Genomic DNA, 137,052 nt, shown 5'->3' on the forward strand with positions numbered 1-137,052 from the left:
AAGAGAATCAGGCAGTGAGCGTGAATGAAAGCAGATGAAGCGGAGAGTGTGAAAGCAAACCTAATTCTTTGGCATTTCATTCAAATCTAGCAGTCTTAAAAACTCAGGAACTTCTAACTGTGACAGTGTCCCTTTAAATCATTCATACTGAAATCTGTTTCAACTGCAATGTACTGGAGCACTAACAGCATAGTTGTATGTTCAGCAACGTCTCTACTGCTACAAGATTCATGGCATTTCTTTACTGTGGCAAGTATAACTGATTACAATATGATTTTAAAAGGCAATAAAACAAATAAAACAATGTTAATGGCTAAGCTTAACAATTTTGTCTTCACCTGATACCGAATAAAATTATGCCAACCACAAAGCGTAATTGCTATCAGTTTTGTCTATTTATTGTCTTTAATTGTGCAGAGTAAGAGGGCAGAAAAACTTACTGGGCAAGCCTATGGCATTTGACATGTTCACATTCACCTGTGCCTCCATTCATGCCTGCTGCAGTTATTTTGGCTGTCAGAGCAAAAACCAGCATTACTGACGCAGTAAGTTTTAACATCCCAGTGATAACAGGTTGGATGAAAATAGTGTAAGAATGCAGCAGCAGGCTGTTACTGAGAACTCTACGCAACAGCTCGCTGGCCTGCCATTGCCAATAAAGCTATTAAAAAAAATTTAAAAGGAATATTGGTACTTAATAGGTATTTCCCCATTTAACTTGTCGTCATGACACCACCCAGGATACAGAAGACAGGCAAAGAGAGAAACAAAAGTTAAAAATAGATCGTCTTACTTGGTCGCTGAAGTGCCTTAATTTTAGACTGCCTTGTTGCGTGGATCAGTGGTCGGATCTTTAAAGAAGGATAACGCCGCCCCAGGGCTTGAGATGCTTAAAAGAACAAAGATTAAAAGAACAAAGATTGCTCAACTTAGCAGGCTGAATTGCGGTGGCTTTAATCATAAAATAAAAATCAATACATGTTGTAACAGAACTGAGTATGATGAGCTTCACCAGCTAGTAAGTTATCTCAAGACTTGCACTAAAACAACTGAATTCAGTCTGATCACCTCAGGCTTACACCACACGTTCCTTGCACAGGAAGAGTCCCAAGAAAATAGAAACAAATTTTAAAGACACCTCTGATGATTAGACTACAGCCCACGAGCACGAGTGTTCAGACTGCGTATGCTGCTGGATGGAAACTTCTCTTGGGATAGGCATGATCTGAGCTTGGAGCTTTTGCACCCCAAAAAAGTCACTTTGCTAGGAGGCTTGGTGGCTGACCCCATGCCATTGTACTCACAGGGTCCCCAAAAGGACACAAGCACCCTTTGCTGCACACGTGCAGGAATTTTGCCTAGCTTTGGCAGAAAACCTGACGTGGCAGAACAGAGTAAGCTCTAGCAAGGCACCATACAAAAGGTGTCCTGCCTATTACCCAAGCCAATTAAAAACCTGCTGATCTTGCCAAGCAGAGTTTCCACACAGCACACAGTGATGCCAAGGATTAAAAGCGTTTCAAGTTTGAGGTGTGCAGGAAGAAAGAGACGATGAACCATCACTAATTCTGGCCCGAGCATGTGAAGCACCGCTGCAAACTGCTGTGTCAGGACAGGCCCTGGTGCAAGAGCAGTGAAAGCCCAGGGGCTCTGCAGGATCCTCAGCTGCAGCCAGGAGTGAGGGCACCCTTACCTGCAGACAGGCTGGAGAAGATTCCCAGGGCGTGCGTATCATCGACCCACTGAATTTTGAAGCCACTCTCGCTAAAATGAAAAGACAATAGAAGAATGTTCACTAATAGGGAAAAAAAAGCCACAGTAAAACTCATCAGTCTCCTCAAGTTATGAAGAGTACTTAGTATTGTCACCCATAGCCAGCTGGTGCTTGTCAAAGCATTATATTCATCTTACAAGAAGGGAAAGGAAGGAACAGATGAAAATTAAATGTGTCCCTGTCAAGACCACGGTCAGCTGCCCCCCAAAATGCTCTTCTTCCACCTAAAGGAGGTTGATTTTTGGCCAAGAGCTTCATTTCAGGGAGCGTCTTGCAACACATAAATATTGTCATTTGCACAATGCTTTACAAACACTACCTGGTTGCTCAGTCACTTACAAGGAACAGCAAGTGATTTATAAACGTGATTTACAAAGCTTAGGAGCAAGAGACCAAAGCAAAAAAATCTAATAACGTGTCAGCGGAAAATGTGAGCTGGGGAGCCGGGACTTCAAAGATGTTTCCCACAGCACAGGAAATACAAATACAATTGACTGTTCAAATTAGATCTGTCAATTTTCAGCTCAGTTTCACTGTCAGAGCAAGTGGAAAAAAAATATACGAGAGAAAACACACGCAATAGACAGCAGCTTATTAAGAATGTAAATAACGCTGTTCGATTTAGAGGGACGCGTGGAGGTGAAGCGCTCACAGCTAATCCATCAGGTGTATCAGGAGGGAAGGTGGCAGACAGGGAGATGTGCCTGCACACACCACGCCTCAGCTCCCCAGCAGAAGCAACACTAATTCAGAGCTGCACCGAGCACCATTTACCACTAAGACAGGGCTGAACTTTGCCCCGATCCTGCTGCTAATTCAATGTCACCCTCTCAGGCACAGTGCTGTTTGTTCCCTGTATTGACATAATAAATCTTATCTCCACCAGCAGGATTGGGACCTTTTTTTTTTTCCAAACACTTATGTAAGCATGTAATTTCAACTCAGGCACTGGGATGCGATAGCAAAGAGGCTCCTACGAAGCACATGAAGGCTCCTCGCTGAAGCTGGAGCAGAAGGAATAAGTCTGCACGTAGGCAACAACGTGCCTGACAGAGCCCCGAAGAACCAGGCGTGTTTTAAATCATGCATAAACTGCAGGAAAACGTCCTTTAAAGGACAGAGAGCGTAAGACGTGGCAGCATGAAGGCAAAACTACAATTCAGTGTAGCATTAGCAGACTCTGCTGTGCATTCAAGTCTGGATACTGCTCACCTTACACCCCTCAGATGGGTACTTACTGGAAATCTGAGAAGACTTCTAAGAGGTGCTCCGTTTTCAGTGATGGGGAGAAGTCGTAGATTTCAGTTACGTGTCCAAAATCCCCCTCGTTGAGCTGTGCATCTCCATAGGTGGAATAATCAAACCTGATCTTCTCGATGCTTATGTCCTTCACGGTTAAATGGCCCACAATCTGGGAATAAAAAGACATGAATAAATAAAAACGAAGTGGTTTATAAAAGCTGCATTTCTAAAAAAGCTCCCTAAGTGTAGGAACAGGCACAGGTAGCTGATCCTTTGAAGGCACATTATGGAAAACAAACATCAGACCAGCACGGGACAAAGCTGCTTCTGCTACTACCACTCCTGCACTGCCTCAAGAAAGCAATTTGGTTCCCAATTTGGGCTAACCACTTCCCTGTGTTATGGGGAGAAGGTGGGAAATTATCACAACAAAGACATGAAAGACCAAGAGGCGTGTGGTGAAAGCAGGGAGGACTGCACAACCACCAGGGCAGCTGCGGCCACTCCGCCACCTTTTGCACATCGCCTTCGGTGCTTCTCAGCTCTGCCCTGGCTTAGTCCTGGTCCAGAAACACCCAAATGGTTCAAAATCTGGGTGAAACGCTGCAAAAAAATGGACCAAGAGCTCATTTCCAAGAGTAGTCGGGTGTCCACCAGACAAGATTTAATTTCAAAGCGCAACCCTGCTGGGTCTTGTCGCCTCCAAAGCATCTCACAGACTGATTGGGGTTGGAAGGGACCCTAAAGATCATCTAAATCCACCCCAAAGGCCACGCTCCTGCCGACAGCTTCAGCAAACACCTGCGAAGCCCCGGCACGAGCTCTGGCCTCCTGTTGTTGAGGGACAACTCCTGAGCCGCCCTTCTTTCCTCAAAACAATTCCCCGGGGCAAACGCTACCTCTTTCAGGAGCTCTGCAGAACAGTCGTCCTCGAGGCTGCTCTCCCGCCCCGGGGTGGCCGCGCTCTCCTCTTTATCACCTGCAGGCAGCCGCAGCTCACGCCACAACGCGTCGGCCAAGCCCGAAGGCTCCTTGTCGTGCTCTGGCACCTCCACCCAGCGCTTCTGGTCGTCGTGGCCCGATGGCTTGGCACCACCCGTGGGCTCAGGTGCAGCCAAGGGCTCATCTTGGGCTCCGGGGGGGCTCTGGTGCTGGCTCTGCTCCCCCTGAGCACCACCGGGGCACTCCTGAGGCTCAGAGGAACTTTTGCTCAGCTCCGACGCGCCGGCACTCGCTAAGTCCCTGCCCTGTTCTTCCAGTGGTGGCACGTTTCCGCCGCTCTCCAGGCTCTTGGCATCAGCACAGCTCTTATCTCGGTCGTTCAGCACCAGCGACGTTGCAGCAGGCAGGTCTGTGCAGGAGTCAGTGCCACGGCTTCCCGACAGGGAGGAGTTTGTGCTGCTCTCCACCACTCCGGCACCCTGGCCCTTTTGGTCTGGAGCATGGCACAGGGTCTTGCTACCTTCTGCTACGACACAGCTCTGCTCTTGCTCTTCTGCTTCAGCTCGGTTTTCGTTGTGTATGGAAGGAAGGGAATCGGAACAGTCTTTATCCTGACTTTCCTGCCCAGAGAAATTATTATTTTCTAACAAGGGGACATCTGCACGGCACGGAGGATGGTCATCGCTTGCATCGTCGTTACTTTTTCCTGAAACACTCTCTTCTCCAGGGACTTGTTGCTTGTCAAGAGCCAAGGAGACACCACTGGCTGCTGCACTGGATTCAGGGCCACCTTCAGGCTTACCCAGCCCATCCTGGGCGTCCCCAGCTGCAGCCTCAGGGCAGATCTCCCCTTCTCGTGCCGCATCCACACCTGACTCGGTGCCAGCCGCCACCGGGCTCTCGTGCTCCCCCCATTCTGCCTTCTTGCGCATCGCTTTGGGGACGTACAGGGCTTTATCCGGCTTCTTTCGGGGCGGCCTTTTAATCCTGCCAGACCCCACGCAGGCTCGAGACGCGTCACCGTGCCCGTCCCCACCGTGCCGAAGCCTGGCGCCCCCCCGGCCGCCACCACGACCCCAGGGCTGGGGAGGTCGGTGAGGTCTCGGTGCGTTGGCGCTGGGGTTTTGGTCGCCGCTTTCACCGGGCAGCCTAGGAGCAAGAGAAGAGGCATGAGGAGCCTGAGTAAAAAGAGAGAAAGCAGGGAAATGATCGGATCTGCACATAAAAGTCTGCAGATGGGGGGAAAAAAAGAGCTTCCACTTCCCTAGTGACCAGAAGATGCTATTAATAGGACACCCTCCTCTTTGCTGAGAAGCACCGCGCAAGTTTCAGGCGTCAAAGCTGGAATAAAAACCTCACGGCCAGAGAAATTGCTGTCACATCCACCGCCCAGTACCTTATGGCTGAGTGGCAGATGACCGTCCTCCTCCTCCAGCCTTCTCCAACCGAAAAGCTGCTCAGCAAATCCACGTTCTCCACGGTCCTGTGGATCAGGTACCGGAGGCGACTGGACAGAGGGGGGAACAGGAGCACCCTGGAAAAGACAGAGGGGTCGGGGGCATCAGCAGCTTGCAGGAAGAAAAAGGACAGGGATGCAGCAATAAATTTACTTAACTGTGATTTGTTTTATAATTGCACTCTCTGACAAATATTTAAAAGTTATAAAATAAATATTTAAGGTCATTACAAGCCGGTGGAATAGCTGAACTAAGAATTCCCTCCCCTGCTCCTGCCTGAACCCCTTTTTTTTTTGCCATCTCAAGGGTTTCACAGGTCACTGGATCAGGAAGGAGACCCAGTTTAAAGCCAGCCTGGACGAAGAAAAATGACGCAGCAAGCGCAAGGCGACGAGGTTGCTGCCGGGGGGAGGATCTGCTGCACAGGAAGCCCTCAGCAGAGCGGGGAACTGAACTATTTGATTACAAAACTATTAATTATAACTCTGCCAGGCTGACTACAGCGAGCCCAGCCAGACTGGAGCTGGTGTAAAAGCCACCAGCGTCCAAAATAATTCTGCTCGAAGGCACCTTACGGGCAAAGCAGGCATGGCAGAAACTCCAAGCTGGCTCTTGTCCCGTGGGGAAGCCCCGAGCTCCGCGTCCAGGCAGATCTTGCAGCTCCCAAAGGCTGCCACGCAAACCCAGCTGCTGCTTTCACAGCCCGGAGGACTGATTCAAAGCAGAAAGGTCTCGCAGCAAGCGAGACCCCAAGACGCCAAGCGCCCCTACCTGTGGTGCTGCCCCTGGAGCATGAAGTGCTCCAGCTCCTCCGCGATCCTGCCCACGAAGTCATCCTCGTTGGGCGAGAGGAAAACGCCATCCATGCAGCGCAGCGCCAGGGTGGCAGCGGATGGGAGGCCTGGGGAGGGACGGGGACGCATGGGGACCCCCTGCACCCACTGCCATTTCTGCGCACCCCCATACCATGTGCACCCCACCGCACCCCAAACCTTCCCTCTGTACCCCCAGTACCCCAAACCCTCCCTCTGCACCCCCAGCACCCCACTGCACCCCATCCCTTCCCTGCACACCCCCAGCACCCAGCTGCACCTCGTCCCTTCCCTGTAAACCCCCAACACCCCAAACCTTCCCTCTAGAGCCCCAGCACCCTGCTATACCCCAAACCTTCCCTCCACACCCCCTGCACCCCAAACTTTCCCTTTGCGCTCCCAGCACCCCAAAGCTTCCCCATGCACCCCCAGCACCCCACTACACCCAACCCCTTCCCTCCACTCCCCCAGTGCCCCAAACCTTCCCTCCACAGCCCCAGTGCCCCACTGCACCCCAAACCTTCCCTCTGGACCCCCAGCACCCCAAACCTTCCCTGCACACCCCCAGCACCCAGTTACACCCCAAACCTTCCCCCTGCACCCCCAGCTCCCCACTACTTCCCAAACCTTCCCTCTAGACCCCTAGCACCCAATTATACCCTAAACCTTTCCTCCACACCCCCAGTGCCCCAAACCTTCCCCACACACCCCCAGCACCCCAAACCTTCCCCCTGCCCCCCCAGCACCCCAAACCTTCCCTTTAGCGCCCCAGCACCCAGTTACACCCCAAACCTTCCCTCTTCACCCCCAGCACCCCAAACCCTCCCTCCACACCCCCAGCACCCAGTTACACCCCAAACCTTCCCTGCACACCCCCAGCACCCAGTTACACCCCAAACCTTCCCCCTGCACCTCCAGCACCCCAAACCTTCCCTGCACACCCCCAGCACCCCGCTACTCCCCAACCCTCCCTCCGCACCCCCAGCGCCCCAAACCTTCCCCGCACGCCCCCGGCCACCCCTCTACCCCTTTCCCTTCACCCCCAGGCACCCCCATTCCCTCCCCACACCCTTTTATCCCCTCACACAGCCCAAAGGGGGGCTCCCCGGACCCCCGGCCGGGCCTCCCCGCGCCTCCCCTACCGCCAGGCCCGGCCGAGCGCCGCTTCCCGGTGCGGCGCCTGCGCCCGGCCCCGGCCCCGGCTCCTCCCGCCGGGCAGCGCCGCCCCCGGGCCCGGGGGGAGCGGGGCGGGGGTTCCGTGAGGGGAAAGGGGGGTCAAGAAACCCCTTTAAGGCCCTAAATGGGTTTAGGGGTCCAGTGTCCCGCTCTTGGGTGGGGAAACGGTGGAAATATGAGGGAATTGTGGAATATCCTGAGGTGGGAGGGACTCGCAAAGGTCGCCAAGTCCTGGTTCCACGCGGTTTTACCCCAAAGTTCAGACTGTATGGCTAAAGGCACAGCCCAAATGCTTGTTAAAGTCCTACAGGCTTGGTGCTGTGACTACATCCCCAGGGAGCCTGTCCCAGTGTGTGACCACCCTCTCAGTGAAGGACCTCTTCCTGATGATGTCCAGCCTGAACTTCTCCGTCCCAGCCCCATGATGTTCCCTCAGGTCCTGTCACTGTCCCCTTGGTCCTGTCACTGTCCCCAAAGGGAAAAGTTCAGCACCTGCCCCTCATGAGGAGGCTGTAGACCACCATGAGGCCTCCCCTCAGCCTCCTCTTTTCCAGGCTGAACAAAGTCACCTCAGCTGCTCCTCGTATGTCCTCCCCTCTAGGTCCTTCACCATCCTTGCAGCCCTAAACCCAAACCCTGGCTCTACGTACGGACTAGGGGATGAAAGGCTGGAGAGCAGCCCCGCAGAGAGGGACCTGAGGGTTGTGGTTGACAGCAAACTGAAGATGAGCCAGAAAAGATGTGAAATTATTGGCCAGAGAAGGGCTATGAAGATGGTGAAGATGCGTAAATGCTAGGGAAAACATTTTCCACAGGCAGCAGGAGTGAGGGTCTCAAGAATTGCTGCACAGAAGAGCAGCAAGACTCTCCTTGGCCAGCTCAGGGCAGTACTTGGTGTCTCCCTGGGGTGTCATCAGTCCCCCAGGTCACTGAAAGCATCCCTGCTGCTCCGGGCAGGAGCAGAGAGGGGCACTGCCTGCTCCCTGCTGGGAAATCGCTGCTGGTCAGCATGGGAGAGAGGTTGATAAAAATGAAACACATAATTCATTAGTGATATGCTTAAAGTAACTGATAACCCTCATTTCTTTTGGGGGAGCAGTAAAGAGCCACACCATTGCTCCTGTAGATGCTCCACACCCCGTAACATGCTTGCCTTGGCATCACAAAATCCTCCTCTCAGGGTTAATGTCTCCTGCTCTCCCCCTCAGCTGATTGCCCAGAATTACCATATAGATTGGCAAAGCCAGGCCTGTGATTGCACAAGAGCTTCTGCCAGGCTCCTTCAAACACCCTGAGCCCCTCGTCCTGCCTCTCACCTGCAGCCTGCTCTGGCCTCTGCCTGATGAGGAGCAGCTGATGTTTGGAAGCAAAGCCAAGCAAGGTAGCAACATAAACCAGCATCCTCCCGTTCCCCATCCCTGCACTATCATCCCCTTCTCTGCTAAATCCATTCCTCCTAAACCTGGAAAAAAAATCACTTTGAGGGCAGCAGCCCCCCTGCCCCACGTTATCCACCCAGACAGGCTCCTGCAGCAACCACAGCCACCACCTGCACGCTTAATTCCTGCCTGCCCCAGGCCTTCGTAATAAAATGTGCTTGATTTTGTGACTGCACAGAGCAGGACGGTGCCCTTTTCCCAGCCTTAGAGCATCCTTTCTAGCCCAGATGGATACAAGCAGGGCAGCACGATTCCTAGCCTGGGATGCCGAGCCGTGGATGCAGGGTGAGGTTTCCCCTTGCACCCCTCTGGTATTTACCCCTGAGCAGAGATGGACAACAGACCTTTCCTCCCCAAAACATGCTGGTCCATCTGCCCTGCACTTGCCTGAGCTCTCAGAGAAGGCTGCCAGCTGCTGTGCCTTCTCTCTGGGGTGCAGCCCCCAATTTCCATTTAAATTGAGATTTTTACATTCCTTCTCCCTTAGTCCCAATGTGCCCAGGTTTACTGAGTGCCTTTAGACACTTGAATTGCGCCTGATGGGACCTGGACACCTCTCCCTGGTTAATGATGTCTCTGCACATAATCAGGCACCAAATGAGATAATGTTGGGGCCCTGGTACCTCCACAGCAGCTGCTGCAGCAGCAAATTGGAGCACTCAGAGTACTGAAGTCACCAGTTTGTTATCTTATTCCACAATCCAGCTTGCATTAGACTAGAGCACCTATTTATTCATTTTACTCCTACCTAGACTGCTCAGCAGTGACAGCCACGCTCATCCTGACAGCCCCACAAGCACCCATTTCCCAACCTGTCTGCAGGGCGAGCCAGCTCTGCTGCTCTCATCCCACCCACGGCAAAACCAGAGCTCCAAAAACCCAAATGACTTACCTGGGATTACAGGGCAGGACGGGAGCAGTGCTTACAACAGCACGCAGAAGTCCTGACCCCCAGTTTCTGCTCCAGGACCAGCCCCGGGTAGGAATTCATTTCACTCACCTCTGAAATACAGCCAGGGACGTAGCAGCACACTGCACAACCTCAGGGTGGAAGGAGGAGGATGCTTCCCAGCAGGACTGCGGGGCAAAATTCAGAGAAGCAGAAAGCAATCAGTGGAAAACCAAACAGGTCTGGGCTTCCAAGGACTGTCGGAGGCACTAAATAAGAAGAGCTTCCCACCTCACCTCAAAGGGCTGTGTTCCAGGCCAGCAGATGACGTGAGAACAAGCAAGGTGATGACACATGGGAATAATTCAGGCTAGTGGTCTGGCTTTTTTCTCTGAGAAATGAGCCTTAGCTCACGTTCTGCCTCGGTGCCTCCTGTCCCTGTGTCACTGGACCCTGGTGCTTTTTCTCTTTTTCCCCTCGACCTGCAGCATCTCGTTTTTCCTCACTCCTGTCCCCCACAGCACTGTGCTTCGTTCCTGGTGCTAGCAAACCTCAGGAGCTGGAAAAGCACTGCAAGGCACAGCCCTGGTGGTGTGCAGCTATGAAAGGCTGAGTGATTGCAGAGGGAGAGGAGTTTCTGGATCAGGAGGTGCCCGATTTGCCCTCACCCAGGTGCGAGGCAGCACCAAAAACTGTGTTATCCCAGCTGACCTGAGACTCTGCATGAGCCAGGTTTCCTAAGGCTGTGGTTGAGGTGTCAGAGGATGAGAAGCGTCTGCTCTCTGCCTCATCTCCGTGACAGCAAAATAAAGAAGCCTCTTCTGAAGCAAAGTTAGACAAGGTATGATTTTTGCCAGACAAACAAAGCCCAAGTCACACACCTTTCTGGAGCTGTTACCCATTTCCCTGATGTGCAGAGGCCTGCTCCACAGCCTGGAAGCTTTTGGTTTAGCTCAGTGTCACCACCTTGCATCTTCTGGTGCAGATGCCAGGAAGGAAACAGCCCTGGCACGTAGCAGGTCGAGTCAGAGGGAGCTGGGGCACTGCACCCTCGGTAGGAGAGAGCCCCAGCCGGCTGGAGCAGGGGATTGAGAGGAACAAGAGATCTCCTGCAGCACTCCCAAACTCCACACAAGTTAAAAGCAGACAGTAACCATACAAAAAAGAAGCCCCACCTCTATCAGAGGTTCACATCATTGTCTCTGTTGTGTTTCTTTTGCAGGTTTACCCTGCAGCTCATTGTAGATACCCGTGGTACACTGAAGCACTAGATTTTCTCCAATCTCTTTATATAAAGTCATGGATTAAAGCCCAGCACCTCACGACAAGATGATCTTATTAAATTGTTCCGAAGCAGGGAGACCAGGGCAGTACCTTCACAGGCTGGGTATTATATGTAGTCCCAAATAAAGCACAACACACGTGCTACAACCCAGCTTTTAGTGGAGAAATCACCGTGTGTCCTGCAGTAACGTCCACATGAAGTCTTTCACGTTGGGCCTCCTAAAAAACACTAGGCAACATCATCTGAGAACAATTCCTTCTGTAAGTTAGGCTGCCCTGTCCTCTCAGAGCTGAAAAGCCCCGAGACTGTCTCAGGTTTAACAGCTACCTTTGCTTCTGTGTGGGGAACCATCTACAAATGAAGCTGAGGTTTATCAGCACTTCCCCAGAGAAATCTGAGCATCGACCTTGGAAGTACGGCAAGCTCTGCTCCCCTCCCACACCGATTATGCTGAAACTTGACTATAATTGGGCTCTATTTAATAATTACCGTTCCTCTATAATTATCACTTGCTGATTTTTCTCTTTGTTAATGTTTGCAGGGAGCGGGGGGGAGGCTCTTCTGCTGTGCCAGAGAGCTAAAGATGTCTCGGAGTCGAGGCGACACGGGTGTGCTGCTCGCTGCCGCAGTGTTTAAGCGAGCACCGATCAAAACACGCTCCAAAATCACTCGTGTCACAGTCGACAGTGAAATGCTGGGGCTGCTCGCTTGCCATTTCTACCCCGAGCAAGCCAGACACAAGCTCCAAGGTGCACAGGAGAGGCTAATTAAAGAGTACAGGTGAGCAAGGAGCGCTTCTGAAGAAGCCATTATTATTGAAATGAGACAGCAAGGGAGGCAGGCAGGAAGGATCCTTAATGAAATGGGGGAGGAAGGGAATTAGAGGGAGAACAAAGTGAAAGGGGGAAGAAGCAGACTGTGAAAAGGAAGGGGGCATGACTGATGGAAGATGTGGCACAGGGCTGAAACCAAAACTGCCGTGTTCTTAGTCCAAATCTGTCCTCTCGAGTCTGAAGGGCTCAGGCACTCTCGTTACCAAAGGCCCCCAGCAAATTTTCCCGTGTCCTGGGGCTAAAACGTGCTCCTTGTTCATCCCAGACTGCCCTCAGCTGGGCATGTCCCAGCTTAGAGAGAGGCTGGCCCTGCTTCAGGGGCCAGGGCAGACCTTTAGCAGGCAGAATCCTTTGCTAATGAGCAAATGCCCTGCAGGATGCTCCAAACGAGCTGCTGCCAAGCACAGCCCCAGGGCTCCAGGAAAGGTGGCTGCTCGCTTGTCTGGCCTGCAGGATAACCTGCCTGAACTACAGGGAGGCAGTCAGAGGTGAGCCTAATCATCTCCCAGACAAATTTATCCCTGCAAGGCCACTGCCACCTTCTTGCATAATCCCCCAGAAAAGTGTTTTTCCCCATCTATGCAGCTCAGCACTGTTCCACCAAGCACAAGGCAGCACTACAGAGCATTCAATTTAGCTTGTGCCCATGGAGCAGCCTCTGGCTGATGGCTTTTTGGACACAGCCCCTCTCCCCACAAGCACAGCTGCAATTTTACTTCGTGGACTAAGTAGGAGAGGCTCAGCAGACCACAACAGCCCCTGCTTTGTCAGCTGAAGTCACAACGAAGGTGGAATTCAAGCCCTTGCATTTCTGTCTTTCGCAGAAAGCATTTTCCCTTGGCTCAGTTGGAGGAAGCAGCCACACAGATTTCTCCTGGCCACCTGGTCTGGATCTGAAACTGCAAGTTACAAACAAAAATTTAAATAAATAAATGATATATATATATATATATATATATAAATCCCTTAAGCCATATGGAAAATCACTCTGGCTATTCCACACTTTTTAATGCAAACTCTTGACCGGGATCCACGTTATCTTCAAAAATCCATAAAATAGGCAATAGCTGATCCATCTGAGACCCTGTTCCACCTGAGACCATTGCACCACCCTGCTCCCAAGCCTGTCTCAACCCATGGCATTGCTGGTGAAAGGTGTAATCTTCTCCAGCGAGACAGCCACTTCGTGCTCCACCTGTATCACTGCAGGGCAGGTGCTGTGAGAGGAGAGCTGAGAAACCTTGTCGAAGGACACCTCGTTGTTTTCCAGCTGCGGAGCAGCATGGGGAAGAAGCTGGGGGGAGCTAAGGGTCACCATTTCCTTCTGATAGGTGCTGTCGTGGTGGTAGGAGACCAGCTCGTTGCTGAAGTTCACCGTCTCCACCACGTTGCTGGGGCAAAGGTAGGCACAGCCCAAGAGGGTTGCGAAGGCTCTCCGAAAATCTGCGTTGAAGGCGTAGATGATGGGATTGAGGGAAGAGTTGGCCCAGCCGAACCAGACAAAGGTGCTGAAAACGGTCTCGCTGACGCAAGGCAGCTCTCCTGGCTCGTGGAGGTCGAGATCACAAAAGGGCACCATGCAGTTGAGCACGAAAAAAGGCAGCCAGCAGAAGACAAAGACACCCATGATGACAGAGAGGGTCTTGAGGACCTTGGTCTCCTTCTTGAAGGAGTTCTTCAGGGAGGCTCCGTGAGGGCAGTCGCTGCTGTGGCAGCTTTGGGCATGTTCCACTGCTCTCTCCAGGGAGGAGATCCTGCGGATCTGCCGCCGGGCAATGCGGAAGATGCGGGTGTACGTCACGATCATGATGGCAACGGGGATGTAGAAGCTAACGAGAGAAGACGAGATGGCATAAGTCCTGCTGAGGCTGGAATCACAGCTCTCCTCCTCCCCGGTGACGTTCACACCCAGCTCCTGCTCCCCATGGAGCTCACGGTCCTTGTGCCACTTCAGCTGCACGGGGATGAAGGAAATCAAGAGGGAGAGCAGCCAAGCCACCGCGATCATGACGAAAGCCACGCGCTGTGTCATCCTCCTCTCGTAACGGAAGGGGCTGGAGATGGCCCAGTAGCGATCCACGCTGATGATGCACAAATTGAGGATGGAAGCTGTGGAGCACATGATATCAAAAGCCACCCAAACATCACAGAAAGCCCCGAAGGGCCAGAACCCTGCCACCTCGGTGGCGGCCTTCCAAGGCATCACCAGGACAGCCACGAAGAGGTCAGACACCGCCAAGGAGATCACAAAGAAGTTGGTGACCTTAGAGCGCAAGTGGCTGAACCTGACGATGGCCACGCACACCAGGGTGTTGCCCAGGAGCGTGGAGAGGATGAGAAGGAGAAGTAAGGCAGCTGTCACCCCGCGGAAGGACAACGTGGAGTTGCCTTCCTCCGTCCAGCTCTTCCTGCTCCTGGTGTCATTGATCACAGCCTCCCTTTCCACGGAGGAATAAAAACCATCCATGGGCTTCCTGTTGTTCCAGTCCTTTGAGGGATTTCACAGCTGTTCAAGTCTCTGTCAGCATCCCAAATGCTGTTTCTCCTGCTCTGTTGACAGCTCAGAAGCACCAACTGCAATCCTCCCAGCTCTCACAGCCAGCCAGATGACCCAGCACAAGGAAAAGCACTTGAAGCCCTCACTCTTTTCCAAGCCTCCTGCTGACAGCGCGGCATTTAGTTTTTAATCTTGCCTCCCACCCCACTTTTCTTCCTTTGCAGCCCGCCGTTCACAAAGAGCTGGCACTCACCTCTGGCGGTTGAGCAAGCTGGGAGGGCTTTGCTGCAAAACCCTTCTCCCTCTCCTCTCTCAGAAGCTCTTCAGCTGTTGACGAGCTCTTGCCTGCTGCAGAATCCCAGTCGATCCCTTTTGTACTGGCCAGGCTGGGACTCGCTGCCAGGCACAAGAGGGAGTTGGGCTCTTGCGGACGGATGCTCTCTGCTCTAAAACAGGCTGCTCTGCTCTCTGCTCTTCCCTCTCCTGCTGATTGCCTCTGGGTTCCACACAGGTGAGAGCTGGCTCTGCCAGTTGCTTGGGAATTAGGGGTAAAAGAAACATTCAAGTGGGATTTGAGCTGCACAAAATCCTTCAGGAGAAAAAGAAAGCAACAAATAAAACAGAACAAAACAAAACGTCTGTATAAAACTAACTTTTTTTTTTTTTTCTTCTGAAAGTATCAGACAAAGCAGTTTTCAGACAGTCTTCTGGTAGAGGTTCCTTATAGGATCAAAGAGGGTATTGAACATTACTTTTTTTGAAAATCCTGAATAAATTAGAAGTTTTACATCCTGAATAAATGAGACTACTTTCAGAAAAAGCGATATAAGGTAGCTTCCCCTCCAAGCTCAGCATTCTTTCTTTAAATTTGATTCCTAAATAGCTCCATGTTAGCTATCACCTCAGCAATCAACTGTCAGCTGAAAACACTACCCTGAAAATCACGATGCCTTTCCAGCAGAGCCACTAACCCTGTCAGCTAATAGTGCTCATCCCCAAGAGGTCTGCTTGCCAACATTGAGGGGAGAAATGTTGTGGTATTCCGACCTACTAATAAATAATTTAGTCTTGGAAGCAAGCAGACCCCATCCCTGGCTTTATAACTGAAACCACTCTAGCCTAAAGGGCTCCCCTGATAAAGAAACCTCAGAAAACTCCTTCAAGGAGGCAGGTTTCCTCGAGAGCCAGCTCTGGAACAGCTGCTTAAATGGGGCCTGCTTTTGAGAAACGCTTTGCTAGTAAGCTGGCCAAGACACAAAAGGGCAGCAAAAGCTCTCCAAATCAAACTGGAAAAAAAAAAACACCAAGTGAGGCAGCTCAGCGCTGATCCATTCATTGCATCGATAGCTGTGGTCGTGTATCACAAGGACCTCTGCCACTGCTGCCACTTCAGAAGAAAGCAGCAGCCAATCCATACAGCTTCAGCTCAGCTGCACCGAGATTTAATTACCCTGACCCCGTAACCCAGGCTTTGCATAATCCCTGGCAGAGCAGGAACTGCCCAAGAACAACTTCGCAACAAGAGCGCAATTATCCTCTGGAAGATGCAGCACCGAGCAGCTTACTCCTAAAATAAACAGCACGCTTGCTCTGTGACAGGTTAAAGCAACTCGCTGCCTACATGCCACGGAGTTTACTTCTGAAGGCTTTGTTTAATTAAGCCTCATTAGTTCCGCCGGCTTCCAGCGGGCTCCTGCCAAGTGCCTATGCCGAGCAAGGCAGCTAGATGGCACCAAGAGCCGGCTCACGGCTCTTTTGTGTCAGGCCAGCTCCCTGCCTCCTGTCCAAAATTCAGAGGAAAAGGAGAGCCCTCGAGTTGCCCAGACACCCCAGGGCTCTGGCCGGGTCCCTGTCAGGTTTAATTCATGCATGGAGTTGTGCCCCACCTGTGCCCCAAAGGGCATTTATTTTTCTCACGTCCCCTACACGGGGCAGGAAGATTTTGGAGATGTAGGGTACAAGGTGCAGGCAGCGGGATGCTTTCACTGCTCCCGAAGGCAGGGGATCTGTCGTGCAGCGTTTGGTCACAGCAGAGGCTGGGCTGGGAGCTCACAGCTCTTAGGTCACACGTGCTAAGCCAGACGGCGTTCCAGGAAACTATTCCTTGAGGTACAAGGAAGGCTTCCTCCTCCTCCTCTTCCTCCTCCTCCTCAGGAGCTGAAAACCATTTAAAGAAAGTGCAAGTTGTGTGCAAGGGTGAAATTCTAAAACAGGCTGAGCTGGCAAGGGGAAGATGGGATGGGAAGGGATCCAAAACATTACCCAATTTCCGCCCATCTCAGAACATACCTACGGGGGAAAGGACTGTTAACTCCTCTGTCAGAGGCAAACAAAACACAAGCAGTTCGTCTGGTTCACAGCTCTCCTCCTCCTGCCTGCTCGATGCAATCTTCTCTACAAGGAAAACTCTTCTGCTGTGCTATATCCCTCAACAGTGACTACATTTCCTCGCATAAGCAGCTGCTATTTTTTTTTTTCTGAGAATCAAGTTAAGCACTATTTTATACAGCACTCCAGGATGATAAGATTCCAGCTCAGTGGCAATTCAGCTTTAGGTTTTTATATTTAATTTCCTCACCCAGCAAGAAGTTGCCCTCTATTTCCCTCCCCTGCCGTCTCACCAAGACATATTTCCAATTCGCTATTCAGCCATCTTGATTACATCCCCCACTTTGCATCAAAGGGAGAAAATTACAAGCCACTTCAAATAAAGCAGCAGCTGCTCGGGTGTTAACTCTTCAACGCCTCTTCCAGCACGGCTGGCTCAGAATTACAGGAGGCTGCCTTATGCCTGCAGGAGTCTCTGCACTTTCTTTCACAAGGTGCAAGTTTTGATAGGAGAGATCTGAGCCTTCCTGGAGCTGCGCTGTAGGCAGCACACAAGCACAGGAGCAAGAAGCTTCCTTCCTGCAAAAAATAAGTGTGGCCCTCCAGGGTTGAGCATGCCAGCTTGGAGCAGACCTCTCGCTAGAGTAAACAGGCTCGACTGCCTGCGAATTCAAAGTTTATTTCACATCTTAGTATCAGGAAAAAGTTGTTTTGAGTAGTGCTCATGTGCCAGGTGACTTCGTTGATTCATTGTCTCATGACAAAAGGGAAAAAATAGTATTGACGTGCTCAACCATGCTGCTTAATCATGATCAGAACAAGGAGTTGGACAAACAACTTCCCCTTCACACAAAAACAAGGGGGCAACCAAACTGACTCAGCAGTTTCTTACACGGCCACAGCAAGGCAGCTTGTGCAAAGGAATGTGTTCTGTGTCCTGAACCTGGCCTCGTTTGTGAGATGCATGATAATGAAGTGGAACGATGAAACAAGCTGAAGCAAAGGAGGAAACCTTCCCAAAATTACTCTCCTAAGATTGAGGCTGTGTAACCCAAAGGCTGGCTATTTGGTAAGAACGTTTTCTTTCAGCAGACAACCTTTATGGACGCAGAAGGACAGCGATCGGTGGCACAGGGAAACAGAAGGAGGCACCACAAGAGACTCTGGTTCCTCCTCTCCCCTTTATTACATCTAGGCAGAAAACACAGTGGTTTTTCTCCTGTTTGTTTTACAAAGGAAAGGAATACAGAGCTTCAAGTCATTTCACATCATTCCATGTGCAGCCGGGGTAAACTGCTAGCTGGCCACAGCACACGATCTCTGGCAGCAGTCTGTACTCCCCAACAGAAGTGACAAAGCACCCTAGCTGACACCAGTTAACTCCTTCCGTGGCCCTCTGGGGCTCAAGCTGGTTTGTCAGTAATAAACAGGGCACGGAAACTCCAGCCCCAGTTTTCTGTTCCCCCAAGCTGCCACGCACATGGCTCTAGGAGTAGAGTTTGGCACAGGATGAAGCCAGGAGATGAACGGTGACAGGAATACATTCTGAGGCAGGGAGAGGTGCAGAGAAGACTGGTTACAGATCAACACGTTGCTGCACAGACTCTGCGTGCAGAAAGCCCGTGCCCATTTCCCTTCCTAAAGGAACTTGTTTATTTGTGTTAGGTACCAGGCTTTCTGCTTTTTTTTTTTTTTTTTTTTTTTTTAAGTGCATACACATAATAAAAAAGTGACCTGCAAAAGATGACGGTTTCACTTCCACTGGGTAAAGACAACCTCTAAAAACATCTTCAGTTGCTGTGCTTGGTGGCTTTTTGCTTTGTTTTTGCATTAGAAACACGCACAGGGTTTTGTTTGGGGGCTTTCTGGTAACCCACAATCTTGTGGGATTGCAACATCAAGACTGAAGGCGAAGATGAGACTGTTACATGAAACCGTCCACTCAGAAAGGGGAAAAAAAATATTTATCCCTTCCCCACCCACCCCAAATCACTCCACGTGAGAGCTCAAAGCAGATCATCCTGATGCTGTTTTGCGAACAGGGAAGGTACAAAAATAGCAAACAGCTCAAACTCCAAGTAAGAGCAAGCAGAAAAATTTTTCTCCTAGTGACTGCAAACCTTTGTCACCAACGGCAGCATAAGGAACTCCTTCATTGAAAATCTTTTGCAGGTCTCCCTTTTAAGGCCTTAGTGTCATTACAGAAAGAGGAATTATTTTTGTCTTGTGCTTGCGATTGCTGCCCCCTAGTGCAGCAACAAAATCTCCTACAATTTAACAGTTACAGTGTCTAGTTGTCCACAACCGTGCAAAATACAAACAGGGAGGGATAGAACTACCAACAGGTGCTTAAGCTCGTTGCAGATAAGTACTGTCCTTGACGTAAGGTATGTGCCAAGTGTTTTAAACAACCACACAAACAGCCAAATGTTGAGCAACTGCAATACCGCTGCAACTCAGATTCTCAACATCAGCCACAGCAAAGAAAAAAAAAAAAACAGCACTGTTATGGACATTGAAGAGTTTATCTTCACTGCGTTCCCAGAAGGGAAGACTCGATGTCACGGGTGACTTGGGATAACAAGTCAAATTGAGACCAGTGCAGATGTTGGCACAGAGATGACAAACACCAGCTGGGGCCAGTTCCAGAGTGGATTGTCATGGCAGGAGATCCTGTTGCTTAGCAAGGTGATATTCACGAAGAAGAGGGGACTACTACCCTTCCGTCCCAAAGTTTTAGTCATTAGTTAAGGAACCTTAAGACAACTTCTCAAACTGCAGCAACAGGATGCTGTTGGGTCTTTAGAGATTCAGTCCCAGAGCTGTTTTGGGTTCAGAGGAAGCAGAGGGAGTCTTTTGTGCCAAATCTATAAAGAAAATCGCAAGAGAAAGACGTCAGTTTTCATCAGTAGGAGGGACTGGATCAGTCAAGTCCACAACTAACAAACCATTTTGGAGGTTCTCAGTACTGCCAGTATTGCACTGCACTCCCTTGGAAACCCATGATTATATTTCACAGAGGATGCTGAGCTGCCTTCTGCTCTGAAATTTGAGAATATCAGCTGCCCAAAGAGGAAGAAAACTGTATGGACAGTGCTGTGTAATTGCTCTTTAACAGACTGCTGAAAGGAAAATTGAAGTTTGGTTACCCCCCACCCTGCTAAAGACAGGAGTAGGGAAAACTCCATAAATTCTGGTCACTCACTAAATCAATAAAAACTAGTTTAGTGCTCAGTACAAGCAGACGTAACACCTATCACACAAGCATTCCAGATACAGAAGAACACCAACAAGAAGAAACTAACACAAGTTTAGTTAAAAAAAGTCCAAGGACAAGATTCCTGATAGGGAAAGTTGAAGGCCCTGCGACTCATTGCAGAATGTCCAGGTGCAATCTCTAGCAATGAGGGCAACTCTTTCAAGACTGAACCTGGAAGTCAAAGGCAATGTCACTGAGCTCCTGGCAGGGAAAGCAGGAGAGCTTGCCTCCGATTGCATAACTGGAAGTGGGAAAGATTCTGGCTCAGACTTCAGTTCTGCTTTCATTTTGCAAGGCTGTCATCGATCCTAGTAACAGCTAGCTAACATAGCCTGCTGACATCCGTACCTCCATCACAAAGAGAGAGCTTTTCCAATTCAGCTTCGAGCTCAGCATCCAAAATGGCTGGATTCAGCACCTTCTGGGGAACAGGAGGCAGGTCTACGGGCTCCCTAGTCGAGTCCTGGAGGAGACTGTCCAGCTCCTTCTCAAGTTCCTCGGTATCCATCTCTGCCAAGTAAAGAAAACAGTCAGTTGCTAGCAAAAGTATGTACCATCTTCACAGACAGACTGAAGTCTGAGTTTAACAGAGTTATTACTGCCCACCCCCCCACTTCATTACTCATAGTAATAATAAGGAACTCCCTGGACTTCTTCCAAAGGTGCAAATTCAGTCTTTATCTCAGAGAAAAGCTATTCCTCTAGAAGCCTTTGTGCTGAGGCCTCTAAGGGTAAGAAAACATTTCAGCAGAGACAAACAAGCTGCAGCACCAACACAGGCTAGAAGAAAAAAACACCACTTAGGAAAAAAAAAAAAAAAAAGGAAAAACAAAGCAGCAGCCACTCTAAAAATAAATTTACATCAACACTACACAACTCTGAGGTGAAATCCTCCTTAAAGACTGCATGGACTTGGAGGTGCACAAATGCTGATTCTCCCACAACCCACTGTCAGAGACTGTAACTCCTTGTCAGTCACCATTCCCTCTGAAGGCACTGGTAGCAACATCCTTGGTATTTTAGTAACAGCCTGTCCTCCCAGGACATATACAGGGAGGTAGCAGAGAAGGGATGGCAGCAAGACCACGAGCAGAGAATGAAAGCCCCCAAACATACCTAGACCATTGATTCCTGCTCCAGCCAGAGTCTGGGCTACTTCATCTTGAGTATCACAAAGCTGAGGGGAAGAAACAACAACACAGTTTGATATAGAATACAAGCTCTTCTGTCTCACCGTAGCCAAAAGCAGAACTAGCAACCAATAAATAAATCAGAAGTTGCCTTAAAGGCAGCAGGCACTACACGACCGGTTGTAAAAGCAGTAACAGGGAGGATGATTTAGCAAGTGCTACAAGACCAAGTGACATGCCTGAGGAAACAAACTTGAAACAGAAAAAAATCCTCCCAATTCTAGCTGCTTCATGTAAGCAACATGCTTACGTTGAGGCTTATGCTAGCAAAGGAAGGAAGCTATAGATCAACATCTCAGCTATGGAACGTTTAAGTACATGGAGCTGAAGTTGCTAAAGAAGTAACCCTTTTCTGTCTTCTACACCAGCTTACGCAGACAGATTGCTCTCTTCATCGCCATTAATTCAGAAAACTTCCATTTTCCTTCCTGAATTGCAGAAGATTACAGGTTAGGCAGTTTAAGACCCTGTTTTATGCACGTAGGTGCATTCCAGCTTCCAAAAGCTGGCCTTGTATTTCTTTTTAATACATCTCACTAAATATCTTCTAGGAAAGCTGTGTGCTTGCACAACATTGGTTACCAAAGAGCACACAAAGTGCGCAAGTTTAACGTAAGTTGTGACTATTAGCCAGCAGAAAATGCAATTATGTAAAACCAGACCCAGCTGGTTATTTGAATACTTTTGCTCACTGACCTAAAAAAGATCAACTCTGTTTGCTCTGCTGACATACAGAACAGAAAGCAAGCAGCACCAGATGCCTCAGCATTATCTGGACAAATCTGCTGTGCACATCCATGCACTGCTCGCTTATTTCTATGTGCTCTTATCTCAGTACCTCTTGTATTCGATCCACCAGGTTCTCCGCCTTCTCCACAGTAACATCCTTCATAGACAGTTTCAGAGCTCCCACGCCAGCCTGATAGGCATTAAACACCTTGAAGGGAGAGAAAGAAGCACACATTAACTAAAACAAAACCTGCAGCATAAACTCCTCTCAAGACCCACTATCCAAGCAGGACTTGCAGGGAAACATCAGCGCACACAAAGCAGAGCCACAGGCAGGTTTATTCAGAGCAGTACCCAAATATCAGACTTGCTGTTTCGTAGAGCAGAGAACAGAATCTCACCAGCCCTCACACATGAGCTCTGAGGAGCAGGTAAAGCACAAAGGAGAAGCACGAGGCAAAGGTGAGAGGCACAAGACAATATTAACGCTACCATCTGGTCAGTCTGGGAGGCGTATATGCGATCCAAGATCCCTTGCACTGCATCCAGCTTGGAATGAAGCTCTTCAATGCGCCTCTCTGTCCTCCGTTTCGACTTCAGACACCTCAGCGCCTGGAGACATTAGATACACAGACCTGGATCACAAACCAGGCAGCAGTCAAAGGAAGCATAAAAGAACAATCCCCACACTAGAAGGCACGTTCACAGCCGGTTTTACACGCTAGATGTTCCCATTTTTCTTCACCACATCACTCTGGTCAAATACATCCATACCTTCACCTTAAGGAGACCTTTGGCCTCAGCAAATAAACACATCTGAGTTTAACAAGACAATACCAGACCTGGTCGTTACCTGTAGTTACGGACCAGCTCTAAGACACTTAACTTGTAGTTCCTCCCCAGTAGAACAGCACTTACCAATTGCTTTTTGCCAGCTCTACAAGCACTCCGGGCATCTTCTTTACACCTGTACAGATGCAACAAGGAAAGGAAGATCATTTCTTTGCAAGCAGTAGTGTTTTTACAAACCGGCAGCCACCCTCACTACCTTGCTCTGATGACCAAGTACCACTGCCTTTTAGATCCAGCCACCCTCAAGCCACTTTTGCTTTTCACAAGTAGCCCTTGAAGGCACGCCAGATCTTTGCAAAGCTTGCAACACCCACTCACTACGTGTTGTTTTCAAGAAACAAAGACTAGGAAGCCTGCCCTAGGGCATCACTGGAAATACCACGTTTACTAAGTGGGAAAGAATGACTTGCACTTGGAGGAGGCAGCTTCATCCTTAACTACGTCACAGGAGCACAAAGTTTTGTATCATACGGAAGTTCTGCCCGCCACCCGTCCCCAAATTACTTCTCTGCTTCCTGGGAAAGGGACTCCACCTTCTGTGACAGCAGCTGTTCGCTCTGCATCAACTGATACACCCCAATGTCCACATCATTCATCGGGGACACTTTGGCATGAAGACCTCGGGCAAACTTCACGATCTAAAGAAAAAAAAAATAAACAATACATGCTCAAGTTGCTTTGTCTCCAGAATTTGTGCCTGCACTAGAAATATTTTCATCCTAATAAAAGGAAAAGATGCTTTTATATCTGGTTGTGTTCAAGCCTTGTAACAGAGTTAAGGAGTCATGCCAGTCACCATTTAATTTGATATTAAACCAGACAGGATCAAGGGATGTCAGCACGGAAACAGAAGGCCTCAGAGGAACACCCTGAAGATTTCAAGCTGTCCTAGTGCTTTGAACAGCATACGGCAACGTCACACTTTCAAATACTTCAGTACTAAACCGTACAGTGCAGAACACTACAGGCAAACATGCCACCTTAGAGACAAGAAAGCCTGTGTAGTTACTGACAGCTGGGAAAACCCTTGCACCATCAATTCCAGTGGTGTGGAACAATTTCAGTTGGGCACCTGGGAACAGTCAACCTGAGAGGAGACAACTCCAATATCTGCCAAGTTGTTAGCTCTCAGATTACATGGGTAATATTACAAATGTTTGGTGGTGGAAAGCAAGAACCCATCACACTTTTATGATGTCGGAGTCCACAGAATTGACTCCTCCAAACAAAGAACGCCCACGTTTAGCCAATGAAGTATTCCTTCCAGCCAGGTGAAATGCAAGACAGGGATTATACCACCCAAAAGCGGTCACCTTTACCCTGTACCTTCTCTCCATTCTGTTCCAGGATTGTGACCCTCTTTTCCTTTTGCAGCTGGAGCAGCAACAAGTAGAACGTCCTTTCATCCGGACAAACGCTGGCACAGAGGGAACGCAGCTCTGAGAGGGCAACAACAGGGTGAGAAGAAAGCGCAGAGTTCTGGTACAGGCGATAGACTTCCTCTGCCTTCTCCTGAAAGGAAACAACAGGACGGACACATCATGTTTTAGACTTCTAGAATGAGTTGCAAGTAATATTCAGAAGCAATCACAGAACTCCTAAAACACCACAGCTAGTGCAATACAAAATAAAAGAGTTTTCCACCACAACCGAAGCTACACTGCACAAGTTGTCTGTGCAAATACTACAGAACGACCTAACGGCCACACGGGAAGCAAGTCGGCCTCCTCACTTCTTGAAACTCCCCTCCCACCCAGTTTAAACCCCAAACTAACTTTTTAATCCACGCTGTAACTGTACTCAGTGCCATTTTGCATCACTTGCAGAGGAAAGACAAAAGCTTTCCCCGTTCCAAGCGTGAGTTACAGTTCACAGAAGACTAGAGAACAACTCTTCCCATCAGTTCCCAAATTCCACATCAAGGCCTGTGATTTTCCAGACACCTTTTTAAAGTTTTTCTCCTCTCCCATGCACACACCCTCTGAAAAGACCGCGGAATCCCCGCTGCAGACGACAGGCACTGTATGCTGCCAGAGTAACTACAAATAAAGGAACACATCTAAGGAGTTCTCACATTTCTTCCAGTCTCTAAAGAGGCCACTTGCAGGCAACAGCAGCAAGTCCTGGTGCTAATTTTACCAGGCAATGAGTAGCACTGAGAAAGGGTCCCAAGGTCTCGGCTGGTCAGCACAGCAGCGCCCCGTTTAGACAGCAACAATGAGCTGCGTGAGTTCACAACACAACCCACGGGTCTACCACCAACAACGTGCCAAAAAAAGGGGGTTTGAGGGAATTTAACAGCAGCTCTAATCACGTCTGAAAAAGGAAATCGAAAGCAAACACTGAGAAGTGAAAGCAGCCTTTAATAAGGCGAGTTCAGCAGAGATGTGACACATCAGAGTGACAGCCAGTGCCTTCTGCCACCCCTCTGCCTACTACAGAAGGGGCTCAGGCTGCAGGTTTCTCTCACACTACACTTGCACTAACTCCAACCTGAGACATGCAGCGGCCTCAAAGCACGCTGCTTGGCTTCCTGGACTGCCCAGCAAGCCTGTGCTCACTGCTTGGAAGCCAGCAATAAGTCTTCACATTCAACAAACAGAAATAGAAGCTATTTCTTATCCACACGTTATCACAGCCATCTCTCTACCTTTGTACTCCTTAGGTGTATAAAAGCCTGATGGTGGCCTTCTATTCAGTCCTGATCCCTCTTTGCTAGCAAAAAATTCCTCATGGATTTTTCTGGAGATGCATAACCTTGAGGAAACTCTCAGCAACGCTCACCTGAAGCAGCTCCACGTAAATCAGGACCTCCTCTTCCTCGGGTACCTTACTGTCGCCCAGCACACTCGAGAGAGTCCACTTCAGGGGCTTCAGGATGAAGACTCCCACGCCCCAGGAGATCCAGCTGCTGTCCACGCTGGCCATGAAGTCTGCCTCCCTCTGCATCTTGCCGCGTCTAGAGAAAAGGCACAGGCAGAACTGAGTACGGTCAGCCTTAATCCCTTCCACTGGCAGCAGGGAAAAGTGGCAGCATGGAGAACTACGAATCAAAACATTGCTCTACAGGCTGTGCATCCAAAACTCTACTAGAGTTTTCTAACAGCTTCTAGCTAAAATTCGACACGTTACTGATGTGTCCAGAACTGATGAGGTGTGGAAGGCCACTCGCAAGTTTCAAAACTACTTCATCTGTGCATTAAAAATCGCAAACAAAGAAGTGAAACCTCTAGATGTGACAGCAGTTACAGTACACACGTGCAGATTCAGCTAAACCGTGCAGGTTTTGAACATTTTCAGGGGACAGCACACACCATTTGCTGCCGGCTCTCCACAAGCACCGTTTCAAGGAACGTAACCCAATTAAACACAGAACTCCTTCCTGCACCCACGTCTTCCCAGCACAGCTTTTCCCTCACAGCTCCTGCTCTCCCCAAGGCACGTCCCTTGTGGGACACAGCCCCGAGCTCCTGACCCCCGGCCCTGCTTTACCTCGCTCAGAGCTCCCTCCTCCCCCCACCACAACACAACCCCACATTCCCTCGCAACCTCTCTACGCTCCCCTCTGCTTTGCAAAGCCTTGCACGGCACAAAGCTTCTTCGTGCTCTCCCCCACACCCAGTGCTCAGCACCTGTGGGCACAAACAGCACCAAACCTTGTCTCACATCTCCCTGTGCCCCATCATTTACCCAGCATCTTGCTGCACTCTCCCTGCCAGGGATACAGCCGGCAGCTTTCAAGCTCCTCTCCTTCCAACACCAACCTCCTGAAGCAGCCACAGCCCCCCCCCGAAAACATCCCCAGCATCCCTCTTCCTACGCACCCCACTACAGGTTCCCCACCACAGTGCTAAGCGCACCTCCAGGAGTGAGGCCCCCCTTTCTGTGCACCCCCATCACGCAGGGCTCCCCTCAAAATTATACACAGAGCCCCCCCAGGCTGTCCTCTAGCCCCTCACTATTCCCTTGAACCCCATAACATGGGGCAGACTGCTCTACAGCCCCCTACTGTTCCCTTAAGCCCCATAACAGTGGGGCCGGCTGTCCTACAGCCCTCCACTGCTCCCTTAAGCCCCATAATGAAGGGAGCAGGTTGTCACGCAGCCCCCCACTATTTCCATGAGCTCTAAAATAGGGGACAGGCTGCCCTACAGCCCCCCATTGTTCCCTAGTGCCATATAACAGGGGGACAGGCTGCCCTACAGCCCCCCACTGTTCCCTACTGCCCCATAACAGAGGTGCAGGCTGTCCTACAGCTCTACAAGCCCATAATGGGAGGAGCAAGCTGTCCTACAGCCCCCCCACTACTCCCTACTGCCCCATAAAGGGGGGGCAGGCTGCCCTATAGCCCCCTACTGCCCCATAACAGGGGGACAGGCTGCCTTACAGCCCCCCACTGTTCCCTAGTGCCCCATAACAGTGGGACAGACTGCCCTACAGCCCCCCACCGTTCCCTTTAGCCCTATAATGGGGGGCTGGCTGCCCTCCAGCCCCCCACTTGTCCCCTAAACCCCATAACAGCCGCGTGCATGCCTCAAATCCCCCCCCCACCCCCTCCCAACCCACCTACGCCCCCTCCCCACGCTCCCTGCCCCCCATCACCCCCCCCCGGTACCTGAGCAGCTCCCTCAGCACCGTGCCGAGGCCCAGCGGCACGCTGCCCCTCCTCTCGAAGCCGTGCTGCAGCTCCCTCAGGCAGGTGCGCACCGCGCCGCGGCGCCGGCCGCGGGCCAGCACCAGGCCGACCCAGAAGGCCATCTTGCTGTCCCACTCGGTGCTGTTCACCTCGCGGCTCTGCTTGAAGGCCGAAAAGAGGAAAGCCATACGCTCGTCGTCCGTCTCCCACTCCGGGGGCAGGTCCCCGGCCGGGGCCGGCCCAGGGGGGGCCCTCCCCGGGCTGCACATCTACGCGAGCCCCCGGCTCCGCCGCGGCCTCCGCCCGGCCGGGACCCGCCTGGTTGCTAAGGAAACGCCGGGCGCATGCGCGCTGCCGCTCCGCCCCCCCCCCCCTCCCCGCGCACGGCTACGGGCGTGCGCGTGCGCGGTGCCGCCCCCCCCCTCCGTCCCCGTTCCCGTCCCCTCACAGGGCATGGCGGCCATGTTGGGGGGGGGGGGGGGGGAGAATTGGAGTTATGGAATCGTTAAGGTTGGAAAGTTCTAAAATTGTTTGGTCTAACTGTCGCTTTGTTGTCACTGTCGCCCACTAAACCGTGTTCCTAAAGCACCACGTACGTTTCCCTGAATGCCACCAGGGACGCCGATGACACCACGTCCCTCCCTGTGCATCCCATTTAATGTCCAACTGCTTTTTGGGGGATTCGCCTCAGCTCCTCCAAATGGCGCCTTTGGGGGCTATCACCCACTAAACCATGTCCCTAAAGCACTACATACATCTCCTTGAACACCCCCAGTGACCGTGATGCCACCATTTCTCTGTGCCTCCCGTTCAATGTCTGACTGTTTTTTGGGGGATTTGCCTCAGCTCCTCCAAATGGCACCTTTGGGAGGCTATCACCCACTAAACCATGTCCCTAAAGCACCACATACATCTCCTTAAACACCCCCAGAAACAGTTACACCACCACCTCCCTACGCAACCTGTTTCAATGCCTGACCACTCTCTGGGGGATTCGCCTGAATCATTTTAGGGATTCATCTCCTCCAAATGGCACCCTTGAGGGGCTTGGTGTTGTTTTGGGGCTCGCCAGCACGTCCCAAGCCCTCGGTAATAGCCATAAAGGGTTGTGCTGAGGCAGCTGAGGGTTTGGTGCGTGGTGGCTGAGCCAGCACCTCACAGCATCACCCCTAAACCAGACTGGAACCCGCAGGGCGCTGCGTTGTTGTCAGCAGCCAGTTATGTGGTCACTTCTGGAAAATTGTGCTGTACACGTTTAAACCCCCAAAACCGTGTCGGTCTGTGTCAGTGACGTAGCACGCCGCTGCGGTGAGCGTGGCCGTCCCAGCACCTGGCCTCTCTGAACACACAGCTGGTGCTTGGTGGTGGTTCCTGTGGGGTTTAAATGTACAAACAGCACACACAAAGTGCTCCCAGCACAGCCCTGGCGGATGCTTGTAGCACACCACAGCTACCCCAGCCTGACCTTGCTGGGGCTGGTGAGAGGTTTGGTGGCAGCACCGTTTTGCAGGTTCTCGGGTTGCATCTAGCATCAACAGAAGTTAGCTTTCTTGTCCTTTCACCTGGTATTTTTGTTCCTCCTGCCTGCTTCTCATGCATGATTTCCATTTCTCCTGGTTGCCCAGGAGCAATAGCCTGGTATCATGCAAATATCAGGATGCAAGAGAAGGGAGGCATGGCTCTCAGGGATTTCTTCATGCAAAGTCTGACGTTTTCAGAGCAAAGCTCAATGTTGCTAAAAGAAGGGGAGGCAAGCGCTGTTGCTTAAGCAGCGCTGCCAAGTTCTGGGTATTTCTATATCTTCGCGTTCACCATATGTGCTATTTCTTGTCCACAGAAGAAGGCAACAGATCTGTTTTTTTTGGCAGAAGGCTGCTGCTCCCGTTCCTGCACTGAGCCTGGGTTTTTCAGGCTACAGAGGCTGCTGCTGCCATGGGGTGTCACATCAGCTCCCTCCTGGTGTCCAGGGGCTGCAGAGGATGGGAGCAAGTGGGCTTTGGTGCCTGCAGAGCAGGGGAAAAAACAGGCAGTGTCTGGAAGCTTGGCACTAGGGTGCCTTGTCCCTTGTGGGTGCTGAGTAGCTGATGGTATAACCAGCCATTGCACGACAGAGACAAAACCAAAACCACCTCCAGTGTGTGCACTTTACAGGCATCCCAGGTGTGTTTGGTGTCCTTGGGAGGCACAGAGGGAAGGATTGTTTTGGTTTGTGTGCGTGTAATTCCTTCCTCACCAGCTCTGAGTCAGCCGTGGTGGCATGTATGCCTGCAGTCGTCAGCTTAACCCTGTAGCCCCTGGGCTGCAGGAGCCACCCCGTGCCACCAGGGATTATCCAGAAATCAGAGAGAAGTCAGTGCAGGACTTTGCTCTGCCCTCAGAGATGCAGGATATGACTCTTGCTTTTCCTCACGTCACTGTTGGGAGGCCTCTGGAGCTGGGCAAAAGTTGTCCAGGCTCACAACCTCTCCTGGTTTCGTTTTTGCTGAGGTTGTTCCAAATTCATTAATGCAGCTCTCATTAACGCTGCCTCACAGTGCCCTGGTGAGCAAAGGGTACTGACATCGGTAAATAAAAGCCAGCGACGGCCTTTTTGGAGGGTTCACTTTGCTTTCTCCCCCTGGCCAGACCTAGATGCTGCAGGGGCAGCAGCAGGTCCCAGAGCAGCCTTTAAACACACCCCGATCCATGTTTTAAACCAGGAGATGACTCAGCAGAGGCAAGATCCTATTTTTATCTTCTTTCAAGCTTTCTGTGTCAAGCTGAAATTGCACATTAATCCTTTCAGTGCTGGCCACAAAATAATGTTGCCTTGTAAGCGTGAAGCCATTCATACCCAAGAACCCATGATTGCTGCAAACCTTTCTGTCAAAACCCAGCCTGGCTGTTCCCTGCAAAGGCCAATTTGGCTCATTTTGGCCGCCAGCCATGTCTAGGAAGCTATACCACGGGATGTGACCACAAGTCCTCTTCACAGGAACCGCACGGGGCTGTGCTTAAACACCTGGGAAAATCAGCCTTGAACCCGTGGTGCCAGTGACTGTTAGACTGGGGCATCATCACGTGTTTGGCTATAAAAAGAGCCAAGTGATGGTCCTAATCCTGCGGGATCCTGCCAGAAAATCCCTCCTGACCTGAAAATTCAGCTGTGAAAAAAAAAAAAAAGAACTAGAAATTATATATATATATAACATATATATTTCCTGGAGATTATTTATATGGTTACTGGAGAACGTGTCTGGGTACTGTGAGATATTTGGGAAAGAGATTCAAGGCGTCATGAGTTAAAAATTTGCTTTTTAATGGTGCAAAGAGATGTAACCACTGCTGCTTGGTCCCTTCGTGGGATCTTGGGCTTATGGGGTGAGCCTGAGGGCTGAGCCTGGCCCCCTGAAGTGGGTGGCCACAGGTTTCTGTGGGGCACAGGCATGGTCTGGGGTTTGTGCCACCCTGCCTTCTCCCCATGGAAGTTTACCCTGGGATGGGACTTGCTGGGGCTGAGCCGAAAGCTGGATTTTTTGCAGGATGGATCACTTCAAACCCCAAACTACCAAGGTCTGTGACATTTTTGAAGCAGGCAGATGCCTCAGTTGGGATGAGGAGCCTGAGCTGTTGCTCCTCAGGCTTTGAGCCCACAACGCTGCAACCACTTTGTCCCTGGCCCCCACCCTGCTGGGGCTTTCCCTCATCCCAAAGCTCCTTTTAAGTCCCGTTCTGAGAAAAGGAAAGGGAGGAGAGATGGGGAGGGCAGGGAAGGGGTAGATCTGAGTTCAGACCACAACTGCTGCATAAAATCTCCCTTTGCTTTCAGCCAAAGCTTGGCCGGGAAGGCAAAGTGTTTAACTCTTTCCCCTGCCCCACAGCTGCATGCTCAAAGGCTGGGAAAGATGAGAGGAGAGAGGATGATGAAATCGCCCTGCTCATGGAGCATCTCCAAAACCCAAAAGATAAAGCAGGCAAAGGGAGTGGAAGCTGCTGCCACAGAGGGGAAACGAGGCACCGGGGGTCTCGGTGGCTTGTCCAGGGTTTGAAATGTAAAACTTAATGCTGATGAATATATAAAATATATATATAATAAAAGAAAGTGAGGTTAACCACTAACTGTGGCCGATAAGACCAGGCTTCCCCAGACGGCTGTTTATTACACGGCATCCTCTGTGGGCAATGAATTCCTGCTTCGGCCTCGTGCCTTCCCGCTCCCTGGTGGCGAGCCAAGATCCCTCCCCAAATTCTTGCACTCGTTATGTTTTCCCCTTGCAACAGAGCTGAGGAAGTGTATGTGTGCGTGTGGGGGGGGAAATTTGGTAACCCAAAACCCTGCGGGGTGCCCCCACCTCGATGCATTTAACGTTCACCGGTTGCGGTGTGGCCTCCCCGGTTTCTGGAGGGGTTCGGAGGGAGCTGGTCAGGATGGCGGCGATAAGGAGCGGGTGCACACCAGGAGGCCTGGTCCTGGGTGATAAATGCACACCCTTTTGGCCCCTGTCTTGCAAATCAGCCTTAAATAGAAAAAGTCCATGTGCCTGCTCCGTGCACTGCAGTGGAAATTCTTGCTGGGCGGGCGGGTGACGTGTGTGCCGCGGCATCCTGCCTCCAGGAACATACAAATCCACACGCCAAGCATAAAGCCGCCTTTGTTCAGAGCTGTGTAAACTTTATTTTATAAAGAGGGAGGCTGAGACGGATGGACAAGAGCCATGGCTGCCTGACAAGTGGCGGAGAGGGAGGTGTTGGGGTCTCGGTGCTGGGGGCTGCCCCCGCTGCAGGATGGGTCTGGGAGCAAGGGGAAAGGGATGGAGCAAGAGGGGAAGCAGCAGCAGCACCTGATTGTGCTCTGAGTCTACACGAGGCAGTCCCATCAACATCATCAGGATGGATTTTTGGTCCTTTCCCATCCCACTGAACATGCAAAATATTGCAAGATTGTGAACCCGCATTTATTCCGACCTAACAGAAAAAAAATCAGCTGTCTGCTAAGGCGACTTGAGCTGATGTCAGTGGTATCCAGGGCAAAGAACACATGAGTTTGGTTAAACAAAAGGCCCTGCATACTTTTGGGGCTTGTAATGCAAGTACCCACCCAGGAAACAACCAGGAATTCATCTCCTTTAAATGACACTTCAGCTTAATTACTTTCGGCACGGACAGGTCCCAACTTCTGCTGGAGCAAAGCAGATTTCCATTGCGTAGTGCAGCTGCTTGCTGTGCCGTGAGGGTGACTGCCAAAGGGGGATGCTTCCCAAATACCCACAACCTGAGCAGGTCACCTCTAGCCCTACTGATCCATCCGGACCTGCTGAGCATCGCTGCCTTCCTCCAGGTCCCATCCGATGCCCCGCTCTCACCCAGTTTTCCCAATTCCCGGAGCTGCTTCCCCGCCGAGCAGCCTTATTCCCGCCCTGCCATCTTCTTCCAAGCTCTCACCTGCACTTGTTGTGCCTTGGGCAATGCTTAAAAAAAGGATTAGCCGCTCGAGAGTTACTCATCCCCAGCCTGGGTGAGTCAATTCCTAAGGAGAGAGCCTGCCCTGAGCCCTGAGCCCTCGACGCACGCTCACGGTATTGGTTAGCCTGGAGTTCAAGGCTGGCAAAAAATTAACAAGTCACCACGTTGCCATCTCAACCTGGTTTTGTTGGGGCAATTTTTCTCTCGCCCCATCCACACAGCTGCAGAAGAACCGATTGTGTAAAGGCAGAAAGTCCAAAGGTTTTCCCTATATTTGTTTGTTCCCTCCCCGCGGCGATGAGCTGGGATTTCCATGCTTAAACGGAAGGGCTGCAGGATGGGAGCAGGCGCACTGAAAGTTCATGCAGCCTATTTTTTTTCCCCTGGGAGACAAAACCTGTGCTTTTGCTCACTCGAGGCGGGCACTGTGTGACGGGGGAAATGCAAACCGAAGGAGCACCACTTGTCCCATCACCTCCATGCCATGCCCAGGGCCAAATCCTGCCGTGCCTGGGGCCAAACTGTGCCGTGCTCGGGGTCTGAGCCCAGCCCAGCCCACTTAACAGGCAAAGGAGGACCAGAGCAATTATCAGTCCAATATTTGCTGAGGGTGGTCACCTAACAAATATAGACAAAGCAGAGACACTTAATGCATTTTTTCCCTCTGTCTTCAACACCACAGATGGGCTCTGGGACCCCAAATGCCCTAAATTGGAGGACCATGACTGCAGGAATGATAAACTCCCAGTTAACCCCAAACTTGTGCACATTTGCTGCTCCACCTGGATGCATGGGGCCTGATGGGATTCATCCCAGGGTACTCAGAGGGATGTCTAATATCATTGTGGGAACTCTCTCCATTACTTTTCAGTGATCCTGGGAATCTGGAGAGGTCCCAGCTGACTGGAAGCTGGCAAATGTGCTCCCAGTTTGCAAGAAGGGCAAGAAGGAAGATCCTGGCAATTCCAGGCCAGTCAGTCTCATTTTGGTGCCTGGTAAAATTAAGGAGAAAATTATTCTGGGAGTCATTAAAAACCACCTAAAGGATAACACAGCAATTGGTAACAGCACAAGGGGAAGCTCATGACTACCAAATTTAACTTCTTTTTATGAGATCACCCAGCTAGCTTATAAAAGGAAGCCAGTCGATGTAATCTTTCTGGATTTCAGTAAAGCTTTTGATATCCTTCTGGACAAAACAACCAGAATACAGTTAGATAAAATCATTATAAGATGGGTGAACAATTAGCTGATGGGTCAGGACAAAAGGGTTCTTGTAATGGGGTTACACCAGCCTGGTGATGTAACACTAGTGGGGTTCCCCAGTGCTCCGTTTTAGGGCCAGTCCCTGCAATGTTTGCAGAAATGATTTGAACGAAGGACTTGATGGGTTTTTTTTGATCAAGTTTGACACCTCGCCAGCCGGCGTGTCCCCAAAGTGGTACCCAAGCAGGGCTGCAGGAGCCGCTACCCCACGCTGGGAGCTCTCCGTGCTGCTGCTTTCACTTCTTCTCACCCAGAGCTCAAGCAAGCGCAGTTTTTTTTTCCGTGTTCTGATCCTCTCCATGCTTCTTTCATCTCCGTGCCAAAGCAGGGGGCTCAAGCACACCCCAAGCCCACCAAACACCTCGGTTATCTACACACAGATGTGCTGCTTGCTGAGCAGACAGCACAAGCAGCAGCAGGTGTGATTTATATCTCTTTTTACATTTTATTTTTCTCTCTTTTTTTTTTTTTACAACACCCCTGGCTTGATGCAGTCCCAGCTGCAAGGTCGCTCCTGTCCCCACATCATCCTCCTCCTCGCCAAAATTCTGCTTTTACCATTCCTCCCAGCTGGGCACTGTGGTATAACAGAGATATAAAACTGCCGGTGCCCAAAGGATGGAGAAGGGGCTGGAGGAGGGGGACACGAGCGGGGGGCGCCTGGGGTCCCTGCCTTTCTTCATCCCAGAGAGGAGGAGGAGGCTGAGGGGAGACCTCCGGGTGCTTTACACCTTCCTCCCGAGGGCAGAGGTGCTGAGCTCCCCGGTGAGCAGCGATAGGAGCCGAGGGAAGGGGGTGGATAGCAAAAAAAAAAAAAAAAGGGGCCGGCCCCGAGGGCGGGGGCAGCAAAGCAGCCGCGCGGAGCCGCGGAGCGCCAGAAGCGCTCGGGTCCCTCTGCGGGACACATGCTCTGATTTAATTATTTTCATTATTTTTTTTTTTTTTAGGGTGGTCCTTCGGGGCCCCGGGAGTCGTCTTCGAGGATTTTTTTTTTTTTTATATATGCGTGTTGGTTTTCTTTTTTGGAGGGCTGGTTGGCGAAGCTGCCCGCCGATCGTTCCCAAACCGCTCCGCTCCGCGCAGGATGCGCCCGGCGCTGCGCCCCCCGTCCCACCGGGGCTGCCTCCCCCTGCTGCTGGCGGTGTGTGGGGGTCTGGGGGGGGGGGGATCGGGGGGATTTAAGGGGATTTTTGGGGTGGTCCCGAGACCCTCGGATCTGTCTCCGTGGCATGCCCGGGCTTGCCGTGCCGTCGAGGGGCACGATCCTATAGCGCTTGGGTATAGGGGAAAATAGGGGGAGGGGGGAGATGGGAGGCGATTGGGGTGGTTTTGGGGGCTGCTGGGGGCTGGTTTGTTTGTTTGGGGGCTGGGGGGGGGTTGTGTGAATGGGGGGTGTCGGGTGGAGGGGCTGGGGGCTCACCTGGGGGTGGGGGTGATGGGGGAAGAGTTCCTTTAGGATCGGGGGTTCCCGGGGGTGTCGGGGGGTTAGGGGTAGGGGTTCAGCCCGGGGCAGAGGCTATGGGGGGAGATGGGTTTAGGGGGGGTTACCGGGTCTGGGGGCTATGGGGGGAGATGGGGTTACAGGGGGGTTACCCGGCCACTGCTGCTTTTGGGGTTTGCGGGGAACGGGGGCGCGTGGGGCTGAGGTTACGGGGCACGGAGCTGGGATGGGACATGCCTGGGCTGGGGGGCTGCGGGCTGGGGGGCGACTTGGGGCTGGGGGCTTGGCCTAGGGGGGCAGGGATCCCTATGGCGAGCGCTGCCGGCGCTGGAGGGGATTTCCACGAGCGTCACTCCCAAGCCCTGTGTGCCATCGGCTTTGGGATCTGGCGATCACCGGGGACGTTTGGGTAGCATCGGGGTCCCGGGGACGCTCGGGGCCAACACAAAGCGGGTCCGAGCCCTCCTTTAGGGCAGAAAGGCCCAGTCATATTTCTGGGTGACCCGGGGTGTTGCTTCGAGCTCCGAAATTCCTAAGGGCTTGCCTCACGTGGTGGCTGTTGGCGTGCCATCGGCGCTGCCGTGACGGCATCCGGGGCCTCCGATCCCTTTTTGTAAATCATTTATGGGAATGAGGTGGGGCAGGTGATCTTCCTCTGCGTCTCCCAGCGCTCAGACTTGCCTGGGAAAGTCGAGCCTTACCGAACCCGGCACCTAAGGGACAGGTTTTAACAACATTTTTTTATTCTTTTACCTAAAACTAAGTTAAAAAAAAAACAAAAAGAGGAGGGGGGACCGATGGGGATGGGAGCCTCACGTGATAATCACCCGATCCGGTGGCTGTGGTTCCTTCCTCTGCTCACCAATGCCTCTTGCATCATGCCTGGACCTGGGCCACGCTGCACGAGGAGAAGCGCTCAGGATTTCCAGGAGCTCAAACTCCTCTTGCGTAAAGCCCGGAGGGAAAAACCCCCGACCACGGGGACTTTAGGGGCTCCCTTTCCCTTCCCGAGGGCTGGCACAGCTGTAATGCTCTTTGGAGGTCTGCTGAGGGTCGGCAGTTCGTCTTGGGGTCTGTTTTGTGCCGTGATGGTTCGTTTTCCTTCCTTGGGATCACTTTTGGGGGAAAAACAGAACCCAAGGAAGGTTCAAGGACCCGGGGCTTCCCAGCTCTTTGCTCCCGACCTCCCCTTTTAGTGGGTATGAGGATTCCTGCCCGGCAATTCCTCTGCCCTGGGGCAACTTTGCTTTCCTTGGATGTTTACTGGGGGTGAGAACAACCCCTGAACACCGTTACCTCTGGCTCCAGGGGCTTTGTGGGGCTGATAGTTTAGAGACCTACCCAGGGCCCTGCAGTAGGGCAGCTCTAGGGGAAGGTGCTGGGGGCTGATAGCCTTATCGTGCATGCGGGCAAGCTCTGGTTCATGAAAAGTGATGAAATCCTGCAGCTACGGGGCCTTTCCTAACGGCAGATAGCGTTACGTTGCAGCCCGGCAGAGTTTGAGTGGGGAAAGGTTTTTTTTTCCCCCACGAGGACAGGCAGCGGGCCGGGCTGTGCAGTCCCCGTCCCTAAAAACTTCCAAGGCTGGGCTGGGTGAAGCCCCGCGGATTGCAGAGGGTGAATAGCTCGTGGCTGGAAGGCAGAAGCAAACTTTTTCGGGATAGAAAAATACTTCATAAACTTCCAAACCTTCCCAGCTCGAGCAGGCAGCAGCGGGAGATGGGGACCTGCACACGAAGCGTGCTGGAGCCTGTGCTCGTGCTCCCCGTAGGGACATTTCATTTATCCCTGGGTGCATTTTGCATTTATCCGATTTTCCATTTTACCAGTGGGATCACAGCGTGCCCGCTCTGGGATCCCAGCCCTTTTTCTTTTCTCCCCTCTGATATTTTTTTTTTTAAACCCTCCTGGAGCAGCCTGGTGAGGCGGCAAGCTGAAAAGCTCGAGGGCCGGTTCCCCGAAGCCGGGCGGCGCTCGGCCTTCGGAGCAGCACCTTTGGGGGCACCAGGGCTTGGTTCCAGTGGGGCCAGGCGTGGAGGTGACATTGGGACCTGTCCTCTCAGCCTAGCTGAGCTGTGTCACCCCACGCTGAGCACAGCCAGGCTCTCTGGGTGCTCACACAACGCTCACGCCCTTCCTTGCGCAGAGCGCGAGGAATGCGAGGAGGAAGAGGAGGGGAAAAGGGGGGGGGACCGGCTCTTTCGGCGGCAGCAGTGACTCATCGCCGTATTGTTTTAGCCTTTCAAGGCTGCTTCTGGCTCCTGGAAGAAATATGTGCTTAACAGGCAGGTTTCCAGCTCTGAGGATAGCAGGGGAAGGGCAAGGGGCCTCTGGGGCCACCGTGCGTGCCCCTGTGCCATGAGGGTGCAAGGTGCCGAGGGGCACCGACCCCCCTGGGGACCTCAAAGCCCTGCTGGGGTGGGTGCTGCCCTGCTGAGCATCATCCCACGGGGCTCTGTAGGCACAGAAGGAGCTGAGCCAGTGGAAAAGTGGTGGTGAGCAGGCAGAGATGGGGCTGCCAGCTTCCCGACCCAACGCGTGGTGCGGTGACATTGGAACCGCGCAACCCGGGCGCACGGGTGCCTTCCTCCCCGCCTCTGCTCTCCCTCTTCTTCTTCTTCCTCCCCCCTGTTTGGCACCCTGCTGTTTTCTCTCCTACCGTTGGCTCACGTGCTGAGAAATTGGGGAAGGAAAGGAGGCGTGATGTGATCCTAAGCAAATACCCACTTGAAGTACCTGCACCAAGGGGCTCAGCCGCCGGGTCCAGCAGCTCCGGGCCGTCCCAGCGCCCTGCTCCTGCTTTGTACCATGGCCTTGGGGTGGGTTTTAACCTTTTTTTTTATTATTTTTTTTTTCCTTTAACAGAAGGCTGTTTTGTCAGTGGCTGCCTCAGTGGAGGTTAGGTGGGACAGGGTGGATCTCTTGGACCTAAGCAGGAAAGGGGAAGACTTCTACCAGGTCCAGGACAGCGATTTGTATTGCAGGATGTGTCCCGCAGGTGAGATGGCCTCAAACATCCCAAAACAACATCCCAACACATGACTCTGGCAGCAGAACCAGCTCTTGCTGCAAGGACATCCCCTCCCCGTGCTGTACAACCACTGATAAGCCCTTTCTTCCTCCTCCTCTCCCCCCGTCCACCCCTTTTTTGCAGGCACCTACGTGGCGGAGCACTGTAAGGAACAAAATGGCTCCAGTATGTGCTTGCCGTGTGACGAAGACGGGTACATCGAATACCCCAATCGCTTCGACAAGTGCCTGCGCTGCTGGACGTGCAGGGAAGGTAGGAGTTGGTGCGCAGGAGGGCGATGCAGGTCGAGAGCATGGCTTTGGCTGAGCACCGAGCTCTCCGCGTGTAGAGCGCAGCCGCGGCATCGCGCTGCGGGTGCTGCAGGAGCAGGCTGCATCCCGAGCTGGTGTGGAGGCTCGTGCCAGCCCCGTGGCTCCGTTCGGGGCAGCATCCCCTCGGTGTAAAGCTGGGATGTGAGGACCATGAGGATCTGGGCTCGTGGCAGCACCCCTAGGCTGCTGGCGGGGCTTTTAAAGCGCTGCTTTGGATCGTGGGCACGGCGCGGTGTGGGGTGGGGATGGGTAAAGCAGTGTCTGGTCTTCCACCCTGGTCTTCCCCGGGTCTGTGCGTGCTTTGCTGGGTTAGGGAGCGGGGCAGAGAGCCCCAGCAGCAGGGTAGAGCCCGTTGGATTCTCACCCCCAGACCAGGTGGAGCTGAGTCCCTGCAGTGCCACCAGGAACACGCAGTGCGCCTGCAGGAACGGCACCTTCTGCTCCCCGGACCACCCCTGCGAGATGTGCCAGAAGTGCCGCTCCCGGTGAGCTGGGGGGCCTTGGGGAGGGGGTCTCGGGGTGCTGCGGGGAGCCCCAGCCTCTGAGCCTGCTCCCTCTCCCCTTTTCCAGGTGCCCCAGTGGGCAAGTGGAGATAGCTCCGTGCACGCCGCACAGCGACCTCCAGTGCGGCCCCCCCACGGGCTCCATCTCCGGCTCCTCCAGTAAGTTTGGGGTGGCTGGAGGGATGGGGGGGGAGGGCTGGAGGTGTGGGAGCTGCTGCCTCAACGTGCCCTGTGTCCCCAGAGATCACCATCATCGTCATCCTCGTCGTCGTGGCACTGGTTGTGGGCCTGCTGCTGCTCTTGCTGTGGATGTGCTGCTGCAGGCACCCCGCTGCAGGTGAGGGGGGGCGGGACCCGGGGTGCTGCCCCCAGATGGGGGCTCTGGGTGGGAAGAGGGATGTGCTTTGGGGCTGACAGCTCTGTTTTTCCTTCCAGGGGACAGCAGAGACCTGGGCAGAAAGTCAGGCCAAGTGGTGGTGAGTCGTGCTGGGGGCTCTGCTCGGTCCCTGCTTCGCTTGCAGCCCCCCCGGGAAGGCTGGGGGAGCGTGCAGGGGGCTGTGGCCGAGCAAAGCGGGGGTCTCCCGCGGCTCCCCCCCTCGGGGGCTGGTTTCACCACCCCGGCTGGGAGTCTCCAGCTTGGCAGCTTTGTGTTTCTCTCCCCCCCAGCACTACCTGGTGCTGCAGCTGACCCGGATGCTTGCGGGGAGGGCTGGGGACGCGGACAACATCCGCAATGAGCACCTCTCCCAGGACCAGGAGCGGGGGCTGCTCCCTGCCGTGGGGGCTCCCGACGCCCCAGGGCTGGAGGTAGGGCACCGTGCCCCCCCTGCTTGGCCGAGCTCTGAGCCTTTCCTTTACCTCGACCATGCTCGTCAGCTCCAAGGCTTCCAGGGCAGGAAGGTTTCTGTTCAAGGCGTCCGTCTTATCCTCATTCCGGGCCCCCAAAATCTCCTGTTTTAACACCCAACTCTGAGCAAAACTTTCCTTTTCCTGCCCTGGACCCGTGAGCTCGCTCTCCCCTGCTTTGGGCAATGCTGTGAAGTGATGGGTGTCCTGAGGGTGGGTGGCCATCTCTTGCCCCAAAACCCCCTCCCAAAAAAGGGAGAGGGTCCCCAAACCCCCTGTTACCAGGACCTGGGGACGTTTGCTGGGTGCTGTAGGATTTCTCTTTTCAGGAGGTGGTAGCAAGGACCTCGGATCCCACTGTGAAACCCCAAAAGATTCTGGTTCCAGTGCCAGGAGAAGACCCCGTTATCCGTAAGTGCTGGGGCCTGGGGGTGTGCCGAGCCTGTGGGCTCTCTGGGATGATCCCTGCCGCCCCCATATCTGTGCTCTTCCACATCCCCTGAGCTTTTTGCCTGTCTGGTTCCAGTCCTGCGCCGCTCTTTCCACGTCTTCGCCCGCGACGTGCCCTTCAAGGACTGGAAGAGGTACGGCCGAGCCCTCGACCTGCTGGAAAACGACCTGGCTCTGGCGGAGATGAACGACAAATACTCGCAGGAGCCCTTCTTCCAGATGCTCAACACCTGGCAGAACAGGCAAGGGATGAGCGCCTCCGTCAACACGCTGCTGGAGGCCCTGCACCGCATCGACCTGGGGGGAATAGCAGAGGACATCTCCTGCAAGCTGGTGCAGCAGGGCTCCTTCCAGTACCAAGTGAGCTGAGCAGCACCTTGAGACACAAATACCTCGAAGAACAGTTCCTTTTTTTTTTATTATTATTACCTTTTTATCGGGGCTCACAGCTCCTGAAGCCCCCTGTACAGCTGAGCCTGCAGGAGCTGATCCTCTTGGGAATCCTCTTGGGATCCTCTTCGTGGCTTCCTCTGTCAGACCTTGGTGCCTTCCTCATGAAACCCAAGCTGGTGCCTTCAATTCACACTCACTCGACACAAATGAGCCAAAAACTACTGCCAGCTGCCTTCAGGATTGTCTCACGGGGAAGCACTGGTTTTCTACGGACCTCGTGAGGCTTGGTGCCAAGCAGCATCTTTGCACAGTGCAGGCATCCCTTGGATTTTAACTGGATCATCCTTTCCTGGGCTTTTTTTTTCCTCATTTTGGTGGGATTCCTGGCATCTGTAATGACTTCTGCTGGCAGAACACCTCAGAGGTGGCCAGCCTGCCTAACACTGTCTGCTCGGTGGGCTTGAGTTGAGTTCTTGGGTTATTCCATAAAAGCTTTTTTTTTTTTACTGTGCTTAATTTTTTAGGCTGTAGCAGTTCTGCTTGTTGTTAGTAAACCGCACACTGGACTCGAGGGGAGGGCTGGCTCTGTGATCACCAAGGAAAAAAAAAAAAAAAAAAAAGGGTTGATGGAAGGAGCAGGATGGAAAACAGCAAATTATCATCCTGAGAAACCTCCTCTGTGCTCCGTGACCGTGGTTGGGGGGCTTGGATCCCCTTCCCCTGGCTCTGGGGGCTTGCTGGCCCCATCCACCTCGAGAGGTGATCACACCGAGCATCCTCCACCCCTCCTCCAGCTGGCTGGATCCCTTCCCAGGGACAAACACACAGCTCAGGGACAACGTGGCTGGAAACCTGCAGGGTTTGAGCTGGCTTAAACGTGCAGCAGCCCAGCCCCTGGGGATCTGCCCGAGCGCAGGGGCAGCGCCAGCTCCTCTGCACCCCCCGACTCCGTCCTCCCCCCTTCCCCAAAATTTGCCCACAACTTTTTTAAAAACAAAAGAAATCTCACCTCAAAAACACAAGCAGAACATTTGTATTTATGTATTTATTAGTAATTGTAAACGTGTTCATATATTAACTTAAAAGCTAATATAAAAATAGTATTGATTTTTTTTTTTAACTATGCATGATTGGGTGTTTTTGTACAGAACTCTGGCCCAGCCAGCTCATCGCGTCCAGTTTTGTACAGGTATATTTTATGAAGTAGGAATAAACTGTTTTTTTTTTTAAAAAATCCTCCTGTTTCCTCATTTCTTTTTGCTGCAGTGCTGCTGCTGCTCTGTTCGGGGTTTCAGCGGGCACCGAAGGAGCAGAGATGCCGTGCGTGGGGCCAGGACATCTCGGGGCTCTGCCACACTGGGCACAGTCCCCGTGTCCCCAGCAGCGATGCTGGTGCCGCTGGAAGTCCTCAGCAGCAAACCCAGGCTCTGAATTTCCACCCTGGCCGCCGGCAGGAGCAGGAGGCTGAAATTTGGGTCCCCGGCGCAGGCAGGGGCGGCGCGCTGCCGTAGCTGCGGTGCACATCCATGCGGTGCTGGGCGAGGAGGTGCTGGGTGAGGCAGGGGCTCTGCTCACCCCAAAAATCAACCCAGAGCTGCCCGCCAGCCTCCACCTTCCCCCCGGAGGCTTTATCCGCGTGCAGGTGGCTTCTCGAGGCAAGCGGCTGCAAGCAGGAGCTGCCGGGATGGGGATGGGGACGGCAGCGGGGCGCTTTGCTCCGGGGGTCCCAGCAAGGCAGCTCCAGGCTGGGCACCTCCCGCAGGACCCCAGGTGCAGGATTGGTGCTGGACAGGCGAGCACCCGCTGTAAAAAGGGAACAAAACTCATCCTACCTGCTGCAAAGCGCAATAGCACGGAGCGTGCGCCCGCTGCATCCGCTCCCGTGCTCCTACACCCGGGGCTGGGGACGAGCATCCAAAAGGAGCAGCTCCAAAAAGGGCAGCGGGGACGAGAGCAGCACCCAGGGGTGTCACTGCGTCCTCCCTGCTGTCCCCTGCTGGGATGGGGACGGGAGCAGAGGTTTGGGTCCACCCAAGGGTGCCACCAGGCACCCGCCGTGCGATTTTGGGCACCTACAAGCGACACGGGTGGAGCAGGCGAGGTCAGTCCCATGCGAAGCCCCTGCTCCTCCTGCTTTTGGGGTGTTTGGGGTTGGTTTGGTTTTTTTTGATGCTGGATCCTGCGATGCTCCTCCGCCAGCTGCTTCCTCCCAAACACACAGGGACCACGCCGGGCTTTTAAAATACCATTTATTACAATGGAGCCGCCCAGGCTCCGAGCCCAAGCCGTAGGGCCCGGGGGTGGTTTCTGGGGGTGAGTTTTGGTGTGTGTGTTGTTTTTTTTTTTTTCGTGGTATTTTTTTGCTTTAGATTTTCTTTAAAAAATAAAATAGAAGTCTGCTCTCTGCGCTGCTGCGGGCCAAGCCCCCGTGGGGAGGTGCGGGGAGGAGAGGGCTCCTTTTCCCCAAAGCTCCCCGCACGGGGACAGCCCCCGCAGGGGAACGGAGGGGGACACCTTGTGGGATCAGCCCTGGTGCAGCCCAGAGGGGTTTGAGGATCCTGTGGGATCAGCCCTGCTGCAGCCCAGAGGGGTTTGGGGCCGGGATCCCACCTCGCCCCGCTGCAAGTCCAAGGGGCGTCGAGGCGGCGTCCCCCAAAACCACCCCGAGCCCGCAGCTTCTGCTTCAAAACTAAAAGTGGAACGGGGACGGGTTTCTTCTTCTTCCTCATGCGGTCGATGTTCGAAAGAAAGGAAAAAAAAAAAAAAGAAAAAAGGAAAACCCAAGACAACCCTTGTGCTCCTGTAAACGTGGGTTTCTCCTGCTGCTCCGGGCCAGTCCTGCGGCGCTGGCGCTGCGGCGTGGGGGGCGCCCTGCTCCGTCTCCCCGGGGTGCCAGCTGGGGGCACCCGCCTGGCGCTGGGGCAGCTCATCCCACCCTTCGGCCTCCTCCTCCTCCTCCTCCTCCTTCTCCTCTTCCCCATCCGTCTCCTGGAGCCAGGGCAAGGACGGGCTCTCAAACCACAGCCGAGGAGGAGGAGGAGGAGGAGGAAGAGGAGGCTGTGGCTGCCGACGACGAAGGAGAGGAGGAAGGGGAGGAGGAGGCGTTCCAGAAGAGCCACCGCCTCTTGGGCTGCCGTTTGAGGTGGAGGTAGTCTTCCTTCTCCCGCTCCTTCCTCGCCCGCTGGTAGTGATCCTCCTCCTTCAGGTACCACACCGGCGGCCAGCGGTGCTTCTCGAAGTACTCCTGGTTCTCTGCGGGGACACGGGGGTCAGCCCCGTGCCATTGGGGGGGGGACAGGGACGGGATGGGGACCCCAAGGACCCCCCCAATGCTCACCTCCTGACATGGCCTTCATGTCGCGGGGGAATTTGCGGCAGACGTTGTTGTAGTTGGTGCAGATGTGGTGCAGGCACCAGTCGGCGAGCTGGTAGGCGCAGTGGAACTGGAGACGGAGCAGGCGTCACCAAAACGCACGGATTTACCCCGTTTCCCCCCAAACCTTGGCATTCAGGGATCATCCCCTCTCCGCCACAACAGGGCCACCTCTTCCACCACCAGGTCCCGTCCGTGCCACCCTACCTGTGCCAGCTCCAGGAACACCAGCACGTCCCCATCGATGTCCACCATCATCTGCGCCGCCTCCATCAGGCCGGTGACGGTGTACTGCTCTGTGGGACGCATGGCGGGGCTCAGGGCACGGCCCTAAAGCACCCGGGATGTCCCCCAGCTTTTTTTTTTGGGGGGGGGGACAGCGACTCACCGGTGAGAGCCACCAGGTGGGGCAGGCAGAGGCGGTTGGCCAGGATGATGAGCTTCATGTCGTCGAGGTCGGGGCTGGAGCTGAATTGCCCGGTGTAGAGGTACTCCAGCACGGCCCGCATGCAGCTCTTGCTGGTGTAAGGAAGCGCCACCTGCGAGGTGCCCACCCAAACGTCACCCCACGGCCGTCCCCAGCCGTCCCCAAGCCTTCCCACAAGAGGAAATCCTCGGGGTCTTCCTCACCTCGTTGGTGGAGCTCTCCACGAAGGGGCCGCCGAACATCGCGGCCATCCAGTCGCAGCTGGAGATGAGCAGGGGCTTGTGGGCACTGATAGCACCGTCATCCAGCACGAAGGTGACATCTGGAGCAAGGAGAAGGAAGAAAAAAAACCCGGTCACCAACCCCGGCTTGGTCATCTCCACACAGCAAAAACACCTCTCCCCAGAGGGAACGGGAGGAAAAAATAACAAAATTAATCTTGAGGGCAAGGGACAGGACGTGCCAGACCGGGCTTGTTTGTTTTTCAGCATCCTCCGCCAGCTCGGGGGAACTCAGGAAGGGCTCCGGCAGCCAGGGCACCGTGCACGGCTCTGGCCCAGGGGTTTTCCCGTGACACGTTTAAAAGCAAAGGGCAAAAATCCTGGCGTTGAATGCTTTGCTCAATTTCTGCAAATTGAGCTCTTGGGAATATCAGAAAGGACGATGGAGACGGCCGTCCCCTCCTCTAATCTCTCCTGGACAAGGGTTTCTCCCCGGGGAAACACAGCCCCTCGCCGTGATGCCTTGACCTCAGCAAGGTCCCTCTGCATGAACCCAACCTATCTGGAGAGAGGCTGGGATGTTTGCACCCCCGGGATGTTGTTTGCACCCCCGGGATGTCACCTGGAAGCCACCAACACCACCCTGCAGCATCACAGCACAGCACGGTGCCACCAAGCTGGGTGGAAAGCTGTGGCTGGGGAAACCCTACAAGAATCCAGTGACCCTACCAAAAAATCTGGGCCAAGGAGGAGAGGAAATCCCCAAAACACCAAGCCCGTAGTTGAACGTATCCCAAAACCCCGGGGAAGGCGAGCGCCGGGTGCTCCACAGCACGGGCACGGGGCAGAGCCCCCCGCGAGGGCGACGGGGTGCGGACGGAGGCGTACCCGAAAAAGTCCCCTTGGCCAGGCATTCCTTCACCCGGTTGGTCCTCCGGACGTGGAAGGCTTTGGTGATCTCCTGGTTCATGAACGCCTCGTTGTTGAGGATGTTGGCCACCATCATGCGGAGGTCAAACACCTCGAGGAGCTCGGCGATGTGCGCGATGTGCATCAGGTCGCGCTCCTTCTCGTCCAGCTCCCCGGTGTACAGGTACTTCAGCACGGCCCGGAAAGGCCCCGGCTGGATGGAAGCGTCCATCTTCACCACCACCATCAGCTTGGACTTGTAGGTCAGCGGATCCTCCGCCATCTCCTCCTGGATGCTGATGAAGGCCCGGCTCCACGAGGAGAGGTCCCGGCCCCGCTTCAACCCGCGCTCCCCGGTCTCGTAGCGTTTCCCCCGCAGGATCCCGTCACTGGTGGAGGCTCTAAGGCACGGTTTGCGCTGGCTGGAGCCGGCCTCCTCGGCGCTCTCGCAGATATCGAAGCTGGCGGCCCGGAGGAGGAAATCTCGCCCGTGGTGCCTCTCCTCTTGGTGCAGCATCCGCTCGGCCGCCGCGGTGACGGCCACCCCGAAGCCGTGCCCCGCGGCGCTCTGCTGGTCCTCCTCGCTCAGGTCCATGAGGAACAGGTCGTAGAACTTGGAGGAGGAGGTGGAGAGGTAGATCTTGTGTGCGTAGATTTTGATCTTCTCTTGCAGCACCAGGATGACGTCCGCGCACAGGGGGTCCTCCAGGAGGTGAGCCGGGCGCTCCTCGTTGTTGGACGGGGGGTCCGGCACCACGATGATGGGCGGAGGGGGTTTGGGGGGCAAGAAGGGGGCTTGGAGCAGTGGGCGCTGGACGTTGCGGAGGTGGGACTTCCAGAACTGCAGGTGGCGGCGGGAGATGAGGGCGGCGCGGATGGCGTTGTCGAAGACGTCCTTGATGCCAAACTGGGCCACCACGCTCGTCTCGTAGTAGGGGATCCCCAGCTCCTTGGCCACCTCCCTCCCCTTCTCCGGGGGAAGGATCTCGTTGGGTTTAATGGGCCTGGAGAAAGAGAGAACCAAGAGATCTCTCCAGTTGCGTGGTCACGGAGAAAGGGGCTTGGGGGGGGGGACAAGGGCACCGTCGGGGGTGGTGGTCCCACCTGGCCAAGGGGCGCCGTGCCCGGTTGACGGCCTCCAGGTCGGCGTAGCGCAGGTCGAGCTGGCAGCCCACCAGGATGACGGGGGCGCGGGGGCAGAAGTGCTTGATCTCCGGGTACCACATGGTCTTCACGTGGTGCAGGGAGTTGGGGTTGGCGATGGAGAAGCACAAAACCACCACGTCGGACCTGCGAGGAAGAGGAGGAGGAGGAAGAGGAGGAGAAGGTCACGGCGGAGCCAACCCCGGCGCCTTTCTCCCTCCTCGCCACGGCTCTGCCCGTGCCCTACCTGCCATAGGCGAAGCGCCTGTCCTTGTGGTGGTCACCGAAGGTGTCCCAGAGCCGCAAGGACACGCTAACATCATCTACCACATCCCGCGAGCGCTCCAGCACCTGCGGGAAGAAAAACCCCGTGAGCCCCGCGGCGAGGCCAAAGCGCTCTGCCGAGAGGACGCCCACCAAAATCCCACCAAAAGAAAACAAAAACAAACAAAAAAACCCTTCCCAAGGGGGTCTCCACGCTCTGGGGCAGCCCTCACCTCCTGGCACACGCGGTACTGGTCGATGGCCCACACCGTGGGCACGTGGGTGGCGAGGAGCTGGTACTGGGTGAGCGTGGCGTTGCAGGCGCGGGCACAGATGAGCCGGGTCTTGCCCACCGCGTTGTCCCCGACCACGACGCACTTGATAGTTTCTACGTTTGGCCTCTCATAATCCATGTCAGAATCCATTAATTGGGACCTGGGGAGGGGGGAAAAACGGGCTCAGCTAACGCAGCCGGGATAACGAAGGGGGTGAAACACCAACGATGCTCACAGCCACCAGCCCCGAGGAGCTTGGTGAGCGAGTGGAGCTGCGGCGAGCACCAGCAGGCAGCTGCCCTCCCCTCCCTGCACACGCTCCTGCCCTTCCCCTTTAAAATTTAATGTTCCCGTGGCAGCGTGCGTTGCTCTGCCGCGCGTCAGACACATGCCCTGCGTTGCGTTGCGTTCGGCCCCCCCCCCCCTCCCTCCTCTCCGTCTCTCCGGCCCTGGCTCATGCTTGTTCATGTGAGATGAGGCTTTTTTTTTTTTTTTTTTTTTTTTGTTTCCTCCTCTCCCTTCTTCCCTTTTCTCCCTCTCCGGCGTTCGCAAGCGAAGCTTCCAGATGGGAGCACGCACAGCAGCACCGCCAGCCTCTCCCGCTGCCTCCCAGCACCGGGCTCTGCCCCCAGCACCATCCTGCCCCCCTCCCTTTTTTTTTTTTTTTTTTTTCCTCCCTGCTCCCAGGGGAGCTCTTTGGTCCTGAGCAGCACAGCACAAGAGGCTCCTGACGTCTGCAGGAGCCGGGCAGGCTCCCAGCATCGCTGCCCTCCCAGGACCAGGTGCAACCCGAAACCTCCCCGGAGGGAGCTTGGAGCTCTGGGTGCTGCAAAGGTGATTCAAAGCGCCCTTCTCCTGTGGGCACGCACATCCAGGAGCAGCACCCTTTGCCTGCTCCAAGCCCCAGGGCAGGCCAGGGTCTAAAGCAACCAAAATTAACTCATTGCAGCATTAAAGCTTGGAATCGAGGAGATTTCCAGGTGGGAGGTCGAGGGATGGGGAGAAAAAATTACAAACCAACACCCAATTGCTCTGAACTTTGCAAAGCAGCAGCTCTCTCCCCCCTTATCACCCCCTCCTGGCACGGGCCTCCCGAGCTGCTATAATAAACCACGGGCGCACAGGCTGAGCGAGCGAAAATACCCGGTAACGATGGCAACCCAGCCCCGCGCGCGGGGACCACGGACGCAGCTCCCCGGGGGGGAGCAGCGTGGCAAGGACTTTCCAATGTTAGCACCTCCCTCCCGTGCGCAAGCTCGGGAGCACACCTGGATGCACGAGCCCCCCGGGACGCGGCACGGCGCAGGATCGGGTCCCCGAGCCCCGCGGGCGAGCGGTGGCGATGGCACGGGGGCACCGAGCCACCTTGCTTTGGGTGCCAGTGCTTAGCCCCAAAGCAAAAACTTCTCCAAACGCTCCTCGGCCGCAAGCCACATCCTTTCCGCGCTCTGGGGAAGGGTGTTGAGATGCTTGGGGTCTGCACGGCACGGCAAAAAGGTGCAAGGGCAGCTCGCCTGCTGCCCCAAAAGCCCCAGGAGATGCGTTCCCATCTCCTGCACCACCGATCCCAGGTCCCCAGCTCCTCCCGAGCATCGTTTTTGGCTCCTCTGTCGGTTCAGGAGGTCCCTGGGGGGTTGTTGGTGCTCGGGGAGCTTTGCGGTGCTTATTTTTAGGGCTCCTAATTCAGCCCAGCTCATTCAAGCAGTGCGGGGAGGGGAGAAGGCACGTGGGGATGACAACTGCGGCCTCGGAGCTCCAGCTTTTTTGGATACCTGCCCCCTGCGGTGGGCTCAACCCTGGGGGATTCGGGACCCTGCTCGGAAAGCCCCCGAGGGAATTCAGGGCTAAATCCTGCCCGGATCAGTGCCTGCAGTGAGGAGAAAGGAGGGAGGGAGAGGGGGAAGGCAGCGGGCACGAGATGGGGGCTCCGAATAAAGCAGAAGCACGCTGGGGAACTCGCGGGGGTGGCACACAGCCCCCCACCCCTGGGACATCACCCCAGGGGGGTGCTGAGCCTCTCTGCAGGGCCAATGTCAGCAGCAGGATGCCACCACCTCGGTGCCCCCCCAAAAAAACCCTGCTCGGCCTCTCCAGAGAGCAAAAAGGGAGGCTGGATGCCGACACATCGGGGCTGCCCCTTGCAAAAACCCTTCCCTAGAGGGCAGGGATGCTCCGGCCGGGCCCCCCACCCCAAAACGCATCCCCCCACCCCTCCCGGAGGGGAACCCAAAATTGCTTTTTGCAGCCCGCGGTTGCCACGGCAACTGCACCATCACCCCGGGAGCCGTCGCTTAGCAACTCCCAGGCTAAAAATCCTCCATCCCGGCCTCGCCAGGGGAGGAGAGCCCCTGGAACTAGGGGGGGGACGCGCCCCGGAACGGTGGCAGTGCACGAAAATACCCCGGGACCCCCCCGGGGATGGGGGGCGAGCAGGGCCCAGGGGGCTGCACAGGCCACGGCCGGGAGCGGGGGCACCGGGGGCGGTTTTGGGGTGTTGTAAAAGGGCTGGGGGCACTCGGAGCACCCAGGAAGGGGCTGGGGGGCATGGCAAAAGGGGTCGGGGGGGGGCTCGGAGCTGCAGGATGGGGGTGGGGGGTGTTGCAAAAGGGGACGGGGAGCAGCGAGGCTGGGGAGCAAAGGGGTCGGGGGGCACCGGGGGTGGTTTGGGGGCGGCGTAAAGGGGCGGGGGGCGCTGGGAGCAGCCGGGAGGGGGCGCGGGGGGCATGGCAAAGGGGTCGTACCCCCCCCCTACTGTCCGAGGAGGGATGGCGGGGGGGGGGGGCTGGGTACTTACACCAACACAGACGAAGCGGCGGCTCCCAGGGGCCGGGGCCGGGCTCGCCCCTCCGGACATGGTCAGGGCGCAAATTGCGCGCTGGGCTTGCGCGCGCCCCCGCGCTGCGCTGCGCGCTTTAGGGCCCATGGCGGCGCGGCGGCCGCCCGGCTCTCCGCATCCGCGGCCCCGCGCACGAAAAGCTCCGAGCAGCCCCTTCCTGCGCGCAACCCCCTGCGCGCAACCCCCCCGCGCACCGGCCCTGCGCGCAAAATCGCCTGCGCTGCGCTGCGCCGGGCGCTGCGCGCTGCGCTCGGGGCCGCGCCGCCGTTCATTCACAAAAACAAGCCGCCCCCCCGAAGCCACGCCCCCTGCCCCCCCCCCCTCGCAGCCTCCCATTGGCTGAGAGGGAGCCCGGGGGGGGGAGTGAAATGGAGTGGGGGGGGCTCCGAGTGGGGTTCCAGGCTGCGGCTGAGCGCCCCCCCCCGGGAAAGGGTGCGTAGGGGTCTCAGCTGGCAGGCGTCGTGTGCCTGCGGGGGGGTCTGTGCTGACCCTAAATCCCCCCCATGGGGTCCCATCCTGTCCCTAAGCCCCCCCCCATGGGGTCCCATCCTGCCCCAAACCCCCTCAGGAGGTCCCATCCTGCCCCTAAGCACCCCCCCCCCAGGGGGCCCCATCCTGCCCCAAACCCCCCCATGGGGTCCCATCCTGCCCCAAACACCTCCGTGGACCCTATCCTGCCCCTAAACCCCTTTCCATGGGGTCCCATCCTGCCCCTAAGCCCCCCTCCATGGAACCTATGCTGTCCCTAAACTCCCCCTCCATGGGGTCCCATCCTGCTCCAAACCTCTCCATGGGGCTCCAACCTGCCCCAAACCCCCCCATGGGACCCCCATCCTGCCCCTAAGCCCCCCTCCATGGGGCCCTATCCTGCCCCTAACCCCTCTATGTGACCCCATCCTGCCCCTAAGCCCCCCTTCATGGGACCCCATCCTGTCCCTAAACCCCTTTCCATGGGGTCCCATCCTGCCCCCATCATCTCCTGCACCCTCCCCCCGCACCTCACCTCCATCCTCCCCCTGCTCCTTGCGGCCCCCCCAGCACCTCTCCCTGCCCCCCGTGCCCACGAGCACCCCTTCCTCCGACCCCCTTTCCCCCTCCCTTTGCTGCACCGGGATCGGGACACCAAAATTTGGGGAACACTCGGGGTCTGCAGAGGGGACCCCTCGGCGGCGCAGGGGGCAGAAGCGCGGCGCCTTGGCACCCCTTGGGGCCCCCCTAGAAATCCCCTGCTCCCCGATCCCAGGCCTCACCCCGCACCACTGCCTTCCTACCGCCCCCTCCTTCACCCCCAGCCCCAAATCTGCGGGGCGGAATAAAACCAAAACCCCAGAGTCATCTTTGCAGCGGGGCTGCCGGGAAGGCTGGCGGTGCCCTGACCCCGTATATCCGCATCATGTGATGCCTCGCCATCCTCCCCGGAGCCTTTCGGCTGCCTTTTTTTCCCCCCCCCCCTCGCCTTCACGGAACCGTTCTCTGTCCCTCCCTGCCCCGTTATTATTTGCCCAAGGCCAAAAATCCCAAATCCGACCCAAATCCCTGCGCCCACCCCGCACTTTTGCCGCCGTCCCCCCTCCTCCCTCCCCAAACGGCGTCGCCTCACCCAACTCGCAGCACGGCGGGGATCTCCCTCTCCATAGCAGAAAGGAGACGGGGTGGCTTTTTGGGGGAAGGGGGGACCCTTCGCCACCTTTTTTGGGGGGCATGGGCGAGCCGAGCTCCTTCTATCCCCCCCACCCCTCAAAGCTTTTCGCCTCCCTTCTCCTGGCTCACGGGGAAGGCGCCCGGCGAGCTCGTTTTGGTTTATTTGCTCTCTCTCGGAGCAGGTGCTTTAATTGTGGCAGGAAAAAAAAAATAATAATTAAATTCCTGGCTTTCCGGGCAGCCCCGTTCCCAAAGGAACCCCCCCCCCCCCCCTTTTTTCTTTTTTTTTTCCCTCCCTCCTTCCCTTTTATGCAAAACAAAAGCACGATTGTGGCTGCCGGGCGAAACACCCACAGCCTCCCAGGTCCTGGCCTCTCTCCTGGCAGGAGGCTGCGCCGGGAGGCACCGGGGAGGGGATGGGGACGGGGGCCTGGAGCCCCCCCCTCTCTGCTGCGGATCCCCCAAGGAAGGCAGGGAGCAGGACCCCGTGGCTCGGGGATGTTTCCCGTGGTGGCTTGGGGATGTTTCCTGTGGCTAGGGGATGGTTTTTTGTGGCTAGGGGATGTTTTTTTATGGCTAGGGGGTGTTTTTTGTGGCTCAGGGACGGTTTTCGTGGCTCACCCCATTCCCAGGTGGGGTCAAAGGACCCCAACTCGCTGCTCTCTGCGCCCCATCGCTGCCCCCATCTGCTCTCCCCCCCCCTTGCTGTTGCTATAATTCAAACTTTTCCCATTTCAGCCCCCGGCTTCCTAACCACCCCCTGCTCCCAAACAGCTCCAAAACCCCCATGCTGAGGGCTCCCAGGAGCTCAGCCCCCCGGGACAAGCACCCATTTCCCCATTTCCACCCCAAAACATCCTCCTTCTTCTTCCTCCTCCCCAGCAGGGAAGGGAGAAGCTCTCAGGGTGCCGGAGACCCCAGCAGACGTTTCTCCAGCCTGCAAGCTCCCCCTGGCTGTGGGGTTCACCAACGGGACCCTTCCCAGCACCCAGCCCTCCTGCTGCTCCTGGAGCCTGGGGGGCAGCACCCCATCTTGCACCATCACTCCCTGGTCTTGCAGGGACCCCAAATCCTCTGCCTTTTGCTCCTCGGAGCAGCCAGGAGATGCTCTGCGACCTCTGCAGCCTCCCCGTGCCCTTCCCCAGCTCCCCACCGCCGGCGCGAGGGACACCCGGAGCCATGGGGACATCGAGGGGACCCCCAGCCCCGCTTGGAGCCGTGCTGTGAGTTATCCACCCGCTGTGCCCAAGGCACGGGGACGTCACGGTGCCATCACGGTGCCAAGGGAGCAAGGAGCAAAGTTCCCCGAGGACGTGCCCGGAGGAAGGGAGCGGGCAGAGCGCGGTGCTGGAGAGGCCGCGGGTACTTACAGGCTGCGAGCCACGGCGCTCATCTTCCCGGCGGGGCTGCCTTTCCCTTGGGTGGCCATCTCTTCCTCTTGGCAGCCTCTGAAAAGAAGGGGACAGGCTGTGAGGATGTCCCAAAGGTGCCTTCGCCCCCTAAAACCACCCACGTCCTCCTGCACGCTGCCACCCCCTACCCCGAGGATGGCAACCCGGTGGCGAGCTGGAAAGGAGGAGGACGCCACGGGGGGACCTGGTCTCATCCAGAGCAGCCGTGCCTGATGTCCCTTTGTCCCCGTGCTGCCACCTTCACCACGCATCCCACCGTGAGGGATTTCCCCCCCCCAGCTGCCCTACCCGGCTCAGCGGTGCCCATGCCCTCCAGGCTGGAGCAGGATGCGGCCGCTGAGCGGTGCCCGTGCCGGCCCCGTGGTGCTGGAGGCTGGGGCTGAGCCTCCCCGGGGAGCCCGGGCAGAGTCCGGGGCAGAGGCGGGGTGAGAAAAGGCAGGGGACAGGCGAGGATCAGGAAACGTTGCTCCGGGGCTCCCCGTGCTGCTGGCTCCTTCCCAGCAAGAGCCCAAGGGTGGGCGCCCCGAGCATCCACGTGGAGCCCCCCAGCGCCTCCAGCACCCAGCTGAGCCCCTCAGCGGACAAGGGAAGGAGTAAAACAAGCAAAAAGAGTGGTTTTTCTCCTTTTCTCCCCTGTCCCACCAGCTCAACGGGGCTTATCTCCAAGCCAGGAGACTGGGGGGGCTTGGAAAGCTTGGGGTTCCCTGGAAATTCCCTGTGCACACCCGCCTGGATCCCATCTACCAGCCCCAAAATACCACAGGTGGTAGCTCATCCTGCCCCAACACTGCTGTGGGATTTCAGGGCTTTATCACTCAGTTTATAAATATTTAAACCCAGGAGGAGCCACACGCTCCAGGAAAAAAAAAAGGTGACATACACAAAAAATATCCCCCCTTGCATCTGGGGCTCTCCAGGCACGTTTTTTGCAACCAGAAACCAAAACCAGGGCAAAATCCAAGGTCCCGTGTGGGATTTTTCCATCCTGCAGCCATGAGGATTCCCGTCCTGCCCATCCTGCTGCCTCCCCCCACGAATTTCTGGGCTCTGGGGGCATTTTCGGGCCCGGCTCCTCCCACAGCGTTCGCAGCTTCACCCAGCATTAAGCGCTGCTGACGCCTCGTGCAAAAAGCTGTGAAGAGCTTCTATTTGGGGAAAGTTCCCCTTGTAACGGCGCATCCTGCGGCTGCTGCTTCCCTTTCCTCCCCGTGCTCTTGCAAAAATAGGCTGGTGACATTGCCAGCGACGCTGGGCTCTTCCTCGGAACAGGGAAATGATCCCCCCCAGCAAGCAACCCCCAGGAATTAATTCTCCAGACCCATTTTGGGGGTGCTGCTGCAGTTTTGGGGGCTGGAACACAGCATAAATGGGGATTTTTTTTGTGGCTAGGGGATGTTTTTCGTGGCTCGGCCCATTCCCAGGTGGGGTCAAAGGACCCCAGCTCGCTGCTCTCCGCGCCCCATCGCCGCACGACTCAGGGTCGGCCTCTCGTGGGGAGGGGGCTGCGTAACCCCAAGTTAAAAACCACCACAAAATCAAAGAGGAAGGAGCCTGTTTCTAAGCAACTGTCTCCAGTAGGGATGGAGCCCATCGGAAGAGGAAAAAGCAACGGGTAGGAAGCGTTGGGGAAAACTTCTGGGGTCCCAGAGACCCCTGGCAGGACTGCAGGAGGTGGTGGCACCTAACCCTAACCCTACTCCTACCCCTAACCCTATTCTTAAACCTAATCCTAACCTTAACCCTAAACCCAACCTCAACCCCAAACCCGACCCTAAACTGAACCCTAACCCTAACCTTACCCCTAAACCTAACCCTAACCTTGACCCCAACCCTAACCTTGACCCCAACCCAAACCCACCCCCATGGCGCAAACCACCCCCGCTCCCCGCAGCCCTCTCCAACCCTTTTACATCCTCCCCAATTAAAAAAAAAACCCTCGGCCTGGCCAAACCCCGTTGCTGCTACGGGATCAGGCCCTGGCAAAAGCTTAGGGAAGGCAGGACGGACGGACAGAGGGACGGACAGACGCACGGACGGCGGTTACCTGCGGGCGGGCGGGCGCTGGTGGCTGTGCCCCGGCTCTCCCTGGCTGCTAGCTGGCCCGGTGCAGGTAGGGACCATTTTTATACTCTCGCCCATGTGATCCGAACGAATGCCCTAGGGATGAGTTTTTGCACTGACACAACTGCGAGGGGCCGGGACTAAGAAACCTGTTGAGCCACAATCCCGCTCCGCCGGCAGGAATTTTCCACTCTGGGGCCGCCGCTCCGGGCGCGCCCGGCACACGGCACACGCCGGGACCTGTGCTCACCCCGCTGCCTGAGAGCGAACCAGAGAGAAAAGTGCAAAGTTTCCCGTTTTCCCCCACATTTTCCAGAGAGAAAAAGTGCAAATTTTCCCATTTTCCCCAATATTTTTCCATAATCTTTCTGGCTCCTTCCTATATTTCCACATCGGAGCCGGAGCACGCAGGTGGAGAGGCGCACGGAGGGACGTTAAGACCAATTAATTAGACCTAAATTCTGCAAACCACATGCTATTTCCCCAAAGAAAACCCACCCAGGGGGAGAAAGGTGGGGAAATCCCCCTAAAATCTCCCCGCAGCCTTAGGAATGGCACACGCATGCAAGTGGACATTTGGGATCATTGAGGGCTGCAGCGGGATGCTCTCCGAGCGCATCAGCGGTGCTGGTGGCACGGTGCTGGCCAGAAGGAAGGTGGATACCGGGCTGGGATGAGGCCGAGGGACTGGGATGGGAATGGAAAGGAGAGGATGAGCTTTGGAGAAGCGCCCGTGAGTCAATGGGAACCCAGGGGCCAGGGAAACGGCCACGGGCCACGGAAAGGAGAGGCGGCGGAGAGGTGAGTCAGTGCGCCCAGGCGGTGAGTCAATGGGAAAGCAGGGAGCTGCTGGGCAGCAGGAGGGCTCCAAAAAGGGGCAGGAGGCACCGGGGGGGCTTGGGAGAGACCCAGAAGCACTCAGCTTGATCCCCTTCATGGGATCGGAGCTCCTTGCGTGGAGACTGCTGCGTGCAGGCGTCGATTTAGGGGCAGCGTGGGGAGCGCGCTGCTGCTCCTGGTGCGCACGGTGGGTTTTTTTTTGGCTCTGCAGGTGTTTCCTCACCTCCTGCTCGAGATGCTGCTGTGCCCCAGGCGCCTCTGCTGCTGTCACCCGGGGCTGGCTCACGCCAGCGCTATGTTCTCACGGGAGGCTCGCTCTGCCTCCTGCTAGAAAGGGAAGCAGCGGGGGTTTCGTGCCCGATTTCGTGCCCAAAACTCCGTGACATTGCCGGGTCACTGAGCCCAGAGCAGTGCTGCTGCCCCTGTGCGGCTCAGGTGCTCTGCAGGCTGTGGGATTAACTCGTACCCCAGCTGGGAGGCTCGTCCCGGGGGGGGGTGTAAAGCTTTGCAGGGTTTTGGGGTCAGCCCTGCCAAGGGGCTGGGCAGTGGGGCTGGGGCTCTGCCAGGCTCTGGCCGCTCTGGGAACGGGGACACAGCGGCACAAGGAGGGGTAGGTGGGGACAAAAAGGGGGGTTTGAAGGGTGCTGGGGGTGCTGGGCTGCTTTTCCTCTTGCCTAGCAGCCTCTGGGGGGGTAGCTGTAGGGGCTCCGTCGCCCCTATTAGCATGGGGGGAGCAGGAAATTGGGGTCACCTGGAGGTACCCTGCAAAATAAGGGGGCTGAGTGCCTGGGGGGAGCTGGGAATGGCCTGGGGGGTTCCCATCATGTCCCCAAACTGGGTTTGGGGACATCCTGGAGCTGTGACGGGGGCTCGGGGCTCTCCAAGAAAGCTCTGTTTGATTAAATCTGCCCGAGCCCCCCAGGGTAGAGCAGCTAAACCCATCTGGGGAAGGGTTAAGCCAGTTCAGTGTCACTCGATCGCCTGTTGATGCCCAGGTTAATCTGCTCTCAGTGCGTCCACGCCGGGGATTTGGGCCCGTTTAAGCAGTTCGTGTCCCCCCCCCCGCCCCGTGTCTGCACAACCTTAAAATTTAAGGTCTGGGCTGCGCTCCCCTTCATTTTGGGCTGCAGAGATTGGAGAAAGAGGAGGAAAAAAAAGCAAAAAGGAGAGCCACGTGTGGCTGAATCTGACACGGGGATATTTATAGATGCCCTGCCCAGCTGGCCTCAATCCCACGCAGGTCTCTGGGCACAGGGGGGGCGGCTGGGTCCCCCCCCCAAGCCCTGGCTCGCTTGTGGGGTTGGGATCAACCTGCCCTGAGTCAGAGCAGAGCCTGCACCTCCCCGCAGCCCCAGCTCCTCATTAAGCTGCTGCCCCAGGGCTTTCCCACGAGCATCACCGGGCTCAGGAGCTCAGGGCAGGGTTTGTTTTGTGGCCGGCATCCCTAAAGGGCTGTAATCACAATTAGGGTGTCCTGTGAGGCGTGGGGCATCCACGCGCCTTCCTGCCAGGCTGTGCGGTGCCCAGGGGAAGGAGGACAGCAAGGGGAGGACACCCGGCTGCTGGTGACACCTCCGTGGCCCTGGTTCCCACGCAAAGTCCCCGGGGAGCGTGGGTGGCAGCTCCAGGAGAGGCCACACCTGAGGGTTTCTCAACGCTTTTGCTGCTGCCGGCGTTTAAAAAGTGATGCTCAGCAGCATCCCCCAGCTCCGGGAGATGGGAAAGGTCCCCAACCTGGGGAGCTGGGCCTGAAATTTAAGGATTTGTCCTTAAAATGGAGCCTGGAATTAGAGGGAGGAGCAGCCCCCAGCTGGACCGCAGCACCCCATGGATGTGAGTGCAGGGGGCTGGGGCTCCGCTGGGTTTTTGCCGGCACCCCAGGGCCCCGCGGAGCTGCTGGAGCTGCTGCACGGCTCCGCTCCTGCCTTGTGACTGCTCGATGTAGGTCAAATGCAAAACTCGGCTCCCAAAATAGCCGAGCTGCTCCGGGGAGGGCTGCGGCTCGGGTGCAGTCACAAGGTGCCCGCCGTGGCCGGTGGGGCTGTGCCAGGTGGGTGCGCGGTGCTGCGAGCACGCACGGGGCCGCACGGCTCCAAGGTCACCCCCCCCGAGAGCTGGGTGTGCCACAGCCACCCCGCCACCCTCCCCAAAAACCAGGTTTTGGAAATTTCATTTTATTTTATTTTATTTTTTTTTGGTGAGGTGGGTGCCCAGGTGCCGGGGATGGGGTGCAGAGGGGGGTGGCCCTGTCCCCAAGCTTTGCAAAACCCGTGGTGAGGGTGCTGCTGGCTCACGTTCCGGGGGAAAAAAATCAATTTTTGGGGTTGGTGCAGGGATGGGGATGTGGTTGTGCTCCCTGCAAGGGGCCACGGGTTGGCCACGCACGGGGAAAGCGAGTGGGCAGCACCTACGAGGGGAGATAAGAGGCACAGCAAGGGGAGATAAGAGGCACGATGTGGTTAGGGCACGGCAGGAGGCTGCAAACGGGGAGAGGATGTGGGTTGGTTTCCTTTTATTTTGCGTGCCACGGAGGGAAATATCTGGAAAACGGGCTTCCTGCACCACCGGCCTGAGGGAATTCCCCTGGCCACCGGGTCTGCCAAGCCCTCTGTGTCCTCCTGCACCAAACATCGGGTTTTGGTCAGGATTTGACTGCAGAAATGTTTTTTTTTTAATGCAAATCTCAGGTGCTCGGGGGGTCTTGGTGGGTGTGCAACGAGCCCCTTACTGCGCAGAGAAGCCTTTGCCTGTGCAGCGCAAAAATCTGTGCGTGAGCATTAGGGCAAAGCTCTCGGGAACACTTCTCTGGTGAGAGACGTGGTTAATTAATGAGAAATAAACGTGGTTAATTAATGAAAAATGCTACAGGTAAAGCGAGGCTGAGAGATCCCCCAGCTCTGCGTGGGGCTGGGTGAAGCGGGCAGGCCGTGGGTGGCACGGGTTAATGTTAAACCAGCACCTCCAGGAAGCCCACAGCCCGCACGGGGAACTCCAGAGCTCGCAAACAATTCCTGGTCCTAGCAGAATTCATCCTGAGCGGGGGCACTTGGGGGGGAAATCCTGGTTTGGGGATGCTTTTTGTGCTAAAAACCCAAAGTTAGGGGAGCCCTGCTGGGCTGGGGACTCAGCACCATCCACGCTGGGGGCAGAATATTGCTTTATTTTCTCCAAAACCCTTCGTTTTGTGGCCCTGTGAGGCACCCCATGTGTCACCTGGCTCCCAACACAGGGGCTTTGGCTTTCCAAGTGCTTCCCTGCAGTTTTTGCAGCCTTCCTTCTCCCCCTAAGCCATTTTCCTTTCAATAAAAGCCTTTTTATCATTAATATTGAATAGCAGAGGATGATTTCCTACCTGGGTCTTAGCTTTGTCAAGCACGAAAGGCTTTGGGGAGACAAATGGACTGGGTCTGCTGGAAATATTTGTATTATTTGTCATCTCCCCCCCCTGCGTAACCAAAGTGGCTGCAGCAAGTTCAGGCAGCACTCGGCCTCCTTGGGCTTCCCAGGGCAAAAATAAAAAATTAAAATCACTGTTTGGACCTGCTGCCTGCCTTAAATGTTGTTTCTTGGCTTTTTTTTTAACATCATTTCCTGCTGGAAGTCGTTGTGCACGAGGCAAAACGAAAGCAGCCGGCGCTGCTGCGAGCCTCTTCTGAGCAGCCACCAAAGAGGAAACCTCTGCTGCTGCTGGAGGGGGGAGGTCGTGGCCGCTCAGAGGACCGGGAGAAGGTTCTGCTGTGGTCCTTTTTAATGAGGGCTTTGCAAGAAAAAAAAAAGTGAAAAGCCTCTTAAAGAGGAAGGAATGTCTCGTGGGTGCCAGCCCTGGGCAGAAAGGCTTGCTGCAGCAGCTGGAAGGACGGGATTCCTGCAGCCCTGCTCTGCTTGGGCAGGAAAGGGGACGTGCAAAGCCCTTCGAGGGGATGTCCAAGCCCTTCGAGGGGATGTAGAAGCTCTTTGAGGGGATGTGCAAGCCCTTCAGGCTGCAGGGACCGAGCCCTGCTGGGTGCCTGACCTGGCACTGCTGCGTTTTCCCAGGCAGGCTCTGAGAAAATCGGTGCTGGTGGATGCAAACCCATCCCCGGTGTGGGTTTAGGGGTGCTGTGCCCCCAACCTGGCAGTGGAACGAGTGGGATCAGCCTCTCCTGTGTGTGCCTGTCAAAAATCCAGCAGCCCAGGGGTTGTTTCCCCTTGCAGGAGCAGCAGGTGGGAGCTGTGGGCTCTGCGCCTCCGATTTTCCCCCGTGGGTTTTATTCCCCCGGTGCTGGGGTTTGTTCCACGGGGCTGGGCACGGGATCTCTGCTCTGCAAACAGCTTTTAGAGAGAAAGCCGCGCTCGTTTGATGTGGGATGCTACCCGAGGCTGCTGCTGCTCCCCTGGGGTTTTCTCCCCAGGGAGCTCTCCGCTCCTCGTCTATCAGCGAACCCTCCCGTGCCGATCCCGTTTGGTGACGATCCTCTCTCGGGAGATCTCCAGCTGCAAGGGGCTGATATTGCCTCTGTGAAAGGCTTCTCCCTGCCCCCAGGCTAAAAAAAAATATCGTATGATACCCTTCTTTGGCCTCTGCAGGGCTCATCCCTTTGCTGCCCTTTTCTATTATTGGGGTTTCCCAAAGAAACGCCAGCAAAGTGACCAAATTCAGCGGATGATTGCAAAGCTCTGCTGCTCCCCGTGCCCTGAGAGCTGAGTGCGAGCCTCCTGCCAGCTCCGTGCTTAAATAAAAAGGTGAAAAATCTGATGGGGGAGTCTCCTTCAGCCCTGTGCATCCTCTGCCCGTGTCTGCAGCTCTCCAGGCTACCCCCCTGTGCCCGTCCACATCAGAATTACACAGCACAAAAATTTTCTGCTTCCTTCCTGACAACTTGCAGCCGAGCTGGTGGCTTTCTAGGGAAGCCCTGCTTTCCTAAGTAATTAATTTGTGGCATTTTTTTTTTGTAATGATTAACAGGCCCCGTGCACGCATCGCCAAGATGCCCCTGGGTGAGCCCAGGGTCCTCAGCACCGCTGGAGACGTGCACCTTTGGGTGCTGCCCACCCCATTTGCTTTGGGTAGGGAACAAGGACAGCTTTATGAACCAAGATCAGAGCTGGCCGAGCTGGGATCGGGACTCTGGTGACCCCCCCAGGGTTTTGGGAGCGTGTGTGAGGATGTAAACCCCACTTCTGGCACCCTGACTCATGCAAAGCAGCGCTGCTGGGAGAGGAGCGGCTCACGTGAGCCTGTTTGCAGGCTGCGGGCTGTAATTATGGGGTTTGCCCATCTTGTAGCGTGGGAACGGGGAGCCGCTCGCCCCTAAACCTCCAGACCATTCCCAATATGTTAATGCTCCTAATTAGTTAAGCCCAGTGCTTTTTTCCTCTCCGTAATGACAGCGGTGCTGGTGCTTCCCCGTGTTTGCTCTGCGTGCTGGTGCTTCATTATATAATGACACGGCGCGGTGTTAATACCTATTCCCAGCTGACAGGGGATTTTTTTTTTTTTTTGGTGTGTGCCTCATCCAGAAGCGATTAGGCAATGGAGAAAATCGGCTGCTGCAAGTGCTTGGGTCGCATCCCCTCTGGTCAGCCGGGGAGCCACCAGGGTGCGGGGTCTGGGCCAGGCGAGGACGCAAACCCATGGGGGACCTGGAAATGGTTATGGGATCAGCGGGGTGAAACCCCACTGCCTGCTTCTGTGCTCCTCAACGGGGCGGGATCCCCATTTCTGGGCTGTTTCACCCCGATTCCAGTCCCTGCTTCCCCTCCTCCCATCTCCGTGGCAACCCCAGCCCTGGCTCCGGGGAGGCGCATCCAGCACCCAGGGGTGGGCGCCTGCCTGCAGCACCCATTGGGAAGGGGTGCGGGTGTATGAACCTCATCTCCCCGACCCCAGGGCTTGGTTTGACCGTGGCCAAGCCTTTTTCTGGCTTTTCCTCTTTTCCATCATGTTACAGCACCCAAGGGAGAGCAGCAGGGCTGGTGCTGGGCGCTTGGTGCGGTGCCATAAGCGCTGTGGGGGTGGCTTCTGTGCGTGGGGTCCCTCTGAGTTGGGGTCTCACTGGGGGCTCCGTGCTCCCTGGCACAAAAGCAGGAAACTGCGTCAGATATAACTGGGATTAACGACGTGGAACTGGTAGAACTGGGAAAAATAACCTGTAAACTGGGCGTGCTTCACCTGGAGAGGGAGGGACGAACCGGAGCGTGGCGGTGGGGACCCTGCGGTGGTGCTGGGCGCCCGTGGGACTGATCCTGTCCCTCCCTCGGTCCCCACAGGGCAGAATGGAGCTGCTGGGTGCTGTGCTGCTGGCTGCCAGCCTGCTGGGCACCACTGCCTGGGGGGCACAGGCACCGTGGCCGGATGAGCCCTCGCACACTTGCTTCTTCCAGACCCTCGGCAGCCCAGACAGTGAGTTCTGCAGGTGAGCGCTTGTGCCCAAAGTGTCCCCAGCCCCGTGCAGCCGGTCACACGTCAGCCCCCGGGACAGGGGACAGTTAATTCCAGTATCCCCCTCGCCAGGGCTATAAATACTGGCTGAGCTCTTCCTTTCGCTGGGAAACTGGGCCAGAGCAGAGCGGTGCCTGATGTTTGATGCAAGCTGAGATCTCGGTGCCCTCGGTCACCCCTCGGTGCTGCCTGCAGTGCCTTACACAACTGGGATGAAAAACGGCTTCTGCAGGGAGCTTCGGAGGAACGGGGCTGCTTTTGGGGAGGGAAAGAGCTGGAACGGGACACCCCACGGACCTCAAACCCAGCCTGCAGGGTGTAAAGGGTTGCAGAGGGTGGCTAAGGGAAAAGGAGGTTCTTGCTCCTGGGGTCGGTGGTGCTGCTCCAGCTGGGCTGGTGTGAGCTGAAAAGGCACCTCGTGTGCCCCTTTTTGGGTGTTTTGGTACCAAATGTCCCTCGGAGGTGCCTGTGGGCTGCAGGAGGTGGTGGCTTACCAGGACCTCCTGCCTTACAAACACCCCTCCTGCTGCTTCCCAGGTACCCTAAATGCTCCCAAAATGTCATGCAGCTTAGGTAAACTTCTAGATTAACACAGGTGGAATAAAAGAACCTTAATTTGAACCATCAACCTCTTGGGCCAGCCCTGTGCAGGTGCCTGGCAGCCTTTGGGTGCGCAGGATTTAATGCCCCCTCCTGCCTGTACCGTGTCAAGGCACCTCGTTATTGTGATATCTGTGCCCAAAACCCTCTGGAGGCTCTTCCCTGCTCATGATGTAAGTGGGAGAAGGTTTTTGGGGTCCAAATGGCTTGTGCCAACTGATGGGGAGCCCAGGCTTCAGGGATCTTTGTTCTCCTGCTCTGCCTTCAAGCCTTGGGTTGAGATAAACGGGCCATGACTTTAAATACTGGGAACCCGCTGAGCTGTGCTGAGCCCTCACAGGTGTTTTGAGTTGTTTTATTGCTGCTGGGGGGAGTTGGGAGAAGAGGCAGCCCCCTGGTCAGAGCAGGTTTTGTGCACCCATGGCAGCAGCAGGTTGGATCCAGCACCTCCTGCCCCTCGCTGCACCCCCAGCCCGGCTGGGGAGCGGCACTAATCCTGCTCCCCTCTCCTTTTCTCTCCCCAGGGGTGATTTAGAAGTCGTCTACCCACAGCTGGGTGACGTGGGCTGCTCCTACGTCCCCCAGTGCCACCAGTACCGCTGGCGCATCAGCAGGGAGTGGGGCAGCCCCCGGGTGCGCTACCCACGGGCTGACAAGGTGAGTGCTGGGCTGGGGGTCCTGGTGCTGCTCTCAGGGCTTGCATTTTGCTCTCCAAATCCCTTCCCAAAATTATTGGAGACTTTAAGCTTTTTTCCTATGCTTCCCCATTGCTTCAGGGTTTGGGGCTGGGGCTGAGGTGTGGGTGAAATTTAACTCTATTTTATTGTTTTTGCATAGTTTTTGCTACTACATAGTGTTTTGTGAGCTTTTTAAACACAAACTGGTGTGTTGTGGCTCGGTGTTTCCACTCCCAGCTGCTCTCCGCATGTCCGTGTGAGTGCCTGGAGGAGCTCAGCCGGGTTAATTAATTGTTATTTATTAATTAACTATCCGGCCGGTGCAGGATTTACCCCGTGTGCAGGCAGGGTTAATGCGATGGTGCTGAGCGCTTCTGGTGCGCTGCCGTGCGCGCACGGGGCCACGAGATGGCACCATTGAACTTCCCGAGCTCGGCACGGCCGGGACTGGGAGCACTGGGAGCACTGGGGAGGGGGATGCCGGGCACCCTTGGGTGCTGTACCCCGAGATCCTCCCTGGGTAAGGGCACAGGACCCTCCGGATGAATGCACCGTGCGTCGCGGTGCCACCTGCATCCCTTGGGGACCATGGGGGCACATGGTGGCATCGTGCCATGGTTTGGGGCTGGGGGCATCGTCCTGCAGGGACCTGTGCCCAAATCCATCCCCACTGGGGTCCCCCCTAGCACCCTGATCCCTGCTACAGCTCCAGCAGCCGCAGTGAGACGGGAGGACCTCGGCTCTCACGCGGCTTGGATTTCCTCGAAGTGTTCAGGATCCGTTTCTCTGGCTGCTTCAGCGCGGGCTGGAAAGCCTCTTCCCCCTGTCGATCACATGGCTCGAAGCAGAACTTTCCCTTAAAGATGTCTGATTATTCAAAATATGGAGAGAGAAAAAAAAAAAAAGCCTGGCAGAGGATGCTGCACAGAAACCATCCGTCACTCGGGCGCCGCTTCCCAGCAGTTGGGAGCTTCGCAGGGATGGAGCCAGTCCTCCTTTTAGTTTTTATTTATTTATTTTTATTTCCCCCCCCCCCCCCCCCCGGAGAGCAAACGAGCAATGGGGGCCGGCCGTGGGGCTCGGGCTCCTCGTGGGTGCTTATTTTGGGCTGGCCCCAGGTGGTGGGTGGGTGCCCGCTGCAGGGGCTGGCGGCTTGGCTCAGCGGCGCCTTTGGCACGGGTTCCTTCCGAGACAGCTCGGTGCATCGCGCGTTCAGGTGGCATCTGAGGACACGGGCCCTGCTGCTTCCTTCGGTTTTACGTTTATTTTCCCCTCCCCTGGCCCTAACCCAGCCCCGGCTCCGCATGCTTGGGCTGTGCCTGGTTTCTGCAGCGCGCACGCCGGGGGGGCGAGCAGTGTTTTCTGTGAGCTGCGCTGGATTGCTTTGGGTTTTCTCTAGAAATATGCACATATCGAATACACACATCTCTGCCTTTCTCCTGAATCTGTGAGGATGATTTTTATAGCTCGAGGTGCTTTGGGGTAATTCCCACTGCCCCCCAAATCGCCCTGAAGTGGGCAGGACCGAGATGTGTCTCCCACCAGGGCATGCACGGGTGATGGGGTTGTGATTGGGATCCTGAGGTCAGGAAGCTCTTCCCATTCCTTGGTGCGAACAGGAAACCTTTGTTCAAGTGACCGAGGATCCCCTGGGGGAGCTGGTGAGGACTGGGCAAGCACCAAGGGCTGCCTGAGCTCCTTCCCTCAAAACCGGTGGCGGAAAACTTGGGTTCAGGGTATGAAAACTCGTGTAGGAAGTGTCTGCTTTCTTTAGAACACTTTGTCTCTTCGAGGAAAAAAACAACCACAAAAAAAAAGCCGAATGCGGAGTGTTTTTCCTCTCTGGAAATACTTGTGTTTCCCAAACTGGTGGGGGGGGGACGGGACATTTCCCATCCTTGTCCTGGGTCTGGTGGGACCACGTCTCGCTGCGCCTGCGCTCAAAGCCTCCGCTCGCAGCCAGGGAACCCAGCTGTGCCTTGGAGCTCCCTGGTGGAGGGTGGAAACCTCGAAAATGGGGCGGAACGGGGCATCTGTCTTGCCACCACGTGCTTGTGTTGGGGCACAGCAACCTGTTGGTCCTTCCCCATGCTGCAGGGGTCTGGATGCGTGCGAGATGCTGCCTGACGGTGCCAGGGATGCTCCTGGGGAGCTCCCCGAGCATCAGTTGTGGTGTTAACCCCACGCAGCTTTTATCTGCCACTGCAGGGAGACGATGGGGAGCAAATGCTGACCGTGGTGACAAAAGCATCTGGTGGCTGGGGGTGGCATCTTCCCAAAACCCCGGTGGAGGAGCTGCTGTCAGCCCCTTCCCCGGGAGCGCGCAACATCTGGAGAGACGGGAAATGCGCCCTCCTTGTCCTGCCTCAATATTGCTTCGCTCAACCAAAAATAAATTGGAAAAGAAAATTGGACATTGCATCAATTTGGGGGCAGGTTTATAAATTCTGCAGCTAAGCAATCCCAATAGAAAATGATAGATCGCCGGCGAGCACGCAGCCCCTGCCGTGATGTATGGTCGCATTAGCCGAAATGCCGTATTACATGATTCTGTTTTATTACCACTGTTGGTGGCAGACAGAAAAACAGATTATGCTTGAGATCAAATCGATAGGAACTTTATTTACTGGCCTTTTAAAAACATATTTCTGCACTTTATAAAAACATACGGTAGATGCTATTGATAGAAGTTGTCTGCTTGTTAAAAAGCAATTTGCCCGCAGCAGTGTTCCCAAGCCGCGGTGTGCGGCGCTACCTTTTACCTGCTCGTCACAGCATTTGACAACTTCCTCAGGTTTCTTTTGGGGCTAGGTGTGAGGAATTGCAGGGCTTCCTCTCCGGATTAAGCGGAATGAGGGCTCGGCTTGCTCTGGAGGTGGGTGAGCAGTGATGGAGGTGAAGCTTGAACGGAGCTGGGCAAAACTTTGGAGCTTTGAAGCTCTCGGTTTGGTTAACTCTTTGCCTTACCCAGCAGTCTGAGGTCAAACAAATCCTTGTTGTGGATTCAGGCTGGGCTGTGAAGCTGGTTCAGCAAGCATCTCCTGGACAGCTTGGAAATAAAGCGCTTTTCTCACAGTTCCTACTCAAACCAGAACTTTTTAAGCTGGAGCTGTTTTTGCAAGAGCCCTCTCCTGCCCGTGCCTCTCTGGTGACATCTGCCAGCCAATTTTCTGCAGCCAAACAATCACCACCTCTTCCTTTTCTCTCTAAAGAACTGTACACTTCATAGTATTTTATTTCTTTAAAACTATTTCCATGGCAGAAGGAGTTGAAAAAGAAGCAGGAGAAGCTGCGCGAGCCGTGGGGTGATGTGCTGTGCAGCAGCACCTCGTACTCTTTGCCCAAACCTACAAGCACCACCCATGTGGAGCTCTGGGACCGGGACCGTGGTGATGTCCTGCACCCTGGTGGCACTGGGGATGGTGGTGGCGGTGTTTAGGGTGAGGGGCAAGAAGCACAGAGCCTCCCCCAAGAGCCCGGAGCCCGTGGCAAAGTCCTCGTTCTGCTTCTGAGACTCTCCCTCTTTTGTGAACATCTGGTGGCCTGTTGGGGGCCGGTCCTGATTTATAAAGGTTTCTGCGCTCTGGGGTCCGGGGCCCATTATTTGGAGAATTAGTGGTACGAGTAAATTCATTAGCCTTTAACAAAAGGAGGAGAACGTCTGCTTAATCTCCTAATTGGGATGTGCTCTAGTTGTGTCAAGCCGTGATTTGCAGCTGGCTGCAAGAGGGGGCTTTTGAGCGGTGCTCAGGTTAAATTCAAGTCTCATTAAAGGAGACGGTTTTAAGCAGAATATTCTTGACAGTTTGTGCATCCTCGCTGGCTCGTGGAACCAGCTGGGGTTAAGGAGCCACCAGCGTTTTGTTTCTTTTTTTTTTTTTTCTTCTTTTTTTTTTTCCTCTCGATCCTGTCCGGGCTACTTAAACAATGGGCTAACATTCCTTCCCCATGCTGTCAGCCAGATATTCTGGGGATTAGCCCAAGCCCCCGGTGGCGAACCCCTCCCTGCTGTGGCTGCTTTGGGTTCCCAGGCCCTGGGATGGTGCCTGGCCCCTACCAGCACCCGACTTCAGAGCTCCGCAGCGGTGGGGCGAAGCCCCCCCAAGCTACCCGGGTGCCCTTTGAGGGCTGGAGCGCGAGGGGAGCAAAACCAGAGATGTTTTTCCACCCTGCGTGAGCCCCGTCCCCTGCCCACCCAAGGAGCAGGGGGCTGGCACGCTGCGGAGGCTTCTGCCTCCGTGGGATTTGGTGGAGAAGAGCTGGGTGAGGGTGCAGCCCCCGCCGTGCACCTCTGAGCGAGCCGCTGCTCCGTTTCTTTGCGTTTTAAGGAGCAGGAGCCGCTCCAGCAGAGCATCCCCCGTGGGATGTGTGGGGTGTTAGCGCTGCCCCACCGCAGGGGGACCGCTGGGACAGCCGGTGCCACGCGGGATGAGAGCATCGGCGCGTGAGCGAGCCTGGCGGAGCTGTCGCTTCGCATCTGGTTCCTTACCTCCACGTCTGCTGGACGTTTAAGCACCCCGGACAAATAGTGCTGCCCTTCAGGCAGAGGGATGGCTGGAGAGATGGCTCGAACCCACAGGTCATCAAGTCTGCTCTCCTCCTTGCTTATGTATTGGCATCCGAGCGCGTCTAGGACAGACACTCGCGCCTGTTTCCGCTGCAAAATGTTTGAAGCAGCTGATGGTTTTACTTTGATCCCCGTAAACACTATACAGTAATCAAAGTTTAAGCCGCTTTGGATGAAATAATTGCTTAACAATCATATAAGACAAAGTGATTCAACAAATGACAATTAGGACTTGTGATATACAGAACAGATGCATTCAGTGTACCATATTATAATGTGCTAATACGAGATTGACAGCACAATAATAGGAGAGAACAGCCACTCAGCCTATAATTCGAAACCAAATGTGAGGCTGTCCACAGAGCTCAAATCCTAGCAGGCTGTAAAATTAGAGGTAAGAAGGCACAAGGTTCACAAAGACTCATTAGCAGGTTGGCTGCGAATTTCCGAGGCGGGGGGGGGGTGGGGGGTGGGAAAGGGGAAATATTCCTGCTGGAGCTCACTTTGCGGGCTGAAAGGTGGAAAGGGAAAAAAAGGGGGATGCAAAGTGATGGTGCCGAGGGGTTGGGGAGCTCCGGGCTGCGTCCCCGTGTCCCCATGGGGGTCGCATCCTGGTGGCAGGGGACCAGGCGATGTTAGGGCACGGTGCCGGCACGTTAACGAGACAACGGTGTTGGGGCCGGGATGAAATGAAGGCTGATATGAGCACCGAGGACTGCCTGGCGTTCCCCATGGGAGTTGGGCGCATCCCAAGCCCTAAATGATGCTGATGGGTGACAGGGGCACCCTTTGGCCCTGTCCGTGGCAATTAAGGCAGCCGGCTTGCGCTCGCTTTCGGGGTAAATCAAGAGAAGGGGACGTGTGTGGCAAGAGGGGGGGCTGTCAATCTGCAAGGGGAAGAAATGCCACCCTGCCCAAAGCCCCCAGCTCCTCGCAGAGATCACAGGAGCTCGCATCTTCAGCGCCGGTGACAAACCAGACTTCAGCTCATCTCGTGCTTTTACACACACAGAGCTCTTATTCCACTAACATATAATTTGATCATATTTTATTATTATTAAATAAACATGCCAGAAAATATACTTTTTTTTCTTTTTTTTTTTTTTTTCTTTTTTGGCGTGCGTGGGGGAGGATGAAAAGGTTTGGTAATTAAAACTTCTATCCGTCAACGCTTAACTCCGGGAGATAATTGTGTTGCTCCTGCAGATGTATACTTGGTGTTGAATCACCCGGGTCTGTCTTAGGATCGGAGCCCGTGCACGGAGCCGGGACATGCCGGGGGCTGTGTGGGATCGTCCCAAGCAGCGTCGGATCGTGCACTGGGCCAAGGAGTCAGGAATTTGCCTTTTTGTCTCCGTGATGCACGGGCAAGTCCCTGCTGTTGCAGGGCACCGCGGGTTTTTTAACCCGGTAATCCGAAAGTTGCAGTGATGCACCCGGCGGGTGGGTTTGTCATAAAGTGGAAAGGTTTTGGGGTTTGCAAAGCTGGGCTGCATCATGGAAGCGGATGAATTTAGCTAAAATAACATTTTTTTTTTGTCTCCCCACCCGGTGATTGGGCTTTTCCCAGCGTGCGCCGTCCTGCAGCGCGTGGGCAGCGGGGGTGACAGGAGCAAAAGGGGCAGCCGAGCCCTTCCCTCCCCTCCTTTCGACCTCCCACCCGTTTAATTTTTTTTGAGGAGCCCCCTGGGAAGCGCTGCCCCCACAAAACGGGTGCCAAAGCTCATCTGGGGCTCCTCCGAGTCCGCGCCACCAGCAAGGTCGATGGCAGATCAATGAGCCCCGAGGAGCCGTGTCACTTTTATTGAGCCTCCTGCTCCCCCAAGGACCCGGCTTGACTTTTTCAGAAGACATTAGCGGTGCTTTGGGTGGGCAGGAGGGTTTATCGCATGAGGCAGGCTCCTGCGGACACTCGTGGGTTGAAAAAGGAGTTTTTTGGGGGGGAGGGAGTCTCGGATAATAATTAATCGGGGGCTGATCTCTGCTCTGACCGTGCTGGGGTAGCTGTGGGCGCAGCTGTGCGCACCAGTCCACGTGCTGCGCCTGCTCTTGGTGAGATTTAGGGCACCAGAGGTTCTTGGTGCCTTTATGAGGGCTAAGAAACGGCCACCAGCGTGCCCAATTTCGCAGGAAAACCTGCTCCTTGCTGCTCTCCAGCTCCGGCTGCGCCTCCCCAGCATCATCTCGGGCACGGGACGGCATCCTGGGGAGCTTTCCGTGGAGCTCCGAGCGTGAGCATCTTCCCCAGAGCATCCTCCCCCTTCCCCGGAGCATCCTCCCCTGCAGCATCTTCCCCGGTGCCTCCCCACCAGCACAGGAGCCTTCCGCACACGGATGAGTAATTTTTCCCAATTTGGGGGCTCTTCCTGCGCTCCCCCCGCCCCGCAGCAGCCCCAAGCCCGCCTGCCTCTTTCCAGCTGCCAATCTGCGGCAGAAAAGTCCCCACCATCTCGTTCCCCCCACGGAGGGAGGGGACGGGGGATCTGGGTTATACAAGCCGGGGCTGGGGAGCCTATTTTGGATCGCTCCTTCCTGCCTCCAAAATTGCAGCTTCGAATGTGACAAGTTACAAAACACTTGAGTCATTTCTCTTCTCTCTCTCTTTCTCTCTCTCTCTCGCGTTGCCGTTCCCCCACAAGGAGAAGCTGTTCGGTTTGGAGGAGAAGGGAGGGGAGGAAGAAAAAAAAAAAAAAAGAAAGGGGAAAAAATTAAAAAAAAATAAAAAATAAAAAGGAGGGAGGGGGATGCCGGCTCCCTGCTCCCCCCTCGGTGTGCAGCCCACACGCAGGGTAACTCTGAAGCGCTGTTTATGTAAGCTGCTCATGTTCTGCTGAGCTGCAGCGAGAGCTGTTGTCGATTCAGAGGAAAGCCCACGTCTGCCCACGTAGGATCTCCCGAGCAGGGTTGTGTAACAGCAGCCAGCGCCGTGCCGGGGGCTTGCTGGTGATGCCGGGGGGCTCGGGACCCTCCTCGTCCTGGGGGAGGTGGAGGGGGAAAGATTTGTAATGTGGTGGGAAGTTGGGGTGGTTTCACGTGGAGAGGGGCCGCGGCTTGGACCTGCTGCTGGTGCCCTGTCCGGGGGCTTTCTGGTGATGCCGGGGGGCTCGGGACCCTCATCCTGGGGGAGAGGGAAGGGGAAAGGTTTGTGGTGTGATGGGAAGTTGGGATGGTTTCATGTGGAGAGGGGTCGCAGCTTGGAGTTGCTGCTAGCCCCATGCCCACTGCGCCGTGTCCAGGGACCGCAGGATGGGTGCCCAAGTGCGCCCCGCTTGCATAAACGGCACATTTTGGGTAATTTTGGGTGGCTTCACGCATCCCTGCTTCACTTTGAGGCCACTTTGCTGGGAGGAGAGGCTCGTGCTGGGCTCGAGGCGGCGAGATCTGCGCAGGTGAGGGAGGGAAGGCATCAGCACCATCCTGAGCTCCGTCCTGCAGCGATGCCAGCGTGCGCAAATCCCTTTTTGCAAGGGCTCCCTTGTCCCAGCTATGATCTTCGTGCTCTTCTTGCCTAATTTCACGCTCTTCTTGCCCCAAAATGTTCACACTCACACCACCAAGCCAAAACCCTCCCAGGGCACAACGTTTTCTCCGGCACATGTCCCCACGTGCACCCTGCTGCCGTCCCCCGGTGCCACCAAAGCTGGGGCTGCACCGGCGGCGCCGAAACCCAAATTCCTTGCAGCCCCCGCTGCAAAAAGGCCCCGAACACTCCTGCACCACGCCGCATTATCATCTCAATGCTTCTTTACATAAATACTGAAGAATAAGAAAAGCCGGTGGCTGGTGTTGCTCCCAGCCTCTGAGGAACGCTATCGCAGTTATCGGATTTTAGTCCTTTTGCAGCGTTACATTTTTATACATATTTATTCATGCAGAACAGAGACGCCGAGCGAGTCGCCCTGCCACGGGGCTGATGGATGCACTGCTATACATAAGAATGCACCTTCATTTCCATCCTCCCCACTTCCCCACAATTGAACTGTGTGCAACCGGGTTATTTTTATGCCTCGTGTGTATTTTTTTTTTTAAAGGTGGGGGAAGAAGAGAGGAAAGAACCCTCTAAATTCAGATTTTTTTAAAAAAAAAACTTCTATTAAAATTTCCCTCCTGAATTTTTATAAGCCGTAGAAATGAGGCACATCAGCGAGCTCCACTGGAGGGGAGAGAGGATGAGGGGGAGGAATGCGTTTTGGGGCAAAGAGTAAGTTTATAACTATTTTTCTCTTAACCTGAGCAGTTAGCTGTACTGCAAGCCATTCATCTTCTGATTTAATAACTCATTCTCCCGGCGCGGAGATGGGGTATTATATTCCTGGATATTGCTTTTCTTGGTATCAAGTATCAAAGATGAATCCGCGTTTTCTAATAAAATACATTTTCATTGTAATTGAAATAATAATTTTCCGCTCCTTTCCTTTTCCCTTTTATTTTGGGTTCTAGAGCTCTCCTTCCCCCTGTTCCTGCCCTGACATTTATTTATTTCCCTTCCCAAGCGAAGGATTTGGTGCTGGCAATACAAACTCACGGATTTTCTGCCGTCCCAGGGGGGCTCTTTTGGGAAGTGATGCCGTTTCCCTGGGCTGCCTCTTTAAACAAATTCTGTATCGGCTGTTCTGTAGACCGTACTTCGCCGGGGTTAATATTATTAAACAAAATTTCTCCCTTTCATGTTCTCCCGCACCTGCCTGTCTCTTAACTAACCATTTGATCTCGGCAGCTCCGCGCGAGGGTTCAGAGCCCGACGGGGAATTAATGGGAAGGAGAAATCGGCAGCGGATCAAAGTGGCCGCGCTGCAGGCGGCGATGCTCGCGCCTCGTGCTGGCGCAGGAGGGGACGTGGGGACACCTGGGGACAGCCCCGGTGCCAACCCCACCGTCAGGCCTGGCTCCCAGCCGTCTCCAGGGGCTTCCCCACGCTTGTGGGTGCCACCAGGAGCCCCACGTAGGTGCGGTGGGAATCCCCTCGTTGAACAAAATATTTGGCGAGCAGCGGGGAGGGCAGAGCGCAATGAACCCGGCGCCGAGGTTGGTGCAAGCAGCAGGTTTGCAAAAAACAGGCTTTTCTCGGTGAAAATTTGCATTTTCCACCATCCCCTCCATGGACCCGGCTGCTTTTTTGGCCCCCCTGTGGGTGGTGGGCACCCAGGGCAGCGTCAGCACCGTGGATCTGGTTTTTTGGGTGCTGCTCATGGCTCTGCTGGGCTCTGTCTCGATGCTCTCTGCACAGGACTGAGTCGCATGGAACTGATGGATTTGCAGGGTTTCTCCCAGCTGGAGGGAAAAAACGGGGAATTTGGGTGTAAATCTGGCTGTGGGAAGACACAGGTGACTTTTGTCACCTTTTTGTCCTCTCTTGTTGCAACGAGGCCACTTGCTGCTTGCAGGGCAGTGGCAGGGACCTGCGGGGCCAAGGACCAGAAGCTGCTGGAGCGCATCAGAAGGCATCGTGCGCAGCCCATCCACCCGCCAAAAACCTCTGCGTGGCTTTAATTTTCCCAGCAAAGATCCAGTTTGGGGGCAGAGCGGTGCTGGGCGAGCTGCTGGTGCTGAGCCTTTGTGGGATGCGCCCAGCTTGAGTGCACCGGGAGGGATCCGTGCAATTAAAACCCCACCGCACGCGCGAAAAGTGGCAGCCTCCAAACGGTGAGCGAAATCGGGATGAAAGGCGAACGCCAGCCCTGGCAGAACCCTAGGAAAGGATCCATCAACAATCCGCATCGTCCTGGGATTTCAAGGCACGCCAATGAAATTTGGCCGCCTCATTTCATTCACTGTCAATCAGCCGCGCTGCTGCTGATGCTTCCTCCTCGTTTTTAGATCCCTCGTTTCTTTTGGCGATGCCCAGAGCTCGCTTGTATCCCAGCCAGGCAGCCCTCATCACCGCGCGATTAAATCATCGTAAAAAAAAAAAAAAAAAAAAAAAAAAAAAAAAAAGGAGAGACGGCGCTTCTCAGACATAATAGTAAAAAAAAAAAAAAGAAAAGGGGGTGGTGGTGGGGGACGGCTCTGGGTCTGCTTCTGCTCTGAGCTGTGCCAGCTCCAGCCGTGCGCATTCCTGAGCCGTTCCCAGCTTCTCCTGCTGGTGCCACCGGGCTTTGTCCCTGTGGAGATGTTGGGGTTTGGGTCCCTTGCACCCGCTGCCCCCGAGCATCCCTGGTGGTAAAATGTAGTGTTTTAATTAAGGAGCAGGCTGCAGAGAGGTGGGGGGGTCAACGTGCACCCTGCTTGCAGCCCCGGATTTGGCCCTTCCCGGATTAAAAGCGTCCCAGCACCGGTGCCCAGCTCTGCCCCGAGGAGCCCTGGTGGCCAAATTGGGCTCAGATCCTGGCTTTTCTGGCATGGAAGCGACTCAGGGTGTGGATGCAAACCCTACCATCCGCAAGCGGGGCTGGGGACGGGGTTTGTTTGCCTGGGAAAACGGCATTATAAAGAAGTCGTGGAGCGCTGGCGCGGCGGCCAAGTGGGGCAGCAAAGGGCTGGGCGAGCGAATGCTTTTTAATTTCAGAAATGTCACTGAGTCACGAATGAGTCATAATTATAATGGGAGACATTTCCAACCCGGTGCATGACTCGGAGACGTCTTCCAGGGATATTAGAGCTGTTTGTAAAAGCCAGGCCTTGCCCCGGCGACGTGCGTCCCCCCTCCCCGGGGTGACAGCCCCGTCGTGCGCCCGTGTCCGGCGGGAGCAGGGGGACGCATTAACGTCCCCATCAGGTGGCAGGTGTCTATTAACGTGACTCCTGTCCCCGCTGTGCCTGGCCTGCCCTTGTCTCAGGGCCACAATAGGGCCATTTGGGGCAGCGTTTCCATCGCTGAGCGTCGTTGGGGCTGGCAGGATCCGTCCCTTCAACCTTTGTCCTCTGCGGGAGCCCCGAGCATCGCCGGGCTCCTCCTTCTCCAAGCGCATTTCTGCAGCTTGGGTTAACAGGCAGCCCATCTCTGTGCCTCCAGCCCCAATTAATTAAGCAGGATTGGCATCAGCTAAATTAAAGAGTGGCTTTTGAGCCAGCCCGACCAGTTTGGGGCTTCTATCTATGGGTTCGTGCCAGCCGGGTCCCCGGCACAGCGCTGCAGGCACTGGGGAGCCGGGCTCCCTCCTCGCGAGAAATCCACCCTCACCAAACAGCATTAAATATTCCTGAGCTACGAACGTCTTGGACTGATTTTATTTTCCATAAATAAACTTGTTGGGAGATATTTGGAGATGGGCCTAAGCTGCGGATCTTGGACCGGTTCCCAAAAACTCGCTGCTGTTTGGGCTCGAGGGGCTGCTTCGGGATTGCTTCTCGCTTGATTTCGGATCGAAGGGTTCGAGCCCAGAGATCTGCCCTCTGATAAACCCCTCCGGTGCTCCCCCAAACCCCCAGCCCTCCTGTATAAATATAGGGTCAGGCACAGCCTCCCTGCTGGGGCACAGGCTATAGGGTCGTATAGGGGATGATATAGGGGTGCTTTCAGAAGCAGCCACAGCTGTTGGGTATTTTTAATGGTCTCCAAAAGGCCCTGAGCACCTCTCACTGGGGCTGGCACCGTGGGTGCTTGGTGTTTTAGGCAGCTGCTGCGTGTTTGCAAACACCGAGTGAGCAGAAGTGGAGCTGATCCTTACAGCTGTGGCACGTGCACGGTGCCCCCTCGCCGAATTGTTCCAAGCTGGAGACGTCTCTGCTCTGCCCCAGAGCATTTTGCTTTCCAGATCGGGCAAAGGAAGGGGAAAATCAATTAAAATAAAAGCTTTGTTCCTTTCTAAATGAGGACGTGAAGCCGGAGAGCTGCTAGGCTGTGTTTGAGACCCGCTGCCTGCTCGGCTCCGTGGCGAGGTGAGGCTTTCCTTCCCCTCTCCCACCGGAGGGACCGAGGGCGCCGTGCTCGTCCGCCGAGCTCCTGATGGGTTGTGACAAGTACAGGATTGCTCTTTTGGTGAGCGCACACGCTCCCGAAAACCCTCGCGGTCCCTCGCCCCGCGCTTCCCCTTCTTCTCTGTCAATTTTCAGCCTCGCGCCGAGCGGAGCCATGGGAGAGGAGTCTAATCTGACCCGTAAACTCTGTCACATCCTCATTAATTTGGCCATGTCTCCCGCTGTAGCCTAAGGGGACCGTCACATTTGTAACACGGCTCCCGGGCGGCCGTCAGGGCGACGGCTTCATTTTGACAGCTGCAGGAAAGGTGCAGCGTCAGGCCGGGCAGAACAAAGGGCTGCACCGATCCTGTATTGATCCTGAATTGATCCTGAACCAATCCGGCACCGATCCGGCACCTCCACAGCCCCCTGACCCATTGGCTTCAGGCTTGGTGACCTTGGGGACACCGGGGATCTGAACGCCCTGGGGAGAGCATCGTGTTTTGGCACTGCTGGTGGGCAGTGGTGGATAATTCTGCTCCTTTTTTTTATTATTATTATTTTTCTCCCTTTTTTTTTGCTGAATTTGCGTGTTTTGTAGCTCCAACTCCCAGGGTGGATCTCGCTCCATCCCAGGAGCTCTGCTGTCCTATTCTAATGCAAATGCGCGTGAGCTGATAATCTAATGTTGAGTGGATTATTTCACCCCCAGATGAGCTGCTGGAAGGCAAAATTTTGCTTTCAGTATATTGAACTAAAAGGGAAAAAAAAAAAATAGAAAAGCACCACAAAGAAACCCACCTTGGAACGAGGTTTTATCACCAGAAATCTGCGCAGGAAACGCTCTTCTCTCTTTCCCTCACGTGCCCTAAAAGAAATGAAGAAATTAGACCTAATGACACCCTCCACCAGCTTCAATTCATGTGCACGATGGTTGCACGAGCGAATATTTGTGTTGTAATTAAAGCAAGGGGGGCAATAAAGCAAGGGAAATTAATTAAAGGAGGGTCATGGCTGTGGGGGGAGCACTCTCCATCCCACCCAACACCGGTGACCCCCCAAAATTGGTGGCTTTAGTGTTTTGGGTGCTCATTGATCCCATCCTGGCGCACCTCATCCTTTGTGTTTCGCTCTCACCTGCAGCACCCAAACCTCCCCTTCCCATCTACCCAGCCAAAAAGCAATAAAAACCCCAAACTGCTTCATCCTAACCCCATTTTTCCTACAAATTTCCCCACTGGCTTGCATCATCGCTGCCAGCTTCCCGGCCGTGTCACCCCTGCCCTGTGTCGAAACCCACATCCTCTGCTGGCCGGGCATCGCCCTGGGTGCTGCCAGGAAAGGGAGCAGCACCGGCACGATGCCAGAATTTGGGGTTGTTTTGGGGCTTTGGGCTGGGCCACGTTGGCCATCAGCGGTTGCTCAAAGGCAGCAGGGCATGGACGGATCCACGCAGGAAACGTGCGTTGTTACTGGCAGCAGGATTTGGCCCCGGGGAGCAAGGGGACGGCCACAAGGTGCCCGCACCCATCTCCAAACCCTGCCCAGGCACTTGGGGATGAATCCTCACCCTTGTGCCACACGTTTTTGTTTTTTTTTAAAACTAATGCAACCCCACCAAAACAAACCCTTCCTCTGCACGTGCAGCTTCTTTCCCCTGGGAGAGCCTGGAAGAGAGAAGGAGGCGCACGTGACAGGCGTTAATCGCTTCGTTTAATGCGCTCCTGCAAGGCGCTGCCGTGCGGGGCTGGGCACGCACCCGCGTGGAGCAGAGCAGGCTTTTGTCTCCGGCTGCCGACCCCATGGGGCAGCCTGGGGTTTGGGTGGGTGTGTAAAGCCCTGCTCCTAAACCGGGGGTGCACAGGGGTGGCTATGCCCCCCCCAAATCTTAAAAATGCGTTTTATTTGAAAAAAAAAATAGGAAAGGAGAACGGGGAGAAGCCCCCATTCCTCCTGGAATAGGAATGGGGTGAAAAAATCCCCCTCCCCAAAGCGTTTCCATGCAGGACAAGGTGGGATAAGGGCGAACTGTGCCGGGGGGATTGCGCCCTGTTCCGGCACGAGCATCGCCGCGCCCTCCTCAGAAATGATGCAAAACCACCAGATATTCGTTCAGGCTTCAGAAAAGTGCTATTTGCCGCGCGGGGCCGCAGGTGAGAGGGGATTATTGGTGAGCATCCCGGCCCGCTGATTGCATGCCCCTCGGTGACCTGGGCACGCAGCAGCGGGGATCAGGCTCCCCATCCGTCCCCCCACCCGGGCAGAGCCGAGGCGAGCCGGCTGCGGCCCCCGAAAAGTAGCAAACTTATTGCCTAATAGATTTCTCAGTCATGAAGTCCCCGCGCTCCATATGTAGCGAAATCAAAGCAATTACGGATTTAAATGAAGCTGGAATCTGCGGTGCAGAAAATGCTTGTTTTAGCGTAAGATTGGACAGAGGTGAACGACCTGCAGAACCCCTGGTAATGAAAGCTCTTCACAGCTTGCAGTGTTTCACCGGCCGGTAATTGCTGCAGTCTGTGATACGGATCTGGCTGCGTTAATGATGCACTGTTCCTTTTCATAGGATTCATTTAAGCTCCCCATTTTTCAGGGGTTTCAAAGAAACAAGGCAGCGTGGAAATTAACACGTTAACGTGGACGCTTTCCTCGCTCGGCGGATTTAAAATGTTATTTAAAGTATTTTTTTTTTTTGAGGGGGGATTGATTAGGAAGAGTGATCGGGGCTGGGAGAGCGGCTTGGGTCCGTGTGCTGGAGAGAAATGCCTTCCAACACGGGTGTGCATCACTCCCAGTTGGGCTGTGGCTGTAGGATTTGTGTTTTATTTAGCATGACAAGATGGATATATTAGAACAAAATATACATTAGCGAGAGAAAAAAAAAAAAAAAAGGGATTTGGATGGGAATAAAAATCCTATTAACTTCCAAATGAAAACCACATCCAAGGGAGACAGTTGGCTTCTCTTCTGAGTTTATTATTAAATATTTTACTAGGGAGGGAAGTTCTGAGCTGAGCATCTTCTCCCTCCTGTTCCTGGCAAGAGCGGTGTGCGTAGTGGGGAGGGTTATTATTTCACCAGAGCGGTGTCTTGGCTTCGCTCAACAGGTGGTGATGGTGCACCGGGGTGGGAGGAAGGCCCTGGCTGGGTTTTCGGATCCTTGCAGTCCATTAAAAATGCCCAGGGTGGATTCCCAAAGGCGAAGGGGCACGCTGGAGGCTCTGCACCCGCAGCTCCCGACGTGCTTTCATCCTTCAGCGTTCGGCGAGCGAGCGGAGCGCATGCAATCTGCCGCCGCTCCCAAGGGGCTCCAGGATTAATTTCCTTCCTTGACCCCGGGGCCGGCGGGGAGGCGAGGTCAGGCAGCAGGGAGCAGAGGGGACGGCAGCAAATGATAAGGAGCTGCGGGCATCCTCGGAGCCGGGGACGAGTCGGAAATGGCATTTCCAGCTCGCTTAATGGCGAGGCAGGCTCCGGCCGCGTGGAAGCGCCGAGATTCAATTATCAGCCCCCGCAGCCCCCCGGGACCCCCCGGCCTCCCTACACAGCCCCGGGGGCGGCGGGGGTCCCCACGGGCACGCCGGTGGTGGCAGCGAGCGGGGTCAGGATGAGCTGCGAGGGGTCGAGGTGCGTCGGGGAATAATAAGAGAGGAGCCGGCGGAGCGCGGGGCGCTCTATTTTTATAGCAAAAAAAAAAAAAAAATCAATCCGGAAAATAACGCGGCGCTCATTATTTAATTTCCCCCAGTATTTTGTGCACTCGTGGGATTTTACTATTAATTATTGTTGAATTTGTGCTTTTTTTTGCCTTTTTTTTCCCCGTTCCTTCACAGTTGTGGTGTTATTTTATTGGGAACGACAGCGGCGCTCAGCCCGCTTTGCATCCTGATCCACCCCATTAACCTCCATCCTCTCCACGGGTACCCCATCGACCTCCCCAGCCCATCCTCCTCCTCCTCCATCCCTTCTTCGATATTTTTTTCCTTCAAAAGCTCCGAGCCCTGATCCGTTGCATGTGTTTGTGTCCATGGGAAGAGGCGAGCAAAGGGCTGTGCGCCTCGTCGCCTCCCAGCCACCGATCCACGCCGCGGGGATGCTCGCGCCCGTGCCAGTGCCCGCGCATCCCCCAGCCGTGCTTCGGCAGATGATGAGAGCGAGTTTAAAAAACTTAAAGCCTCTTCCTTGCACGCCGGTGACTGACACAAATGGAGTTCATATTTAATCATCTGTTAACTCGTTGTCTATTATAGCTCTTTAATAGCACCATAGATATTCTTAATGAAGCATGATTTAAGGTATTTACAGCTCTAGGACCGACAGACATCACTCACAGTGTGCAGGTAATGAGGCGTAAAACAGCTCTGGAAACCGTAAAAATGGGAGAGAGAGAGGGAGCGATCGAGAGAAAGCAGGCAGGAGTTAGGAGCTGAATTGTTCCAGGGTTTGTTTTAAAATGTTTAGGCATTTAAAGTCATTTCAGCTTTCCCAGGTGTCTGGTGGCACCAGGTTCAGCAGTTCCCAGCGCCGTAACCCCTGCCTCGCCGGGCAGCCCCGTGGTGCTCAGGCTGGGACTGGTGATGCTGTGGCTCCATCCTGGCCTTGCACCCTTTCAAAAATGCAGGGAAAAGGGGAAAAATGCTCTTATGGGGTCTCCTGGGATGGGGATAGGGCTGGTTGCTTTGGCCAACTGTTGGCATGAGCTCTTTGCTCATGCACGGAGGTGATGGAGCTCATCTGCAAGAGTCACCCCATGCCATCCTGCTTTTCTTTCACCTCCTCAGCAAAATAAACCACACACACACAAAAAAAAAAGATAAAAAAAAACAAACCGCCACCAACAAAAAAAAATAACAAGCCACAACCCAAAACCAACCAACCAAACAAAAAAAAAAATCACACCGAAGCCCAAGCCAAGATTGGGAAAATAATTTGTGACGGAGGTGCCATTTTGCATCAAAATATTTTGCAGCAAATGTCAAACGCCACCAGCCCATGTGTCCCCGTGCGTGACGGTAATTGGGCTGGACGGCTGCGCTCCGCCGCCTCCTCCTCGCACTGGCCACGCTTCCCAGTTAAACCCAGCGTGGTCCCGGTGTGATGGCCGATGTCCCGGCTCCGGCCTGGGGCCGGCAGCGTGATGCTCGTTAGCATGGTGCTCATTAGCTCGCCTCCAGAGCTGTCCCCATCTCCAAGAGGAATAAATAGCTATGGGAAAGGCGGGGACGGAGCACAAGCTCTAGGGCGCACGGAGGGAATGCGTGGCACAGCCTGCTTTGGTTCTTGGGGGGGGGTCTTTGCTTTTTTAATTCTCCTTTTGCAGGGAATTAAAATTTCCCCTTTTTTTTTGTTTATTGTATCCATTCCTGGATGGAGAATGGGCAGCGGTGGGCTTGCCATGCCCCCTTCCCTGGGTGTCAGCAAGGGGTCCCCGCTTTAGGGTCATCCCCTGATCCCATGCGGGTGGTGGCAGTGACTTGGGAGGACCTCGGTTTTGGGGAAACCCCTGCAATGGGGTCTTGGAGCGAGGAGGGACAGCCTGCTGCTCCCATCCCACCCCAAAACATGCCAGGGATGCAGCCTCCACCATGGGCGCATCCTGCCCACCCATATTTACCCCTTGGGAGGTCACCCTGCTTTTTGCTTCCTTACACCAAGAGCCTAAAACCCCTTTTGTGGGTCTATTCCACCAGGTGGGAAAACAAAATGTTCTCCTTTCGGAGCAAATAACCCCGTTTCTTACACCATCCCAAGGCCTCAGTTTGGGAATAAACCTAACAGATCGACCGGGCTCGCCGTAACGATCCCGGATTAATCCATTATTATTCGGACATCAGGCTGCATAAATATTTGGCTGGCTTAGCCCCCGGGGAGCTGGGGGAGAGCAGCCTGGCTGCACGGCTCGTTGCAGGGGGGGGGCAGCCTGTTAGAAAGTCAATGAAGTTCCCTTGGGCAGTGCAGGGGGGGGGACGAGATGCTTGGGTCAAGCGTTCAGATTGTGCCGCTTGTCCCCTTGGGCAAGTCCTGCTGAGCAGGGTTAATATTGCTGACCTATTTTGTAGGAGGAGATGAGGGGAAGGGGGGGGTGAAAGCTGCGAGGCTCTGGTTTAAAATAGGAAGGTGAAAACCACCTCGAAAATTGCGGCTCCGTTTCCCGAAGTCACAACAACCAACTTGGTTGCAAACAATTTTATTTTATTTTATTTTTGCCTGCCTCACCCCTCCCGGTGCCGTTAGCCACAGAAGAAGGAGCTAGAATTTCTCTTTGGCGAAGCCTCAGCAGCAGAATTGCTAACTACGTGCCCGTTATAGAAACTTTTTAGTACTGGGGACGAGCCAAGAAAAAAGCCCAGATTGACTCTGAGATCTCAGCTGGTGCTTGCAGCACTTCCACCTAGCAGGAGGAGCGGCAGCGCCCCGGCTCTTGCGCTCAGCACAGGCGGTCTCCATCCCGTGCAGGAGAGCCAGGACGATGTTTTTGGGGACGCCGGGCACCCCGTCCCGCTCCCTGCACACCCGTGAGCCTCTCTCCTTGGGTATATTTGCATTTGGTGTCCTGTAGTTGTGTAAAACGAGCTCACACCGAGCTCTCCCCTGCTCATCGTGCCACGGGGTGAGGTCTCAGCCAGGCGCTGCGTGCTCAGGACCGCGTCCCGTGCGCTGGGGGCTGCTCAAAGGCAGCCCCAAATCCTTCCTAGGAGGGTGGCAGCAAGAAAACACGGGGCTAATGCAGTGCAGGGGAAGTTTTAAGGTGTCGGTGCCGGGGTTTGTGCCTGCAGTGGCAGCTCCGTGCCCCCATGGGTTGGTTGCAGAGGTGAGGGCGCAGCGAAGTGTCCCCTACAGCCTGGTGTGGCTGGGTGCTGGAAGCCTGCCGTGGGGTGGATGTGGCCCAGGAGTGGCTCTGAGGGATGGAGGAGCTGGGGGAGGATGCAGGGGGTGGTTTTCAAGCCAAGAAGGGGGGTTTCCAATTCAAGGGGGGTTTCCAAACCCTTTCCTCATGCCGAAAAACGTGCGCCGGGCGAGGAGCAGGGCTGGGGCTTTGCCCATCCTTGCCTCCTTCCTTTTGGGACTGAATTTCGAAGACGACCTGGGCCAGCCGAGCTGGGCACCTCCAGCTTCCCCATCACAGCATGGACAAAGCCCACCTCGTGCCCTTGTCCCACGGCCCCGTACCCCAAATCCCTGCGTCCCCTCTTCGGCTGCCGGGGAGAGGCTGCCGCCCGCCCGGGTCTGCATGTGTGCCGCTTCCATGTGCGCTCGTTTCCAAGGAAACTGCTCGCTCTACATGTGTGTCGCTTTAACACCCTGTTTGCTCTCGTTTGGATAAGTCTTTAATTCCCGTGCAGCCCCGGCTCCCCGCGATCTCGGCGCACAAATCCCCTCCGGCCCGCCTGCTTCCCTCTCCCTGCCTCTTGCAGCAGCCCTGCCCGCTCCGAGCAAGTTTCCCAACCTGTGGATAAGCAGAACTGCAGCAATAGCCGTGTGCGTCGCTGCTTTTCCCCTCTAGAAGTGGTTAGCAGGGGGAAGGTGATGCGTGGAGACACGATTTGGGCTCCTTTTGGGGTTTGGGGGTGGCCCCGTGCGGCTAGGGTGCACCCAAGGGTGCGAGAGGCAGCCTGGGCTGGGAGGGGAAGGGCGAGCAGGGGGGTGAGGGCTCTTTGGGGGAGCTCTGTGCAGATGTGAGGACCCCCAAATGGCTTTTTCTTTCATTAGAAAAACAAGAAAAATGCGTTTTTCCTGCTGCTGGATGAGCGAGGGATTTTCGGACGGGGACCCACTTCCCTCCTCCCCAAAAGTCCTCGGAGCGGGGACGCCGAGCAGCTCCGGTGTCACCTTGGGCCAGCTCCTGCCCGGAGCCCTGGCAGCAGCTAATGCTGTTAGCCCGTGTCGGGGAGGGATTGAGGAATTAAAGCTCAACCCGCCGGCACCCTGCGAGCACAGGCGAGAAGCAGAGCAAGCAACAGCCCCGCACAAACCCCTCCAATTTTTCGGTGGCACAGCACCACGCACGGCGCGTCACGGGGGAGCTTCGCTGCCTCCATCCCGCAGGTGATCCAAAAAAAGAAAATCCCCCAAATCCTCGGGGTCTCGGCTCACCCGGAGGGAGCCGGGCTCGGGACCGACCTGGTGCCCGTCCCCACGGGGGTCTGCCCCACGCCGCGTGCGCTGCCACCTTTCTAGGCCACAATCTGTACCAAATTGCGAGCCTGCTGTTAACTTCGCTTGCACTCTATTCTCGTGTTTGCTGTTATTTTTTAACACTTTTTTTTTCTCCTTTTTTTTTTTTTTCCTTTTTTTTTTTTTTTTTTGCATAAAAGCACTATCCTCTCCCCAGAGCCTGCCTGTAGCGAAGGCATGGTCTGTACAACTGCAATTATTTCGAAGAACAGATGGAGTGAGGAGCAGAAAGTCTGTTAATAGTAATAGAAATGCTACATGTTAACCTGGACAGCACACGATGACAGTCCCATGACTACACGTTCTGTTCCCACCAGCTGGGCTCCGAAGGAGAAACGAGAGATTCATAAGCGCCGTGCTCGGCGCTGTACCCTCCCTAAAGTTAGAGCTCAAATTCCTTCACACTTGCGGCGCGGGGTTTTTGGGTTGTCGGGCTTCTTCCCCCCCCCTCCTTCTCCCTCCCCGTTCCCTCCTCCTTCCCATTTTCGGCACCGGCGCTGAAAGATTTCCGCTTCTCCGCGATGCTCTGGGCGGTGCAGCTGCAAGAGCACATGCAGGGAGGTGGCAGCCCTGCCATTATGTCCCCAGCCCCGTCCCCCTTAGGGTGGCCCCTTTTTTTGGGTGCACATCTGCATGCTCGATGCAAACCCACTGGGAATGAAATGGTTTGAGCCGGGCTGGGAGCAAGGCACGGCGCCGTCGGCACCTCGCTCTCGGGCAGGGCGCTTGCATCAGCCTGGGATTTTCTCTGCAACTGTTGCAAGCTCTTTGCTAAATGGGTTGAAATCCACGGATTTCTGGTAAAACAGCTCTTGGTGCACAAGTGTTGCTTGGTGTTTGTAGCAGGGGCTGAGCCACGCAGGGCTCCGGGGGCTGCAAAGGGGCTTTGGGGGCTCCGCGGGCATGGGGAGACCCATGGCACCAAGAGCAGGGCTCGTGAAATGGAGTAAGAGCACTTGTCTCTGGCCCAGCAATCCCGCTGTGAAAATCCCTGCCCGGTTTCACAAGCGACATGGGGATTTAGCCACAGAGCTCCGGTTAATTTGGATGGGAACCGCATGGCTCAATCCCCCGGCGGCTCCTGAAATCGCAGCCCCGGGGCACTCTGGAGCTGAGCGTGGCACCGCTGGCGAGCTGACAGATGCACCTGGAGGTCTCATTAGGATAGAGATCCCTTAATCTGGGTGCTTGCAGGATAATCTGGTGCCTGAGGTCCTGCCAAATCCCCGGGGATCAGCAGGTTTTCCACCCACAGCCTCCAGAGGTCACTTCAAACCCAGCTCCATCCTGCAGGGACCCAAATCCCATCCCTGTGTCCTCGTGCTGCTGGCACCCTTGGGTGCTGGGCACCCTCAGAGAGACCAGGGCATCCATGAGTGGAGCTGGGCATTCATTTCAGGAAATATCCTGGCATCTCCTCCTGGTGCACAGGGGGGATCTTCCTTGGTGCCCTTTTGGTGGGACACCATAAAGCTGTTCTTCCTCCACAAGCACCTTGGAGAGATTTAGGTCACGGGGAGGAAGATGTCCCGAGAATGTCTGCATGCCTTGCATTCCCCCTATGATGCACAATGCTTGTTTCTTGTATTATCCAAGATTTTGCATGAATACAAGTGTGTATGCATGGGAAAGAGTGAAAACCTAGATGATTTTGGGGTTGTTCCATGCTTTATGCGCCACGGGTGCCCCGCGGTCCCACGCGCCGTGCCCAAACGCTCTCCCTTCTCTTGCAGAGCAAGAAATACGTGCTGGTGCTGGTGGACCCCGATGCGCCCAGCAGAGCCAACCCCAAGAACCGCTTCTGGAGGCACTGGCTGCTCGCCGACATCCGCGTGAGTGTCCCCGGCCGCGTCCCCAAGCGGGAGGTGGCGTTTGGTGGCGCTGTCCCAGCGGGCTCGATTCCCGGCGGGGCGCGCGTGCCTGCGGGTGAAATCCCAAAGGAGGAGCGTTTGCAAGGGAAATGTAAATCGTGCTCGGCGTGTAGGTAGGGGAGCGCTTCCTGAGACTATATAGAGCGAAGCTGGGCCAAAAATATTGCTGCTGCTTATTTTTTTATTTTTTTTTTTTACCCTTTTCTAAGGAAATGCTGGGAAAAAAAAAAAATCGCCTCGCAAACTCCCCACTGACAGTTCTATCTGCATAGACAGCGAGCTGCTTCAGAGAGCTTGCTGTCATTCTTTTAGGGGGGTAAAACAACCATTTTGGTGAAAATGTCATGGGTTTATCCCTTGGGTTTCACAAACACGTGTTGGGAGGAAAGCGCCGTGGGTCGGGGACGGGCGGGTCGTGACCGTGAGCTCCCCGTGTGCCACCGCTGCGCCTCCAGAGAGGTTTTGGAAAATCAGTTTGCTCCTCTCCTGCTTGCTTTTGTCTTTTAAAAGATGAGGTGTTTCAGCTCTGAATCAATCTAACTAATAATCTTAGTACTAAAGTCTAATTAAGATATCAATTAATTTGCAGCATGCATTTAACAAGAAATATCTAGTCATTCTCTGCTATTATTCTCTGAAATTACTGCTAAGGGCTTTTTGTACAGATACCTTAATTAGACTTTTTATTGTTAATGGGAATATTGAGCAAATTAAAATTAGATATTAATACTTTCCATGAATTTCATAATTGGCTGAAAAATATAAAGCATTCAGAATAATTGCAGAGATTTGTGTATAGGGTTCTTTTTTTTTTTTTAATCCTTCACAGAAGCCCTTCTGCATTTCTAACAACAGGGTCCTGAAAGTCTCTCATTAATTTTAATATTTACTAAACGCAAAAAAAGCCCAAGCTCTTGTTTTCCCTTCTGTACACAGATCCTTCCGAGGCGTTCGCTATTGCTAATTATTGTGGTTTTCTTTTCTTTTTTTTTTTCTTTTTTTTTTCTTTTTGGAGCATAAGATCTTTTAAGCAAAGATGCGGGATTAAGACCAACACAAATGGAAGGAAGGTGGCTTTTTCCCCATTTCTTGGGTAATTCAGTAGCGAGGACAGAAAGCTCCTCGCCAGGCCATAAGGAGGGAGCTCTTCCTGCAGAAGGGTGGATTTTGGGGGAGAAAAGAGATTTTGGGGAATGGGAACGGCTCTCCCATCACCAGGTGTCACATCTTTGTTGGCCCCAAGCCCCAATATTCGATCATTTTCCTCTTTGTGCCCGGGTACCGAAGCATCCCTCCGCATCCCCTGCGTATCTGCCCCCCTTGCGCCATGCGGTGCCACCAGGGACCTCACCACCCACACCATGTCCCCATAAAGCCACCCCTGAGCGTCCCCACAAAGCCACCAGCTCCTTTGGTGTTTGGCCACATGGCTCCTCGTGGCGAACTGTGGTGCCTTTGGTGAGAGCGGCTTCAAAGCGCCTTCCTCGCGGGCAGGGCGCAGGGCACCGAGCCAAAATTGACCCTTGGGAAAACCCCAATTTAATATCATGAGCAAAGGCGAGCGGGAGCACCACGTGCCGTGCACGCTGCCCTACCCGGCCGTGCCACCAAGGGTGGGGACCAGCTTGGGATTTGTGTCCCTAAAGTGGATTTAGGGCCGGAGCTTCCCATCCCCGCCGGGTACCGCTCGCCGCTCCTTATCGGCGACCGCGGCGCTGCTCCGCCGATTGTCAGCCGCCAGAGATGCCTTCACTCCCATTCAAAATAATTTAAATAAAAATGTTGCTACAAAGTGGAATAATATCTTTTGATGAATGTTTTTAAAGCCCTTTAGGTTTTCATGGTAATTTGCAGTGTAAAATTATTTAGAGATAAGAGCCAAATTAGCTCTTATAGGCGGAGGTCGATATGTCCCGTTATCCATGCAAGCAGTGTTTAAATATAATCAGCCTTTACTCTAATGCAGCATAATTGTTCATTTGAAATAGCTTTTTTTTTTTTTTTTCTTTTTTTTTTTACTCCATTCAATGAGTCATTAAAATATTCAAAGGATAATGCAGTGAATTGGAAATGAATTTATCACATTATCCTGTATATACTGTAGAGCATCAGGTAGCTAGGCAGAGTGGGAGCCGGCGCACAGAGAAATCCAGTAAACAAGGCTTTCCATTTTGTCTTCGGTGGCGAAAACGAGGGAAGGGAGAAATCCCTGCCCTTGGGAAAGGAAGAAAACCCTGCCCTTGGGAAGGGAAGAAAACCCTGCCCTTGGGAAAGGAAAGCTTCCCGGCCTTATTCCCCCTCCGTGGGGAGCGGGGAGGGGGAGAGCGAGCAGCAAATTTGTACTCCGGCACAGCCTAGCTGCTTTAACTTTATTTTTATCAAAATATGTTTGTAGCAGAAAGTCGTTATGGAAACCAGCTCTGCCAGCCGGGAGGGATCCTGCGCCAGGCTGGAGCCGAGCGGGACCCGCGGGGAGCCTCCGCCACCCCTCGCGCCCATGTCCTTCTGGGGATGTTTTGGGGAAACTGAGGCAGGGAGCAGTTTGGAGAGGGCTGTAGGGTCAGAGGGAAGAGACGTGTGCCAATGGTTTGAGAGCAAATCGCTCGCAGCCCAACATTTTGCATCGCTTTTCCTCCCTGCCACGTGGCACTGTGATGGGCAGGATCCAGCCCTATGGCTGCATGTGCTTGGGTTGGCTTTGCATGGAGGGGAAAATGATGCTGGGTGTGGATCATGGGGTCAGTTGTGGGGTCACCGCTGCGCCCTTGGTCCTGGATGTCCCATCATTGTCACCAGCCCTGTGCGGGGCTGGGTGCCTGCTCCTGCGCCTGCGTTTGTCACCGTTCCTCCTTGCTGGCTGATAAACAGGTTCTGGGTTGCAAGTGTCACCATAGAAACAGGTGCTATCTTAAGCAAACAAGGGCTTTATTAACCTTAAAAGTTGAGGGATTTGTGCATGACGAGAGGCTGGGAAGGAGTGGGGGGACGGGCAGGCTGGGTGCCCGCGTCCTGGCGAGGTTCCCATCCCTGTCCCCAGCCCTGTCCCCAACCCAAAGGGACGGCGATGCAAGAGCTCAGATGCAAACTTTTCTCACCAAGCTGTGTTCATACAGCGCCTGGCATGCAGGGCCAAGCTCATTTACCCCAAATATTTGGGGTTTGCCATGCCACGGAGAGCTTTCCCCGGACGGGCCCACCAGGGGACACTTCTGCAGCCATCAGGGCGCACCGAGCGGCACAGAGAGAGGAGGCAAATTTAGTAAGGGAAGGTGAAGCTTTCTGCTTGGGTTGTAGCAGGGGAAAAAAATTTAAAAAAAATAAAAAAAATCAGCTTTTGGGTATGCGAGTCCTGCCTGCAGGCAGTGGTGGGTGTGGGAAACCTGCCCCAGGGAGCTGCCAGCGGGAGGGATGCTCATTTTGGGAGAAGCCAGAGCACCGGCGTGCCTGGGAGCTGTGGGAACGGGGAGAATTAAATCTCCACCTCGACACAAGGAGGGCCTGATCCCGGCTCCTCCGCCGGCCCTGAGCATCCCGGTGCCCATCCCGGAGGCTTGGCAGGCGCCGTTTGCTCGCCGGTCCCCGCTGCGCCGGTGGGAACCGCTGCCGCTTTGTAGCAGCGCCGCAGATGTAATAGTTAGTGACTCGGCATTGTTCCCTCTTGCTGGGGCTCTTTATAGTCTACTTTTTGGTGATTAAACCGAGCGTTTGAAAGGGAAAAGAACAGAGAGAAATGTTGTTTTAATTGATGACTTGGCTCCTTGGAATATTCGGTTCCCCCCGGTGTGAGTTTCTGTCGCTGCCTTTTAATGAAAGCTTTATTAATAAAAAAAAAAAAAAGAGAGAGGGAAAAAAAAAAAGAGAGAGAAAAAAAAAAAGGAAAAAAAAAAAAAAGGAAAAGAAAACAAGCAAAGGAGCTGGCTGTTAGGGTGTCATTTTCTCCGCACTTCAGGCTTCTGGGGGCTCTATGGGCATGCAGCAAGGGCAAACCCCAGCCAAAATCATCACAGAGGGCAGCGATCCCTTGAGCCCCCTCCGTGCAAACACAGAGGGCAGGATCCGTCCCGACCCTGCCCCGTGTCTCGGTGACGAGGTCGGGTGTTTACCAGGCTTCCCGTGTGCGGTACCCGAAGTTGAGTGTCAACTGCTATTATTCATGCTCTGCAAACAGATGGGGTTTAATTGCCGCTACTGTCAGGCTCTCGGCAAATATCACACGAAAAGGGCTTTTTGGCTAATTGTTGTAAAATAAAAGTTCGGGAACTGTGTCTGGAAATTATAGATCAAACGTATTTTGCGGATCAAACTGTTTGCATTACCTTTAAACACAGGCTGTAGGCAATGGCATTAGGATCAGTGAGTGGCTGGAAGGCACAATGCCGCCCTAGGGCCCGCCACGCCGGAACAATATGACAGCAGTAACTTAGTGCTGATGGAAAAACACCCCCAAAACGTGATTGGCCTGAAACGCCGAAGAATGGAGCTGCTAATCTTGGTAATTTCTCGGGCACCATTAGGGCAAAATGCTGCCTTCCCGTCGCGTCGGGGAAAAACGCGGCGCAGGGCGCGGGCCAGAGCCCTGCAGGGCTGCCCGCGGGGGGATGCGTGTTTGCACAAGTGCTTGTGTTTGCACAGATGTGTGTGCTTGCACAAGTGTGAATCTCTGCATAAACGTGCTTACACGAGCATTATTTTTTGCACAAGCATGAATATTTGCACAAGAGCACGCGTTTGCACAAGCACGCGTCGTTGCACAAATGTGCTCGCACAAGCGCCTGTTTGCACAAGTGTGACTATTTGCACAAGAGCTCGCCTTTGCCCAAGCATGGCTTTGCAGAAACGTGTTTGCACAAGTGTGTCTTTGCACAAGCACGTGTGTCTGCACAAGCATTTCTCTTTGCACAGATGTGTTTGCACGAGTGTGCATTTTTGGTGTGCATCTTCGCAGCCTCCAGGTTTCTCCCCTGAGCAAGCGGCCAGACTCTCCCATTGCTGCTGCTGGGGCTAATTCTCTCCTTCCTTGTAATTAGTGCCCCCAAATAATTACACGCCCAGCCCCCCTAAAAACCTGCCACCAAGCTGGGAAACAGCAGGAAGGGAAGCATAAAGGGGGACGCGAAGCCTCTGCGGCACCTCGGGGAGCTCCAACCCCATCACCCCGCTGCTGCACCAGGACGGGACATTTTTAGGGAAACATCTTAATTTGTGGCAATCATTTGGGGCTGGGGGGGAAGGCGAAAGCAGGGGTACCCCAGAACTTCTAGTTCCCGGCCTGTCCTTGCCCTCATCCCATCCCCAAGCCCCCGTCGGTGCCGTGCTTTCACCTGCTGCAATAAAGCACGGCGGTGACGGGCTCTGTGCAGACGTGCGCTAGGTGATTATTCTCATTATATTGCCAAGGATCCACGAGGGGAGAGGTGGCTGTGACGGCGACAGCGAGGTTCTTGTCACCGCCACTGCAGGCAGCCAGCTGCTTGCAGGGATTCTGATTTTGGCACTTGGGAAGGCTCCTGCCTTCCATGGGCGAAGCAAAAATGGGATGGCGAATAGAGAAAACTTCATGCGCGCCCGCCGGGGCGCTGAGCCTGATGTGCTTTGGTCTCCGTGCCTTTTTTGCTGCTGCAAAAATGTCCCAAAACGGGGTTTTGGGGGTTATTTGTGGGATATGTATATGCCAGGTGCTCCTGATAGAGGTGCCCTGCCCAGGAGCTGCTCATCAGCCTCCGTTTTCACAGCAGGTATCATCTCCTTGCAGGCGGGATTTAAGGATTTCCTGGATGCTTCTATTTCATTTAACATGCAAAGGCTAATAATTTGTCACAACTCAATAAAGCCGAGGTTACAAACACTCGTGCTGCTGTTTATTTAAACGATGGTTTGTTAATTAGCTCCTCTTAACGAGGAGAGAATAAATCAGATAAAACGTACCAAAACGGCACGGAGATAGTTTGCGGATTGATCTCATTTCCCAACCAAGATGCTCCCTGCATCCTGGTGCTCACAAAAGGGACAAAATCGTGTCCTTTTGGGACATTTGTGCTTTGCACTGTGATGATTTTCCTCCCAGAGCAGCACCAGTTGAGCTCAAAGTGCAGATACCTGCGCCGCCAGGCATCCGCGCTCTGCCGTGTTGCAACTCGCTTGCCAAAAAGCACCAAAAAAGGACTTTTCTGCCTCTTTTCCGTTGCTGCTTGTTTTGTCTAAGGCAGTGGGAGGGGGAAGAAAAAAAATAAAAAAAATCAGGTCAAAAATAAAGCTGTGCCAAGGCTGTCGCAAAGGAAAAGTTCAAGGCACTCGGAGCCAGCCGGGGCCAAGCTCCAGCTTCACCCGCGTGGGAATTCCCGCGGGGCACCGCGCGTCCTGCCGCCCGCCCGGGGCACGGCGAGCACAGGGTGGGAAGGGGCACGGGGACACCGCGTGTGGGCTGTGCACGGGGTGTGGGGACACCCTATATAGGCTGTGAATGGGGTGTGGAGGCGCTGGGTAGAGGCTGTGGTGGATGGATGGATGGGTGGAGGCTTCCCATATAGCCCCTGAGATGCATGTGGAGGCACTTCCCATATGGCTTATTAGATGTATATGGAAATTTCCTATATAGCCCATGATGTGTAAGGTGGCACTTCCTCTGCCTCCTATGAGATGCATGTGGAGAAGCTTCCCATATAGCTCATTAGGTGTATGTGGAGACATTTCCTATACATCTCATGAGATGTATATGGAGGCACTTCCTATATATCCCGTGAGATTCACAAGGAGACACTTCCCATATAGTTGATCTGATGTATATGGAGGCCCTTCCCATACATCCCATGAGATGCATATGGAGGTGCTTCCCATATATCCCACTAGACATATACGGAGGCACTTCCCATATAGCTCATTAGACGTATATAGAGGCACATCATATACATCCCATAAGATGTATATGGTGGCACTTATTATGTCCCATGAGATGCACATGGGCGCACTTCCCCTATATCCCATGAGACACACATGGAGGCACTTCCCATATAGCTCGTTAGACGTATATGGGGGCTTCCTATATATCCTGTGAGATGCACGTGGAGGCACTTCCTATATAATACATGAGATGCACATGGAGAAACTTCCCATATATCCCATCAGACGTATATGGAGGCACTTCCCATGCATCCCACGAGACGCACATGGATGCACTTCCCATATATCCCATTAGACATATATGGAGGCACTTCCCATATATCCCAAAAGATGCACATGGATCTTCCCATCCATCCCATGAGCTGCATGTGGAGGCCCTTCCCCTACACCCCACGGGATGTCCCCAGATTTGGGAACCCTCGCAGACTTCTCATCCGCATCCCCCGAGCAGCCGGGGCGGAGGGGAGGGTCGCATCCTGCCTCTCGCCGGGCGTACCTGGCGGAAGGGGCTGTGATCAGTGATTAATCGGGCATGTGTGGCTGTGTGGGAGCGCGTTGTGTTGGAGGAGGGAACTCCTACAGCACCCCGGTCATGAATCATTTGAAAGGCAAATTTGCGCAGTTACCAAGGGAACGGAAGAAAGGAAGGGACTTCCCTTGCCGAAATGACTCGCGCTCTGATGCGGCTGAGAAAATCGCTCCAAAAGAGAAAAAAAAAAAAGAAAAAAAAAAAAAAAAAAAAAAAAAAAGAGCCGAAGCTGTGACTAAGCAGCAGAAGTTATGTAAAGAGCTCGCTGGGAAGTGCAGGGGAGGGACAGCGCATCCTGCCGCTGCCCACGGCCGGGCCCCCTCCCCACCTCCCCGGGGAGCGGGGGCGAAGCCACTGCTCTGCGCCTCCCGCCCGCTGCCCCAGCGTTTGGGGGGCTCGGGAAGGTCGGATCCGTGCCTGGGGGCTTGTAAAGGAGACGGGGGCATCGTCCCCTGGGTGGCACATCGGGCATCCTTCCGTGGCACTCTCGGCTGTGGCACCCTTGGGAGAAGGCACAGGCGGTGGTGGCAGCACGGGAGAGATGTCCTCGTTGGGGTACGGGGTCATTTTTGGGGAGCTCCATGGGAATCAAGAGGAGAAAAAACTCTGTGGGGCTCCCAGTGGGGCCAGATCCAGCTCTCCATCGTGTTTGGGACCAGGCAGAGGGCCGAGCACGAGATGCTTCCCATGGGAGCTCTGGCACACTGCAGGGGAGCAGATTTTGGGAGAGGGGCTTGGCGCCCACGTTCAGTGACACCAGTCCAGATTCAGGGATGCCCGGCCAAGTTTAGGGATGCCCATCCAAGTTTAGGGATGCCTGGCCAAGTTTAGGGACACTTGGCCAAATTTAGGGATGCCTGGCCAAGTTTAGGGATGCCTGGCCAAGTTTAGGGATGCTCAGCCAACTTTAGGGACTCTTGGCCAAGTTTAGGGATGCCCGGCCAAGTTTAGGGATGCTCGGCAAAATGTAGGGACGCTGGGCCAAGTTTAAGGGATGCTCACCTAAATTTAAGAACGCTCACCCAGATTTAAGGATGCTCACCCAAATTGAAGGATGCTCACCCAAATTGAAGGATGCTCACCCAAAGGGTGTAAAGGCAAGTCCAGGGTGGAGACACCAAACACTGCTCCGTGGCAAGGGGAGCCCGGCGCCACCCGAGGCACCCCGGTGCAAACAAGCATCCCCAAACCTCCCAAATCCAATTTCTCCCTGAAAAAAAAATAACAAAAAGGAAGCAACCGGTCGCGGGAAGAGCTCGCTGCAGCCCCAGCCGCGCCGGGGAGATGCTTGGGCTGGTTCCAGCTTCCGCCTGGAAGCCCCGCAGCCCGGCGGGGAGCCGCACATCTCCCGAAAAGGGAATGCAGAGGCAGCTGCACGGTGGAGGAAAACCCTCTCCCTGCCCTCCCCTGGTGCCACAGACGAGCGGTGTCTGAGCGATTAGTCACCGCGCGAGCGCCGAGGCTTCCCTCCTCCACAGCAAAGCCTGTCCCCCCACACAGGCAAGCCAGCTGAATGCTTAATTGGAGTTCCTCACACCTACAGGGGTATAGCCTTAAACGAAGTGACAGCGCGATCACAGCGCTGGAGTCAGACCCTGGGAGCCGCGGGTTGCTATGGAGTTTCTGGCTTCGGATTTTAAAGGAAAGAAAGGGAGGAAAAAAAAGAAAAAAAGACAACAATATGTGTATGTAAAATCGATCCCGAACCCGCAGGTGCTGCCAGGGGAGCATCGGGAGTGGGGCTGCATCGGCATCTTTGGGTCCGAACGCGGAGATGGGGATGCTCGAGCCCCAAAGAGGTGGTTTCTGCCCCCCAGAGCTTGCAGGGCATCAGCAAAACCAGGGGAAATTTGCTACCTGAAAGCATCCCGAAAAGCAGAAGGGGTCACCCTGTGCGCCCCAGCGGAGAGGGGGTGGTGGGCAGGGAGCGTCCCCTCGGGACCGGGGGCTGAGGCTCTGCTCACGGATTTGTTTTGGGGCTGACACATCAGCAAAGTCCCCGGCCGTCCCTGGAGGTGGCACGGCAGGAGTTGGCAGAAAGGATTAAATTTTTCACCTGGAATTTACAGGGAGGATTTGGAGCTGATTAAAGGTGGTTTCTTGCCAGTGCCCAGCCTCCGACCCTGCTCCGAGTGGTGCCCATCACCCGGGGCAGCCAGAGGCTGCTTTCGTTGGGGAGAGTTTTTTATTCCCATTACGGCTTTATTCCCATTACGAACAACTTTACTTCCACAAAATACAGGCACTGCGCATGAGGGAAACAGGATATCATTTGCGGTTTCGTGAAAAAGTCAGGTTTTTTTTTAAATTATGGTTGCTTCGGGTTCTATTTAAAATTTGGAAAAAAAAAACAACAACCCGGAAAGTTATTTCACAACGGCAGAAACGCACCGAGCTCCAAAACCAGTGACGAAACCCGTGGCTCCTCCTGTGCTGGCTTTGTATTTTTGGTTGGAAACATCCCCAAAACCACCCCAGAGGGGTGTTTTGACCAGAAAAGTGCGTGCACCCGGAGGGGTTTAGCCCAGGGCGCTTCGCTGCTGTGCCAAGGGAAAGGGGGTGGTGGGGGCACCCAGCCCGTCCCCAAATCACCCCCCGGAGATCCTTTAAGCCCCATTGATCCGCTCCCTGAATGCCAAAAGGGCCTTTAATCAATAAAGCTTGAACTTTTTGCCGGCCGGCTTCAAAAGATCATCAGCTTTGGGTGGCAGCCGATTAATTAGCGCGCGGCGAGCGGCTGGGGAAGGAGGTGGCCGGTAAATGCGAGCGCAATTAAATCTGTCAGCCTGGCTGCCCCCCGACCCCTCTTCCCGTGCATCGATCGCTGCTTGGGAGCCACGGGGCCAGGATTGCGCTCCCAGGAATGGGTTTTTTCTCCCCGTTTTGGCCTCTTCTCCTGCTTGTTTGGCTGGAAAAAGGCAACCCAAAGGGCTCCCCGTGGCCGCTCGCTCTCCCCGCTGCGCCTGAGCGAGAGCCGGAACAAGGTAGGAGAGCGAGGAAAACCCTCCGCTGGCTTCCCTTGATGAACTGAGCTAATTTCTCTCTTAATGGTTAGCTACGGAGCTGAACGCGAGGCTTTCCTCCTGCACAGCAAACCCTCTCCCACACACAGACAAATAGGCTGAATATTTAATTGGAATTCCTCACACCTACAGGGTAAAGCCTTGTCAGTAGAAATAGAGCCCATCGCCAGCTGGCATCCCCGCACGCCACCCACCTTAGCTCTTAAAAAGAAATCCCTCCCCGGCCTTCCCCCCCCTCCCCGGCCCCTCTCTCCGCACCCACGGGCCCCCCCGTGCCTTCCCCACGCCCATGGGTGCTGCTGCCCCCGCTCCGTGGGCACCCATGGGTGCCGCGGAGGAGCCTGCCCGTGCCCGGCGCGTGCCAAGGGGAGGTTCCCTTGGGGGTTTGCACGGCTCCAGGGGTGTTTGCCTGTGATGCTTGGGGTTTTGCAAGCTCGGGGCTTGATGTTGTCACCCTCGCCACCCCCTCGGTGACCCCTCGGAGATGCCGGTGGCACGGCCAGGGTTGGCAGCAGGGACAACAACTTTTGCCAAATCCCAAGGGAGCCATAGGGTGGCTCGGATCAGAGCCACCTGTAAAGGCCACGGAGCTGTAGGATGATCCCTGAGGACCCTGAGGTGTCCCCTGGGGTGTCCCCAGGCCGGTGGCAGGGGACAGGAGCAGCAGAGGGCACTGCTGGTACGCCCCGGTGATGAAACGGGCACCGCGCGTTGCCCAACGCCCTGCTGGCTGCGCAGAGAGGATCTCGAGGGGGGGGTGAGCCTGGAAACCACTCTCCCACCCTCCCCGTGACATCCTGGGTGCTGTGGCACCCATCCCTGTGGCACAAGGTGGGGGGGAGACCCCCAAATTCCCCAGTGCTGCCCCTGCCGGACCCTCTCCTGGTGCCAGGACGGACCCAGGGGATGTGGCCGTGCGCTCCTGGGGGCACCACGAGGTGCCAAACGCTGCTTGGGGTTTTGGGCAGCTTGGATGGGATTGAAGAGTGATGGCAGGGCAGGAACACCTGCAGGAAAGGGGTGAGGGGTCCTGTTTTGGGATGCAGGGCCCCAGCTCAGCCCCAGTGAAATGCCACCAAGGCAGGAGCAGGGAGCACCAATCCCAGCACCATCTCGCCCAGCTCCAGCCCCTCAAACCCCCTGATCCCTTTTTATTTCCTGGCACAAGCCCATCTTGTCTCATTTCTCCCTTCCTCTCTCTGCCTTTCCCTTTTTTTGCTCCCTTTCCAGCCCTGCGTGACAGTTCCCCTCTCATCGCAGGGTTCAAAGCCCCTCTCCACCCCCTGCAGGGCCCTGCAGCTACCTGGGGTTTTCTTCCACTTTCTTGGTTGTTGTTTTTTTTTTATTATTATTATTATTATTTTTTAAAGTTTCCCCATGTCTTTGTCTTAACGAGCCAGGTTAAATATTCCGTAATCAGTGTAATAATACACCTGGACTTGTTCGCGAGATATCTGCCTTTTGTACTGCGACAGGACATTAATAGTAATTATTCTGCTTTGTAATTGGAGCTTTAAATACTAATTCAAACAGCCAGAGGAAAACCAATTAGTGCTAATTTATCTCTATGTGTTTTGGAGAGCCTGTGTCTGTCATACTGTGAAGAAATAGGTTGGTAATTAGTACAGTTGGGTGGTAGATAGAAGTAATTATCAGATTCTTTCATGTTCTTTAAAGGGAGAAAAAAAAAATCTAAAGGCTGCCTGACTCTTCCTTTCCAAGGAAGTTTGCACCTCGAAGGAGGCAGCGCGGGGTCCCAGCTCTCCGCCGTGCGCCTGCCCTGCGCGGGGTGCTCAGCCCGAGGGCTGTAGGGGATGCTGAGCGCTGCGGGGTCGGGGTGCTGAGCATGCAGAGGGTTGGGGTCTTCATTGCGTGGTGTGGGTCTGGGAGTTGTGGTGTGGGTCTGAGCCTTGTTTCATGGGTCTGGGACTTGTGGTGTGGGTCTGAGCCATGCGTCGTGGGTCTGAGCCACGCTCCATGCCCTCAAATCCCACTCTACTTGCTTCATCCATACCCGAAGGGTTTGATCCCAAACCTATGCACTCTACATATTTAAGCCCTCCTCTATACCTCTGTGTGTTTGAGCCCAAACCTACAAACTCTGTGCGTTGGAGCCATACCCCATGCACCTGAGCCATACCTGCTGTGCTTGGTCCAAAACCCACAGTTTTAAGTCATATCCCCTGTGTTTGAGCCCAAACCTATAGTTTTAAGCCATACCCTTATGTTTGAGCCCAAACCTACAGTTTTAAGTCATACTCCTTGTGTTTGAGCCCAAACCTATAGGTTTAAGCCATACCCCTGTGTTTGAACCCTTCTTATGCATTTGAGCTATAGGCCCTGCATTTGAGATGCAGCCTAGATATTCTGGGCTTGAGGCATACGCTATAAATCTGAGAGGGACCCTATAAATCTGAGTGGGACCCTATGCATCTGAACTGGACCCTATAAATCCAAGCTGGACGCTACGCATCTGAATGGGACCCTATAAATCTGAACTGGAGCTTATGCATCTGAGCTGGACCCTACAAATCTGAGCTGGACCCTATTAATCTGAGCTGGACCCTATTAATCTGAACTGGGCCCTATGCATTGAAGCCATTCTCCATGCTCAAGCATCCTACCCTATCCTATGCATCTGAGCCAGACCCTATATATTTGAGCCATATTTTACACGTATGATCCACACCTGTGAGTAAATCCCATGCTGTGCCCTGAGGATGGCAGACCTGTCCCCATCCCTGTCCCCATAACCCTGACCATCCCCTCCTGGTGCTCTGGCTGTGCTGCTCCCATGCGGGGCCCTGCCTCTCGCTGCTCTTTTTTGCTCTTATAGGATGAGGTCTCGGGGTTTTCTGTGCAGGGGGGGCTTGGGTTGTGACCCCCACCCCCCTCGCTGTGCTATTAGGACATTAATAATGCATGGAGCCTGGTTGTTCACCCCGTAAGGACCAGCCGGACCAGGAGTGCAGCAGGATCTGCAGGAATTCATTAATGGCCCATTCTGTGTTTCCTTCTCCCTTTAAAAACCCAGCGGAGTTACCTTGGTAATAATAAAGTGCACGATTCCAGGAGGGAGGGAACAGATTCCTATTTTGATTAAACGGATTTCTCCTCCTCCCCTCCTTGCCCCTTTTATTCCTGCCAATTTAAAATTTTTGTTTGGGGGGGAAAAAAAAAAAAAAAAAAAAAAAAGAAATATTATAAGCAAATGCTAATGATGGAAAAAAGCACATTTTTTTCGAGGGAGGGGAGAAAATGCCATTGGAAGCCTTCTATGCGAAGAGATGCCGGGGGGCACAATATATCAAAGAAAATATAATACACCCAGGTTAAAACTAATGATTGCTGTATAATTAGATGTGAACCATTGTGCTATAAATGTGTATTCTTCAGCGTGCTGTGATTTTACAGTAAAAGAGAGAGAGAGAGAGAGTGAGCGCGAGAGAGAGCGCACAAGAGAAAGAAAGACAGAAAAACACAGAACCCAGCAACATACTATAAAAAGCACTCTGTTGACTTTTCTGCTGTTTAGTATTCCTTGCCCGTACTCCCCCGGGAGTATGTAATTAGTGCTTTATGAAGAGTGCATTTAAAGCAGTTTAATATTCACCTCATTCAGTCTGAAACAATGTGATCAGTGCTTAGACAAATCACTGCTCCTTACTGACATCCTCTGTCAGTACATTACCTCTGAAAAGACCTTTCAAGAGGCTTGGATGTTAATTAGTTGTCTATCATGTATAAACAGAGCAGTGAGCAGAAGGGCTGCACCAGGCCAAAGACACAGAGGGAAATACTGGAAATACTTTTCCTTTTTTTTTTTTTTTTTTTTTTTTTTTTAATTTTTCTCTCCCCTCCCCTTTTAATGAAAATTCCTGGCTTTGTCGGGCCCCCGCTCCCCGGTTTGCTGGCTCCCTCGCGGAGTTTTGCGTGGCCTGGAGGGGAGCCCGGGTGTCCCCGCCGCTGGGTGCCCTCCTGGGGATCTCACCCAGCCTGGCCCCAAGCCCTTTGGGCACTGCCCAAACTCGGCTGGTCCGTGGGGGCTGGCACCTGCTGGGCTTGTCCTCTGCTCCGCCAGGGTGAGCATCCCACCCTGCATCCCATCCTGCATCCCTGTGCTGCATCCCAGCCAACATCCCATCCTACATCCCTGTGATGCATCCCATCCTGCATCCCAATCCCCCATCCCAGCCCTACATCCCATCCAGCACCCCATCCCGCATCCCAATCCCCCATCCCAACCCCACACCCCATCCATGCATCCCAGCCCTGCACCCCGACCTTACATCCTCACCCTACTCCTTAATCCTCCTACACCCCAGCCCTATATATCAGTGCTCCATTCCAACCCTAAATCCTGTCCCTGCATCCCTGTGCTAAATCCCAATCCTCACCCTGGCCCTACATCCTGTCCCTACATCCCTGTGCTACATCCTAACCTCACATCCTGCCCTCGCCTCCCATCCTGCACCCCGGTGCTCCATCCCGTCCCTATATCCTGGTCCTGCACCCCCCAAGTGTTAATCCCAAGCAGAAGGGACACGCAGCTGAATTCCCCTTTTCTGCCGAGCCCTCTGGTGTTGATCCCTTTGTAAGCCCCCCTATTTCATCAAATGCCCCAAAACAGCAGCAGAAAGTGCCCCTGGCTAAGCACAGCCCCCTGATCCATCACAGCAGCCACCTCACTACATTTAGGGACGGTGACACCAGGACATGGGCACGGCGATGGGGTTGGGACCGGGCACCCAGCGGCACGGGGAGGTGCTTCGGTGGCAGCCCTGACACCAGTTTAGTGACTGAGCACGCTGAGCGAGCGCTTCTGCACCTATAAAATGTGGTTACTGACACCCACCCACTTCTCTAGCATGCTTCGGGATGAATGGATGGAAAATACTATAGGAGAACCAAGGGCTGCTATTTACGACGGAGTTTCGCTTGGCACAGCGGCTTCGCCCGGTGCAAATACATCTGGGTGGAAGGGATGCTCAGGCCAACACAGCCATCCTCTGTAGGACTGAGCTCCAGGCTCCCCATCGTGCCCCGTTTAGGGTGCCGAGGGTCCCCCCATCAAAGGGATGTGCCAAGGGTCCCCCACAAAGGGTCGTGCCGAGGGTCCCCCCGGGACACCTCCCCAAACCTCCCCAGCCGCCTCGCCGCCGAGTCCACGCCCTCCGGCTCGGGGTTTTTCCCCCTTTCTCTCCCTTTTCCAACAGCTTCCCCGGCTCTCTTAGTCACGAAGGTGAGGCGCTGACGGAGACACAGACATCAAAAACAAGAGGTGATGAAACGCCGGGAATAATTAAGTTGCACTAAATCACCGGGCCCAGGTGGCACGCTGCCAGCGCGCTGGGGAAACTGGAGCACGAACAGCAGAGTTATTATTAATAATCACCAGCCCCGTCGTGAACAACAACCTATTTTGTACCTCCCGGTACCAAAGGAGTGGGAAGCACACAGCCAGGACGGGGGAGGACAGTCACCAGCTGGGGGCAGAGCAGGGGACAGGACCCCCTGATCTCGTTCCTGCTCGGTTCCAGTGGCACCGGGCTTCCTAAAGCTTTGCACGGGGGGAAAGGGGCTCGGTTTAGGGCTGGAAGCAGCATTGGGGCTCCTTCAGGATGCTCCATCCCCCAGCAGCATCCTTCTACTGTAATGAGGTCCCCAAGAGCAGATTTGGGGAGGGGATGAGCTCAGCCATGCTCCCCAACACCTTATCCAGGTGCTTTCTGATTGCTGGGACCCGGCTGCTGCCCTGGGTGGGTGCTGACCCATTGGGTCCCAACTCCTCACTGCTTCGGTTGGGTTGGCATCGCCTCGGGGTGGCCACATTTTGGGGGAGAAGTCGTCGTTTTCCTCATTTTGCGCACCGGGCGCGGGCGTGAATTCAGCAGAGATTGAGACCACGGGAACCCCGCTGCGGGTAGACACAGAGGGGCCGGCACCCGGCTCCATCCTCTATCCATCGTGAGCATCCCCCACGGAGCTTTGGGTCCATCCCTGGGCCTCCATCCATCCCCGTGCCGCCGGCAGCCCCGAGCCCAAGCAAGTCCGCTCCCGCCGCGCATCCCCGCGCCTTGCGCAAGGGCGGCTTTATCCATCCTGCCATCGGGGCCCATCCTCGCTGCAAGAGGAGCTGCCTGTTCCCGTTGCGTGGGTGGGTGAGCCCGCTCGCCCCGGGCCGGGCGTTGCACAGCCCCTGCTCCTCCGCTTGGCCCTGCTCGCTGCCTGTTTGCAGGCTGCAATTCCTCGCCGTGCGCCGTCCCAATCCGAGCTGATAGCGGGGCAGCGCGCAGCCCTGGCTTTGCAGGGGGTTGGGGTGGGTTTGTCCTGCATCCTGCTGGGCTTTCACCCTTCAAATCCCTTGGGGAAGCGTGCTTTGGTGCTCTGCAACCTCTGCTCCCCTCTGGGTCTGCCCTGGTTTTGTGAGACCCCCGGCACCATCAGTGCAAGGGATGCTGAATCTCCCGGTACCACCGCAGAGAGAAAAGGGACCTGAGCGCAAAACCCCTGCTGAGTGTTACGAGGCAGGGAAAACTCGATTTAGGGTCGGCTTGTGCTCCTTTTGAGCCCTGGCAGGCTCCTCGTAGGGTTGAGATTTGGTTGGAAACACGGTGGGACCCAGCTCTCGCCGCCGTTCCCACCTGCCCGTGTTTCGTCAGGGCGCCCAGCCCCTGGCCAAAATCCTCCCTGCCGGGGGGAAACCGACCCGTGTTGAAATTTCTCTGAGCTGTAAATCTCCGGCGGTTGTAAAACCTCTAAGCCTCCGTCTGCAAGGCGGCAGGTAAACCTTTAATTCCCTGACAATGCCGAGCTAACTCCCAGTTAAATCCTTAATTCCTGCACACCGGAGCCCCGCGAATTCGGCGCTCGGCGGCCCGGGAGCGAGCAGCTCGTGCCGTGACCGTGCACGTGGGGTGCAGCATCCGTGCATTTCGTGGGGCACGGCCACGTGCCGTGGTCCTGAGCTCCCCGAGACACCCGTGGGTGAAGCAGAACGAGGCCAAGGTCCCCGCAAACCTGGGTCAGATTCGGGTGCTTTTATTCAGCCGCCGAGGGGCAGAGAGCGGCCGCGGGGCCGCCGGGTTTCGGGGCTCAGCAGCACGGTGATGACAGAGCTGGAGATTGCTCCACGCGTTGTACAACGCGGGTCCCAGCCGCTGGGAGAACGCTTTCCCAACCCGGCGAAACCTGTACGGAAAGACCACCCTTTCTTGGGCAACTTTCCTGACTCAAGATCCCACCCTGAGCCTCCTGGAGACGGAGCCCTGCTGCCTCTTACAACACATCCCCATCCAAACTGGTTTCCCCACAAATCCCTCTTCCAGGGATTTATTTATTTTATTTTTTTTTTTTCTCGGGTGCTCAGGATGGGGTGCACCACCCTGTTTTTTCCTTGGCATCACGCAGAGATTAACCAAAATCGTGTGTTTTGTAGGAAAGACTTTCCTTGAGCAGCTTCTCTGGGCTGGGGGACTAGGATTAAGCCCCGCTGAGATGCCGCAGCACCAACGGGTGCCCAACTTTCCCCTACACCAACAACCCAAATCCTTCCCAACGGGACCAGCCCCACATCCAGGCTGGTGGAAGGGGCCAGCCAGAGCTTTCCCCGTGCCGGCAGCTGTAGGGTTACGGGCGCCTTCCCCGCGGGCTGCAGCCCCATCTGCACGGCTGCCGTTTCACAACGCGGGGCTGGGGTTTTACTACGAGTTTCAGACAATGAAGGTGTGTCTGCGCTCGGTGCCTGGCTTGCCCATGGTGTAGGCGTCGGGTTCAGCGCCGTCTTGTCAACACTTGAATATGTTGAGCATCACTCACGGGGCATTCTGTAAGAAAGCTATTAAGTTAATTACCCAGGCTCGCTCGGTGTGTGTGCGTGCGCACCTCGGCTGTAAAAAAAAAATTTGGCTTTCTTCGTTGCAAGACGCTTCTGATGCAAGGCACGGGGTGATGACATCTCGTCTGTGCTGTAACTGATACAGCTGCGAGCGCGGGGGCTCGCAGCCAGCGGCGGGGATCCGACCCAGGCTGCTCACCCCAAACACCCGGCCCCAATTCAACGCCCCTCGTATGGCCCGGGGGCCAGCCCCCCACCCTCTCCTCTCCCTCGGTCCTTCTCGACAAACAGCCACGGGGAAACTCGCCCCCGATTTCCCCCAGCTCGCCGCTGTGGGTTTTGGGGAGGAGCAGGGGGTTTTGCCCAAACGGCCCCCGGCGCTCGCACGCGCCCCAGGTGGGGCGGCCGGGCCCCCTCCTTCCGCGCCCTGCGTGCGCCCCGAGCGCCCCGTGGGATCCAGGATCCGGGATCCGGTGGACTTTTATGGAAAAAAGGGAAGTCCGTGGCACCGGAGCAGCTTGGCAGCCTCGCTGCAGCCGGATAACCACAGCGCGTTTAACCCCTCATCCTCGGGATGGGGCAGCCCCGATGATGCCAGCGGGGGTCCCACAGCCCCAGATCCCAAAATCCCGACCCCATAGACCATGGGATGCTTGGCAACAGAAATCATTGGAAAAAAAAAAAAATAAATAAGTGTGCCTGGCTTTTTCTCATCACCTAAATCAACCCGGAGAGCTCACGGCCACCCCAAAGCTCTCCTCCTTCAAGGATCCCCCCCTCCCTGCAAAAAAAATATAAAAAAGCAGGGGGGGGAAACGCTCCAATTGGAGACGTTTCCTGTCCAAATTCACCACGTCCCTGGGGGGGGGACCGTGCCGGACTCTCCTCCTGCAGGCTGCCAAGTCTCTGCTGTCAGGAAGCGGCTGCGAGGCCGAGCCCGAGGCACCCGGATGCGCCGCCAGGGGCCAAAGCCGCTCGCTCCTGGCTTTTCGTCACCAGCTGCGAAGGGGGAGACTTTTTGACCAGCGGAAGGGGAAGGGAAAAAAAAGAAAAAAAAAAAAAAAAAAAAAAAGAAAGAAAGAAAAAGTAAAACCCCAGCCCCACGCTCCTACCCCCGCGCTCCCATCAGATTAGGGATGCCGAAATAGCCAAGTTGGCCCAGAGCAGTTGCAGGGCTGGCACGCGCGGGCTTTGATCCACCCCCGCGCACGGGGAAGGTGCCGGGCTGGGGATCAGACGGCCGGGGCAGGAGGAATTTGCAGGGGAGGTTTTTTGGGGCACGCGGGGCCGCTTTCGTGCCCCCTGCCCCGGGGGCAGCACCCCCCGGAGCGTCGCGCCTCCAAAGGCAGCGCCAAGCGTTGCAGTCGTGCCAGCGTCACCCCCAAAATTCGGGCCCCCTTGTGCCAAAAAGGAAATTTTGTGCCTCCTGAGTGCCTGTGCGGGTGGAGGAGCGTGACACGTGCCCGCAGAGGTGCTCAGTGCTGTTTGGTGCTCGTTTGGTGGCTGGGAACGTGCTGGCGCTTTGCAAACCCCGATGCAAAAACCTCCCCGGCCCCACAGGCTGCGGTGACCCCGCGGGCGCATCCTCCATCCCTCCCGCCCCAGGGCAGGGTGTCAGTGCAGGCTCAGTTCTGCTCTGCTCAGAACCAGGCTCCCGGTCCTTTAAATGCCTGAATTAGGCAAAATTTGGTGTTTCTCCAAGAATCCTCCGGAAATCTGCTGCTGGAAAAGCAAGCTAATCTTAAAGCTACACGCACGCAAGGAGCACCAAGTTTTCCACTCTTGAGAACAGCGCAGGCTTGGGATGGAAAGGACCTTTCCAGCTCTTCCCAGCCCTTTTTTTTTCTTTTCTGGCCGGTTCGAGGTTTTTCCCTGCTTTGAAATCTTGGGGGCTTTGCTCTTGGCTCTTCCATCTCTCCGTCCTCCCCGCAGCGCACCTTCCCCTGGAGTTTGGCAGCGCTTTGATGATGCCCCAGCCCTCCCAAGAGCCCTGGGGAGCGTCGCAGGTGTGCAGCCCCCAGAAAATGGGTGTTGCAGGCGGAGTGGGGGCAAAACCCACCCAAATCCCCCCCCCTTGGTCACCCTGCACCCTAAGGGGCAGCCGGGTCGGTGTGTCAGGGTGCCAGCCCCACCGGGAGCTCGCTGGTAATTGCAACACCCCGAGACAAAGCCCGGGCAGATGCGAGCTGGGGTTGCTACCAACATGTTCTTGTTATTGGTGATCGCTTCCATCATTTCTTATCCTGCTTTACACCCGGCTCGGGGGGGTTGCGACAGCGCTCGGGGTCCTTTGGGTGCCAGGTCCCGGCGTGCGCAGCCGCTGCCCGTGGGGAAAAGCCGGAGCAGGCTGCAATCGGAGCATCGGAGAGCCTTCCTTAAGCTGATTTAAATCATCCTTTTTATTCAACTGGGGCAATTTTCTTGCTTAAGCCAACCCTGACACTTATCCGCCGGGGTCCCAGGGGTGAAGGCGCAGTGGGGAGGCTCTCGTGGCAGCCTCCAGTCCCCAGCCCATCATCGCTCGCGGCACCCACCCCACCTCTGCAGCAGCCCGGTGCTCTCCCCCCTTTTCCTTTTTCGCCAGAAATGTTTTGGCTGAAGTTTCAAAACCACCCGGGTGTCATCATTGCCTCCGCCCCACTGGCGTGGACCCCTAACCTAGATAGCTAACGAAAGAGGCAGATAGGCAAATCGCGGGTGCCAGCAACGCCTAAGCCAGGCAGGTGTCGTCGCCGGCTGGAAATCCACCCAGCAGAGCCTCCCTCAATTGGAACGGTGCTGGGAATCCTGTCCTGGTGCTGGGAATCCTGTCCCGGTGCTGGGATTTTGGTCCCCATGCTGGGATTTTTGTCCCTTGTCCTCCAGGAGGGAGGCCTCCAGGCGGGTTGTTGGGCGCAGCGCTTCGTCTCGGCTGCTTTCCTGCTCCTAGATTAAAAAAAAAAATGTTGCAAAGGGCCAAACGCTGAGGTGATTTATGTTTATTTTGCTTACTTAATAACCCTATAGCATGTCCTTCCCTGGGGCATTAGGGTGTAGCAGGCGAGCATTAATTTAAATTACAGCCGTGCCCGATATTTATTTTTCAATATATTTTTATGGTGGCCTTCCCCATTTAGAGCGATCGAGAAGAAAATAAAGCAGGGCCACACCGAGCAGGAATCGCTGCCTAATGATCCCCAAAGCTATTGGGGTAAATTCTTGGGGGTGCTGACCCCACAAAGCTGTGGGGATGCTGCCTGGTGATGTGTCCCCTCGAGCTGTCCCTCTAAGAAAATGGTGCCGTGGCACGGTGTTGGGGTAAAAATGGATGGTTTTGGGGCTTGTACAGCATCAAGCAGGTGCTCATGGTGGTTGTGGAGCACCAAACTGCCCAGATTTGGGGTTTCCTCGCCAGTCTTGTCTTCGTGCAGTGAGGAGCAGCAGATCCATCTCCTGCCCTCTGCATGTGCGTAAAGAGAAACAGAAGGTGGTTAGGAGAGGGGGTTATGGTGGGATTCATGTGAAAACAACCCAAAATGTGGACGGGAGCTGGGCTGGGGAATGCTGAGGTCTGGGGGCGCTGGGGGCTCGCTGGGCTCTGCCCTTCTCCCTCTTGGGCATCCTGATGGATGAGGGTTTCTCTTCCATGCCCTCCGTCATAAAGCTCGGAGCAGGATGAGCCCGAGCATTTCTGGTTGGGATGAGAGCGATCCCACCCTGCTGGTGTTGGGGTCAGCAGGGATGGTGCACCGGGAAAAACCCCAAAAGGGGGCAGATTTCTGTGCAGGGACATGGTGAGCTCCATCCACACCAAATTTTGGTTATCATGCATTTTCCACTGCTGCTCCCAAGCCTCTGGTCTGCTCGCAGGAGGCTGGATTCACCACCCGGGTGGCTCTGCCCTCCCCTCGCTGCTCCCCCCGTGATGCTGAGAGCCGATTCATCAATCCCGACCTCATTACGAAGATCACAGGAAGGCAGAAGAACAAATCTGGGCTCCTGGCTGTGCCGGCTTTGAAGCCGCCGTGGCCCCCGCAAGTGAGCAGCGCAGGAGGCGCCCTGCTCGTTTGGGGATTAACTTCCCCACTTGGCTAATTAGCGGTTAATGAGAGCAGCGCAGCCGGCACCCCCGTGGGACGTGGCCCCCCTGGCACCCAGCCGAGCCCCTCACCCTCACCCCGGTGTCCCCGAGGTCCCCAAGGTCCCCCGGGTGCGCTCCGGGGCAGCCAGGAGCACCCCAACCCTGCTCTGCTGCTCAGCCCTGGGTCCCATCCGTCCCATCCCAGCCCCGCTCTGCTGCTCAGCCCCGGGTCCCATCCGTCATCTGTTTGTGCTGGTTCCCTGCCAGCGATTGTGCCGATTCCCACACCCACTTTCCATAACCCTCCGTCCTCGCCCGGGCGAATCGCTTGGCGCGCTCGCCACCCAGCCCTTTCCCCTCCTCTCCGATGGGATCAGACACGTTCGGGAGAGGGGGAAGAAAGGGAATTAAGAAAAAAAAAAAAAAAAGATCAAGAGGAAAACAAAATGTGACTCACTGCCTCCTTAATTTGTATTTATTTATCCCCTCCGCCCTGCGCTTCGGCGTGCAGCAGGCAGCACCGAGGGCCGGCCCGGGGAGGCTCGGTGCCTCGCCTCCAAGGGTGCTGGGAATGGGGGGAAGCGTTTTCGCCACCCTATTGAGCAAGGAAAAAGGGGCCAGAGGGGAATTTCTGGCACAGAAAATTCCGTGGCACCGATTTTTGAGGCTGTTTGCGCGGGGCAGGCTGCCCAGAGCAGCTCGGCACCGCGCGGACGGGAGAGTTGGAAATCTCTCTGTCCTCGGCGGGGGGAAAAGAGGGAAAGAAAAAAGCTCAAATGGTGTCATTAGGGACTGCTAATGCTCTCATAAAAGGGCATTAATAAAGCCGGCAGCTCAGCAGCATCCATTAGCTCGGCTCGTGGCGGGGATCTTCGGCGGGGAGGCTTCGCGCCGACCCCGCCAGCCTCTCCCGCGGCTCAGGGCAGCCCCCTGCCAACGCGCCCCTTTTGCCTTTAAAAGAGCTGTTTACTGTACATAAATATATATGTATTAAAATAAAAAAAAAAAAATAGGCAGGGTTTACAGTGCTTGTCCCTACTTTCTCCCGCCCGCCCTCTTCCTGTTCTCTCCTCTTAAAAGGAGCTTTATCCTTTGACTCTCCCACCCCCGGGGCTAGCGCGAACCCACTGCGGCTCGGGGCGAGCAGGAACCCACATTAGCAGGCAGGGAAACAGGGAGGAGGCCCGGCCTCTCCCGATAAGCCCTGGGCAAAGCCAGGAATAGCAGCGAGGTCCCCGCACGGGAGCAGCCCTACCCGGCACAGAACAACCCTCAGCCCCTGCCTTTGAAGGAGAGGAGGGAGCTGGCGACGTGCCCGGCTCGCTTTTGGGGCGAGCTGCTTGGGTTTTGGGTCTCTTTGCGCGTCTGGGAACAGACAGTGTCCGGAGGAGCCCCCGGGTGCTTCTCTCCCGGCACCCAAGGGACACAACACTGCCCAAAAATGTGGTCGGCATCGCTGCCATGGGGATATTTTCGGCTCTGGCTGCCGAGGGCTGGGGACCCGGCGGGTTTGGCTTCCAGGTGAACCCTTTGCCGTGCCACACGCAGCCGTGACTCAGTGAAAAGCAGCCGTGGAGAAGGGCAGAGCTTTGATCCCCAAAACGCCGGGGAGCCAGCCATGTTCCCCACGTGCACTTGGGCTCGCAGTTATCTGATGCATCTTTAATTTTTTTTATATATATATATATGTTATTATTATTTATTTTTATTTTTATTTTTTTTTTCTTCTGGGTAATAACTCCCAGGGCAGGTTGGGACGGAGGAGCCCTGGCAGCGGCGTGTGTGTGGGCAGGACTGGAATAACGGGTGCAGTCAGACGAGGATTTACGAGCGCTGGAAGCAGCGCTGGGAGGTGGGGGCCAGCTGGGAAGAGCAGTGGGTGCAGCAGGTCAGGGGTGAGGCGGCTCAGCAGGGGCAGGATGCGGCCGACGGGGCCCCCTTCCCATTTATCCAGACCCCTCGGCCACGTCGCATCACCCCCTCCCCAAAAACCTTCCCCTCGCGCCCCGGTTGGGGATGCTCGGCAGGAGATGTTGGCTTGCTGGTGGGTTTTGTGAGCAAAAGGCTTGAAATTTCCCCAAATAAAGCCCTGGGATGAGGCGGGTGCAGCTGGGGGGGGTGCAGGAGGGCTTCGTGCCCCCACATCCTCATCCTCCTGGGGGTCGGCAGCACCTCACCTCCCTCCTCCTGTCGTTCCAGGGCACGGACCTGAGGACGGGGGACCTCAAAGGGCGCGTGCTGACGGGTGAGTGGGATGGGGGCTGCGCTCACCTGGGGTGGGCACAGCCAGGGGGACACGCCGGTGCCATCCCCGCTCTCCTGGGGACGTTTTTGGATAAGCAGAGGAGCTGCAGGGGCTGGGTACCACACACCATGGGACTCAGGGCAGTGATGGAGAGCCCCAGAGGATGGAGAACGTCTCGTGGTGGTGATGGGGGAGAGCTTCACCTCCTCACCAAGCCACAGGAGGTGGTGGCATTGTCCCCAGCGGGGACAGAGCTGGACACAAGGCACGGGCACCGGGGTCCTGCAGAGCGCAGCCGAGCTGTGGTTAGCTGGGGGCTGGCTGAAACAGGAGCCACCTCTTCAGGCTTTGGGTTTTTTTTTTTTTAGAGGCAAAAGTGGTTAAAAAACTCCCCAGCTGCTGGAAGAGCTCCAAACCAGAGCAAAAAATAAAAAAAAAAAATAATAATAATAAAAAAAAAGGGGGTGGAGGGACAATCAAAAAGAAAAACCCCAGATAAAAGCAGGTGAATCCCAACAACGCCTGTGATGTTGCACGAACAAAGATTTTGGGTTCAACAAGGGCCAGATGAGGCGATGCAGCTCACACCCCGACAGGCTGTATCCCTTTTGGGGTGTGGGGAGAGAGGACATCACGTCCTCTGTGCCCGCAGCCTCCGATCCAACGGAGAGGACAGCGGCTGGTGACAACGCGCCGACGTGCCCCCTCCACATCTGGCTCCCTTTTGGGATGTGTTAGGGGTTGTGAAGGGGACCTGCCCCTCTGCAAAGCGAGCCCATAACCCCAAACTCCCTCACCCCAACCCCAAAAGAATCCACCTGCAGCCAAAACTTGCTGCAAGAGGACTTCAAGAGCTGGCCGTGCCCCGTTGAGCTGACATGGGGCTGGCCACCACCTGGATCCCCCAGCCTTATGGGGCAAAACTGAGCTCTGCCCCCAGGATGGGACACCTGGGATGGGTTTGGGGGGCTCCCAGCCTTGAAGGGGGGTGGTGATCCAGCTCAGCACCAAGCTCATGCGTTTGCTTTTGCATCCCCAGACTACGTGCGCCCCACGCCCCCGCCTCGCAGCGGGTACCACCGCTACCAGCTCCGCCTGTACGAGCAGCCGGCCGGCCAGCACATCGCCCTGAGCCCCGAGGAGATGCTCTCACTCGGTAAGGAGCAAACCGTGCCCCCGGGAGCCCTGCTTCGGGTGCTGCCTTTGGGATTTGCAGCCCTAACGCCGCGCGCCCGGGGTGCTGGGGATGCTCGTGTTGTCGGTGCGCTCTTAGAGGGATGAGGCTGGGGTGGGATGTCCTGGTGGGGTGGCAGGAATGCTTGGCAAGGCAGCTGGAAATCACCTGGCTAGCGGGATCGGAAGCAGGGGGAGGTCTTGGCAGCTGTGAAATCGGGGCGCGTCCTCCCCGGCACATCCCCGAGCCGCTGGAGTTTCGTCAGCGCCGGAGCGCAGAGATAGGGATCAGAACCGGAGAGGTTTAGCAAGGGATTGCTCAAAGGGCCCTGACACAACGCCTGCCAACTCCCAGCTGCTGCGGAGCAAGGACACGTCCCGAAATGGTGCACGGATGGGGACAAGGGGGCAAAAGAGGCCATTCCTGGGCCCTGGGACACCCTACAGCTTTGGGTGCCCAACACGGGCACGGAGCCGTGCTGCAAACCACAAACCAGCAGCTCCTTCCCCAAAATGCACGAGCAGAGCCATCGCTCGAGCACGGGGCACTGCGGCTCACAAGGGTCCCACAAGGGAAATGTCAAAACTTTCCCACCCGGGACCCCTCCGGCAGCTCCATAGGCAGGGCAGGTCGGTGCGCACCCCTGCGCTGCCTTAAGCAGCTCCTGGAGGAGACCCCAAAAAAAATACCTGGTGTGGGGGCTGCGTCTAGTGCAGGCTGCTGCTTCCTAGGGTTATTTCTGCCCCTCGGTTCATTTTCCTGACTCATTAATTGCTCCTTAATGACGCGCGCTGAAGGCACCCCCTTGCCAGCGGAGCGGTTGGAGGAGCCCCATTCACCAGGGCCACGCACCCACATCCCCACCACAGGGTGCTGGGGCTGGGACACCCATGAATACACCAGAGGAGATTTGAGCTGCAGCTCCTGATGAGCGTGAGCGTCGCAGTTTGTCAGCCAGCTGTGGCTCTCTGCAGCCTGTTAGCTCGGCAGCTGGATGAAGGTTATCCTCATCCTCGTCACTTCTGTGCCACCAGCTTGGCCAGTCCAGACCCCAATGCCCTCTGGCAGCCTATCCTAGAGCCCCGGCACCCAAAGAGCAGGGCTGGAGTCCTAAAAGAGCCAGCACAGGACTGGGTTTTGGTGTCTTGAGGGTTTTAACCACATCCATCCCCAGGGATGAGGAGGAATGAACGCTGATTTAGCCACCCGCACATTGGATCTCGTGTGGTGGCGTGGAGGCAGCACCTCGAGGAGAAGTGAGAGCACCTTTGGGTGCGCGTAAAAATAAGGAAGGAGGGCCTGATCCTGTGGCCAAGATGCTCAGCAAGCTCCTGTGCTGCTCTGCTGTGGTCCTCTCCTTTGGTACCCGTGGTGTGGGATGCCCGGGTTCTCCTGGTGGGTGACGCTGCCGGCACAGCTCGCAGCCCGGCTCTGGGCTTTCCATCTCGCTCAGCCTTAGGGCAGCCCCTTTTTGTCACTTCATTTGGGTCCAGAATCCCCTTTTTGTTGCTTTATTTGGGTCCTGAGTCAGGCGGCAGTGCCACCTCCAGCATAGACGGTGGCACCCACGGTCACCGCGGCACCACCCCAGGGACGGAGAGGTGTCCAAAACCCTGCAGAGGACTGGGTGCCCTTTGCTGGAGGCAGCGGCCAGGAGGGTGCTGGAGGCGCTCAGCGGAGGCACGGAGAGGCCACAGCCTCCAGAAGAGGGCACTAAACCCTGACCTCCACGTGCAGCCTCCTGCTCCAGCCCAGCTGCGCGCTCTCCCGAGCCGTGGGAAATGAAGAAGCCAAGGGGGGGGGGGGGAAAATTGGGAGCACTAAAAATAACCCCCTGCTCCTCCAGCCCTCCGGATGGCTTCCAAGCCGAGCGAGGAGAAGCGGGTGAGGCTCCACAGCCCAAGGGCGCAAAGGGTGTGAGCACGCGTGGCTGTGCAGACGCCGGGATGGTCGGACAGACGGACGGGATAAAGCAGCTTGTTTCATCGGGAGGAGCACCCGGACCCTTCCCAAGCCTTCCCGATCGATCCTTTTTGCTCTGCAACCCCAGGCAAAGGGCTGAACCCTCCTGGAGCCTCATTTTCCCCCTTCCAGAGCCAGATCCATTCCCGGGGAAGCCACTTTCCAGCCGTGCAACCACCGGGCACCAGCTCCGCTCCTGCTTGGGGGCACCAAAAGCGGCCCCGGTGCCGTGCCAGCAGCACGAAGGTTTTTCCTCCCCACGCAGCGAGGAGCTCGCTCCACTTCCCCCCCCCCCCCCTCTGTCTTCCTCCCCCCTCCAAGCCCAAAGGTTTGCAGCCGCCTTTGTATTTTCACGCGATGGGAGATAATAGCTTGTGGTCTGCAAAATGTCAGAGCCACTCATCAGATCCCGAGGCGGCGGCGCTCGCTTCGAGCTCTCGATCCGGCAGCTCAGCCCCGGCTGCCCGCTGCACCCCGCCGGGGGAAACTCCCTCCTGCGGGGGGAATTCAGCGTCCAGCGAGACCGAGCGAAGAAAAACAGCTGCAGAAAGAGGTTCCAGAGCTGGTTTTTGGCCTTTTTCCTGATTTTCCTGCTCCCTCCATCCTCAGCCATCAGCAGAGCACGTGCTGAGCCGTGGGGCACATTTTAGGGATTGTTTTTGCCCATGCGCATCCCACAGGAGGATGGAGACCCCTTCATTTTCCACCCCTTTTCCTTCCCTTCTGGGACACGCTTAATTAGAGCGAGATCTCCAGGTTTAATTGCACCTGCTGGCCGGTGCCATGGCTCCCTCTGCTTCCACCACCCTGTGCCGAGAGGTGTGCAGGCGGCCGGCCCGTGCGGCTTCCCGCTTCCCTGCCGGGCCGCTGCAGCGTGCCAGCTTTTATTTGGGGTTTCTTGGCATTTCCAGGCCCTGCAGCAGTTCTCAGGCCCTCATTAGCAGCCTGGTGCTGTCATCAGAGAAACACCTGAAGCACCAGAGCCGGCTTTGCCTGGGGCACAAACTCCCTTTGCCGTTCCGTGCCACGGTGCCAGCTGCCCACTGGTCCCAAAGCGCACGGGGCGAAGCTCCCCAGCACCCCAAAACCTCCCCCTGCCCCAGAAGGGCCTTTGGCAAGGCAGGTGCAACAAAGACGGGTGTTTGAAGGTGATTTATCACCTCCACTGTGTCCCTGCTGAGTTATTTGGGGACGGGGACCAGGGGGGAGCCCATCTGGCCGCACCCCCATGCTTCATTTCGGGGCCACGGCTTCATTTTGGGGCCACGGCACTGACTCATGAGCCGACCTCGTGCACCTCCGATCCGCCCGGCTGGAAAATCGGGTCGGGCCGGGCGCTGGCGGGGAGAAGGAGCCGTCGGGCACGTCCCCGGTGAGGAAAGCAAGAGGCTGCGCCGTGCGCCGGGATGCCGGCACCACGGGGAGCTCGGAAATCAGCGGGGTTTGGGGCTGGGGCTGGAAAACGAGGAGGGAGCAACCTGAGGAGGAGGAGGAGGAGGATGAAGATGAGTGTCTGGCCCTGGCTGAAGTCGCCGGGTGTTGGTTAATGGTGAAGAAGCAGCCGGCAGCCTCCCGCCCACCTCCGCTGGGCCATCATTAATCTCGGCAGCGTTAATCTCCCGGGGAGAGCGGCCCCGCTGATGAGGCTGAGAAATTACGGCCCCAAAGTGCCCGAGGCTGAGCACCCAGCACTTTTTGGGGTGCAGGGGAGCATGGATGCCACAGAAATGCCCCGAGCATCCATCACCCGTGGGGCTGGAGGGTCGCCGTGCCTCAGTTTCCCCACTCCAAGCACGGGGGTGTCAGCCGGGCGCTCCGCACTCCTCCTCCGGCGAGCGCTGCGATAAGGGCAAAGCCCGATGAGATAATCCTCCAGGAAATGAGCTTGAAAGTGGACCAAGCCGCGGATGAAATGTCTTATTGTTTGGGCGGGGAGGGGACGGTGGCCCCGCGACCTCGGCCCCGCGCTCGCCCCGCTGACTCACGGCTCCCAGTGCCGCCCGGACACTGGGACCAGTTGGAGAAGCGGTGCCCTTTGGGACGGGGACATCGCTCCCCGTCGGGGTGGGACGGGGTGCCTGGTTTGGGGATGCTGGCTTTGGGGAGGGGGATGCGGGGCCGGGAGCCACCTGGGGAAGCCCCCAACACCTCTGCCCCTGGCTGGGCGGCTGCGTTTTGGGGATTTCCTTCAGGACACCCCGGGAGGGATGGGCACCACCGGTGCGAGCGCAGGTAGGAAAGTAGGTCAGGAAAAACCCTCGTCCCGCGCGCCTCCCCGCCTGCAGCCCCACAGTAACTCTGCCTGGTCCCAGCTGCTTTCATCCACACCCCTCGGGGGGCTCGTAAGCATTAATTAAAGCCGCCAGCCCCCCTGGGAAGGGGGGAGCAGCCGTGCCTCGCTCTCGCCCCCGTCCCACGGGGCACCGACCGCGCTCCCGCTTGGGCTTTCCGAGGGCTTTGAAATCCCGCGGATGAAAGGCACCCGCTGGAGGTGGGGGCAGTGGGATCACCGCAGGGACCCCCCCAGAGACCCCATCCCCTCGCCCCGTGCTCACCGGGACCCCAGAGGTGGTTTAGGGGGGGGGATTCAGGCAGCGAAGGGAGAGTTTTCCCTCCTCTGAAGGGTGCTGTTTGGGCACCCAGGCCTGGTGGCCGTGCCGGAGGGCATCTGGGACCCCCACCCCGATGTGTCCCCAGCATCTCCTCCTCAGCAACCTGCCAGGGTGCAGGATCGGGCCCGAGCACCCCGTGACTCCATCCTGGGTGCTGGCCCAGGAGGCTGCAGCACGCAGGGTGGAGTAAAACAGAAAGGCAGAGCCCGGCGGGGGCTTTTTTGGCCGGAGGCTGACTCACGGTGTGGTGGGGGGCACGCAGGGGGGGGGAGCCGGGCTCTCCGGCAGCACCCCGTGGCCCTGAGCCATCGCCACGGATGATGAAGCAGCCGGGGTTTTGCTCAGCACTTTTTTTTTGTTGTTTTGGCAAGAGCAAAAGAAAGGGGTGAGGGGGGGCCGGTGTGCTCCCGCCGAGGGCGGAGAAGCGCGACCAGGCTGCGCCGTGACATTCAAGAGAGGTGCCAGGAAGGGAGGGCGGGTTTCGGATAAACAACGGGGCTCTTCTCCTGCTGCAGCACCCCGGCCGGGGCCCTTCGGATGTCCCCAAATCGGGGGTCCCCAAGGGAGGGGGTCCCCAAGGGAGGGGGCATCGCGAGGTGCCCCGGTGCCGCTGTCCACGAGGGTTGCGCACCCCCGGGAGCAGGAATTGAGGATGGAGGGGCTGTGGATCCCCCCCCAGGCAGCAAAATTTGGGGTCGGGGTGGGGGAAAATGATTTTCTCCGCTCCCAAGCCTTCAGGAGCAGCAGCAGCAGCCGGCGAGGGGCCGGGGGATGTCCTGGCCTCTCCCCCACGAGGGCGGCCGGGGATTTCCAAGCACCCCGGGGTGGGCTTGGAGGAAGCGGTGGGAAGCTCTGCTCCAAAGGTCGGCAGGAAGCCAGCGGGGGCGGACGAGGGGGGAGGACAAGAAGAGTTTTGCAGCCCGGGGATGCTCGGGGTTGGGCTCCCCAGCGGCTGCAGCACCCAAGGGTGCCCGGCGGGCGGTGGGGAGCAGCAGCCGCAGCTCGCAGGATGTGGTCGGGGGCCGAGCAGCAGCCGGTGCAGGGCAGGCAGCGCACGGCCCCGTCACCACAGCAGCAGCCAGGAGCTGGATCCGGCCCCGCTCACCCCTTTATCCTCTCTCCCCCAGGTGCCTGGGCGATGGAGAGCTTCGTGGAGAGGTTTCGCCTGGGCTCCCCCGTGGCCTCGACGCAGTTCCTCACCAAGCACCACGAGGATTAGCAGGGGCCACATCGCCACGGATGAGACCCTGGGAGCCCTGGGGTTGCTCCCAGCTGCTGCCCAAATTTCCACCGGCCTGGATTCAGGAGCAGAAAGCCCAGCTCCCTCCTCCCCCAGAACCTGGGGGGGTCTTTTCCGCTCTGCTCCCCACCGGCGTGGGGTTTCTGGTGCACCCCGAGTGCGCCCCGGCTCACCCAGCTCTCAGCTTTGCTGCCTGTGGCTCAAAAAATAAAAAATAGGCACGGAGTGCGCTGGGATGCTCCTTGCTGCTGGGGGGGACACGGCACGGCCTCGGGGGGCCAAGAGCTGGGCAAAACACGTGGCCAAATCCATCCCACGGGGCGCTTCCCACCCCTTTCCTGGCTGGGGCATCTCCGTGCCCATCAGAGTTTTTGCCCAGCATCTCCCGTGCCTGCTGCCTGGCACAACCCCAGCACCCCGCAGATTTTGGAGGCTGCCAGGACAGCCACGTGTGCTCGGTGGCACCGTGGTGGCCCTGGGGGGGACACCAAGGGAGCCCCAGGTGGCTCCATCCCTGCCCTGCCCGCGCTCCCCGCGCTGCCTCAGCCAGCTCGTCTTGGAAAGCAAAACCGAAATGAAAGCCGTAAATCAGAGGAGCTCTGCCGGCTGGCCACTTAGCCGGACCTCCCCTTTAATTAGCTCTTTAATTAGGCTCTCAGCTAAGACTCGGGGGTTTCTCCAAGGCTGGGATCACATCCTCCTCGCAGCGACGAGGCTGGGTTTGCGCTGCCGGTGCCGGGGCAGCGAGGACACCCCGGGGCTGGCCGCGGGAGCACTTTGAGCCCTGCACATCCCTGGGGGGGCGACAATTTGCAGGTGGGGAAACTGAGGCAGGGAAACGACTCGCTCGTGGCTGTGCAGAGGGGAGGAAGCCCCCCCGAGGGCTGGAGGTGCTTGGAGAGGTTGGCGATGGATCCCATGCTGGATCCAGCTCGGTCCCGGAGCAAATTGTGCCCATCCCATGCTCTCTGGAGGCCACGATGCTGCGAGAGCAGCTTTCACCTTTTTTTTTCAGGAGGGCTCAAACGTGGCCGGGACTTTCCCTGCAGCAGGAGGAGGCTGAATCACATCTGCGAGGTGCCTGCAGGCACCGAGCGCCTCCCGTTTGCCCCGGTGCCACCCCACAGCAGGACACGGGGCCGGCGGCACCGGCTCTGCCCCAGGCACACGCCGCTGGGGGAAGCTGCAGGGCAGGAGAGCAACAAAAAAAGGAAGCCGGGTAACACACCACAGCCCAGGAAAAAAAAAAATATAAAAAAAAAAAATACAAAACACTCTGCCCTGCTTGCCATCAGCCAGCTAAAATTAGCAGCGGAGGAAATGACACTTCGAGATGTCATGGAAGTCTGCTAAAGTTGGATTTCTCCTTCTCTTTTTTACATTTCCCCGCCGCTGAGGGTGTAATTGGGCCGTTAGGTTAATGCAGAGGGACCGGTGTAAATGAAAGGTCACGCTTTGTTGACATCCTGCAGTCAAACTATAGGCGTCCTTCCCTCCCTGCCTTTAATTCCTTGTGGCTGGAGTGTTTATTTTTGGTGGAGCGGGAGAGAAAAGCCATCGGATGTTTATCCTTCGAGGAAATTATCGCCATCATTCTTGGGTTTAATTTGAGCTGGAGATGAGAGCTGGGAGCACGCCTGGGGCGAGCGCCGGGCAGGTGCTCCAAGTCCCCCATGTGTGCCACCAAGCTGGGCCTCAGAGGGGATGGGATGGGGATGGGATGGGTTAAAGGATGGGGATGGAGATGGGTGGGGATGGGGATGGGATGGGGACAGGATGGGGACAGGGATAGGGTTGGGATGGGGATGGAAACAGGGATGGGAACGGGGATGGGATGGAGACAGGGATGGGGATGGGAACAGGGATGGGGATGGGATGGGGACAGGGACATGAATGGAATGGGGATGGGATGGGAATGGAAACAGGAATGGGGATGGGATGAGAACAGGGATGGGGACAGGATGAGGACAGGGATGGGGACAGGATGGGGACAGGATGGGGACAGGGATGGGGATGGAGATGGGGACAGGGATGGGGAAAGGGCTGGAGATGGAGACAATGGGGATGGGGATGGAAACGGGGATAGGAACGGGATGGCGACAGGAACAGGGCATGTTGAAGGGCACAGGGATGGGCACAGAGATGTGGAAGGGGACAGGGATGGGGACAGTCCTTGGAGAGCAGGACTGAGAGGTGGAGGCCGCGTTGCTCAAAGCCACGCGCGCGGCACCGGGCGCACCACGGGGCAGCAGCGTCGGCCAGCCCCTAACCACAAACTCTCACTGGGATGTGTGCGAGGCCCTCACGGCGTGGAAAATATTAATTGTGGTTTTTTTGTTCGCTTTTTGATAATTTACAAAGAAAGAAAGAAAGAAAAAAAAAAAAAAAAGAAAGAAAGGAAGCCGCATGCAGTCACTTTGCGCCGGTCCCACCCCCTTTATCTCTCCTTCCATTCGCTCACCATTGGTGCAAGAGAGAAAAGAGAAGCTGAGTCTCTCGCTGCCTAAATGTAGAAAGTTTTGCTTCTAAATCAGTTTGTGATGGAAAGGAAATACGTCACGTCCCTGGGGAAGTGGCTGGTTTTCGGCAGCCACAACCCCAGCGCCGAGCGCTGCAATGGAACAGGCGGCACTGAAATAGCTCCGCGCCGTGTTATTGTCACCGATATCATTTTTTTTTTCTCTGTCTACGTGTGTCATTTTTAGCATCCAGAGGAAGTTTTATTTGTATTTGTTAGCCCGACTTTCCACTGCCGGGGCTTGTTGTTTCTTTTTTTCGCTCTTCTGTGGGTCCAAGGCAGGGGGGGGGATGAGAAAACAACACCGGGGCTCGGCACAACCTGGAGCCCACGGCACCGTCGGCCTCTCTTGGTGCTGCACCTTGGGGGACAAAAAAAACACTATCCCTAAGAGAACACAATCCTTGGGAGGGTTTTGGGGTCACAGCAGTGATCCGAGAGCCACAGATTTACCAGTTTCCCCGTGGAGGCCTCCTTGGTGTGGTGGAGGCTCCTGTGGGGTCTCCAACCTCTTCCCGGAGGGAAGCCATAAAGCAGGCGAGGGAGAGGAGGGTTTGGGGTTTGGGATGTGTAAGGTGAAGCTCGGGAGCGCTGCCTGCTCCTCCTGCAAGTGACGGCAGCTCGCGGCAGCGCACGTGGGGGTGTTTCTTTCCCAAACTGGGCTGGAGGCCAGAGGAAGCCTGCGCCGAGCGCAAGCCCCAAGTCAACAGGGTAATAATTACCTATTCCCAACGATTATCGGCATAATTACTGTAATGAGCAGGATCTCAGCCCCTGGCTCGAGGGGAGGCAGCCCTCGGTCCCATCCCCTGAAGCAGAGAGGGAAAAGAGCCCCCTCTCCAGCCAGCACCCAGCGGGACCACGCTGGGAAAAGGCAGATTTTGGGGCAGGGGACAGGGAGGAGCAGGGACGGGGACACCTCTGTCACCTCCCGGCCTCGGTGTTTTGTGGGGACGGGGTGGGACCACGGCGGATTTTGGGGAGCAGAGCGCTGCCAGCTTCCCCTTTGCACAGGCACTTGCACAAGAAGGGATTAGCAGGATCAGGTGCTGATGATCTAAGTGCATAACTATATCAACCTGCGGATTAATTAACGATAGCTGGCGCTGCCTAATGGCCCTATCTGCCGCGCTCACGCGCCCGCCGAATTAAAGCCCTGCTGCACCCCCTTTCCCTCCCCCCCCCCCCGGGGATATAGGTCAAGATGATTTGCTGGTGGGGAGGCCACGGCACGGGGACAAACAACGCTGCCCGTTTTGGGTGCCCCAGCGGGAGGTTGTCCGGGGGTGCGAGCGCTCCGGATCGGTGCCGTGGGGTGATGGGGGCACCCAGGGGTGGGATGCTGCTCCCGTGCCAGTAGAAACCAGTTTCCAGCACTGCTGAGGGGTGGGGAAATGAAGTTTTTTGTCCCCGTTCAAAGGGGTAAATTCCCGAATCCCCCCCCCTTTTTTTTTAATAGGTTTTTAAAATGCGTAAAATAAAAAATTGTTTTGGATGGACATGATTCCCGATAAGAAATGGGGAAAAGAGCACGGTGATGGCTCCCTGGTAAAGCAGGAAGAGCTTCACAACACCACTGCTGTCTGGGGGCAGGTGGGGGCACACGGGGACACCGCAGCCCCCCTACAACTCCTCCCCGTTCCCTTTTTCAAGCATCAGCGGCAAACCTGGAGGGATTTGGGGCAGGAGGCATCCAGAGCAGCCTCTGCCTTGGGAAAAGCTTTGCTGGCCGTGCTCCGGAGATCCCTATTTCATCTTCTCCCCCTTGCTTTCTCAGAGCATTTGAAGGATGAGCAGCAGGAAGGGGACAAACCCCAGCGCCCCGCATCGTGCCATGGGCGCACGAAGCCCCCCCAAGCCCCCTGCACCCCCTCAGTGCCCGTTTGGGTGCTCGGCTTCGCCCGTGGCCCCGAGGTGCCGGATGCGGTGACCTGCAGCCGGGGCGGGCCCTGGGAACGGCAAGCCAGGGCTGTGCAGGAATTTAGGGCTCCTGAAGTAATAGGGGAAGGCGGGCGAGGCGCGGACGGGGCCACGTCCCTACCCCTGCGTGCCGCGCCAGCACCCGGAGGTGCCAGCAGGGGCACGCGGGCCGGTCGTGGCACGATGCTTTTATTAATTAGTGATAATGACTAATATTTATTAGGCCTCCGACCTGCAGCGTGGCAGCGGGGGAGCTTTGTGGGGCTGCCTGCAGAGACAACCCAGTCCCTTTTGGGTCCCCTTTGGGTCCCCTTTGGGTCCCCACTCGCTGGCTCTGCCCTTCCCTCCTGCTCAGGAGAGGGAGAACGGCCCCAAAATTACAGAGCCAGGCCCTTGCCCTGCCCGGGGTGCTTATGGGGCACCCCACAGCTTTCTGGCCACGAGCAGGAGCCGACCCCAGACTGGAGCTGCTGATTTCACCCCCTGCACCTACACCAAAACCGGTGCTGCCGGCACAGCCAGGAGAGGGGAGGGCTGCAGCTCCATGCCCATCTCCACAACCTCATCGAGAGCCGAGCAAAACCCACACCAGATAAGCACAGCCTGCCCCACGGGGGAGGAAAACGGGGAAAATGGAGCAGCACCGGGAAAACTCCACGCAGGGCACCCACGGGCGTGTGTCCGGAGCTGGGGAGCTCCGAGCGGCTTCAGACCTCACCGGGCGGGTCGGATCCTTCCCAGCACCTCCTCCTGCCCCTCTGGGGCCACGCCGGGTGCCCGGCGCTGCCCTGTTTACGCCCGGCTGTCTGCGGGGTGAGGCAGATGCCTCTCGGGGTTTGCATCCCGCGGGAGGCGTGGTGGGAGCCGCGGGCTCGCCCGCTCCGGCAGCGCAGGGCGCGGGGCAGTTTCAGCCCGCAGCCCCCGGCCTGCCCTCACTTGTCGGCACCGACTCGCTTCTCATCCCCTCCTCGCGAGCCCGCAGGTCCTCGGCTAACCCGATATTTCCTCATTGCTAGGAAATGGCTAATTCCCCCCGGGGTTGGTTTCAATGGCTGTGGAGATACCTCGCCTTTGGCCTCCTACCAGTTTCTCCTCCAGTGGCTAGACCAAAGGCAGCGCGGCTCTCGGGAGCAGCACTTTCCCAGGCTTGGCTTTCGCTGCCCGGGAGGATGTCCACCCCCTTGCACGGCATCCTGAGCCGGCCAGATGTCAGGCTCTGGGTTCCCTCCTGTGAATTCACACCGGGGCCAGCGCTTCACCCAGCGCCGCGATCGGATGCGGCGGGTGCGTGGCCACCGCCGTTGCTTTGGCGCTGCCCCCGATTCGGGAACCATCCTCATCTCCCAGGTTTCGTGTCACGGCCTGGTTCTCAGAGCCGAGACGCAGCACCCATTTCCTCTTCTGCTTCTTAGTTTCGTGTTAAAAGGGGAAAAAAAATACATCCTGGCAGCTCCCCACGAACCCCTCGCCGGTGCCACGGTGCCTTTTGGGGCACTCCGGGATCCCCGGCCGTGGGCACAAATTTGGGGCCCATGCTCACCTGATAATATCAGGATGAAAACCCCTGGCCCTGCAGCCCCATCCCACTATCCCTGCGTGTTCCTACCACCCCAGGCCCTCTCCCCACCTCTCAGACCCCTTGTTCCCAGCGGTGCAGCTCCCTCGGGGCCTCTTTGCGCTCTGGACCTACTGCCCCGTTTTCCTGCCGATCTCCCCGGCCCCTTATCTCCGGGTCGCACTGCGCCGGCCGCCACCGCTATTGTTCCCCCGCTGCGCTCTGGATAATAACAGGAAAGCCCTCCGGGCTCGTACTTGGCTGACCCACACAGCTTGGGGCTGCCCGGGGCAGCGTGCGGCCGCGTTCGGGGTGCCCTGCACCTGCCCCTCGCCACCGGGGCCCCCCGAGCGCATCTTTGCCCCGGGTGTCCTTTTGGGGTGATGCCAGGGGACAGTTTGGGATGGGGGTGGTGGCGGTGAGGAGGTTTGGGGTGCAGGCAGAGCTGTTGCTGGTAGCACCCCGTGGTGCTGCCGCGGGTGCCGGAGCTTCCCTGGCTTCCAGCGGCTGCCAGTGCTGCCACCTTCAGGGACCGGTCCCGGACACCCAGCACCCATCTCCCCGCACGGGGTGCCCGGGGATGTGTTGGGTGCCTGGAGCTGCACCAGGCTGGGTTCCTCCGGCTGCCCCAGGCTCATCGGGGTGGGTTTCCATCTCTCTTCCACCTCGGGGACCTTCCCCTCCCCTAATTTTTTTAATGCTGCTGCTGCGCGGGGTGAGGCAGGGCTGATTTTCCCCCCTTGCCACAGGGAAACTGAGGCAGGAGAGGGCTCCTACAGAACTCCCCCTCCTCCTGGAGCACCCCAAATACCTCTCTACCTATTTTCCCCCAAACCAGAGCTCAAGCTGAGCCAGCTGGACCCCTCGGGAGCAGCACAGCACTCAGCAGCACATCCCAGGGTGCCAAATCCTGCCCTCGGGGTCCCCTCACCCCCCCCCGCCCAAAAGGAGGTGGGATGAGGCAGACGTGTGCCTCATTTGCCATGCATAGTTCAGTGCAAGTGTTTCTGAATATTTCCGGAGGAGGAGGGTGTGTAGTTTTCACAGGCAAATCAGGAAAACCGAGGCGAGCTGGGAGCCCGCCGCCTGGAAGGACGCGGACGGTGCCGGGGAGGGTGTTGGTGCTGGGTCAGGAAAGCTGCCCGGCAGTTTTCTCCTGGCTGGAGCTCCCCAAGCCAGCCTTTGGCCTGAAACGAGGATTTCCCACGCCCAACAGCAGCCGAGGAGAAAGTCTCTCCTCCTCCTCCTCCAGAAATGACGGCAGGGCTGAAATTACCCTGCCTCCCATCCCTGCAGGTGCTCGGCATCTCTCACCTCCAGGTCCCGGGGCCGCCCGGAGAGCGAATTTGCTGCCGAAGCAGCTCCAGCCCCGGGAGCCACGTCGGGGGCAGCTCGTGTTTGACGCCCCCGGCTCACCACAGCCCGCCCGTGAGACCTCACCGACTGCAAACAAAACGCTCGCAGCCCTGTGAGACGGCCGTGGCTTCATCAGATACCTCCCCGACACCCACCTCGCGGTTCGGGCGGCCGATTTGATTTGTTCCCCTGCTCCAAAGCTGCTGGAGGAGGGCTGGTGGTGTCGGCCATCCCTGCAGCCGCCTCCGCACATGGCCCCGGTACAGTCATGCCTGGGGGTAGGAGCGCGGTGGGGTGACCTTTTGAGGTCCCCACCAGCCTCAGTGTTTACATCTTGGTGACCTTCGCAGCCCCAGATCTGCATCTGCAGCAAATCCAAGGGGCCGGGGAGCGAAGCCTCTGTTTTCTCTTAAAAGCCTCCAGATCCTGCCCCGAGCTCAGCTTCTGAGCATCCTTTGTCACCCAGGGCTGGAGGCACCGATGCTGCAGGTCCCCAGCCATGTGCTAAGCCCCGTGCAGAGCCTCCTTGAGCTCCTGAGAACCCCAAAAAGGCGGTGAGCAGGTGCTGGGCACCTCTCCGTGGTCCTCAGCCTCTGCTGCTCGGCTCTTCCCAGGCTCAGCTCCCAGCACCGAGGTCTGGGCGCGATTTCGGTGGGAAGCAGCAGCCCGCTCGCCTCACCACGAGACGCACGAGCCGCGCTATCTCCCCTCTAACCACCTTTATGCTGCCGTTAATTAGGTGAAAAAAATCTGCCCGGTTCCCCTTTTGAAAGCCCCGGCGGTCCCCGGAGAGAGCCAGCGAGCAGCGGGGCTCCTCGGCCCGGCCGCGGCACCTGCGGGCTCCCGGCACATGAATCACCGGGGTCACAAGACCGAGAGGAGCGGGGAGAAATCACCCATCAGGTGATTTCTCCGTGGTGGGCACCAGCCCGGCCCCACTGGGGCACCGTGGGGTTTCGGCACGCCGCGTGGTGAGAGCCCCACGGGCTGCCCCCAGCCCCACGGGGGTCCCCGGGGTGCGCGGCACCGCAGCGGCGGCGTTCCTGCCGTTAGTGCAGGGGCTGAGCGAGCCCGAGGCTGGGCCAGCTCTGCCTCCTTGGCTTTATTAAGGCGAGGAGCCTCCGATGGGCAGAGGTGATAGCGGTGTGGGGCGCGATCTGCATCAGCTCCAGGGATGGGACCGCAGCGTTCGGTGCGCCTGGATGCGCAGCGATGATTGTTCCTATTACCGGGACACCCCAATCGGGATGGGCTCACCTGGCCTGGGAGGCAGGCGTGTGGGACGATCAAAATAAGTGAAAGCTTTCTGCTGCAAGCTCCCTCCAAGCCCAAGCTGTAATTTAAAAACCCTCCGGAGCATCCGAGGTGAGGCGTTTGCGCTCCCTTTGGGTAAAGTGCCCCGCTCGGGACACTCCAACCCATGACGTCGAGCTGTAACCGAGCCAGCCCAACCCCCACGCAGCCGTTTTCATGCCAGTCGAAGGCTGCCCGAGTTTATTTTGGCTGCCGGCCCTTCCCCATCCATTGGCATCGAAGCGCCACGAGGAGCTGCGAGAGCGGCCGCGCGGGATGGGGCCGTTCTCACGGGGGTGCCTTTCACCCCTGCGAACCAGGCCCTGATGACTCAGGAGCTTTGAACCCAGCCTCAACCCCGCTGCGAGGCTTTGGGGTGGCGGCGATGCCCCCCGGGATGCTTTCAGGGGGGGGTCCCCGCCCGCTGCCCATCGGATGCAGGCACCGTCTCCGGTGACCCGCCCGGGGTTGGTGCCTTTTGGGCGCCCCTCCAAGAGTGGGGCTGGGCTTCCTGGCACCTTTTTGGGGTGCTGAGCAGCTCCGTGGCGGGGCGAGGAGCTGGGCCAGTGCGTGCTTGCCCCGGCTCAGCAATTACGAGCCCGAGGCTCGCCGGTGCCTGCCGGCACGGCGCACCAAACGCGCGCTCCCCCCCCCTCCGCTAGGAAGCCTGGAGTAAGCCGAGGTGTTTCGTGTTGATGTTGTTGTTGTGTTGTTTCCCTTTTTTTTCGCCGCACACGCTCGGGGGCTGAGCTTCATTTTAAGAGGGGGGGGCAGCTCCGCTGTGCCCCCACCCCCGCGCAGCAGCGGGGGCGCACCGGGGACCCCTGCGCGCCCCCAGCGAGCGTGGGAACGCGCCGCGGGGATGCTGGAGAAGGGGGGGGGGGGATGCTCGGCTTGGGGACCCCCTTTAAACCCTCAAGGGGGGCGAGAGGGGGTGCAGCGAGGTGCAGGGCCCCCCCAAAAACCCGTTGCTGCCGTGGGGCCGGGGTTGCTCCGTATCCAACCCCCCCAGCACCGCTCCGCGCCGGGGGCACCGGAACCGGCGGCCAAAGAAGGCAGCAGAGGCGGGGCCGGATCCAGACCTTGTATGGCGCTTCCCCTCGGCCGCCCGCCCGCCGCCGCCCCGTTTTTTCCCCCCCCCCTCCCCTTCTTTTCCCTCCTTGTCCCCCCCCCCTTTCCAACCCCGCAGCCGCCGCCGCGCTCCCCCGGGCCGCGCCGGGCCAACGGGCGGGGTGGCGAGGGGAGGGGAGGGGAGGGGAGAGGGGGGAGGGCTGCGGGAGGGGGGGGAGGGGGAAGGGCGGGGGGGGGATTTAAAGATGGGGGGGGGGTAGAGGGGGTGCCCTGTAAAGGATTGGGGGGGGGCCAGGGCGTGGGAAGCGGGGTGCAAAAGGGTGGGGGGCGCTGTAAAAGAGGGGGGGGTGGCAAAGGGTAGGGGGGGGTAAAAAGGGGTGGGGGGGGGTTGAAAAGGGGTGGGGGGGGGTGTAAAAAGAAAGGGGGGGGTCTGTAAAGGGTGGGGGGGCTGTGTAAAGTGGTAGGGGGGCTCTGAAAGGGATGGGGGGGCTCTCCAAAGGGGTGGGAGGCTCTGGAAAAGGTGGGGGGCTCTCCAAGGGGGTGGGGGCTCTCCGCAGTTGTGGGGGGCTCTGCAAAAGGTGAGGGGGCTCTGAAAGGGGTGGGGGGCTCTGCAGAGGGTAGGGGGCTTTGCAAGGGGTCCGGGGGGGCTTGGAAAAGGGTGAGGGGCTCTGTAAAGGGTGGGGGGCTTTACAAAGGGCAGGGGGGCTCTCCAAAAGGATAGGGGGCTTTCCATAAGAGTGGGGGGCCCTGAAAAGGGGTGGGGGGGCTCTCCAAAGTAGGGGGGGGGGCTCTGCAGGTGATGGGGTCGCTCCTAATGCAAGCGGGGTCCTGCACGAAATAGGTGTCACTGTGTTATATGGGGGGGGGCTTCAACGGATGGGGGGGGCTCGATGGATTTGGGGCCTTCCAGTGCCCCTGACCGCAGGGCCCTGTACAAAACAAAGCACCCGTGACCCCCCCATACCCCCCAAAACCCCCCAAAACCCCCCAAACCCCCCTAGATATCAAATCCCACCGCAGAGCCTCGCACCAGGGGCATCCTCCTGCACCCCCCCCGTGCCCCCCCCCGGGGGGGCTGGGTCCCCCCTGGAGCTGCAGCTCAGCCCCGCAGCTCCCATGGCCCAGCCGGCCCTGCAGGAATTGGGTAAGCGGAGCTCTTGCAACACAGCATTTTTCCATACATTTCGCTGTATAACTCGGAGGGATTTTTTTTTTTTTTTTTTTCTCTTCCCAGATAGCATCAGTTGGCACACTTCGCACGAAACCACCTAATTACCGACGCCTTGGAAGTGCCAAACTTTTCAAAAGGGGGGGGGGGGGGGAAGGAAAGAGAAGGAGAAGGCGAGGTTAAAAATCGCAGGCGACCAACAAGTGTTACCTGTTTGCCGGCAGCCGGGGCGCTGCTCCCTCCCCAGGGAGAATAAATGGGGAGGGGGCAGCCCGCTGCTGCCCCTCGCTCCCCATCACCCGGGGGGGGCATCTCCAAGGACCCCCCCCGACCTCCCCATTTTCCCCTTCCCACCCTCTGGGGTTCCCCTGCGCGCCCCCGACCCGGTTCCTTTTGGGATGGGTCTGGGGGCGCTTCCCCCCCCCTCCCGATCCGAGCATCATCGGAGGGGATTTGGGCACCCGGTAGCCGGTAGGAAGGTGCCCGGTGCAGGGCGCAGGGTGGCCGGTAGCTGGGTGCCGGTGCTCGGTAGGTGGCTACCGGGTGCAGGGAGCGAGGTGCCCGGTACCCGGTGCCCGGTTCCTGGTGCACGATGCCCGGTGAGAGATGCACGGTTGCCGGTGGAGGATGCCCGGTTCCCGGTGCATGGTTCCCGGTAGCCGGTGCAGGACTCCCGGTCCATGATGCCCGGTGCCCGGTGCAGGACGCCCGGTGCCCGGTTCCCGGTGCCTGGTGCAGGACGCCCGGTACCCGGTGCATGATTCCCGGTGCATGGTTTCCGGTGCCCGGTGCCCGGTGCAGGACGCCTGGTGCATTATACCGGTGCCTGGTGCAGGACATCGGGTCCCCGGTGCCCGGTGCAAGACACCCGGTTCCCAGTGCATGATGCCCGGTGCCCGGTGCACCCGGTGCCCGGTTCCCGGTGCATTATACCCGATGCCTAGTGCAGAACACCCGGTTCCCGGTACCCGGTGCAGGACACCCGGTGCCCGGTTCCTGGTTCCCGGTACCCGGTTCCCGGTGCATGATGCCCGGTGCCCGGTACAAAACACTCGGTGCCCGGTGCATGATGCCCGGTGCAAAACATCCGGTGCTCGGTTCCCGGTTCTCGGTGCAAAACACCCGGTTCCCGGTGCCCGGTCCATGATGCCCGGTGCCCGGTTCCCGGTTCCCGGTGCAAAACACCCGGTTCCCGGTGCTTGGTGCCCGGTTCCCGGTTCCCGGTGCTCGGTGCCCGGTTCCCGGTTCCCGGTGCCTGATGCCCGGTGCCCGGTGCAGGACCCCCGGTGCCCGGTACCCGGTACCCGGTGCCCGCTTCCCGCTGCCTGCTGCCCGTTCCCCGTGGCGCGCCGGCCCCCGCTTCCTGCTTTCTAATGTTCCATTGTGCGGAGCTTCCATTGTGACGTCTCGGCCTCGGCGCGGCTTTGTCTGTCCATATATGGGCAGCTACGTCACGGAGCGCTCCCTCCGCCCGGATAAAACGGGCTGCGGGAGTCCCCGGCGGAGCAGTCGGGCAGCAGCGAGGATCCTGCGAGCGGGGCCGGCGGCGGAGCAAAGCCAGGAGCGAGCGGAGGGGGTTAAAAAGCCGCCCACGGCCGCAGCTGCCCCACCGGATCGCCCCCTCCCCACGAGGAAACCCCGCCGGGACCCCCCCCCCCCCGCCCCCCCCCACCTCACAGGACCACCCCCCTCCGGCCCACGCCCCCCCCCCCACCCCCTCCCCGCGATTTCGCAGCCCCCCCAAATTTCGCAGCCTCCTTCCATCCTCCCCTCCACCACCCCCCCCCCCCCCCCGCCCCAACTTTCCTCCCGTTGCATGCTCGCCCTCGCCCGGATTTGCCACTCGGATGTTGTCGCCTCCGGAGCGGAGCTCGGAGCCGCGGTGAGCCTGCCTTTTCCTCCAGTGCTATGACAGGCAAACTACTGGAGAAGCTGCCGGGGACCATGAACACTTTGCTGAACCAATTGCCTGACAATCTGTACCCGGAGGAGATCCCCAACTCTTTGAACATCTTCTCCGGCAGCAGCGACTCGGTGGCTCACTACAACCAGATGGCTGCAGGTAAAGGGGGAAGGCAGGCGGGGGAGGCGGTGGGGCGAGGAGGAGGAGGAGGAGGAGGAGGAGGAGGAGGAGGAGGACGCCGTGTGCGGGCTGGCATGGAGCCTCGGAGGGAAGGGGAAGCGCCGGGGTTGGGGAGCGGCCCCCCCAAACCCCCCCCTCCGCGCCCACCCACCCCTTTCCTCGCCCCGGCTCCGCGCGATCGCTGCCTCCCCTGCCGCAGGGCTCCGCGCAGCGCTGCCGCCGAGCCGCCGCCGCAGGTACGGGGACAGCGGCCGGGGCTCCGGCTCCGGGGGGAGGATGGAAAAGAGGAGGAGGGGGGGACACGCGGCCGGCAGGACCCCCCCCCCCCCCCCCCCATACACCCCTCTCCCGGCAGCTGGAGCCCACCCCTTGGCCCCGCTGGCGGAGCGGGACCCCCCCGCGGACACGCGTGGCCGTGCCGTGGGGTCCCCCCGGAGCGCTTTGGGGGCGAGATGGGGGAGCCTGAGGGGGGGGGGGAAGCCCGAAAGCTGAGAGGCGGCGGCGGCGGTGGGTAAGGGGAGCCCCCCCCCCCGGTTCACCCCGCTGCCTCCGGGGGCCGGGGCCGTGCCGAGCCGAGGCGAGCCGGGCTAAAAGTCGCTCGCGTTCCTCCTTGCGCGGGGCCAAGTTGGGAACGGCGTCGGTGCCCCCCCCTCCATCGCGGCGGGGGTGCTCCGCGGAGTGCCCGGCGCTGCCGGCGGGGAGGATGCCCGGGGTTACCGGGCTGGGAGCCTACCTGTAGCCGCAGGTACCTCCCCTCTTTCCCCCCCCCCGGCTCCCCCCCCAGAGCCCGGGGGGGCGGCCCCGGCAGCCCGGAGCCGCGGAGAGGGGAGGGGGGGGGCGGCGGGGGCGGCCGCCCGGCTCCGTTCCCCGGGACCCTCCGCAGCGAGCGCCGCAGCGCACGGAGAGCCGAGCCGGCACCGCGCCGGTTGCCCGGGAGAGGGGGGGAAAAAGCGAGGAAGAAGAGGGTGGGGGGCGACCTTAGAGCTGGGGGGGGGTTGTGGGGGGGGCTCGTCTCGCCGTATCCCCGCTCCCCCAGCCCCTCTGCGGCCCGCCCGGCTCACCGTGCCCCGCTTCTCTTCCCCCTCGCTCTGCAGATAATGTTATGGACATTGGCTTAGCGAACGAAAAAGCCAGCCAGGAATTGTCCTATTCGGGGACTTTTCAGCCCGCCCCGGGCAACAAGACTGTGACCTACCTGGGGAAATTCGCCTTCGACTCGCCCTCCAACTGGTGCCAGGACAACATCATCAGCCTGATGAGCGCCGGCATCCTGGGGGTGCCGCCGTCCTCGGGCGCGCTCACCAGCACGCAGAGCTCGGCGGGCAGCATGGGGCCGCCGCAGGGCGACGTGGACCAGATGTACCCCGCGCTGCCGCCCTACTCCTCCTGCAGTGACCTCTACCCGGAGCCCGTCTCCTTCCACGACCCCCAGAGCAACCCCGGCCTCACCTACTCCCCCCAGGATTACCAGGCGGCCAAACCCGCCTTGGACAGCAACCTCTTCCCCATGATCCCAGACTATAACCTCTACCACCACCCCAACGACATGGGCACCATCACGGAGCACAAACCCTTCCAGAGCTTGGACCCCATCCGCGTCAACCCGCCCCCCATCACCCCGCTGGAGACCATCAAGGCCTTCAAGGACAAGCAGATCCACCCGGGCTTCGGGGGGCTGCCGCAGCCTCCCCTCACCCTCAAACCCATCCGGCCCCGCAAGTATCCCAACCGGCCCAGCAAGACGCCGCTCCACGAGCGGCCCCACGCCTGCCCCGCCGAGGGCTGCGACCGCCGCTTCTCCCGCTCCGACGAGCTCACCCGCCACCTCCGCATCCACACGGGCCACAAGCCCTTCCAGTGCCGCATCTGCATGCGGAGCTTCAGCCGCAGCGACCACCTCACCACCCACATCCGCACCCACACCGGCGAGAAGCCCTTCGCCTGCGAGTTCTGCGGCCGCAAGTTCGCCCGCTCCGACGAGCGCAAGCGGCACGCCAAGATCCACCTCAAGCAGAAGGAGAAGAAGGCTGAAAAAGGCTCGGCCGGGCCCCCGCCCGCCGCGCCCCCCACCGCCGCCGCCGCCGCCGCCACCACCTCGCCCCCCGTCGCCCTCGCCCCCGCCGTCACCACGTGCGCCTGAGGCATGGCACGGCGCGGTGACACCCTTTTTGCACTGGTGCCGGATGGATCGGGGCTTCGCCGGCGTCCCGCTCGCCCCCCGTGGCCCCGTCCTCGCCAGCGGGATGCTTGCCGGGACCCCCCGTGGGCCGGATCCGGTGGATCCTACACCCAACCTGCCCGGGATCCCGCTCCGGATCCGACCCCAGCACCCGGTTCCCAGCCTCTCGGGAGCACGGTGGCCGCGCTCCCGGTGCCCGCACCCGCTCAGCCCCAAGCCCCGCGGCCAGGCTGCCCCCGGGGGTCGGCACCGCACACACGGATCCCACCCGCTGGGAGCCAGCCCTGCGGGGGCCGGCGAGCGGCACCGTGGCACCCTTGGGTGCCCGGGCAGCCAGCCCCGGCGGGGTCGTGCCCCACACGTGCTTTTCCCACCCGAGCCCCCCGGCTCGGCGGCGGAGGTAAGCGGGCTGCAGCGGCGGGGGGCGAGCTCCCGGGCGCTGGGCGGCTGCTGCTGGGCTGGCGAGAAGGTGCTGGGGGCGGCACAGAGCTGTCCCGGCAGCAGCTTGTTCCTTTTTCTTTTCCTTATTTTTATTTTTATTTTTTTTCCTCTCCAACAGAAGGGAAATTCTTTACAGAAATGCAGAAAAAAACAAACAAAACAAACCAGTATTTTGCTGAATACTTTTTATAATGTGAGATATTTTTATTTTATTTTATTTGGTCACTTTAAAACAAACCAACTACGGAGGAGAAGAATCAATTAGTCCTCTATTTTATTTTATTTTTTTTTCCTTTCTCCTTCTGGTATGTGCATGTCATTGCATGACTGCTCTGATTTTTTTCTTCTTTTGTTTTAATAAAACTGTGCTCAGACATTTAAGCTAAACTAAGCAAAAATAATAATGACTTTAAAAAAAAATCTTTGTTGCCAAAAGGTCGTGCTATCCAGGTTTGATGTCTGCATGTGAAAAAAAAAAAAATTTAAAAACCTACAAAAAATAAAGAGAAGAGAAAGAATGCAGTCTAATTTATGTGAACTGAAAGGAACAAAAAACACAATCAGGTTTAACCACACAAACCTAAGGGAATGATATTTTTTGAAAGACTTTTGTATAAAGTTGAGTACTTAGAGAAAAAAAAAAAAATCATACCAGATGTAATATATTTTGTGGATGTTTTTATTTCTTGGATTTATAGTACCTTATACTAAGGTTAAAAAAAAAAATTATGCTTGATATTGTGAAAAGGTGATAATTTTCACACACATTTCATTTGCTCATTTGTCATGTTGTAATGCAAATATGATAGTTAATGCATACAGCATTTTTAAGGGAAAAATCAGAAATATTGAACTGATGTATTGTTGTACCATTTGCACTGTGAGCAAATGCTAATGCAGTAAATATATTGTGTTTGCTGACAATCAAATTCTGTAGTAAATATCTTTATTTTACCTTGCTTAAAAATATCTATATTGGTTTGGAGGAGAAAAAAAAAAAAAAAAAAGAAGTCTCTAATATGTAAGGAGAATGTTAAAATGGCTTGCTTGGAATGTGTAGGATGGTAGGCGTTGTGCCTCTTTACAGATGACTTTGAAATCTGTTTGTACATTTTCTAGTGTTGTATTTGATTATTTTATTTATTTTTTTTAATCTTTTTTTTTTTTTTTTGGTATGTTTTTTTTTTTTAAAATAACCCGACCTTTTCTCAGTCCCCTCTCCTTCAGTTCTGTTCGCAGGACAGCCCGGTGGCAGCAGCGACAGCGCTTCGGACCCCGACGGCGACCGGCTCCGTCCCCGTGCCCCCATCCCCGGCTTTTTGGGGACCTCCGAGCCCCCCCAGACCCACGCCACGGCCGCCTCCTCTTCCTCCTCTTCCTCCTCGCCCCATCTCCTCCGGCTCCGTCCCCGCGTGGTTTTTCCACCCCTCGGTCCCCTCAGCAGGCTCTCGCCGTCGGCTTTGACCCCGGCACCATTTTGCAGCCGGATTTAGGGGATCGCTCGCGGCCGCTGGGGAAAAGAGGATCTAAAAAAGGGGGATTTGGGGGGGGTTCAGCCCTTAATGCCCCCCCCCCCGCCACCGCCTCTCGCTGGTCAAATTGCTGCAGATATGGAGCGGAGAGGGATTTTTCTTCGTGCTGCGAGCTGGCTGGGTCACCCCCATTAAAAATAACCCAATTTGGGTTTTTTTGCCCGTAGGGGCTGGAGGGAAAAGTGGGAGACGCAGCGGGATGAGGCGAGGTGCTGGGTGCCCCCCCGGGGTGCTGGTGGCACCGTGGTCATCCTCGGCGGTCCCCACGTGCGGTGGGACACGGGGAGATGGATAACGTCGCCTGATTTCCCTTCTTTGGCCTTAATTTGCATCCGCAGACGGGCCCCGGAGGAGCTGCTCGCACCAGGCCGGGGCGGCTCTTCCAGTCACTGCCGTTTGGGCTCGGAGAGCCTTTAATTTCGGGGAGACACCCGGGGCTGGGCCTTGGGGTGGCTCCGGGTGACTCAGGGGAGGCTCGGCCCGGCCTTCCCGATGGGGAAAGGACCTCGGGGCCAGCGGGGAACCGGCTTTGGGGCACCCCGGGTGCTTTGTAGGGCCGGATCCCGCGTCCCCAGGGAGTCCTTTCCAGCGTGGTTCCTCTTGGGGTTGACCACGGAGAGGTGTCAGGCTGAGGCCAAGAGCGGGCACCCTTGGGTGCCAGCACCCTGCTGGCCCCCAACCTTCATGGTGTTGCTTTTGGTGCTTTTTGGGGCCAAAAAAAAAATAATAATAATAAAATAAAAAGGGCCGGGCCTTCTCTTCCAGCCCTGACCCCAACAGGATGTGGCGGCGTTGGGGAGCGCAGCCCCATTGTGTCCTCCCTTAACGGGGTGTGTGTGGGGGGGGACCCGTCAAGGTGAGGAGCACCCTTGGGTGGCGAAACGTGCGGCGTGCGTGCAGCACCTTGCACGAAAATGTTGGTTGCTACGGAAACACGGCACTTGCCATCCCCGTTCTGGGCTAGCTGCGTTCTGGGGAGGAGGGAAGGGCTTGCCAGGCACGGCGACACAACTTGCTGCCTTCTCCCCCCTGCTCCGCCGCGGCCCCGGCCTCCCCAGGAGGCTGCCGACACCTCGCCGAGGGTTTTTTTGGGGTTCCACGGGACGGGAATTGGTTTTTGAGGAGGAGAAGTGGGAGATGAGGTCCCCGTCCCCGAGGCTGGGGGATGTGTGTCGAGGAGTTTTCGGAGCTCTGGTGGTTTTGGGATCCCTCCTAGGGGCTTCTCGGCCTCCGCCTCGGCCTCTCCTGTTGCCTCGATGGGAGAAATCTTGAGGTGAATCTTCTCAAAAAGGGTGCTCGGGGTGTTTCTGGATCTCCTGGTGCCGTGTGGTGCCGTCCTCCCTTCTCTTCCCGGCCCTTTTCCAGCCTCCACCTTGAGAAAAATAAAAATAAATGGATGGGGAAGGTTGTCGCCGCCCCGAAACGTGCCCAGAGCGGCCACGCCAAGAGCAGGGAGTTCATCGAAGGTGGCTCAACCCCAAAAAAATAAATAAAAAAACAACCAGGGCACCCTGCTCCCCAACACGTGCGGGGAGCCCCGGGGCGCTCACCCCAACCTCTGCCCTTCATGTCGCCTCCCTGCCAGCACCCCGAACCTAATTGCGCCCACGCCATTCCACGCACGCCTCTCCCGGGGGCTCTTCTTAACCATTTTTCCCAAAATCTCCCCCAAATCCCCCTCATTTTCCTCCATCACCCCCTCAAGGGGACGATCCCGGGCTCGGGGTGCCCACCTCGGCGGGCGCAATCCCTGCCCGGGTGTCACCTCCCTCGCTCCCCGTG

General features: G+C 56.6%; 7 protein-coding genes across 11 annotated transcripts in view; 3 read left to right on the top strand and 4 right to left on the bottom strand.

The window, feature by feature from the left end:
- Positions 1–7,423, bottom strand: part of R3HCC1 (R3H domain and coiled-coil containing 1) — a 10,154-nt gene extending 2,731 nt beyond the window's left edge. The window contains exons 1-8 of one of the 2 annotated variants that reach the window (XM_084302396.1): positions 7,370–7,423; positions 6,187–6,316; positions 5,355–5,492; positions 3,916–5,107; positions 3,013–3,185; positions 1,694–1,764; positions 794–889; positions 441–513 (exon numbers count right to left, since the gene is read on the bottom strand). In XM_084302396.1, the coding sequence (XP_084158522.1) occupies positions 441–513; positions 794–889; positions 1,694–1,764; positions 3,013–3,185; positions 3,916–5,107; positions 5,355–5,492; positions 6,187–6,281 (1,838 nt within the window). In that variant the 5' untranslated portion in view covers positions 6,282–6,316; positions 7,370–7,423. The remainder of the gene's footprint in view (positions 1–440; positions 514–793; positions 890–1,693; positions 1,765–3,012; positions 3,186–3,915; positions 5,108–5,354; positions 5,493–6,186; positions 6,317–7,369) is intronic. The other variant, XM_084302395.1, reaches the window with a different exon arrangement.
- Positions 7,424–12,978: 5,555 nt separating this feature from the next.
- Positions 12,979–14,316, bottom strand: LOC311219163 (D(1) dopamine receptor-like; the record flags this gene model as incomplete). Its single annotated transcript, XM_084302183.1, has 1 exon — positions 12,979–14,316. The coding sequence occupies one exon, from the start codon at positions 14,314–14,316 to the stop codon at positions 12,979–12,981; it is 1,338 nt and encodes a 445-aa protein (XP_084158309.1).
- A 3,503-nt stretch (positions 14,317–17,819) lies between these two features.
- Positions 17,820–27,659, bottom strand: CHMP7 (charged multivesicular body protein 7). Its single transcript, XM_084302143.1, has 10 exons — positions 27,320–27,659; positions 25,489–25,663; positions 24,031–24,216; positions 23,209–23,342; positions 22,771–22,819; positions 22,345–22,464; positions 21,962–22,060; positions 21,050–21,110; positions 20,282–20,443; positions 17,820–19,541 (listed from the first exon to the last, which is right to left on the bottom strand). Exons 1-10 carry the CDS (start codon positions 27,607–27,609, stop codon positions 19,477–19,479), a joined length of 1,341 nt encoding a protein of 446 aa, XP_084158269.1. The 5' UTR covers positions 27,610–27,659; the 3' UTR covers positions 17,820–19,476.
- Positions 27,660–34,889: 7,230 nt separating this feature from the next.
- Positions 34,890–42,257, top strand: LOC311219213 (tumor necrosis factor receptor superfamily member 10A-like). 4 transcript variants are annotated; one of them, XM_084302258.1, is made up of 10 exons: positions 34,890–35,189; positions 38,355–38,487; positions 38,644–38,772; positions 39,202–39,316; positions 39,402–39,493; positions 39,576–39,671; positions 39,770–39,810; positions 40,001–40,141; positions 40,510–40,591; positions 40,707–42,257. In XM_084302258.1, exons 1-10 carry the CDS (start codon positions 35,133–35,135, stop codon positions 40,997–40,999), a joined length of 1,179 nt encoding a protein of 392 aa, XP_084158384.1. In that variant the 5' UTR covers positions 34,890–35,132; the 3' UTR covers positions 41,000–42,257. The 4 variants fall into 4 exon arrangements, with proteins under 4 accessions (XP_084158384.1, XP_084158386.1, XP_084158385.1 ...); XM_084302260.1 differs by having other exon boundaries at positions 40,513–40,591; XM_084302259.1 differs by having other exon boundaries at positions 39,770–39,807.
- Positions 42,258–43,256: 999 nt separating this feature from the next.
- On the bottom strand, positions 43,257–50,731 carry RHOBTB2 (Rho related BTB domain containing 2). Its single transcript, XM_084302257.1, has 10 exons — positions 50,430–50,731; positions 47,594–47,795; positions 47,344–47,447; positions 47,058–47,243; positions 45,933–46,957; positions 45,027–45,145; positions 44,785–44,935; positions 44,604–44,692; positions 44,361–44,466; positions 43,257–44,275 (listed from the first exon to the last, which is right to left on the bottom strand). The coding sequence occupies exons 2-10, from the start codon at positions 47,783–47,785 to the stop codon at positions 44,037–44,039; spliced, it is 2,211 nt and encodes a 736-aa protein (XP_084158383.1). The 5' UTR covers positions 47,786–47,795; positions 50,430–50,731; the 3' UTR covers positions 43,257–44,036.
- A 6,253-nt stretch (positions 50,732–56,984) lies between these two features.
- Positions 56,985–118,372, top strand: PEBP4 (phosphatidylethanolamine binding protein 4). Its single transcript, XM_084302138.1, has 7 exons — positions 56,985–57,035; positions 62,675–62,820; positions 63,971–64,103; positions 86,438–86,536; positions 111,121–111,166; positions 112,206–112,322; positions 118,042–118,372. Exons 2-7 carry the CDS (start codon positions 62,681–62,683, stop codon positions 118,131–118,133), a joined length of 627 nt encoding a protein of 208 aa, XP_084158264.1. The 5' UTR covers positions 56,985–57,035; positions 62,675–62,680; the 3' UTR covers positions 118,134–118,372.
- Positions 118,373–130,911: 12,539 nt separating this feature from the next.
- EGR3 (early growth response 3) lies at positions 130,912–134,667 on the top strand. Its single transcript, XM_084302192.1, has 2 exons — positions 130,912–131,097; positions 132,213–134,667. Exons 1-2 carry the CDS (start codon positions 130,944–130,946, stop codon positions 133,256–133,258), a joined length of 1,200 nt encoding a protein of 399 aa, XP_084158318.1. The 5' UTR covers positions 130,912–130,943; the 3' UTR covers positions 133,259–134,667.
- The last annotated feature ends 2,385 nt before the right edge of the window (positions 134,668–137,052 follow it).

This window comes from Netta rufina, assembly GCF_964035555.1.
Source record: "Netta rufina genome assembly, chromosome: 27".
NCBI lineage: Eukaryota > Metazoa > Chordata > Aves > Anseriformes > Anatidae > Netta > Netta rufina.

Bases quoted from the DNA above. Each gene is read 5' to 3' on its own strand.
- CHMP7 (XM_084302143.1), bottom strand. From the start codon at position 27,609: ATGTGCAGCCCGGGGAGGGCCCCCCCTGGGCCGGCCCCGGCCGGGGAC. The intron at 25,664-27,319 runs GTACCGGGGGGG...CCTTTTCTCTAG, and splicing joins GTGCTGAGGGAGCTGCTCAG to ACGCGGCAAGATGCAGAGGG. The intron at 23,343-24,030 runs GTACAGGGTAAA...TTTTTTCTTTAG, and splicing joins TGGAACAGAATGGAGAGAAG to ATCGTGAAGTTTGCCCGAGG.
- LOC311219213 (XM_084302258.1), top strand. From the start codon at position 35,133: ATGCGCCCGGCGCTGCGCCCCCCGTCCCACCGGGGCTGCCTCCCCCTG. The intron at 38,773-39,201 runs GTAGGAGTTGGT...TCTCACCCCCAG, and splicing joins CTGCTGGACGTGCAGGGAAG to ACCAGGTGGAGCTGAGTCCC. The intron at 39,317-39,401 runs GTGAGCTGGGGG...CCCCTTTTCCAG, and splicing joins TGCCAGAAGTGCCGCTCCCG to GTGCCCCAGTGGGCAAGTGG.
- RHOBTB2 (XM_084302257.1), bottom strand. From the start codon at position 47,785: ATGGATTCTGACATGGATTATGAGAGGCCAAACGTAGAAACTATCAAG. The intron at 47,244-47,343 runs GTAGGGCACGGG...TCTTCCTCGCAG, and splicing joins AGGCGCTTCGCCTATGGCAG to GTCCGACGTGGTGGTTTTGT. The intron at 46,958-47,057 runs GTGGGACCACCA...CTCTTTCTCCAG, and splicing joins GCACGGCGCCCCTTGGCCAG to GCCCATTAAACCCAACGAGA.
- PEBP4 (XM_084302138.1), top strand. From the start codon at position 62,681: ATGGAGCTGCTGGGTGCTGTGCTGCTGGCTGCCAGCCTGCTGGGCACC. The intron at 64,104-86,437 runs GTGAGTGCTGGG...CTTCTCTTGCAG, and splicing joins GCTACCCACGGGCTGACAAG to AGCAAGAAATACGTGCTGGT. The intron at 112,323-118,041 runs GTAAGGAGCAAA...TCTCTCCCCCAG, and splicing joins CGAGGAGATGCTCTCACTCG to GTGCCTGGGCGATGGAGAGC.
- EGR3 (XM_084302192.1), top strand. From the start codon at position 130,944: ATGACAGGCAAACTACTGGAGAAGCTGCCGGGGACCATGAACACTTTG. The intron at 131,098-132,212 runs GTAAAGGGGGAA...CTCGCTCTGCAG, and splicing joins CTACAACCAGATGGCTGCAG to ATAATGTTATGGACATTGGC.